Source organism: Xenopus tropicalis, chromosome 3 (genome assembly GCF_000004195.4).
Source record: "Xenopus tropicalis strain Nigerian chromosome 3, UCB_Xtro_10.0, whole genome shotgun sequence".
In the NCBI taxonomy this organism is placed as follows: domain Eukaryota; kingdom Metazoa; phylum Chordata; class Amphibia; order Anura; family Pipidae; genus Xenopus; species Xenopus tropicalis.
Genome location: NC_030679.2, coordinates 45,842,937 through 45,960,912, shown reverse-complemented (window position 1 = coordinate 45,960,912; position 117,976 = coordinate 45,842,937). Strand labels below are relative to the sequence as shown.

The window sequence follows — 117,976 nt, the reverse complement described above, 5'->3', positions numbered from 1 at the left end:
TAATGAAATCTACTGCTGACACACATTTATTGAAGATCCAGTAGCTTTTGTGCATGATTTATAACATTGATACATCAAAGCAGCACAAGCAAATTGTTCTTCAAAGGAAAGACAAGAAGAAGTCTCCCCTGCGATTAGCAAACCATCAAAACTAACATATGTTCTTACAATGAATCTAAGAAACAAGACTTCCCTGAGTTAGGGAACAAAAGTTAGTTTTTTTTGTGTGAACAGAATGCGCTGTAAAGTACAAACTAATTGTATAGATGAACAGCAGTGCTGTACAGAGATTATACATCATTTCCATCTTCTGGCACCAGTGAAAGTTATCTCACCTACCCACATTATGGTCAGTTTTATCAGGCACCAGTTAAACCCTTCTGTGTTTTTGGAGTGTAAGAGAAACCACAGTATAGAGAGGAAGCATGGGTTAAACATACAGGGGGTCATTTAGGATATTCCCTGCCACAAATGCTAGAGCACTAAGGTGCAAAATTGCTCTCCATAGTGCATTGTTACAGACTACTTGCAGCAGTGGATTTTGGTGCAGCCTGCACTTTATACCTTGGCCTGAATCCAGCACAGCCCTGTAATGCCATTCTGGAGGGCAAAGAACTTTTGCCTGAGGATGCTCAATAACTGGGTAGGTGGTAAAGTGACAAAAACATAGTAAGTTGCACCCGTTGTTGCACTATTCACCATGGTAAGTGATGCCTACTGTCTCTAAGCAGATAGTGCTCCTGCTGGTATCAAACCTAGAACCTCAGCATTTCCATGCAGCAGTGCTACTCACTGTGCCACCTTCCAGGAGCAAGTTGTCACCCATATCTGTCTTAGGGAAAGCATGTATTTTCATAAAAATGTGCTTACTCCTAGATATGGTCAGGAAAATCTCCTAGTTATATATGTAAAGCAAGTCATAACAGTCTACAAAATTTATTCTAAAATTTTGGTGGTGGGTCATTAATAACTGGAGTTTGGAGGTAAAATGAAATATCATCCACAAAGAGGTAAATTAACACTGGTTATAGGTAAAATGAACTGGTTATATTTTCCTGTTAATTCAATGTGAAGTAGAAGGAGGTAAATATAAGTTAAGCAAAGAAAAGGTAGCAAATCACTTTACATATATTATCGTATGAAAATAGAATCTCTTTTGGTACTAAGTCAGCTGTTGAGTCCTGTGCAAGTTACATGAAAAAGCAGTGACAGTTTGACAGCAAGTAAGACCAGAGGCCTCACACAGTCATTTTCTCTTCTGTATTCCTTATATTTCCTTTTTTGGCAAATTACATTACTCCAGCTGTTTTCAATTTAATAGAAATATGATATTACAGATGTGTCTCTCCCAGTTCCCATCATGGCAGGTTTGTTGAGGAGCTGTGTTTTTTTTAGGTTGTAATCTCTCAGATCAGGTACCTCATGTTCCCTTTCCCTGCATGCAATTCTCTATATGCTCTAATATTGTTATACAGATGACATCTTCCATAGCCTGTATGTTACGGTGGCAATACATGGGCTGATAAAAGCCAACTTAGCCCCAAAAATAATTGACCGCTTTAAAAAAATGCTGTTTTCTATTCATGTCATGTAGCTCAGGAACTAAAATATATTGGCGCATGTATACATGATCATGCTGTCATTACACAGAGGACATATTGCATAGGTTATACAAAATAATCCATTCAGTCAATTAGATTGCATTAAGGTAAGATTGTGGGGCACAGTTACTAACATGGGTGCTAATTCACACAAATGCAATTACCAATAGCAAACAATCAGCATTTATCTACTAGCAGGGTTAAGTTGGGCATACATGGTAAGATCCTCTCTTACAACATGTGATGGGCCAAATTGGAATGGTGAGATCATTTGGTGCCCTGACCAACAATTTGATCTTAAATAGGGCCTACAGAGACCCATTGGAATAGAAGAATATCAACAAATCCACAAGCTCCTCCTCTGATGTGAGTTTCAATCCTGATATTAGGCTACATATTGATTAAGCAGGACTTTATCAGGACACCCATACACAGGCTGATAGACCACAGACTCTGTAGCAGCCATGTTAGCATCTTTTATCTAGAATTGTTGATTATGGACAACTTCACTGTTGCAATTTAGTATCTATGTTTGTAGTCCCAACATCAACCAATATTTTCTTTGATTTTCTAATTGGTAGTAGACTAGTTAAAATGAGTTGTTATTGGTAATTGCACTGAAACAATTTAAATCAGTCCTTATATTTCTAAATTGTTATATATTAAATCTGGTCAACCTGTTGAACAAAAGCAGTGCCAGGATAGACTGGACTTACATACAGCACTAGGAGGAAGAGCTCATGTATGCATACTCCCTGCTACAAAATAAAAGGGGCTATGTTTACTTGTACTTGGTGTAGCATGAATGTGTCTTGTTTCTGATGATAATAATTGAATTGCCCTTCATAAATAAAGGGCATAGGTGTATGGCAGCTTTCTCTTGAGCTGTTTGGGGAATTTATTCTATGGGGTAAAATGCTTTAAAGGGTTTAAATTACCTACTTTGGAACTCTCTCTAAATCATTTCAAAGTGACTTTTAAAGTCCCTACATTTGGAAGTGGATCTTAAAACTGCTGGAGACTAAATCTTAGAATCAACATTTTTTTCTAATATGGAAATTACTGCATGCAACTTTACCATCAGTGTGCCAAGAACACATAATATGTGCGCATTACAATGTAAGCACAGTTCTGAGCTGCCAAATTTGTGCTGTGCCTCCTTCCGCCAGCCTTTCCCTTGCTCGGCTCCTCAGCTCCCATTAATACCTGAAGGCAGTTCCGAATGAACAATGCAAGAGAAATTGCACAAGTACTTATACCAAGAATCTTCTCCCATGGTTCTTTCTAAAGCTGTATTTTAAAGAACAGAGCCTTTTGCAGAAATTTCTGCCGACATTTTTAATACATGAGCTGTCAGGGCGGATTTGCACAAAAGAATATCTGCGCATTTACATATTTTTGGAGTAAATTGCTGCATCATTGTCTGCACACCCTGTGATTCCAAATCAAGCCCCAAGGGAAAGCAGTGTGCATTGTGCTCTCTTGTAACTAGTCATTGTGCTGCTTTTAGTTATATATTTTATAAAGAAATTTCTCACCAGGCACTAAAAATGCCGCATTAACTCTGCTGTTTCTGGTGCAGGGCAAGAACAGACTATTAGTGCTATAGTAGCATTATTTCAAAGGTGTTAGACGGAGTCAAAACCTGTTACTACTTTTTTTGTTTTTTCTGGGAAATGCATTCTAGTATATTTAAAGGGTCTCTAGGTATTCATTTTTTCCCTTTGTCTAATGGAAGTGAATAACAATTGGTTTTTTTGCCTTTACCCCCAATGCGTGTGTGAAGGCATTAGCTTGCACTGACTAGCAATCTGAGCTAGGGTTGCTACCCTATTAGCATTGCTGTTTTGAGATTTATCTTCCTATTTATACCCACTAGATGGCAACAGCATTCCTTTCCCCTCTTGGTACTCAGCTTCCAATCTAATTGGGCTGAAGGGGGCAAAAATATCAGTTTAATATCCTATCCCTTCCGTTTCACATCTGTGTACATTTTGTTTGTGCCCTGTGTTCAGCTGCTGAAATCTGCTGGCTGGCCAAAGTCCGCTGTATTGCAAGCTTGGGGGCACCCCTGTGGAGGATTTTTCTTGTCATGCTGTTGTATGCCATTACCTTTACATTAATTTTTAGTATGTTATAGCCAAATCTATTTTAAGACATTTCTCAATTGGTCTCAGCTGGTCTTCATTATTTGTTATGTATGTTTTTGAAATATTATTTTTCCAATGTTCCTATTTCCAGCCTTTAAAAAGAATTATTTTCATTGTTGTTTACAAAAAGCTTTTAGTTTCCTATTCTGCAGTAATTACTCATCTAATACCACCCTGGGCCTAGAGTAGTGTAAACACCCAATTCCTTTGGTGCCTTTGGAAACATGCAGTTTTTGGGCATGGCAAACAGTCTCTGGCAGCTTTGGAAAGTTGCATGCCAGTTGCTTTATTAAAACATTTTATTCCAGCTAGAGGGGTTAAGTTTTGGGTCTGTTCAGGTCCAGCTGTGACAAAGAATTCTCCTTTCTATGCACAGCCCAAGGCAGCTGGTACAAAAGGCAGGCAAAGCCTTTGTGTTGCCGTCTCCCTGCTAAGAAGTAATCCTGTGTCTGCCCCCGCACCGCTCCTGACCAAGAGCAAGGACAGATGTTCAACAGATGTTGGCTGATTAGGAGGCAGACTGGTGGTCCCTTAACCCTTACTTGGTACCCAGCGGAAGGGATCATATATCAAACTGCTAAAAGCAAAGCCGGTAAAACTGTAAATCCACAAAGCTAATTTGAACAGATAAATGCAGAGCTTAATAGAATGCAAACTAAGGACTCTTACAATTGTGGACCAAAAAATATGTAATAAGTATGAAATGCAACCATTGTTTTGGATTTTTTTAAAGGGATTGTTTGAGATTACTGGTATTGGAAAAAAAATACTCATAGTGCTATACCAAGTGAAACCTAGTTGTGATTAGAAATGCATAAATGTGCATATTCCATAGACACATCCGCTGCAGCTGGGTAATGTCATGGGGGCTCTTGCCTTGAGAAGACATTAAAAAGAATTGCAATATCTCCTACCCCCTTCAAAATAGTGAGAACCAAGACTGACAACTGAAATATAGCACCCCACAACACATACCCCAACCCCCATGGTGATAATTGGGTTAAATCTTGCAGACCCTTTCCAAATCCGTGTCCTTGTAACTGAATCCACTGGAATGTATTCAATGTGACCCCTAACTGACAGCTACCAGAAGGCAGTGTCTTGTGGGACCTTGCATCGCAGTGACTGTAAAACAAATACAGAATTGGACAGGGGTCACTGTTTCAATGTATTCATTATTCATTTACAGGAAGTATCATACAGGTACGGGCCCAGAGTTTTCTCTGGATAAGGGATCTTTCCATAATTTGGATCTCCATACCTTAAGTGGACTAAAAATGAATTTATGGGTGTATGCTAGGTTAGGACCAAATACAAGCTGTTATTTTATTTTTCAGAGCAAAATCATGTAAAAAATGGGAATTATTTGCTTAAAATAGGCTCTATGGGAGATGGCACTTAATTTGGATCTTTTTGGATAATGGGTTTTCACATAAGGGACCCCATACCTGTATTGTGTTTAGACACATTGTATTGGTGTTTACCATGATAACTTTTAATTTTTTATTATCTTGTGATGCCTTGCATGCTTTGCAGGAATAGTAGGGGCTGTGAATTAGTACCCTTGTATCTAACTACTAGTTGCAGGCACAGATATAAAGCAACCAAGGCCTGTGTGATCAGATTACCTGCCTACATTTGAACAGCAGTGCCCTACAGGATTGTCACACCCATGGCACATTTTAGAAATCTAATAGATGTTGCCAAAACACAGTTTTTTTTTTTTTAAAGCTGCTAGTGACTGCATTGTAATATAGTGTTGCAGAACTACAGCTCTCAGTATGATGCACAGCTACTGACTGTTGGAGGATGCTGGATGTTATAGTAGAACCATTGCAATAGTTCCACTAGGCCTTAGGGCAGCATATCTTATGTACCAGAATGAGTACACTGTTTATCTAGGAAGCCCAGCTTCAAATGTTACATGGGTCTTTAGTTGTGTCAGGTTTTCTGAACCTGTATAGAAGTTCTCTGCAGAGATATACATTATTACGCTTGGTCTGATTGAAGCTAGAGCTCACCCAGCAGTTTATAAACTGTTTGGCAAGTGCTGTATTCACCCTTTAATAAATATGCCCCAAAGTATGACAGATTTGTCAGACATAGAACTACATCCCACTTTGCAGTTTACAGTTTGGGGAAATGTCTGCTACCTGATCAGTAAAAGAGAGAATCTGGACTAATGAAGTGATCTTGGCCAGTGGCCATTAAATATTCTACGCAACATTTGTTCCTGACATGTTCACTGCAACCTAGATAAATAATACAGCACTTCTGTGTCTCTGTCCTGATGCAATGGATCAATTATCCCGCCTTCTCTCTATACCGTGTATTCAGTGCAAAAAAACCAGCATTTACTATTATGTTAACTAGCTTCTTTATACTGCCATGGATTCAAATTCTGTGTAAAATGAGGTTTAGGTTCTTTTGCTGATAACACCTCAAGCTGTATTTAGTTTTGTTTTTTTTAGCCCCAGGCAAATCAGATTTTGTAAGCCTCATAAGCATCAATTAAATATTTGTCTTTTTCTCTGAATTTACTCCTTCTTTTAATTGGGCTGTTTCTTTATGGGGTGATGATGAGCTCTGTATGAACAAACCCTAAACTGCGGCCTTTGTTAGGCTTTGAAATAAGCAGTGGCTTATTATACAGAGTAAAAAACTTTTGATGAAGCACCCAATGGTGCGAAACGCATAAGGAGGGCGGAGCATGGGGACCGTGTGGCACTTGGATGCACCCTTATGTTGTTTTGTATAGTAAGTTTGATTTTATTTCATGGTCGGACTGGGCTGCCGGAGCACCGGGAAAAAACACGGTGGGCCCCGGCGGCCCTGACACGATCCCTGTTGGCGATCCCCCGACCGCCGGTGTCCCTCCCCTGCCGCATTTAAAGTAAGTTGGTGCAGCTGGCGGGGGCACCTTGGGGGGTATGGGGCCCCTGGGGTGGCAGCCCTGGTGGGCCCAGCACCCCCCAGTCCAACCCTGTTTATTTTGTAATTGACTATAACCATTAAATGTTTCTGGATATCTCGCTGATAATTTGGTTTGTATTTTATGATTGTATATTCAGGACCTTAGTGATGAAGTATAAGCATTAGATGTCTCTCTTCTCTATCATGTATTGTTTAATGGCTCATATCTGTGGAACGATGCTTTGTTTTACTAGCTTCTCCTCTGCAAACAGTTACTGGGCAAAGCCAGTGCGTGAGCCAGCAAGTGGTTTAATCTTCTTCTTTAAACAGATATTAAATATTTCCTAATTAAAACAGCAGACATTAAAGTATATTTCACACAAGCCCTGTTCATTGAACTCTGTAAGGGTGAAAAACATTGTATGAAGACAGAGTGGAACATCAGATTAGTAATTATTGTATCCAGTGCATAAATTATAACCACTGGCCAAAATACCACACAGCACTTGAATACACATATTATTAAAAGCATTAAAAACAAACACAGGACTCCAAACACTTAAACAGAAAATAAGACACAGTAATTTTTATTCTGTAAAATAAATTAAATAAAATATAACCCTGCATCCCATTCACCAGGTGTTGGAACTACAAGTCCCATTAATCCTAGCAAACTCCAGATCCAAAGGTTTGTAGGAATTGCAGTTCAGCGAATACCAGAGGGCCGCAAGATCGCCAGTAGAGCAATATCTTGCCTTTGTGCCACCACCTGCACCACCTGTTGCACTCTTAACAGATGACTAGAGACAGACATCTGTGCAGGGAGAGGAGGAGTGGTACATCCCAAGTATCTAATCATATGCACTATTGTGTTTCCTATCATCTCTAAAGCCATACTTATGCTGACAATTTAATGCAAACCAGGCGGGCCTTCATGTTGATGATCTTTGGCACCACCCCAGTGGAATGGCTGTGTTATGTGCAGCTCCTGAAATTGATGTTCCTTCTAACCCAAAGAATCTGAATGCTGCATGGCACGCTTTAATATTTCTTTGCTGGATTAGTAGCATTGCTTATAAGTCTGACATTTGCCAGACTCGTCCATTTTTCAGCACATAGCAGTTAGCCAGGCTGCAGATTTTAGCCCCATAAAAGGAGCAGAATTATTCTCCAGCACTGGCATGGTACTGCACTGACTCAGTGCCTCCCAAATTAAAAGGGGTTAAGCAGTCACGCAGACTTTTTGCTGATAGTGGCAAGCCCTATGCGCAACTGCATAAGCAGCTCTAACTGGATAATGAAAATATTGATCTTGTATCTGCTGCTGTTAGGGGGTGGGTGGTAGCAATAGCAGTGTGGAAAGTAACAGATGTTAACAAGAGCTGGATGTGGTCTTGTTTCAAGTGGAACTGAATTCACTATAATGGCCCATGAGTAGCATTGTTAGAAGCAGAAAGCTAATGCTGGCATATACATGTCCTAATACAGGGACCTTCACCCTCTGCTTGTTGAACTCAGAGCGCTCACCCACTGCCAGAGGCTTGTGGCAATTACCTGTAGTTCAGTCACTCTGAGTTTAAAATCATTCTGTGCTGCTAAAAGGCAGCTTTTCAGTGCTCCCATAATACTGGTGTCTGCTGTAGGAAGAATTACAATTACTATATGGTTCCTAGCTAGGAGTCCATCTCTGTCACTGTCTGGTGCTACAGACTTCATCGTGTACAAGAATGATTTGTCAGCAGATATCCGCACTAAGCATAACTGCAAACCCTGCATTCATCACAACCATAGATCATTCAGGTCTTGGGTCCCCACAGTGAATGAGCAGAGGGCTCAATGCCAGAACGACAGAGCCAAGATTTCTCTGGCACAAGGGATTGAGAGGCCTCTGTTCCACCACATAGTAACCGAACTGAGCACTATGTGTCAGCAAGCAAATGGTGTCATGCTGAGCACATTTTTTTATGTTTTTTTTTAATCTGCCACAGAATTGCTATGATATACATGCTGGCTACACTATGTGAGCAGTTTAAATTATAAATGGCATTCAGTAACACCCAATGTTAACTGCAGTGTGATTTCTGTGCCGCTCAATAACTACAGTGACATTTGTGTGCTGCACAATTACTTCAGTGACATTTCTGTGGGAAACAGTAACTGCTCAGGTCAGTACTGGACTGGCATCCTAGGGCCCACCACTGAGCTACAAACATTAAATGCAATGCATGTAGAATTGTATGCACGGGGGGAACTATGCTTTGGAACACCATGGAGATTCCCTGTATCACCCACATGAACATGCTCTGCACTACCCACATCCACATTCCCTAAACCATCCGTGCTTCTGCCCCCCCTGTGCACCAGAAAATCATATAAATAAATGGGGGGCAAAGTAGTGAATTGTAAGACCCATGCAGTAGTGGGGCAGTGCATTGTGCCACACTGACATTTATGTGCCATATGACAACTATACTGACCCCTCCGTGCCACACAATTCCTGGGACATGTCACTGCAGTGGTATTTATGTGCCACACGATAACTGCATTGACCAATTAGTGCCACACAATACTATCACTGACACTGCTGTGACATATATTAATAAACTGAACTGAAATCTGCTGCACATTGCTTGAACTGCACATCCCCCTGAGCTTGAGCTGCAGATGACAATGTCACACAGAAACTGAGTTGCTTTTACCATTGGCATGTTATACTATGGGACTGAATCACAAACAAATCGTATGTTGGTTCCAGAGCCTACCAATTTTGATATAATAATACAGAACGAAAACAAAGCAGAGATAACATGTGTCATACAGACTGTAGGCATAAGTAGAGGGGGATACACATAAAGAAATGCTTTTTCTAGGTTAAACATAAGCTAGGTGACAAGTGTGCCAAGCTGTATTGGAGTATGGGAGACCCCAGGGGAAATAAAAGGTAGTGTTTCACGAGACAAAAGCTTTGAGGTTTAGAGAAGGCAGAATAATTTGGGACTACTATGTACTCCTCCTTTTCTACCCCTTTCGTTAAATTCAAAGGGGGAAATCTCACAGCATTTTCCCTTTGTTTCTAATGTAAATGTAGGCCAAATCTCACCATTATACAGGTATGGGTTTACATACTGTATTTACATGTACATTATGTGTATTCTATTGCATTTAAACATCTATGTCCTCATCCCCTAAATCTACCCAGAAACCTGGTTAATAAACCCATTCTCTGATCAAGTGATGCAAATGGCTAATATGTGAAACCTTTCTCTTTGGCAGGCAGGAGAGCAGGACGGCATTCACTGTATCTGGGAAAGGTGAGTAGGATATTCTTTTAATTCTCATAGAACTCTTTATAGGCACCAGGTATGCAGGTACCTGTCTCATTCAGCTGTTTTACTGCCATCACTTCTGTGCGCTTTTCTGGAATATGCAATAATATACACCAACATTTTGAGGTGCGCTGGTCTGGAAGAACTTCTCACCCCTGGAAAAGCACATGCAGTTAACAATGCCCATGCCCTATTAGCATTATTCCCATTATGATATGGGCAGCAGGTGCAATGATGCTGGAATTGTGGGGAAAAATATGACATTGTAAGGAAAAAAAGACATTTGCAACATTCTTTTTCCTGTAGTTGCACGTATAGAGATTAAGGTAGCTGGAATCATGCTTTTGTAGGGAGAAGCCCCCTGTGTAGGTAGCATAAAGACAATTATACATCCAATCTGGTAAACCACAAGATATGTCAGTCCATATTACACGTTCCACCAATTAATCACTTTTCATTTTCATTCTCATCGCCTGAACAAACTTGCATTTAATATCTATGGGTTGTCATATTATCTATCCACCTATGCACACTATTAGCATCCTTCCCTTCAGTGTGGACAGCAAGGGTCACAGACTGGCTCATTGCCACATCACTCTTATACTTTAGTAGGTTAGTGACCATAAAGCCTAGTGTAAGTTTTAAAAATTGGATGCTAGTTTGCATGCAGTTTTATACTATTAACATTTTTACACATAACTTACAATGCAGTGCCAATGCCCTGGTTCAGCCTGCTCTAAAGAACTGCACAGATATTGGGACTCCTGTTTGGGTCTGAAAGTTAGACTGTTAGCTGTACAGGGCAGCGAGCTGCTTTCTCTGGTTTCTCTTAATACACTGCACTTAAACTACTAATTTTGTATATTGTTATACATGTTCTATTAGTTTGTTGTTGGAGTCTGCAGCCCTGTACCTCTATGTGTGTATATATATATATATATATATATATATATATGAATATATACTTAACTGTTCCTTTAGTTTCTCATTATTTTGCCTAATCTGGAGGCCTCCCTGCATCTCCTGTCACTCACTTTTTTTCAAGACAGCAGGAACTCTAACATTTTCATGTTGCCACAGTTCCTGTTCCCTTTACAGGGTCATTAGCATTAACACGAGTTGTTCTAATATTTGTGAGCAAACTGCATGAAGTAGATAAATGCTTAGCCTCAGCAGGAAACATTTCATTATTTACAGTTTTCTTTTCAGCAAGTCCTTGTTGGCTTCATCAGTGGACTCTGGACTGGTCAATGCACATAAACAAAAAGCTTTTCAGGGCCATTTTACTGTAAAACTCTGACTAAAGTTTAGTACATTGGCAAATGTATGATAAAGTTTTAAAGTATCTCTCTACCAACTAATTTAAAGGGCCAGTATAAACATGTATATGCCTTTTTGTTAAACATTAGCACAAACATTAGTACTTAGTTAAACATTAGTACTTGTTGTAAGTACAGAAATATTACATACTGGACTATATACAACACTTTGTGCTGCACTCAACAAATGTACATCTTCACAACATTTCTGTATTGACTGTGGCTTCTTCCCATGGGGTGTCTGGTCTCTTTCGTTCTTTGTGGTTGTTTATTATTGACCTAAAAAGAAGGGCAGCATTTCATTTAGGTGAGGTGTTCATCAGTCCTCCTTGGCAAGACAAAATGATGATGTTATGTTTTTCTTCCAGAAACCACATTGTTTATTAACACATAGCCACAAGTGCCTGTCCCATACCTCCCACTCCCTGTTACGCCTCTTTCCTCCACTACATTGTCTATCATTTTTTCCTCCTCTTTTCATTGACACCTCCCCCTCATCTTTCTCTTCCATTCTGTGCCCATAAATAGATATTTCAATCTTCCATATAAAGAACCCCCACTTAGGAAGTAATTTCAATTAAAATTCACTTATTCTTAACATGTTGTTTCCTTTTAATGTAACCAAATATTAAATTGAAATCCATTTTTATTACTGAGGGGACTAAGTGTTTACTGTAAGCCACCTATTCTTGCTTTTATGTTAAATAACAAAATGTAGCCCACTCTATATAATTCCCTTTTACGAACTGAATGCTTTTCTTATTATATATGAGTGAATGTTACTGTTAATGTAAGCATCCTACTAGCCCATGGTATACATATATGTATGTTTTTTTTCTTTACCTTTGTATTATTACTTGGACCCTAGGCAACAAAACATCGATAGATTATTCAGCCTCCCACTCTATAAGTATTCTTTCAGCATTCCACTGCTCCCTCCAGTTTTGTTTTTTTTTTTTGCACATGAGCCCTGCAGTGGGGTCAGGTAGTTAGTTTATCAACATACCATATTTAAAATAAATTTAATTTGAAAAAAGACAAAAGGCCATCACAAAGCACCGTTATAAGGATATAATTTATAATACACATACATATATATACATATATACAATCATGGGCAAAAGTTTTGAGAATGACACAAGTATTAGCTTTCACAAAGTTTGCTGCTAAACTGCTTTTAGATCTTTGTTTCAGTTGTTTCTGTGATGTACTGAAATATAATTACAAGCACTTCATACGTTTCAAAGGCTTTTATCGACAATTACATGACATTATGCAAAGAGTCAGTATTTGCAGTGTTGGCCCTTCTTTTTCAGGACCTCTGCAATTCAACTGGGCATGCTCTCAATCAACTTCTGGGCCAAATCCTGACTGATAGCAACCCATTCTTTCATAATCACTTCTTGGAGTTTGTCAGAATTAGTGGTTTTTTGTTTGTCCACCCGCCTCTTGAGGATTGACCACAAGTTCTCAATGGGATTAAGATCTGGGGAGTTTCCAGGCCATGGACCCAAAATTTCAACGTTTTGGTCCCCGAGCCACTTTTGCCTTATGGCACGGTGCTCCATCATGCTGGAAAATGCATTGTTCTTCACCAAACTGTTGTTGGATTGTTGGAAGAAGTTGCTGTTGGAGGGTGTTTTGGTACCATCCTTTATTCATGGCTGTGTTTTTGGGCAAAATTGTGAGTGAGCCCACTCCCTTGGATGAGAAGCAACCCCCACACATGAATGGACTCAGGATGCTTTACTTTTGGCATGACACAGGACTGATGTTAGCGCTCACCTTTTCTTCTCCGGACAAGCCTTTTTCCAGATGCCCCAAACAATCGGAAAGCGGCTTCATCTGAGAATATGACTTTGCCCCAGTCCTCAGCATTCCATTCACCATACTTTCTGCAGAAGATCAATCTGTCCCTGATGTTTTTTTGGGAGAGAAGTGGCTTCTTTGCTGCCCTTCTTGACACCAGGCCATCTTCCAAAAGTCTTCGCCTCACTGTGCGTGCAGATGCGCTCACACCTGCCTGCTGCCATTCCTGAGCAAGCTCTGCACTGGTGGCACTCCGATCCCACAGCTGAATCCTCTTTAGGAGACGATCCTGGCACTTGCTGGACTTTCTTGGACACCCTGAAGCCTTCTTAACAAGAATTGAACCTCTTTCCTTGAAGTTCTTGATGATCCTATAAATTGTTGATTTAGGTGCAATCTTAGTAGCCACAATATCCTTGCCTGTAAAGCCATTTTTATGCAACGCAATGATGGCTGCACGCGTTTCTTTGCAGGTCACCATGGTTAACAATGGAAGAACAATGATTTCAAGCATCACCCCCCTTTTAACATGTCAAGTCTGCCAATCTAACCCAATCAGCCTGACATAATGATCTCCAGCCTTGTGCTCGTCAACATTCTCACCTGAGTTAACAAGACGATTACTGAAATGATCTCAGCAGGTCCTTTAATGACAGCAATGAAATGCAGTGGAAAGGTTTTTTTGGGATTAAGTTAATTTTCATGGCAAAGAAGGACTATGCAATTCATCTGATCACTCTTCATAACATTCTGGAGTATATGCAAATTGCTATTATAAAAACTTAAGCAGCAACTTTTCCAATTTCCAATATTTATGTAATTCTCAAAACTTTTGGCCACGACTGTATATGTAACCTTAACTTCCTCTAAAATCTATAGCCATAGGGCTTCTACCCAACCCAGAAATTAGAAAAACCTATTCTACCAATTTTATTTTGACAAAAAACACCTATTGTAACTACTTACTGCAAAATGTACAGTGGGACCTGTTTTCTAAGAATGCACTGATTCTTAAGGTGCTTATACATGGGCTGATTCTAGCTGCCGATATTCATCCCTTAGACTGATTTGGCCCATGTATGGCACTAACGATGGGCCTGCCCAACCAACATCTGGCCTAAAATCGTCTAGATCTCAATTAGGCAGATTATTCATCGGATCAGGGACCACATCAACAAACCGATGGGCGCCTATACCCACTGTTCTAATTAGATTGTTTGGCCCCAGGGCCAAACAACTGAATTAGCCCGATACCGCCCACCCGTAGGTGGGGATTCGGGAGAAGGTCCGCTTGCTTGGTGTATAGTCACCTTTAAAAAAACAGGTCCCTCCAGTTTTTCTGTTTTTGGTTTTGCTGTGCTGTCCATATATTATATAATGCAAAAGTGCAATCTGTACATTTATATATGCAGGTTTTAGGAGTAATGTTGTTGGATATAAACTTGTGTCTCCTGGAAGCCTTGCATTATAATGCTTATACACATGTAGGTTGGTTAATTAGTACATGTTCCTCAGATACAACAGATCATCCAATTCCACCTGCACCACCTTCTGGGCCTGCTGCACGGCCACCTTGGACAACAGACCCCACTTTTGCTGATCGCTATGCTCCTGACAAAACGACCACCGTCATGACCAAGCACACACAACCAGCAACCCCAACTCCAGCCCAGAGTCGGAACTCTATCCTACAGGCAGCACAGGTCCCTTCTTCTGGAGACAAGACTCCAGTCTGCTGTCAGTGTAATAAAATCATCCGGTGAGTGTCAGTGACCGACCCTTACCCCTTGTTTTTGGAGAAATGCAGGTTGAGATGCAGATTGTCTGGTTGTTAATATATTAAGTAAATATGAAGGCAGTAAACATCAGTCTGTGGCACTGTAACTATTGTATCTTGAAGAGCTTTGTAGTTTAGCAAGCTTAAAACCTTATGTTATATAGCTCCCTAATAACGACTAGCTATGGATTCTTGAAATGGGAACAAACACCCTTTTAACCCCTTTCTTCTTTCCTTATAATCTAATGCATTAGTGTTTAACTGTTGCTAAGGAATAACCAAGTTATAACAAGCTTGTTGCAGTGTTTTGTTCTGCATCCAAAGGTCACAGTGTCTTGCTTTTCTGCAGGGGTCGGTTCTTGCTGGCATTGGGGAGATACTATCATCCTGAGGAATTCACATGCTCACAGTGCCACAAAGTGCTTGAGGAAGGAGGCTTCTTTGAGGAGAAGGGTTCCATATTCTGCCCACGCTGCTATGATGCCCGGTTTGCACCCAACTGTGCCAAGTGCAAGAAGAAGATCACAGGGGTTAGTAAAGAATCCTTCATTACATCCACCTCATGATACTACATCATTCCTGTATGATATACTTCTGATGTGCTGGATATATGACAAATTACACTACTAGTTACTGTGTATTGTGCTACAGTGTTAGCAATGCTGTACACCCTTCTGCTATGATATGTCATATCACCTTGTAACTTGGACTTTTGGAAACAAATGAGTGTTTGACATTTGCACTCCTATTATTAATGAAACAAGATAATGTGATTGCAGGTTCTTTCATTCTCTGTTTTAAAGGAGAAGGGAAGGTAAAAATTAAGTAAGTAAGCTTTATTAGAAAGGTCTATGTAAATAAATAAATTCTTCTTTTTTTCTATTCTGTGTACATGATCTTATGTGTCAGACTTCATTCTCTCAGAAAAATCCTTCAGGGCACAGCAGGAGTCTGCTCAGTTTGCTCCTCTCTCCCCCTCCCTTCTCCTACTCCCCCCTTCCCTCTCTGCTGTAATCTGAGCTGAGACCTGTTCCCTGCCTGAATGCTGCTGCCACCTGGAAGTCAGACCAAACTAAAATGGCAGTTGCTTAAACAAACAGAAGAAGCTTCTTGTGCTGTAAAAGCATTCTGCAGGAAAAAATAGCATTCTAGCTTGCACTATTGTGACTAATCTATTGGCAATAAAAAGCTTCAGTAGCTGTCCTTTTCCATAAAAGAAAGAGCTCATTGTGTATGCTTTGATCGCTTTGCCCTAAATCTGTTTATCTAAAAATCTAAATATGATAAACAACTTGCACTGCAGCCCCCATCCTATTCTGCTTTTTGGTTTAAAAGAAGGAACATACTACAGGTATTTAAACACTCTAAAAACCCCTTATACTTCCATATTTACAGGAAATCATGCATGCATTAAAGATGACCTGGCATGTTCCATGTTTCACTTGTGCATACTGCAAGACTCCAATACGCAACCGAGCATTTTACATGGAGGATGGAAAGCCATACTGTGAAAAAGGTAAGCGGTGTGAATGGAAAAGAACCTATATCCAAGCTGTAAAATTATTGTTTATTTGAAGTGAAAATAGGATCACAGTAACTAATACTGGGCATACATGTGCCCCATGACCCTGTTAAAGGTTTGGAGTGATTGCCCAACAAGGAACTGCAGAAGCCAGCCTTTAATGCAGTTTGGCTTCAAAGTAAAATATTCAACTGTCAGATATACAAGTTTCAGGCATGAGTGGCCAAAACATTAAACATTGGCAACCCATATTTTAGTGGAAAGCGGAGAATGTACTTCTGAAATAATGTTCTTGTACTGAATTCAGATTTAATAGATTAGGTGGAAAACCTTTTGCCAGCAAGATGGTGGATAAAGGTGCTGATGTGCGAGACTCAACCATCCTTTTCTTTTGCAGATTATGAGCAGATGTTTGGCACCAAGTGCAGAGGCTGCGACTTTAAGATTGATGCTGGTGATCGCTTTTTGGAAGCCCTGGGATTCAGCTGGCATGACACCTGCTTTGTATGTGCAGTAAGTACTCTCCTAGTCTCTGGGCAAACTGTGCCATTTGCTCCTCTTTGCTTGTTCTTCTTAAACATGTGGGGAATAAGAATTAAACACTGGGAAGAACCTTGCGGGACTACAGATAGCAAGAATCAGGAGTTGGTAAAGGCCCTATGTTGCTATGGAAAATAGGCAAAGTTGGGGGTAATTTGCTAATTGGAAGTGGGATGGAATGCATCTATGAGTAACAGGATGCTGGGAATATGTAAAACAATGCATAGCTATGGCTAACAGAGAAGGGATAACCTCAGAATATGTGGGGGGAAGCAATGACAGTTACAAAGTTTGCTGTAGGTATAGTAACCCATAGCATCTAATCAGCAGGTAGTATTTACTGTACTCCTAGAACAAAACCATTGCTATGGGTTACCTACCCTGGAGAAAACTTTGGGCGTTGTTCCACTGCCACACATAAAAACCATACCACATGGTTATATGAATAATATAATATCAGTGGGTGTTTATGCCCCAGGAAACAAATAAGAAGGGCCATCTGGAATTTTGGGCCCTAGGTAGTGGTTTAAAGGGTTATGGGAAATAAGAAGTTACAGTTGAAGTGAGACAATTTAATGCCAACAATGTTTGCTTTCTCTTTTACCTAGATCTGCCAAATGAATCTGGAAGGCAAGACATTTTACTCCAAGAAAGACAAGCCTCTATGCAAGACTCATGCCTTCTCCAACGTCTGAGCCACCAATCACTCAAACAAAGGCACACACACTCTCACTCACAAGAGCAGACATGCACACTCACAGACATGCACACTCATGCACACTACAACATCTCTCTAGAAGAAAGCAACAGAGAAGGCCCCTACTGGCCCATAACTTCTATTTAGATTTGTTTTTAGCATTTAAAGAATTTATAAGGGCCTGAGAGAGGAAAAATAAATTCTATCTGCATACAGCAGCATTGTCATGACACACTGAACTTTCTTTTTCAGCATTTCCTGGAGTTTAACTATATGAGCCTCTAGCTAGGTGCTATGCAAGAAGCATATAGTCAACTTTGGATCTATGTCCCTGGATTAGAGGCTCATTAAGGTTGGCTTCAGTGGACCTGGTGCAATTGACCTTTAAAATATTTAAGAAGATCAAGAACAGCCTGGACTAAAGCTGTAACTATGCTGCATTGCTGCCTTTTGTGTCTGCCATTTAAATGAGAGAAAGTAGTTGGGATTTTTTATATTCAGTATTCAGGAATAGTGGAAGAAAAACCTGCACTTAGGTTTCTTTAACTTATCTTGGTAGTGGCAGAATGCACAGATCTACACTCCAAAAGCTACCCAGACTAGACAGGCAGATAAGGTATTGGGAAGGCAGCTCACAGAATGTTTAGTTGGATTTCTTTCATTTGGAATTTAGAGAGTGAGGTCGTTTACAGACTCTGGGAGAAGAGGATAGAGTATAACCAATAGAAAAGGTGGTGACAGGGAGAGTGAGTTTACATATATATTATTTTTAACACACAGCACTATTCTGGCTCAAGTTTTCTGTATATTCATGTGTTGCAATATGGCATAAAGTGTTCTTTCTACACAGTCGTTTTACAGTTTTTCTACTGCATTGTATAAAAATGGCAGAATATAGGCCCTTTTGCTCCCTAGAGAGGAAATCATGTGCCCAAACAAAGAATCCTGGGATCCACAGCCGCCAGCTGTTAGGAGAGAAAGTGTGTCAGCAAACCGTGCAGTATAAAAGCACTACTTAATGGCACTGTCTCCTGTTACAGAGTTTACATGACTTTCAAAAGCCAGTTATGAATTATCTGAACAGTCATAAAAAGTTCACAATAACAGTTTCCCAGCTCCAGCCTTGGAAGCACAAAGAAAATAATTTGTACTGTAAATGTCTTATTTGGTATGTAATGAAACCAGGTCTAGGAAAACTGCTGCTGAAGATTTTGTTAAACAGTCTAGCTAATAATGAGCGTTTTAAATGAATGAATTTACTACTCTGGGTATGCAGGGTGCAAACCTCATTTTTCATGAATACCTACTGATGTGTTGGCAATATGTTGTGCCTGTTTAGTGGAGACAAGTCTAAACCTGGGCATACACTAAAGAATCCATTCATCTAAGATTGGGATGTCCCAGAGACCAACAATCAGATCATAATGAGGGCCTAGGGACACCCATCAGGAGTGGGCTGCATGAGACAAATTCTTTTAACTTGCCTGATAGATATCTACATGGTTGTCAGCGAGATATTTGTTAGGCATGCTGTCGGGAAGGCATCATACATGAACAATTAAGTTGCTTGGAGGGGCCAAGTCAACAACATTTGTTGCCCCGTGTATGGCCACCTTATAACAGAAGTGCACTGCATATACACTATTAATTTTTAACACAATAGAAAATAGTCGTTAGCCATTTAGCCAGTAATATGTAGAATAAAGTCGAACCATGTGCCTTAGTGTGTGTATTGTGGGCAGTTGGTCATGTTCCAGCCCAGTAAGGGGCTACGTGAACAAAAATGCACCCACACAAAACATAATATGGATAAAGTTTGCACAGTCATAGTTAGGGCTTCTATGGGCCCCACATCACAATTCGTAATTATTTCATGAATTCTTCTCTTGCCAAAAGTAATAAATATCCAATTATGGCACTGATAGTATTTTTATGTATGCCACTGAGTATATTTCCCCACAACATGTGGACAGTCTTTATTGCCAAGTGTACTTTTCTTTTGCAATTCCTTGTGCTACCCTATACTTCCTAAGCAGGAAGTCTTCTCAGAGGGTCAGCAGCTTCCACTTACATGAAAAAGGTGATGCAATTAAGGTTTGAATTAAAAATCAGCAACAATAATGACTGACCCAGAGTGGCTTGTTCCTTGAGAGTGGAGCTATTTTAGTATAATGTCCGTTAAATTAAAGGAATGCAGAGGGAGTGTTCAGACCAAACTACTGTTGGTTTACATTTCATGTACTTGTATCTATGCTAGGAAGGAATAACTCTTGTGTTGGGCATATTTGCCCTGGCACACCTTCCACTCCTAATATACATGTAAGTTAAACTCCATATTAACTTATTTGAATGTTATCACCAACCCTGCCATGTTAGTCCTTTTTTATAAACTTATCACTCCGTTTGGATAGTGCTTTTCTTTCCCAGTTTTTTCTTTTTAGGAGAAATATCTATAATGTTTAAAGTTATTTCTGTTACATTTTGGATTGTATGACTTTTACCTTCAGCGTGCTATTAAAGTTTCACAGCAAAGTATACTGACTTGTGTATGCTTGTTTTCAGTGAATTGGAACCTGGTTTCTCACTTTGTGGTACCGGTATGGGACCCGTTATCCAGAATGCTTGGGACCAAGGGTATTCCGTAATTTGGATCTCCATCTCTTAAGTCTACTAAAAAAAACAATAAAACATTAAACCCAATAGGATTGTTTTGCCTCCAATAAGGATTAATTATATATTAGTTGGGATCAAGTACAAGGTACTGTTTTATTATTACAGGGAAAAAGGAAATGCATTTTAAATCTGAATTATTTCATTAAAATGGAGTCTATGGGGAAAATGCATTCTGTAATTCGGAGCTTTCTGGATAACTGGTTTCCGGATAACGGATCTCATACCTGTACATGTTTTCTACTATTACTTAGAAAGGTAATAACTTAGTAACTGACTGAGTAAAACAAAAACTTTGGAGTAAATGATATTTGTTAAGAATTTAAAAATAATCTCCCCTTTATATTAGATTACAGAACAAAATACTTCTGAAAAATATATTAAGTTGATTGTTTAGCCAAGATCTGTTGGTTTTATGATAGTTCTGTGTAGCGTCTAACATAGGCAGATAGGAATCCTGAGAGTCGCTGAGTAGCAGTAGCCTAAACTCTGCGGTGGAGACTACTTGACTTGGCACAGATCCTGGTGAAATTCTGTTGATAGTTCCCAGTTGTTCAAGGTCTAGGAATCTGGCATCACTTGTTGCTTTTAGGGCAGAATCTATCCAGAATTCTGTCTGCCTCCCTGGGTGACTTTATACAATTTACCAAATGGTTACAGCCCCCCCACCCCAACTGAAAAATCCATTTTCTTGCTAAAGTAGACTTGTAAGTATAGTAGTTACTCCAAAGGTAAGAAAAATCCTTACACATTACATGCAGGATATTCTACATTTTAATGCAAATGAAAAAAGAAAAGTTCTGTCCTCCTGGGTCACCTATTATAAAAAGAGAAAAAAAAGGGGGGATTGATCATATAATATCCATTCTTACAAAAGTGAAGCCTTTATCAAATGATTGATTCCTCATGCTTTCCCAGCCATTCGGGACAGACACAGCAGAGTAATGAGCAGTGATGGATGCTGAAGCAGGGGTTACACAGCTGAGAATGGAAATGAGCATCTGTTGCAGAGATGGAAGAAGCTTTGGCCAATACTGAGCCCATTCCTATTTTGTACTGAATTCTTAAGTTGTTCTTTGAGCACTGTTAAAATCCTTTTCCAAATATAAGGTCGTTATTGAGGAAAAGTGTTAGGTTGCAGTGCAAAGGATACATTGTGTTCATAATCATAATGTGAGTCCCAAATGCATACATATCAATTGCCGCAGAATTTATGGCTTGCCTTTACATGTCCATTGAGAGGACACACACTAGAACCAAATGCCTATTAATATACTGTGTGGAATGCACTAATGCATGATTGGGCCAAAAACTGGGAATTACATGGTCTGCTCCCTATACGTCAATACCTGCACCCCTGTTTCGTCTATAAATAAAAATATTAGTTTTACAGTCTCCCAGGGGAACTTGGGACATAAAATAAACATTTCATTTTGGTTGCTTCCTTATCTGTTGCTTTGTTTCCCCCCAAGGGCAGAGATAACAGCATAATTCTGATGAATAAAGTGTAGAAGTCTGCCATTTGCCACAGAAATCTAACCTAGGCCACCCCAACTCCAGTGACAACAGTTGTACCTTTGAGATTAATGTATATTATCTGAGAGAACTGTGCTCAAATGTTCAAATACTTTCTGCAGAATAAACAGCAATAGTACATGCAGCTCCTACTATGTGAATTTATATCTGTGCAGGATTTTTAATAATAATTTATCAGTGTGACCAACTGTTATTTCCTGTGGTTAAAGTTAGACTGTAATAGTACTAATATAAATAAATATATATATATATTATCTGCATGTACCGGGTAATTGCTAGGTTTTAATGTGCAGTAGCCATGCAGCATTTTTATTTTCAGTACTGACCCTATCCTTGTTAAAGAGGAAAACAAAAACATAAATAACCAAATCCATTGGATTCTTTGTATTTATGTACAGTATGTGCATTTTTGTGTGTGCATGAGGGGAGAGGGGGGGAGAAGGTTGGTGGATCCACTACTAATGGTTTACTTCTTCCTCCCCCAGGATTGTATGATCAATACCTTATTTGGTTCTCAAAAGTATCTTACATCAATCTGCCTGTCAGTCTTGGATATGTGTGAGTGTAATAAATACACGATAAATCAACTCTGCATTGTGCTTTAAGGTTTTGCCAGAAATGAAAATCCTATCTTTGGCAAGCCTGATACAGATTGTCTGCAACATTATGTGTGTGTGTTGCTACAAACTCTACCATTGGCAGAAGAGCAGCCAGTTCCAGGCCTGGGAGATTTCACAGTACTTCCCTTCATTACCAATCCCATGCTTAATTGTGATGAACATTTAAGATATAGAGATGCCAAACTTTACAGAAATACTTAATTCCAAGTTAATCGACACCTGGACAGTTTTTGGCCAGATATCAGTAGGCCTGTCAAAGAGCCCCATACATAGGCAGATAAGCTGCCAAATCGGTCTGAAGGACTCTGCCCATGTATGGCCACCTTAATGCCACCCACCATAAGTAACTCAGGTCCCATTCTGAAAATGTTAGCAGCAATCTGCACCTAATTAGGAAACATGCACACACACTTCTGCTGTAGTTGAGGTGGTCGCAGCTCTTCACTTAGTATCAAAAAGCCTGCATTTTGGGTAAAAAACATGGCTGGATGCCCAGTTTGTAGTAGGTAGGAATTGTAGTTTTCCACAGCAAGACAAAATGTTAAATTTCACTAGCATATAGAATATATATAAATATAGTGCACAAGCGGGTGTGTGACTGGCAGTCCGTAAGGGCCAGCCAGGTCTGGACTGGGATTCAAAATAGGCCCTAGCATTTCAAATACATAGAGGCCCAAACAGCCCCCACAGCCCAATAAATAGTGACTGTCTATGGCATCTAAAGCAGCCCCTCTGGCATTTGCCCAAATCATCAGGTTGCGAGTGCCAGCCTGGGGCCAGCCAATGTAGAAGAACAGTTGTTCACATTTTTTTTTTTTCTAGTTTTAGTCTTAATTTTTGTTCCCCCATGTGGTTGCTTGTATAGAAGATACAGAAGGGTCAGTACACAGGATTCCCACATATCAATAATATGCAGCTTGACCAATGCCAAAATATAAAAACAGGGTTTATTTTCCTTGTGTTTATATCAGTTCATTCACACAGCCATAATGGAAAGTTGGTGCTGCTCCATGTCAGTGCTTTTAGTGTAGCCAACACCATTTGTATGTATTTATAAAGCACTACTTATGAACACAGCGCTGTACAGGGCCGCCATCAGAAATCACGGGGCCCCTCACAACAAAATTTTCTGGGCCCTCCCTCCACCCATGCCCCCAATGGCCCCTCCCCAATTGACTCCTGCCATCAGTACAAAGGACACATAGACATTGGTAGCCAGGGCCCCCCTAAAACATTGGTGACCATTTTGCATTGGTGCCAGGGCAGGTACCCACTAAAACATTGCTAGCCAGCCCCTCCCCCAAATTACTCATACTATGGCCCACTCCCCGCTGCTTACTCCCGTTCCCCCCCCCCAGCATCCTCCAGTTGTCCGACAGCTCCCCCCAGCATCCTCCTTCTTCCAGGGCCCCCCAAGCATCCTCCAGCTCCCCCCAGCATCCTGCTGCTTCCTGTAGGGCCCCCAAGCATTCTCCAGCTCCCCCCCAAGCATCCTCCAGCTACCCCCCCAAATCCTCCTGCTTCCCCCGGGCCCCCCCCCGAAGCATCCTCCTGCTCCCCCCCAGCATCCTGCTACTTTCCCTAGGGCATGCCCCAAGCAACCTTCTGCTCCCCCCTGGCATCCTGCTGCTTTCTGCAGGGCCCCCCAAGCATCCTCCAGCTCCCCCCAGCATCCTCCTGCTTCCCCCAGGGCACCCCCCAAGCATCCTCCAGGTCCCCCCACTATCCTCCTGCTTCCTCCAGCCGGCTCAGCCGGCTCCTCCTCCCCTGCTTCCTCCCCTGCTCCTGCTTCCTCCAGCTTGGGTGCCCTCCTCCGCTATGTGCCGCGGCTCCCCACTTAATCTAAGCTTTTAAAGGTTGCGCCTCGTACGTGTGACGTCAGTATACACGGGTGCAACCTTATAAAAGCGCAAATGTAGCGGGGAGCCGCGGCACATAGCGGGGGACGCCAGCAATGACAGGGCCCGGGACAAGTGTCCCCCCTGTGCCCCCCTGATGGTGGCCCTGGGGCTGTACAGTAGAAAAGATTAATACAAATAGGGGGTTATTAAAATAATAATAGATAAATACAAAGTTTAAGAATAAATACAAATAAATACAAGGTACAGTTGCAATAAAGAGACAAGAGGGTGGAAGTCCCTGCCCCATAGAGCTTACTATCCAGGGGAGCACATGAGCAAAACCTTGCATATTTTAAACTCAATGCCATTTTGAGAAAAAAAAAATTTTTGGATTTACTTCAAGGTATAATACACAAGGCAAATATAATGGGAAATCAGTCACAAAACTGCTGGAAAATTAAGCTATTAGAATTTACCACAGAGTTCCACAACCTGTAAATGTGCTATATCTGGTCCACAAACCCCTTAATGACTCCTAATATGCTTATATTAGCAGTATTAGGTACCATAACCCAATATATAACCCATATATACTGTATATACATTTAAATATATATATATGTATATATAACAAATATCAGCATAATATAAAGAAATCACTTTTCTGTTTTTTTTCAAATGTGTTTCTTTAAGTTGCCATTATTATAATTATAAATTATATTTTTTAGAGCCTTCAAAAGACCCCTTCCACTCACTTTGGAGATTTTCAACACTATAAGAACACCTCTTTTAGCTTTGGCATGCTGAGATTCTGTGATTATTACACCAATGCATAAGAATAAGTTCCCTATTAAGTCAGGTAGAAAAGGTCAGTACCAAATTCATACTGGCAATTTTTATATGTTCTTTTTTTAATACATAGTTTTTTTTCAAGTAATGTTCCAAGGCAATTTATTATTCCAGTTTTTATCTTAAACAAGTTGTAAACAAGGGAGAAACACATCAGAAGGATTAACACCAAGGCATTAACATTTAATAAACCACCTATGGTAAAATTGCATAAACCATTCCATAGAGAAATCCCAGTTCATATGTCCTAGATGTGATTGGTCACATATGCTGTCGTGGATGTAAACTTCAAAGCCCAACAGTATTCTTATTAACCATCTCGCATCCCACAAGACAAAGGCTGCAATTAACCTTAGGGCGCATAACAAAGCCTTAGAAAACAATAAGACAGATGGCTAAATATAACCCCTTATTGCACCTTTAAGTAAAGTGAGTTTTGTGAAACTGAATCTTCCTGAAAATCCTGATCCTGATGAGAGGGGTTGGATAAGAATAGATCCTACATATAGCTAGACCATAGATAGCATGTAATATGTGCAATGCAAAAATGATTGCTTTGCGGGAACAATTATGTTTGCATGAATTGAATCCATCTTATCCCTAAGGGGCAGATTTACTAAAACATTTATTAAAAAGTCTGAACTGAAGAAGTATGTGCAAGAAAAAGTTGCAGAAAAGTCCAAAACGGCAACTTTTACGAACTGTTGCACCAAAACCTTTATTATTTTCAATTGTTGTACAAAAACCAGCATCAAAAATCCAAAAAACCTCTAACATTTTAAAGCAAAGAGGGATCCTCCAGTAAAGGGAAATCTGCCATTGACTTTTACATGATCTCAACAACTCTTAGCTGGCAAATTGTAAGATTAGGATTTTAGCCGTTTTGTCGCACAGTAAGTCTCAGTTATGTGCCATTTAGTGCTTAAAAATCAGAATCAGAAAGAAAAAAATCCACCCGTTAGTAAATGGGCCCCTAAGAGTCAAACCTAACGTCTTTCTTTCAGAGCTCTATTCTAAGGCTGCAGGCTGTGATATCCATCCAAATGACTTACAGATATTTTACAGTTTGGCTCAGGAACTTGTGCGTTGCCCACTGAAGCTATACATAGTTTTCCCTTGTGGACAACACCTTAGGGTGTTCAAATTGCTCATAAATAACAGATTTGTTTTTAATAAATTGCCATTGTATAGTCAGCTTTCCAGTCAGCATCTCAGTCTTTGGCTTTACAAAGCTTTGGAAGAAACTATGGTTCTTACTCATTTTTTATCCAGACTGTACCATTTTCTTAAGGTTAGCCTCTTCTCTGTGCCATTCTCTTTGTAATGCATTGGCTCTTCAAGTATCTCTTCCATGTTGGGCTCCATAAGAACTTTCTCTCTGGTCTACACTATGTTGTGGCCTCTCTGCTCTTCTAAGTAACCCACCTTATATAGTTAAATAGTTAAGTTGGTTTGAAAAAAGGCCAGAGTCCATCAAGTTAAACCCTTCCAAGTTAACCCAGCACACACAACCTATACTTACCAATCTATACACTCACATACATAAACTATATATACAACCACTAATACTAACTGTAGATATTAGTATCACAATAGCCTTGGATACTTTGCTAGTTCAAGAACTCATCCAGGCCCCTCTAAAAGGTATTAACAGAATCTGCCATCACAATGAAGGGCATTCCCCAACCTCACTGCCCTGACTGTGAAAAACCACTTAAGCTGCTTCAAATGAAGGTTCCATTTTTTAATATAATTAATTCCATTTCACCTAATAAAAGGAACAGTTACATCAAAAAATGAAACTGCATTAAAGTAATTAATATTTTATGTACTATTGCCCTGCACTGGTAAAAGTTGTGTGTTTGCTTTAGAAACACTACTACTATAGTTTATATAAATAAAGCTGCTGTGTAGCCAGGGTCGGACTGGGGGGTGCAGTGCCCATCGGGGCTCCTGCCCCAGGGGCCCTGCAGGTGCCCCAGCGAGCCATGTCCCCTACCTCCCCCAGGGGCCCCCCTAACCCCCCCCCCCGCATGGCCCCCACCCGACATCCTCCCTAAGCACGTATAAATTGAACGCGTCAGGGAAGGAACAGTCAGTAGGGGGAGCGCCGGCAAAGGTCGGACTGGGCTGCCGGGGCCCACCGGGATTTTTCCCGGTGTCCCGGCGGCCCAGTCCGACCCTGTGTGTAGCCATGGGGGTAACTATTCAAATAAAAACTACTTTGCGCAATGTAGAAATGATCGAACCATGACACCACTTCCGGTTTACATGACATCACTTCTGGTGCTTGTTGCGTAAACACATTGGGTGGGCTTGTGTGAGAAAATGAAAGTGGGTGCGGGTTGGGCTTAGGGAGGATGGGTAAAGGTTGGGTCCAGGTCTGGAAAAAACAGACCCATGCAGAAAGTGTGACTATACAACCCAGTTGGTTGAGGGGTAAATATTAAAGATCCATGAGCTTTAGAAAGTGACCTTATAGCGAGAAATTCCCAGTGCAAGGTTATGATAAGCCTTTCCCTCTGTGAGAGTGAATATGTCTCTCTTAAGCCATTGCTATGAGTAAAGAGCAGTAATCTTATTGTGCTGTGCTAGGAATAATAGTAAGCTACTGCTGCCGAGAATAATTTTAAAGAGCTCATGCTGGGCAAATATTCATAATTTTTGATTAATATTTTCCCATTATAAAAGAGGTCATGCAAGGCAAATATTCATTAATTTTACAAAGCACGGTACAACACACTTTACACCAAGTATCATTTTAGTCAGAAGTATTTCTTCTACTGCCAACTAGATATACTGTATATGCTCAGGAGCGTGTAGGATATTCTTGCCCTCTTGGACCGGCACCCTTTCACAAATAAACCAAACCTTTTGAAGATTTAACTGCTGGTTATGGGTGCATGGTTGGTTAGTACTGGAATAACATTTGAGACAACTGTAACCTATTAAAAGTACAATGTTACACAGCCCTAATACAACATGTTACTGATCCATCTTTTCCTACGTTATCTATTATCTCACAATGTAACCCCTGACATTATCTTGCCTTACTATACACTTTGTGCCACAGTTGCACCCCCAAATCCAGACCATACAGCCTTAATATACACAATGTCTCACATCTGCTACCCCCTCTCCTAAGACATCTTGTCTTAAATGTCCAACTTACTGATATTTTTCCCCCTTGCTTGCACCCACCTAAAATAGCTCTGCTTTCTATATTGCAGGAATGTACAATAACTGTGCCTCTGGGCCCTGCATGTAGCTGAATCACATCAGCATACAGGGAATTTATACATGCTTGCAGTGACCCAAAAAACTAATGATATATATCCCTGGGAATTCACCCTTTGTTCATGAAATATACTGAAATATACCTTTTCTGCTTCTTCCATGAATTGCTGCTGCATAATATTTCTTCTTGAGTAGGGGGGCTTGTAATTTTTTGTTATTGAATTTAAATTTGACAAAGGCTATCCATAGCCATAGTAAGTAAGGAGTCTGTCAGTAGGTACACAATAAAGCTATCAGTCAAATGATGCCAGTACAAGATCAAAAGCAAAAACATGACATGGTTCAGATCTCTGCTATTCCACCTCACCACTTTGGGGTGAGTATATACCAGCTTTGACCCTGTTTGTGAGAGATTTTGGTTCACTCTTAGAAGAACATGTTCAGATTAGTTGGAAACACTTTAATCTTCAAAGAGAGACATAGGGGCCCATTCATGAAAGCACAATTTTTGTTTTCAGAAAAAATCGTATTTTTTCTAATTTATAGAACTTTTTGTAATGACCACGATAATCTTGTTAAAATTGCACAATTTTTTCGTGGTTTTCGCTAACTTCCACGAAAAAGTTGTATTTTTCGCAAAGACTATGACCATTTCGGAATTCATTCAAGCTTTGGTATCGTGACTATCTTTTGGCCAGGTTGGATCCGTAGAGTGCTATTGAGTCCTATCAGAGGCTTCCAAAATCATGCACTGAAGTTTCAAAGCCAGAAAGTTTTTTGCGCCGTTTACGATCATTTGGATCCGAACATTTTGTGACTTTCTGATCGCAACCACCATATTTTCGTACAACTGGGAAAAGAATTTTCGTGACATTTTCGAACATCAGAAATTATTGTGGTTACTCCAAATTTTTTCCAATCGTGCTTTTAACCACCCAAAATTCATGCTTTGAATGGGCCCCCGTAGATTCTCAGCTGGATTGAGATCAGGGCTCTGACTGGGCCATTGCAGGACATTTTCCTTTATGTTTTTGAGCCACTTGAGTGGCTTTGTTTTTGGATCACTGTCCTGCTAAAAAGTGACTCGCTATTAGCAGTGATCCATGGACAGGGATTTTTGTGAACTGCCTTAGACTTTTTGAGTTTTAAAGTGCAGAGACCGGATAATTTTTTTTCTTATATTGATATTATGATTTATTGTGTCAGCCCCACAAAAATATTTCTGATGTACCCAATACAAAAAGCAATCAAGTGGACTTGACCTTTTACCCAAAATCAGGTATTTTCATAGACACCACCACTCTAAATAGAGAAAATGGAAGAAATTTTGTTAATAAAATTATTTTCTTTTCTATAAATAATCCTTTAGCTATACCAAGCAATCTGCTGAAAGTCTATCAGGAGGTTGAATCTAGTTATTTACTATCACAGTATTTTTCTTGCATTAGCATTTCCTATGTACATCATAGAGAATGTTACGTGTGCAGCCAATTAAGTACGTCAGCAAATCAAACAGTGAATCCTGCCTCATGTTATTCACCCCACATGGAAGACTGGGGCGCAAAGCATGTATCATTGATCTAATAAAGCAGTCTCGATACCTAAAAGCAACAGATGGGGCAAGGGTGGGTGATGAAAAAGGAAGAGGGGTGCAACTTTCTTACCTTCACGCCAGAACTATACTAATTCCCCCTTGTTATCTTCATTTTTTCTGTAAATCTCTTCCAGTTCACTTTTGTGATAAATTATTTCTGCCCCTGGAGAAAACATACATGTATTTAAATATTTTAAAGTTTATTACATATCACCATCTTCATGGGAACATTGTGTTCTCGCTACTGGGTATTTTATGCTCTAAGGGCAAGTACTAAAAAGTTATTAGTGTTGGTCTGAAGAACATTATGCTACCTAGATAACTCTGGCCAGTAGAAAGATTGTCCGATGTATTAGGCTTTTAGCCAATCAGAAGCCACATATATGCATTTAAATACTTTAAAGTTTATTAAACATCACCATCTTCATAGTAACATTCTGTTCTCTCTACTGGGTATTTTATGCTCTAAGGCAGGGGTAGGGAACCTATGGCTAGCGAGCCAGATGTGGCTCTTTTGATGGCTGCATCTGGCTCCCTGCCAAATCTTTAATAAAAAAAATAACGGGGGGTGTGGCCTGCGCTCGGCGGATAGAAGACGTGTTTTAAGCCTTAGAACACGTCTTCTATTCGCCGAGTGCAGGCCACGCCCTCCTCTGCATCGCATCCAGCATCCTTGGGACCCATTCTACATTGCCCTGCAGCATCCACAGCCAAACATATTGTATGGCTCTCACGGAATTACATTTTAAAATATGTGGTGTTTATGGCTCTCTCAGCCAAAAAGGTTCCCAACCCCTGCTCTAAGGGCAAGTACTACACAAGTTATTAGTGTTGGCCTGAAGAACACTGCGGTACCTGAAAATATCTGGCCCATAAAGAGATTATCTGCTGTATTTGGCTTTCAGTCAATTAGAAATATTTCTGCAGTATCTAGTAAGATTTTCAGCCCTGATTCCCTATTTTGCAAGTAGGCAAATTATCTGGTATCCTTCAATTCTTAGACGACCAATAGAAGAAGATCTTAATGATCAATTGTCATATCTATATTTATTATCTATACATCGCTGATGCCTCTCCCAAGTCTTGAATTCTAATTTATATTTTTATATTTAGAATATTTTCAGAGCAAATATTCAAATGCTTAAATTTAGGGTGCATGTATAGGTATATGTGACAATTTTATTTTTTGCCAACCAGTGTTGGTTAATAGTCAAGGGAAACTTAAGCTGCTCTACAATATCAAGAAAAGTAAATTGATGCACATAAGATGCCGGAGTTGGCAACAGATACAATGTTTGCTCTAATTCTGATAATTCAAAGCACTCAAGGCCCAGCAACATCTAGAATAGGGGTGGGCAAGACGTCAATCGTTGTCCACCAGTCGATCCCCCGTGGATTTCTAGTGGACCGTGTCTAAGCCGGGGCACGCGTAAGAGCGCTGTGGATGCGTAAGTGTGGCATGTTTATTGGGAGTGTGTACGTATGCTGCGTCACGTATGTACCCTGCGTCTTGGGGGAGGAGTCAAAGGTGGATCTCCGTGGGACAAAGTCTGGGCACCCCTGATCTAGAAGATTGCTATTTTGAAGCAAACATCTGGTTGGTTGGTTGCAATGCATACCTAGACAAGTAGCAAACGTTGCCCCTATTATTACATGATGGTAATGTAATAAAAGTTAGATATTTTGTACTGTCTAGTAGCCAGTAGCAGCCAATCAGGTAGCACTGGTTGGCCACCTGTTTGTTTGTAAACATTTTGTTTGGAGGAAAAGACCCTATGGGCAAGGTATATCCTTTTTCAAGTGTACCAACCATGGAATGTGTTTGCTGCAGGATACATACCGTTACCAGCCATCTGAATTCCTTTCTATTTTTTTATTGACCCAGTTTGAAAGTTTAAATTACATGTAAGTGGCACAAACAAGTCAGGCATAAGTTTTCATGAATGTGGTGCCTGAAATCTTGCCATGGTTGCACGGTATTAAATAGCAAGGGATTATGCATGTAGTGTATTGGTGCATGTAATAGATATTTTAGATTCAGGTGTAGAGCAATTTGTTTGGCTCTGTGCCAGCCTGTTTAAATGTTTGTGCCATCCTGCCTACTGCAGTTCTAAACAAGCCAACCACATATTATTTTTAGATATCCGGAAAGTTGGAATGTGCCACTTTGTTTAGTTTCATAAGATTTATTTTAGACATTTTCGTACCCTACGATCAGTTATTGTTACATGTTGCTTTTCATTAGCATCTTATGCCTTCTGCATGGAAAGGTTGTCATAAAATGACCTCTTTGTGTGGTTTTTATTGTGCCCTATATAAAACTCACTTTAAATCCAAGACTTTTTAGACTTAGAAAGGTACCGAGACAAGTTTTCTTATCTGACCTACACACATACAGCTGCACAAAAAACTGACAAGAGACTGACAATATTAGCATAAATCCTAGAAAGTGAATTCATTCTAGAGCAAAATGACAATTGTTAAAATTTCTGTGGAGTTGGTTCCTTTAAGAGATGCCCCAAAAAGGTATGTATAAGGAGTAAGAGAGAGGACAGAGGTAGGATGGCTTATGTGATGAGCTTCAGAGCAGGGATATTTCTAGCCTTAAAAACCTGGGGCATTTTCCGAGTGCCCTGGGACTAATTAAACACTTTAAAGAGAATATTTATATATTTTTTTAACTTTTCTGAAAAGTGTTAGTGTGCAGCCTGCGTACCTAATATGCTTCCAACAGGTGTCATTTATAAATGAATAGTCCCAGTTGCAGGTCTCAGCTCTGGGTTGTTTTTGAAGCTATCAACGTCCCAAATTCATGTAGTCCATGCTTTTTTATAGTCCATTCATGTTAAAGGAATTTTTTATGGTATACTTTTTATTTCTAAATGACTATGTTTACATAGCAAATAATTCCCTCTGCCATTTAAACTTTTATTCTTGAACCAACAAATGTATTTTTAGCTGTAATATTGGTGTGTAGGCGCCATCTCAGTGCATTGTGTCTGATTCTGAGCTTTCAGAAGGAGCAAGCGCTACACATTAGAATTGCTTTCAGGTAACCTATTGTTTCTCCTACTCCCATGTAACTGGAGGAGTCCCAAGCCGGACTTGGATTTCTTACTATTGAGTGCTATTCTGATATCTACTGGGAGCCGCTATCTTGCTCCCTTCCCATTGTTCTGCTGATCGGCTGCTGGGAGTGGGGTGATATCACTCTAACTTGCAGCTCAGCAGTAAAGCATGACTGAAGTTTAAAAGAGCACAGGTCACATGGTTGTGGCACCCTGGGAAATGAAGAATATTGCTAGCCCCATGTGAAACTAAAATATTAAAAAATCTGATTTCAATGCAGATTCTGCTGGAGAAGCTCTATTAACTGATGTGTTTATGGAAAAAAAAATGTATATTCTAAAAACAGCTAATGACTGTTAAACAACTTAGTAGTTCCTAACTTTAACAACTAATTTTTCCCAAGGGGCCCCTGTAATGTTGGAAGCTCAGGGCAAATGCCCTTTCTGCTCCAATCTGAACCCAGCCTTGGCTTAATGGAGTGGAGTGCACTAGGAAACACAACAGCAGCTGCAAAGGACAGAGAGACAACTGAGTGAAGGGCAGTTAGGCAGAAACAGAGCATCTGCTGGTGGTCAGAGAGCAGTAGGTAAGGGAACATAGAGCAATGGGGCAGCAAGGCAGGAGTGCTAACATCTGCAGATAGGGCAAAGGTCTATTACATTAAACCCATCAAGCTCATTTACCAACACCAGGGAAGTTTGTGCCTTGGCAGTAACCTATAGCAACCAACCAAATGTGTTCCCAGGTACTTATAATAGCACCAACACATTTACATAGTACTTTTAAATACAGTAGATTGCTCATCATTCACTACTTCAGGTTCTTACATTATGTTGTCTATAAATTTATTCCAACTTGCATATATTTCCTTTGCATCTCTCCTGATGACCTAAAATCCTACATCCCCTACATTTTCTACAGAAAAGTCTGTGAGATATAATATTACTTATCCATCCTTCTCTTGATCTCAGGTCTCTGCAATGATATCTGTGTATCAGACACCTAATGATGTATCAGAGGACTAACATCAAGTAAGTGAATGCTCAAACCATTGGGATAGAGGTTGATATCTCAAACAAAGCTCTGTTCTTTATGAATATTATGTAGAAATGCTTGTAGGATTCTAACGAAATTGAGCACACTAAAAGAGGTATTAGATCAGTTTCTTTGGAACCACACCTTAACAACACATGTATAAATGCTGATGGCCCATATCTGAAGATAGCCCTTTACTATAGTAGACTCCATTTCAGAGGCCATTTATGCTGAGCTATTGGCAGATCTAATGTTGTGCACCCTTGAAATTAAATTGTCTGAACATTTGTGGCAACCACAGGAATACTGATAATTGTAGCAAACAGGAAAGAATACCTTTCGCTTGCTCTATTCCCTGAGGTTTCTTTCCTCGGTTTATGATGAAATTATAAAAAGCAAGAAAATGAAAAAGGTTTTCTTTCTCTCAAAATATTCGGATAACCTTTAATAAGGATCTTCCCTTGAGTCCCGCACTGCTGAGGAATTTAAGGAATGCTTTCTTGGCTGCTGAAGTCTTGTCAGCTCAGGGAAATATATCTCCTGTGAAATATGCTGCATATATATGGGTTTCATTGGCACCTTACTAAAGAGGTGTCTTCACAACTCTCACATGCAGCACGAAGGTTATTTAAAGAAAACGGGTAGAAAATTCCCTCTCGTCGCTTTAGATAACACAACAAATGGATCTAAAAGGCAAATGAGAACCCTGTCCAATTTTACTGTATGTGCATGAGATATGAAATCAGTGCACTTTTATGTGTCATGCATAATGAGGGATTGTGCACTTTCAACATTGAGCACAACAATCCTAGGACTTGAATTCCATAATATATATTTATTGCGGTATTCACAGCAGCACATTATTTGAACAAATCATTAATAGACAGCTCCTTGACTATTTAGGTGTCACCTGGTCTGCATCCACCTTTGGACAAAAGCCTCCTTTGGACAAAAGTAACTGTGTGATGGAATTATGGGAAGGATGCTACCTTTTAGTGATACAAGGATTGAATATTTTCCAACCCGTGCCAACCAGAAAGCCTTAAATTCTGCTGATTTATATACCTGTGCCTGCCCCATCAATCCCAAATGGGGTTTGGCTGGCGGCAAAACAAACCACCCACCCAAAGCAACTGGCTGGCCCAAACTTGCCTGACCTTGCCTCTACTACCTTGTCTTAAGTGCCAAAGCTCATTGGCCTAGCTCTGCAGTACAGTTACTATAACAAAATAAAAAGACCTTTGGTGAGGATGATCCATGTATCAGATCAGGATTAGAAAATCCTGTTCAAGGAGTATAGCATTGGTGCGTTCTTATGGTCCTGTCAATATGCGATTAGATTGTATAAACTGTAATATTTTGACACCGTCAATACTTTTTGATAATAATATGTATTTGCATTATATATATTAATGAACATTAAAAATATATCCTGTGACCGCAGAAACATGTTCAATAAACAGCAGTATTGATGTATTTTTTTTCTGTGTCAGTGCACACTGTACATAGTTGCTTCAGAAGTAATCAGGAATGTAGGAAATGGGAGAAACGACTACAGCAATTACCAGAAATGGAAATAGAAGGAGTGAGGCAATCTAGATCACATGCTTGCAGACTATTCAAGCTGTCTCGTATAGGTCAAAATTGGTTTGGTACCCCCCCTTAGGTACTTAGGTCATAATAAAATAAACATTTAAAATATATATAAAAATCAACTTTTAAGGAATTAAGGGTTGCTAGTTGGGAGAAAAATAAGTGTTCACCCCAGGTGGCCTTTAGGTTTGGCCTCCTCCCTCTCTTTTGAGCTCTGCTAGCAGGGACTAACCCCACAGTCTGGCAACCTCAGATCTGAATGAATAAACTAGGATTAAGGATAGGTGAAAACTCTGCAGAATGGAATGCTGATACAGTTTAGTACAATAACAGCTAGAAATGTAGCTAGGATTTGAAGACATAGGGTAATATATTTTCCATGTATGGTGGGATTCTGATAAGAATAAGGTTAGAGAGAGAGAGTTAGTGGGTGTAGTGGGTGTTATTGTTGTATTAAAAGCAATATAATTATATTTAAAGAAGACAAAATATATAATCCATGACCAAACAGGGATGTAAGTCATTATGGAACACTAGAGATAGTACTAGACAGACAGTAAGAAAAAGCAGTGAATAATAGGGAATTTACAGGATTTGAAGAGGTACATACTTTGGGGAAAGGAAGTTCATATCAGCTTTTCATGTGAAGCTGCAAGGGGAAAACTATCGATGTGCAGCCAGGTAAGTGCAGCAAGCCCTGAGTGGCAATATGAAAATTCAGGCAAGAGCCAGAGGGGCTGCTCTCAACTAATATAGATTACTGCCTTCTACTGGGCCTGTGCAGGGTCTTTTTGTACTTGAAATGCCAGATGGACAGGGAAAGAAGAATAAGAAACAAATACGCCAGTCAGTAAAACTATTTACCACAGTCTAGGCAGAATAGGATGAAATCATTCATAATAATGTTGCAAGTTAAGAGAAAAAATATATTTGGCCAAGGTTCCATGTACTGGCTAGCATGTACATATTAGGACATCCCCCTTTCATTATCCCACTTGCACCTTTTACTGTGTCAGGTACACAGATATTTGTACACATTTTCACTCATTCTGTTCCCTCCCTGCAAACTGGACCAGTTGTCAGGGCTCAGGAGTCCTGCCTCTGTGGTGAGCCCGCCTCATGCACCTTCTTCTATCTAGTGTCAGCCCTCCCCCATCCTCCTTCCTCCAACAGCTGTTAGCCCAACTCCATGCTGCTTCCTCTATCCACAATCAACCCTCCTCTATGCACCTTCCACCATCAGTTAACCCTTCACCATGCCTATATCTTCATCCACTGTCAACCCTCCTCCATGCTCCTTCCTCCATCCAACATCAAACATCTTCCATGCTCCCATCTTCACCCATTGTTCACCCATTGTTCATCCTTTTCCCAACTTCTGGCAGCCCTCCTGCATCACTACCCTTAACCCTAACTCTTACCCTAACTCTAAATCTCTAACACTAAGGTTGTATTGTTAGAGTTAAGGTTTGGTGAAGATAGAGGAGTACTGAGACAATATCTGAAAGGACTGACAGTGGATGGAGGAACAAGTATCAAAAGTTCCATGGAAACTGTAATTTACTTTTATTAATACACGTTGCTATTCAAACAAGTAATATTGATTTCTTAAGTAAATTTCAAATCAAATCTAAATAAAACAAAGCAAGTAGGTAATCTAATGGGCTTCTTTGCAAGTAATACCCTGTTCAAGTTCTTTTGATCAACACTACTGGTAGGTCATGATCTACCTTCTACCATCTCTGTTCAACAGATGCAGCCCCTTTCCAAAAAAGAGGGAAATATTTGTGGTACAATGGAGTGTTACAGTATGCCTGAAACTAGATCTCACAGATAATAATAATAATCTGCCTGCTCTGTATAACCATATTAATGTGCCCATACACGTGAAGATTTGCTCGTTTGGCGAGGTCACCAAGCAAGCAGATCTTCCCCCGATATCCCCAGCTACGGGTGGGCGATATCAGGGAACATGTAGGCCAAACAATCAAATTATAATGGTGGCAATGGGGCAGTAGGTTTGAGGACCGCATCAACGAGCCAATGCGGTCCCCGATCTGACTGAATCTTTTAACCTGCCAGATCAATATCTGGCCAATTACAGGCCATATATCGATCGGGTATGGCCATCGTTTCTGCCCCTACACGGGCCGATAAGCTGCCGAATCGGTCCAAGGGACCGATATCAGCAGCTACAATCGGCCCGTGTATGGGGACATTTAGGCATTAATTCGATTATTCATTTGAAATGCCAAATGTGCAATTGGGTTCTCTAAAGAAAGAGTATACAATAATAAGTATGGTGAAAACACGGGACAGAGTGGTCTTATAAGATACTGAAATATTGCTGTTTTCTTATTTGCTCTATATAAACTCCTAAAAAAGAAGTATTTCCATCAATTATATTAGTAAGACGCAAGGGAGCATACCCAAGCATGCAGTATACTGAATATCTTCTCTGACTGGGGCTATTGTATCAGGGCTCTTGATTGATCTGTTTTGCGGAGGCAATCTTCCCAGCTAAACAATTGCCAATGAGTAAAAGCGCATACAGCAGACAAAAGTAATTTAGCAGGTTCTAGTTATTTCATTGTCTACCTTTATTATGCATGCTGTACACTAGTCAGGCCTGTCCAAAATGATAAACAAAACTGTGAATTATGTATAAAGTATAAAACTTTGTATCTGGAATAATAAGGCAGTCATTTGTTCATCAGCCCACAGTGATATCCTAGAAAATGCTGCCAATGCTGAATGTGGATGAACCTTTTGCATCATGACTGTAAATTTACATTCAGTGAAGAAAATGCCTTCTAGCCCACAATGCCTACTTACTGTTGATGTATGCATTCTCCCTTTCTTTTTTCCAAAGCTGCACTTACATAGTGAAGGAGAGACACTAACACATAAGCACAAACTGGGTCATCCCCCAGAACACATTGGCCTACACAAGCACAGTGCCTATAAATAATATCACTGAACAGTCTGAGGCAGTTTTGCTATTAGGGATGAGTGAGCTCGTTATTGTGCCAGTGGATACTGATTTACAGCTGTCTTTTGCCTGGGTGCAAGTAGCTGCCCTGGGCCCTGGTATTTATTGTATCTTTCACATCAGTTCAACAAGTTTCCTATCATATGGACCTAAAACATTAGGATCAGTTACATCAGGAGCCAATTTACCTTTTTGTATGGAGGGAAAACAGAGTACCCAGTGGAAAGTCATGTAGACCTAGGGGAGAACATACAAACTCTTTGCTTTGCTCAGGTCACAGTCAAACCTAGGACCTCAGTACAGCATGTCAGCATTGCTAGAGCCTATTTGATATATAAATAAGAACCAGATTCCCATCAACAGTTAACACTCACAATACACAAAAGCAAACTCTTGAGACATGGTGCTAAACAATACAAATAGGCAGTAAATAAAGCCCACTTTAACTGAAAGATACATTTTTTCTAGAAAGAAAAAGAAAACCCCATGGCACTGTATAAGCTTCAGTGCCCAAGGACTTACAGGGACCCAAGGGAGCAGCCTTATACTGCCCCCACCACACACTACAACTTACACATTTTGGGAAAGTGAAATGGACAAGGATGGGGCCAAATGTAATATTTTCTCTGGAAAATTGTGATTATCCAACTCACATAAAGGAAATGGCTTACAGGAAAGTGGTGGGCTTTGTGTCAATATCATGGGTGTGGCTTAACATAAAGAGACATGCTATGGATGAATTGGAATATTCAAAAGTAGATATTATATTTGATCAAATTTAAAGGGAAGACAACCCACTTAAGCACAAATAAACACTTCTACCAAGTGTCACTATCATGACATGGCCTGCACATGGAGACCAGGGTTCAAAATAGGCCCTGGCATTTCTAGTACATAGAAGCACAAACAGCCCCCCACCAGCCTAATAAATAGTGACTGTCTATGGCATCTTACAGCATTTGCCAGAATCCACAGATCCAGCCAGTCCAACCCCCACCCATATATCCCTGTGTGTGACAACAGAAACACTGCTAAGCATAGGTGACAATTTGCACTGCTAAACCTAACTACAGAAACCATTTGATTATTTTAACTGCATTATATCATTATTTATTGATCCCTGTCCTGGCATAATCTATTATTTCTGCCCTTACTCTGGAACTCACAGCACAAGTTATTTGTTTGCAGCAGGAAAAAAAAAGCTTGAGGGGGTCCATTAATAAACAAAAACTAGACAGAAACTATAGGAAAAAGAATATTATAGCAAATATCAGAGTTATGAAATGTCCATTGCAACCTGGAGTTGTTTTTATGTAGTGACAGTTCCCCTTTAAATATTTGTCACATATAAATCTGCATCCTGGTTGGCTGATCCGTTATCAGGTACATCCTGTGATTGAGAAATCAGTGCAGTCTGCAGCATGCATTTGTGCTGATTACTAATGGGCCCTGCAGCACATGGATTTGATGAATGGGATTGAGACATAAAGTGAACAGCCCTGAGCATGCCAAGCTGACCCCCATATCATGCATTTTATAGGGAAGGCTTATAAAGGACTAAAGTGCAGGCTGCACATCAAATGAATGTTGCCCTACAGGAAGCATATATTATAATAAAAAGTAAAAAGGAAGCTTTGCACATGACACGTAAATATCCATTTATTTGACTGCTACTGATTTGTAGCCAGTATTGCTGTAAATGTCATTTTGTCTCCTGTAGCAGGACGTTTTAACCATCCAGTGGCAGCAAAAAAACATTCATACCGGCATTCTTATTTTGGTTCCGTTTGCCCTTTCTTTTATAAGCAGGGCTGCCATCAGAGATCTCATTTTCCAAGAATTAAATATTGACTTTTAAGGCCCTAGAGAAAATGCTTCCTACAGATGTACTACCTTTTACCCCCACCCCCATGCCTGGTATATAACTCGCCCATAACAAGTTCATGATATGCTCCTACCAGTCTGTACTGAAGCCCTTGATGTGCTCACAACAAACAGCAGCCTGGATCAATACCAAAGGGTTTGTGCCACTATTGATGTTAATGTGTAACCTATTATATTACATAACACTGGAATTCATTTCACAGAACGTATTGCACATTTCCACCCCAAAATGTTTTTTTCATAATGAAATAAAATATAATTCTAAGCAACTTGCCAAAATAAGTATATTATTAAACATTTTTAATGGTTTTAAAAGTTAATTGTAATTGCAAGCACTGTTAATTTATCCCTTTTTTTCTTAGATCTGACTGCTGAAACACTGTTACAGGAGTCAGGTCTCCTCCAGGGTCTGTTAATCAGCTGCCTTCATCTATTATTTTTTTAGGAGTCAGAACCAGTAGTGCAGATATTATACACAGGCACAGCATTCAATAGCAATGCATTAATTGAGCAACTTGGATGTATTTTGGAAAGCAGCTTATAATGATATATAGTGTGTCATTGTGCAAAACCATTTGGATGGACATCCAGTTTGAATCTGTTTCCCTGCATGAGGTACAGCTGGGAGATGCAGCAATATTACCAGCCTGTGTGCCTTAGGTTCATGCTAAACTACAAATGCAAGTCTCCTCCCACAAACTCTAGGAGGATGCTGGGAGTTGTAGTGCTCTCAGTGCTATAATGCCGCACACACACACGCAGACTGTCTCCTCATGATTTAGGAGCCAGTTGCACATTGTATTGGCAGCTTTAGGACCCGGCGGTTCAGCGATGGCCGCAGTCCCTCCCCTTCCCCAGCTGCAGTGTGTCAGTGCGCCCTCCTCTCCCCATCCCTCTCCTTCCCTCCCTCAGTCCGCTGCCTTCTCTCTCCATCCCCCGGCACTCAGCGAGCCTGCAGCCGGCATGGCCTCCGTTAGCTTCAAACCCCACCGCCCGGAGCTGCTGGCAGCCTATCAGGATGTCATAGAGGAGCAGAACTCCATTGACTGGTAAGCGGGGTGCAGGGAATTGGGGTGCAGGTTCTAGAGCACACAATGGAGGTGAGACAGATGTATGCAGTGCATGTTGCTATGTTCCAGTTGGCGATGGTACCAGTTAAGGAGTGAGGTGTAGGTGATTGGGGTGCAGTTTCTTTAGGGCACACAGTGGTGGCACTGATGTAGCAGTGCTTGGAGCTAAGTGCCAGCTGGCGATGGTACCAAGTGATGCAGCACGCCTAGCATGCCAATGGGGTGCCTGGGGTAGCCAGTCATGCCTATTGCTGAGAGCTGTGGCACAGATTACTGGATGCTGGGGGGATAACTAGTGTAGGGTGGCAAGCACATTGGCATTTGGAGGCAGGGGAATAGCCACTGATGGCTGCAGGACAAGAATACACAAAGCCCAGTGCACATCCACACCTCCACATATCACCGGCCATTAAGGCTTGTTCTACTGCAGGCTGAATGCATAACATGTTAACCCTATCGGCATATTGGAGCTGGGTCCAGTCATTGCCGTAATGCCCACTTGTGGACTGGCGTTGAATGGATTAGTTCAAATTAGGAGATCAGCATTTATTACCTTTCTTTCCAGTGCACTCTATTCTGGTGGGTCACATCTTTTATGTCTGCTGGTGGGAGGGGTCTTAAATGAATTAAGGAAGGGAGTGGGGTGCAGATGCCTCTGCTCAAGGGGTGCAGTGGGTAAAGCCTGACACATAATAGAGGGGTGTGGCACATGAGGATGCTGAAACTGCAAGGTCAGATGTACGTAGTGAAATAGGAAGGGGTGCGCTGAAGGTTTTAATTGTGTGTAAGACATAACCACCTTGAATGTATAATGTGCAGTTCAATCTATCATACATGTCAGCTCTTACTGAACTAGCAATCTCAACCTCTGGCTGTTAGAGGATGCTGGGAATAGCAGATGGGCAACAGACAGACTGAGCAGCTCTCATTGTCTAGCCACAGAGTTCTGTGTAGGTTTGCAATGAGTGGAAGTGCAGAGTAGTCGCTGGATACAGTGTATTGTTCAGGTTATGTGTACGTGCTAGAGATTCCTAGTAGAACATAGGGCTGAAAGGCACATACTGATCTTTCAGGTCCGGAGAACTGCGTTCATTTTTGCTTCATCGTTCACCCCCTTGTGACCTGCAGGCTTGTTCCTAAACGCTGGCTCCTGCATGGGGTGCTGGGCTTTGCAGGCAGCATGAAGCAGCAGGGTTCTGCATTGCCAGGCACATTTCCTGATGCACAGATGCCCACACAGGCTGGGATGCTGAGCACAAGGGCTGAAGGGGGTGTATTGTCAGCTAGGTTTCTTTGTGTCTCGCCTTCAGTAGAAAGGGAATTGGAGCACATTACTGGTGAGAAGGGAGGGTGGGTCACAGGACTGAAGAGAGAGAACATATTTCGTTTTTCATGTTATCTGAGCTTTTTTTTGGGGGGTACAAGTGGGAGGAGACCTTGGGGAGACATTGAGAACTTACATTTGGGTGGGTCTATACAGAATCTGTTAGGGTTGGGGGGAGGGTGGGGAAGTCTGCCAGGGTGAGATCAGACAAATGATTACAGCATGTGAAAAAAATGGTTGAGATCAGCTCACAGGATTGTACCAGCTTCATGGGGGGATTAGGGGAATTCAGGGGTTAATGAGGTGGGTAAGGGGGGCACGCATACCTGGGGATGGGAGAGCTGGACGTAGAAAAAGATATTCTCTGTGCAAGGAATCTGTGGGTGTTAGCTGAAGGCATGATGCAGATCTAGTTACTAACGCTTTTGGCCGGCTTTGTCCTGTGAATTGTGTTCTTGGCTCTCAATCTCGGTTTTTCTTTGGATTACCTCATCTTTCCTTCCCTAACCTCTTTGTATTAATCTCTTTGTCTTTTCCCCTTTTCCCTTCTCTGGTAGCTGTTCTTTTTTGTTCTGTTTTCCACAATTTCCTCCAAAGACATACATCTCCCTATATCCACTGCTCATAGTTGCACCATCTACTGCCTGTTATACTCATGTGACTGCCCAGCGTCTGAACCCCCTCACCTGGCTGCCCGGCGCCTGAACCCCCTCACCTGGCTGCCCGGCGCCTGAACCCCCTCACCTGGCTGCCCGGCGCCTGAACCCCCTCACCTGGCTGCCAGTGTCTGTACCCTCTGACATCATTGCCCCACAACCTCTTACCTGACTCCTCAGCGCCTGTGCCACAACCTGCCTCACCATACAGGGCACCCACCAAGTGGAGACTTTTAAGGATAGTTTTGGAAATTCTATAGATTGCAGTGTAGGTATAACAGACAGTGGCTCATTACATGGAAAGTTTGAAAAGCACTAATGATGAATGTTATATCCAACTTTTGCATTAATATTTGGTATAACATGACTTTGCTCATATGCTTCTCAGTACCTCTTCATACTCACCACTTATTTTCTTTTTCACTACTGCGTTCATTGCTGGTGGAGTGACATTTCTTACCCTTTAATGTGGGGAAACCTCTAAAAATGTGTGTTACAAAAGCACTCAGATCCATAGTTCCTGGTGGCAGGAGTGTCTGGTGCTAATTGTGAAGTCAAGCCACCTTAAAGGGGCAGACCTCACATTAAAGGGTAAGAATGACTGTCCAGTGCCTGCCCCACAACCTCTTACCTGACTTTAGTCATTAAAAAATTATAATTATTTTCTTAAAATGGAATCTACGGGATTTTCAGTTAATGTGAGGTTTAATTAGAGCAATTACAAAAGATGGCCTTCCTATAGTTCCCAATTATACAGTGGAATTACCTGAGCTCTGGTAATCTAATTATCTACATTGCAAGGATCAAACATGGAGTAGCTTCAATATCCCTGCCACTCCTTACTTTTCCTCTACTAATACCCACTCTGCACCTTGCTTGCCTTTGCCCTTGTCCTGCCTCTTTTTTCCATTGAGCAACTTTAGCCACTCACCTTGCTTCATCCTTGTAATAACCCTGCATTTCATTTTTCTTCTTCACAACTTGGAGGGTTCCCCCACAAGCACCCTTCCTGCTAGTCTCTGCCCTCTTTCTAGGCTAGCCTCTTTCTGCCTTGCCCATGTCTGCTGGGCCTCCTCATGGTTCCATTTCACACATATGTTCTATGCCTCTAGAACATGTTTTGTGTCCCATCTGTCTAGGAAGCATAGATTATGCTGTAGTGGTATATTTAATATCACCCAGAAATGCATATTTTAGTTTCAGTACCTAAGCTTGCCCGGATTCATTCCTGTTATCTGTTTGTGACCTTGTCCCAGTCATATAATCGCTTTGTGCCACCTCTAGGGAGCATTGCATTCCTGGGTTTCTGGAAAATCCTTTGTACTTCAATAAAATAGGCTTTATAAGACCTTTGCATCCCTCATACAAACCATTCTTCTTATTGAGCACTACTTTAATGACCATAAGCAGTGTTATGTCAATATAGAAAATGCATCAGTAAGTGCAAGTAATATGGTAGCTTCCAAAGAAGTGCACTCAGTTTGCTATATATCCTGAAATTTCTGTCTTTAATACAAAAGCTGGGGCCTCATCTACCCCATCTTTTCTCCCATCTATTATTCCTCATGTTTGTCCTTCTGTAATGTACATACACACAATACTGTTCTGCTATTCTTCTTCCTTCCAGTTCTACATTTCCTCCTACTTCTATTTGCATTTTTTTGAGAGGAGACTGGAGCTTGGCTTCTCTCTGCATTTCTCCTGTGCACGAGGGAGAGGGAAGCCACTTGGTACATATGTGCTTTTCCTGCTGCACTGTGTTAGGATACCTGATCACTACCAGTAGCATCTGGCGCCTGGTCGGAAGTCCTCCTGGGTATGGCAGTGCTATGCAGCATATCTTCCTCGGCCCAGCATTTGTCAACCATTTTTGTAACTCCTTATCTGATGGAGACACCGCAGCCATAGTACATCTTGTGCTTGTTTATATACCGCGTGTTTTCCACATTTTTTAGTGAAAGTAAAGACATTCTCCATGCACTTAATCACTTGTATTGTATTGTCTACAGCAAAGGTTTTATTACCCAGTGTGCTAAAGTATGTAAGAATCTATGTCTCTCTCAGCCTGCTGCACAATAAGTGCAATGTTCTATCTTTTGTGTTCATTTAAGAAACTGAAATGTTTTGCAAGATTTATATTTTGGGCTGACAGCCTGGACTCTGAGTGATAACTGCAAGGAAGTTTTATGTAGAACTGATACATCAGCAGTCCAAACACTGCTGCCAAAATAAGGGGACAAGACAAAAACTGGTTTATGTTGAAACATGTGCAAAGTGTGCAATCTCTTAGTATTCCATAGCAGTGTTTCAGTAGTTCGCTATTTCAGATCTATTGTGCAGTTAGAATAATGAAAGGAAGCATCTGATTCGATGTTGGGGTTGGGGCCTTACATTGCCTCTCTTCGTATATATTCCTCCAGTACAGCTTGTTGAGCCATAACCCCCCCCCAAGCAGAACAGTGTCAGTGCTCCTAAGCAATATTACACCTAACTGGAGGTTCTAAATATGTCTGATGATAGCTACACCTCATTAAAAAAATATTTATTTGATATTTACTGATGTGATGGTTAGGGGAAACAACATCAAGTTCTGTTTCGGAATCTATCTTATTTGTTAACATGGATTGTGATATTGTGATGGCCCTGTGGATGAGGATCATCCTGAAGAATTCCACTTACATCAGGGTAGAAGTATTCTCCAAAATCGATCACTCAGAATACCTATGTAATGGCATTACCCTCCAAAGCATAGGCTACCAACTGATAACTGATTGCTAATAAGTGTTATGATTTGGGGTGAATACATTTTTTTGATATCCCTGAAACTGTATAGCAGTTTAAATGCTAAGTTGGGACCCCAATGTTACAAAAGGGAGAGCTTAATTTCAAGTCTGAAAACATTTAATGAGAATTAAATGAAATAGTGAATATACCACACATGATGGTAGCTATTAGAATCCTGCTGTGAAGACATAAGAAGGTGTGTCTGGCAGACATGTACATGTCTACTTGTTAAGGACATGAAGGTTGATATATATGACCACTTCACTGTTGCATTGCTCATTAAATCAAAGCCTGTGATTCTCCTCGAAATGCATTTAATTGCTGAACTGACCATATTGTACCTGTTTGTGAAGACAAATATTTGCCTTCCACATCTATCTGAAGCAAAGTCATCACAGTATAGGAGTAGCTGGTTTCATCCACACTTTTTTTTTAATTTAATGTCTTTCTCTCTGACCTTCTTGCCAACTTCTGTTTAGCCACCTTTACTTGTGAAATGTCAGCACCTGCAAAGTGTGTGCCAATGATCAGTTTGACCAAAAGGCTATTCCTTTGGTCATGGCAACCAAGATATTGAGCAGCTGTTGTTCTCCAGTGTTTTAATCCTGAACTGGTAATTGCTTATCCAAGGCATGACACTTGTGGGGAAGCAGCTGCTTTCTATATACTCTGTATGTCTGATTCATTTACCCAAATGTTACTATTTTGTCTGTTAAAGTGATAATGTCATCAGACATTGTACCCGATTGCATGGAGGACAATTTCCTGGTGCTCACATGACTCAGTTTTATTTCCTGTCAGGCAAATTACATAAGCCATTACCTTCTTTTTGGAAGCAGATACTCCCAGCTTTAGAGTCACTGTCCCACAAGACAAAGCAGGATCAAATATAATGAATCATAAATATTTTCACATAGTTGTTTGAAATGCCAGTAGCTATCTTAACAATGAGAGCGAAAGCAATAAGGAGGATTAGTTCAGGCAAAGGAAAGAAATGCATTGTCCTTCTAAACTGTGTAAATACATGAAATATGAACCTCTAATGTTATAAAATAGCCCAATTAAAGCTTATGCAAAAAAAAAATAATTAGTATTGTTACAAATGGGTAATGATAACCGTACCCTTATAACTATACATTAATGTACTGCTTCCAAAAGTTGTTAACAGTGTGTAAAACTGCACACAGAAACCCATGGATGGGCACCCAGGGAGGGAGATAGGAATAACAGAAGAAATTGTAGAAGCAACATGCAGGGCTGTAATTTACTATAGAATATAGTATAGATGCCTACTCTATCATGGATGTCTGGCTGAAAATGATGAACGTTGTAGTCCATAGCAGGAGAAGCACTGTACTATATTGGTCAAAATGGCGTAGCATTGAATAGTCATTGTGATGACTCCAACTAGACATTGCTAACCTTTGTCTTTGGTATAAAAGAGTCTGGATTCAATCCCATAGCTCTGCAGGCTAAATACTTCCTGTATATGTGCAGCAGACACTCCAAATCCAATTTGGAGTGAAATGCACTTCTTATTAGTCTGCCTGTTTGTTTCCTAAATGCTCTTTAGCGCTCCAGCGATAAAGCTGTAGGTTTCCCATACAGCACAGATATGGGAACTCTAGTTCAGTGTCATGCAATATTTTTACATTTTGTGCAGTAAGTATTTAACCCATGTCCCCCCATCCTTCCACTCCTGATTTTGGTTCTGAATAATTTGGCAAACTGCTGAGCAGTTTGGGCCTTCCTGTCTGTTCGATATTTCATAATAAGTTTAACTGTTTGCCACTTGTGACAATTCTTTATTCCTGGATAATTCTGGACAGTTTGTTGCTGAGAGTCTTTGGTAAAGTCCCAGGGATCAAATTGGGTTAATGTGCCATAACCCTATTCAGGAGATTGTTTCATGAGTCTTGTCTTTATTAACCAGAAATGTAATGGCGAGAAGTAGTTAAAAAGTAGCACACTACAGGAAAAAACACATCTAATTTCAGGTTTTAATGATTTTGCTAATGAGCTGTAGGGATGTGAAATGTGTGCACGTACCCTGTTAAAGCAATCACACATGACATATCTTCTAAGCTGCTGAATCTTTATTAAATACACCCAATGAGGTCAACTGTTTCTTAATAATGTAAGTTTAATTTCTATTTTATCCTGTTTATAGAAATGCATTTCTTTCTACCAATCTGGCCTACAGCTAATGTTCTAGTGTTCATTTCAGTCCAAGTGGCTGCGTACATAAGACAGTGGTGATGGTAGTTCCATAAAACAGGCCACAAAAAGGCCTGCAAGTTAGACTGTAGATTAATAAATGTTCTTTATTACCTTCAGTATGGAGCAGTGATGATTGGGTATGGAATTCCTGCCAACTCTATCAATCAGATAGGTACAGGCTTTCTGTGTAACTGAAGATGGTGGGAAATTACAGGAACCTCACAAGTGGATGGAGCCTTTTTAGAAGTGACCCGGGATCCATGGATACTGGCAGTATCTTGGCCTGAACTCATTGACCCAAAGGACTTTTGGCCTCTCTTGTGCATCACTAGTATCTAGATAATAATTGCTGCAGGGACAAAACAGAAATGCTGTGTGCCAAGGCCCTAATAATCACCTAATGCCAACATTTTTAAACCAGGCTTTTTTTTAAATGGTATGTTGCTTTAAACTGTTTGCCAATAGGAACCTTGGCAAAATATTCTGTCTCTGCTTTAAATGACAGAATTTGATCAGTATTATGAAGTCACAGGGCATGGAAACGTGGTACAGTAAAGCAAGACCATCCACTAACAAGTTCATCAATCAGAGAAGTCTGATACCCAAGAACATGTTTATAAAAAAGGAGACAAGAAATCCTTTTTCTTTTGATAAAGGATTGGAGATAGTAGTCAGCACAACACCTTGTTTGTAGTCTGTAGCAGTGCAGGTTCCCCAATGGCTACTTTCCATCAGCATATACAGGTACAAACAACCTGGAACAGCACCTCTTATATTTTCAATTAAAATGCCTTTATTGCAAATTTTCTTGCAGACAAGAAATCCTGTTTCTTTTGATAGAGGACTCAGTGCAGCGATAGAGGACTCAGGGCTGTATTTACATAGATCTGTCTGATAAAGCTTACTTAGTTTTTACCTTTCCTTCTCTTTTAAAAGTTGCAGTTCTAGGAACCTGAATCTTTAATTACAGCTGGAATGCCTGGTTTGTGTATGCTGTGTGAGTCCAGGGAAATCCAATGTATTAATTTCTTCTTGCCCACAGGCCTGTGCAAGACCAGAGAAAGTAAAATAGAATTTCATTGGCTGTAAATGGGGGCGGGGAGTATAGCAGTAAGTACAAAGAAATACATGAATATTAGAGCTATTGAAACCAAAAAGCACTTTAGCTCCCTCTTTTATGTCTTGAGTACGGTATATATTAAATTAGTAATGAATAGTTTATGCCAACAGACATCAAAAACCTTGTGTTTTACATTCTGAAGTGGTACTATATAAATAACAAGAAACAAATAGATAAATGAAGGATAAGTTTACCTATGGCACAGGGAGATGCGCTCCGTGTACACCAGTGTAGTCTGTCATTCAGTTAAATAGAACTTGCCCAAATACATTTGCCTCTCCTGTGCCACCATAGGCCCTAGGGCACTGTTTATTGTGCCTAGTTTTTCTTTATGGGTACATACCAGAAGGTTGATGTCTCTGCATTAAGTAAACCTGTGTCGGAGAACTGCCTTTGTCATAGGAATCCTTCCTGGACTAACGGTGCTCCAGTTTAAATAATACTCTTTTCTTGCACATTAGGTTTATATGACTCTAAAACCCAAACTACAGAATTTATTTGTATTTTCTTCTTGCATAGACCAGTGACAGAAAGCCAGCCTTTGATGGTCCCCAGAGCTATTTTTTGCATAGAAAGCAGCCCCTGCCAAATACACTTCCACAAGGGAATGTTGTTGAATTATAAAGACATTTAAAATCCCATGTGACTGTTAAACAGTTTCCTTTGGAATTCTTGTAAGGCTCAGGCAGAGACAAAGCGACAGAGAGATCAGTCAGTATTGGCACTATTTTCATATTCGGCTGTGACACACGGGGATATTAGTCGCCGCGCGACAAATCTCCCTTGTCACGGGCGACTTATCTCCCCCGAAATGCCATCCCACCAGCTAGAACGTAAATCGCCGGTGGGATGGCATACGTGGCGCCGCGATTTGCCGAAGTCGTGGAAGTTGCCTTGAGAGGAAGCGTATGACATTCTAGCTGTTGGGATGGCATTTCGGGAAGATAAGCGTGTGTGTCACAGTCCATAAGGTGACATTTGTACATTTGCAAGTGGGTTGCAAATGTAAGCATCTTTGCAGTCTTTTTTATGCTCATATTTTTACCTTTCTTATCTGGTCACTAGGAGCACCTAGTAATAATAATTATTTCTATTTGTATAAAGATCATTTCCAAGTCATATATACTAATACTATACTAGCTGACTGACTTTATCTTTATTGTTTTTATTATTTACAACATGTTTCTACATATTGATGTATAAATGAACCTTCACTATCAGCACCTCTATTTTCTTATAGGTATTTCATAGATCCATATGTATTTCATTGGTCTCAGATGTTAGTATTAATAATGCCGTAGCTCTTCTAGGCTGGGATTGACATGCAGGGAGCACGTGACGTCAATTCGTCACGCCGGGGGCGGAGCAAGGCGTGCAGAAAAACATATAGCCGCAGGTACCTGTGGGGTCCGGGGTTGGTGGGGGCAGCGGGAGCGGGAATCAGGTAGCAGAGGGTGCTACCTGGAGGGACTCAAGAATAAGCCGAGGGTGACTTTTTCAGCACATTTTGGGCTTATACTCGAGTATATAGGGTACATCTCTGTTGAACATGTTGTTGCTTTATAAATGTGTAGTACAGGTATCTGACCCCTTATCCAGAAACCCATTATCCAGAAAGTTCCGAATTACGGAAGAACCATCTCCCATAGACTGCATTATAATCGAATAATTCATATTTAAAAAAAAGATTTCCTTTTTCTCTGTAATAATAAAACAGTACCTTGTATTTGATCCCAACTAAGATATAATTAATCCTTTTTGGAGCCAGAACAATCCTATTGGGTTAAATTACTGTTTAAATATTTTTTTTTAGTAGACAAGGTAGGAGATCCGAATTACGTAAACCCTTATCTGGAAAACCCCAGGTCCCAAGCATTCTGGATAATAGGTCCCATACCTGTAATAATAATATGCAAGATAAAGTCAGTCACACAGGAGGATGGATGCTTCTTGAGTTGTTGGGGTGCAGTTGGTTTATGTATGAGAGGGGGATTTGGACCAGTGAAACTCTGCATGAAACTCATAAATACCCTGAGAACACATCCATGAGAACTTACGGTGAAGAATATATAATTTTAAGAATAGGCAGAAAAGAAATATTATATTCCTGTATTACATGTAACACGAGTTTGCCAGTTCAAACCTTAGAAATCACCAAAATGATTTACTTCCTAAACTGAAATTTCTCATGACACAGTCTGGCTCCCATACAGAGATACTGTGGGAATTGGCACTGGCAGGTAATAGATGGATAAATCAATTGCCCTGGTAAACTGTTTTTTTTTTTTTTTTTTTTTTTTAATAAAGTAGAACTCTTGAGAAATGAATTAATTCAAAATATAATGCCTGTATATTACAGACTTGCTGAAGGTTGCCTGGTCTTTATTAGTTTGACATGAATCACATTTGTGGTTTTTCTGTGTTGAAATGTACCTTCAAGTCCACCAGGACAACAGCTGCCAGGTGGACATCCCTTAGTCTCCAAGAGATGTATCTCTGTCCAAGTGTCCATCCGACCCCCATCACTTATGACACTGAAGAGTCCAACTAAGAAACAGATCTCAGTCCAGGTGTCCTGATCCCCATACATACATGCAGCACATGAATGCCCTTAGGGACTTCCTGTCAGATGGGACCTTACAAATGCATGATATGGATGGTGCCTTTTCCCTTCTTAATGTGGCTTTGTCCCTCTCTGTTGTAATTACCACATCTAAAGTGCCTGGACATCTGTCATAGCCCTTTCACAAACATCTGCCCTGTTTATCCTAACGAGAGAAGAGTCTTTCCATCTAAACTATAGGCAACATTTTGAGTATACACAGCAAATGCAAATACTATGCATACTATTGGGATAACCTATCTTTGATGACCTGCAAGATTTGTAGTTTTAGCACCAATTTTCTGCACATATAATATATATATATATATATATATATATATATATATATACACAGCATGCACACAGGCACTCTCGATAAAGAGAAAATATTTTATATATATATATATATAATATTTGAATGGGTTTTCTCTGGTTTCCTTCCACAGGCCAAGAAATATTGGTATGGTAACTGGCTTCTGACGCACGGTCCCTAGTTGTATGTGTCTTTCTTGCTGTGGTAGGCGTCAGTAGGGAAGAGACTTGTAAAAGATTGAACATTATTCTGTAAAGCTCTGCTTAACAGGGCTATGCTACGAAAATAAATTTAATGATAATAAAAGGGTTTATGTAAGGGCTCAATCATAGGGAAGCACTTGAACAATCAAGTTGTCCAGTTTTGAGAACCAAGTGGATGGGTCTGTATGATGCAGTTGCGGTTAAACTACACCTTCTGGGAAGAAAGGAAAGATGGTGAATTGTGGTGTCTATTTTTCTTACTGGTTTTCAGGCTCATCCCTGTCGTTTGGTTCCTTCTAGACCAGAGTAGTTTTTTGTCTGTCCAGCACCACTCTAGCTTTTATTGACATATATGAGCAAGGATAGTACTGGACTTTAGCAATGACTGTATATAAACTTACAGTACCGGTTATTAGTACAGCAGTGTTGGCATGCTGATGTCGGCATGTGCATAGAATACACACTAAAAACTCTGCTTAATGGAACTCTGCTTAATGGATTCTGTTTTTGCCTGTGTCTTATTAATGTTAATGTTGGATTGGTTGTAAATTAATGCTTGAACTCCTTGAAGTTCTCCCTTGAGCATTAGGATTCTCATTTCAGCTGGGAATAACGCAATTTTTTAGATTGTGTTTGTCTTTTCTTTCTCAGAGCAAGTAGTCTGTATGGCATATTATGCTTAAATTGGCATCATTGTAAAATCATGATTCCTTTCTACCCTAAAGTAGCACTGATAGGGAAAGTGAACATTATTCAGCATAAGCAGCCACTACTGTAGTTTAGAGCAAAAATCCAAAAAGTAGGAAAAAAGCTACAGCAGATTTACTGCAGACCATTTATTGTAGGTAGTGGTAACACTGTGTTACCACTACCCACAATAAATGGTTTGCAGTAAATCTGCTGTAGCTTTTTTCCTACTTTTTGGATTTTTGCAGTTGTATTTGGTTGCAGCTAAAGCTTTTTTCGTAAGTACTTTATACAAAGTTCACCAATATTTTTTTTTAAATTTTTTTATTTTTTATTACTGTAGTTTAGAGGTTATGTTTTCATTTTGTTACAGCAATTTGAGCTGAACGATGTAGCAGGTATAGTGTAATGTCCAGCTTCTTTCTATTCACCTGTATATGAACTACCACTCCTTCAACAACCAGAGTAGGAGGCAGATAAAGCTGGATAGATAATAGCATGCTTGTCCCATAATTTTCACTAAACACAAAAATCAACCCCCTTTGTTGCTGTTTCACATATGGGTCACCATAGGTGCTTCTTTTTAAAAAGTATAATGTTAAAACCAAGCTTTTGTTGAAACTGACCACAGTGTTTATGGTAGGGGATTTGATTGTAACTCCACTTGAGGATGTTTACAGTCTGCATAATTTATACAGTATCACCCCCAAAACACCAATGTTTTACCAAAATTGGCTTTGTTTTTTCCCAGTCCCACACTGGCAAACTGCATTTTTTTTCTTTCCTCGTTCTACTGTAACACTAAATATTTAAACATTCAGTCCCCCCCCTGGCCTAAGATCTCTATGTGTTTACAATAAATTTCCATCTCTCCTCATAAGTTTAAAAAAAGACTATTGCGTGTGGACAGATCAGAAATGTTCACTGCAACAGAAATTGGTGCAAGTATATAATGAACAGAATGAAAAGGTCAAAGACATTGTACAATGAAATACTACGATTGTTCATTTTAATTCAGTTTATCCAAAAACTCACTGATATTGTATGAAAGCAAACAATCCTCTAACCTTATGCAATGATGGGAAAGGACATGACTGCAGTGAGCTTCAGGGCGTTCCACGACGCACTTGGATCATTTAGAGAACAGGCAGATGGATTATTAGAGAAACACGCAATATTTCTTGGACGCTTCCTCTAACCCTGGATATGAACCGTCTCAAGCAAGTGATTAAAGGAAAACTACCGCCATGATATAAGGTGACCCTTTATAAAGGACTCACTTTTGATGTCCGTAAAAAAAAAATTCCTTTACAGTACGTTCATCTATTTCAGTGGCATTTCATGTGTATAATTCATCAAGTGGGAACATTGTTCTGTTTCATGGCCATGTTTATTAGCTCACACGGCTATGTCCTGCTGAGCCGTACAATGGCAGGCTATTAAAAGGAAAAGTAGGCAGTTGTTTTGTAGACCAGGAAATGTGGAGGAGTGCAAAGAAAATGCTCTTGTCACATAATGGGACGCCACATGCACAAAGCTTTACTGAGTCTATGGTGTGCTGCTGGGTGGCAAATGAAGACAACATCTAACTGTAAAGCAAATATCTATCTAGAGGTCATTTTATAAGGCCAGAGCAACTAGTTAGGCTTAGAGGGGCAGCTCTATGCTGGGTTATTGCTAAACATTGCTGTGCTAGATCAAACCTGGCTTTTTCTTTGGGGAGGTGATGGATAATGGCTTAATATTTATTAATTGCTAAGCTGTCTCACCATTTGCGCTCAGAACAGCTTGAGCCCCTCTTGGGCTATTGTTGCCATTGCTGTAGATGGCAAGGTTTCAGCTCTCTGAATGTGGGATTAATTATTATCTTCAGTCTGTTTGTGGACAGTCAGAGAAAGGTTTGTTGATGTTTAGATTTTATGATTTCAGAGGCTATGAAAGGTAAATAATTTATCCATTTAGTTATGTGAAAAGGTTTGATATTTTCTCCAAAGAAGTGTTTACTTGGTTGTTTTTTGTCTTTATATTTCTTGACCTGTAATTTTACAAGAATACATTATATGGATTTATGGCTCTCTCAAATGAAAGAATTTTTCAGTAATGTAAAAAAAATATCCCTTATATAGTGCGAGTATATTGTTTCTGTCATGTATAAAATAATGTGTGGCAGGGCAGAATCCATAGTTACAAGTGCAAAGTTCTGGGCATGGCCCCTTCTTTACCGTACCCAATACTGTTGTCCCCAGTGACCGCCACTTTCTTTATCTTCCCTCATGTTTCTTTCTAAATACCCATGTGAGTTTGCGCTTTTAATCTGTAGTTTTCCTCTGTTATTTTTATATCATGCTACAGGTTTCTTCCTCTTTCTTCTGCATAGCATGTAATTTAATTAGAATATGATATTGTATGAAATAAGGCTATTACAAATTTAGCTCCTTACCGATGTGGGCTTGAGCAAAGGTGTGAATGTTTGGCAGAAGAAAAATTAATCGGGTCAAATGTTCCACATGTCTGAGGGTCATTGTGTTCACAAGAACATACACATTAATTATTAAGCACTCGTGCTATTAGGAGACATCTTGAGTTAATTACATTGTCTTTCTAGCACTGGTTATCATGCTTAGTAGCCAACTCATGAAACTGGATTACAGATTAAAAATGGTTTAATGAGAATAAAGGGTACGTACTACCATATCTTTTCTTTGCACCCTTGTACTGCCACACCAACAGGGTGACTGGAATTCATGGAATAGCAACTATTAACATTTGCATTAAGTAACATTGACATGCCATTTCTGCCACTGATTATAAGTGTGGATATTTATTAGAAGTGTGTGGATATTTATTAGAAGGGGCATGAAAAACAATTCTTTGCCTGGGATTGGGATAAATCATAAAGCTTGAATCTTTTCTTACCAGATTTGATTTTCAGAACTCCCAGTAGCCATTCAGCTAGGCACACATTTCATAAAGTACATTAATTAGTAACTTATTAATGTTTTCCTGACTTTGGAAAAATACAAGTGCTTCGGGCCTAATCACTTAACTGGCAGAATATGCATTAAGGAACAAAAACAGGACCATTACTTTATTTTGCTTCCAGGCCCTCAGTGACAAAATGGGTAAAGTTAGTTGAAAGCTATGTGAATTTGGCCATAAATTCCTAGAAAGGAACATAGGTTTTAATGAGGTCACCCAAAATCTTTTTTTTTTAAGAAATACACCGTGTATGTGATTGACTTGGAATGACACTGTACATTTGACCATAGGTTAATGTTAGCCTTTAGAGTACATACAGTGATTCATTTTGTGTTCCCTAGGTCTTGTATTACAGCTCTTTCTGAAAGACAACCCATGTAATTTCCAACTTTTCTCTGTGATAAGTACAAATGTATGAAGCTCCTTGGATGATGGGGGGCCATAAAGGACCACTGGAATCGAGTGCTATATGTAATGGGCCAAATTTAGCTAATCCAATTATTACATCCACTGGATCATAATAGGTGCCTTTTGAGACCCACCAAGAGAGAGTGAGGGTCCTTACTTGATGGGATCTTTAATCTGCCTGAAAGATATTTGTTGGGCAGGCCATCAATTAGCCACTAAGTATGGGCCAATAATCTGCTAACTGCCTTAAGGTGCCTGGTTAGCAGCTTAGTCTGTATTTAGCCAGTTTTAGGCTAAAGGTGGCCATACACGCACCGATATTATCGTACGAAACCTCGTTTCGTACGATAATCGGTGCGTGTATGGCATGTCAGCGAGCCGACCGATATCGCAGGAAGCTGCTGAAATCGGTCGGCTCGCCGATCGGCCAAGTTAGAAAATTTTGATCGGGCGCCATAGAAGGCGCCTGACCAAAATTCTCCCTTCAGAGCTGAATCGGCAGAAGGAGGTAGAAATCCTATTGTTTCTACCTCCTTACCTGCCGATTCAGCCCTGAATGGTGTGTGGCGGATCTGACGATGTTTCGTGCGACCGACGGTCGTACGAAACATCGTGAGATCGCCACGTGTATGGCCAGCTTAACTTTACTTGGGAAGATTTGCAGACATGGCTTTTCTCTGATCCCTTCCAATGTGGACAGTTGAAATCATAACAATTTTGATGCAATTATTGCCCAAAGACATGGACAGCATCAGTTTCAGGTGACAGTTGGGCCATAATTGTGACTGTTCCAGCTGTCCGCAATAGGAAATTGCTTAATTTGATTTTGTTAATTTTTCACAAAAAATACACTGACTTCAACCCTCCCAGGTACAAAGGCACTAGGTTATTTAACAGAACATTTTCAAGGGCAGAAAAATATTTATGAATAAATTAAAATTTATGAATGGTACCAAATACAAATGTAGGCACTGTGTGTACGTATAATCAGTTTTTAACACTTTGCTCTTAAAGCGTGTGTTTTATTTTTTTAGACTTATAGTAGATGTGAAGATATGTCACCCACAGTTAAATGTCCACTACTGTGGGTGACAAATCTTCCAAGGGTGCTTTCCCACTGGTAATAAAGTAAATCGCTGTTGTGTAAACGTACGTAATGTTACGATGTCACCTGAAGTTTCTTTGCAAGTCAACTAATCTCCCTATCTGCCATCACTCTTAAGGGCTCTGGTACACGGGGAGATTAGTCGCCCGCGAGCAGGGAGTTTTGCCGCGGGCGACTAATCTCCTCGTGTACCAGAGCCCTAAACTGACACACTTTATCAGACTGTGCAGCTTCAAAAAGCGATTGCTTTTTGGCAAAAGGAGTGACACAATTGCAATAAAAATTATAAACGCAAGAGAGAACAGAATTCATTTACTTATTTGGGTCAAGACCAGCATGAATCAGGAAGGTTTTGTGTCCTAAAATTCTTATGTATATCACTGCTGCTGGCATTTCCATCCATGTACTTTTAAAAGTCCTAATAATGAAAAAATAAATAAATAAATAAAATAAATATATATAATATATATATAATATATATATATACGAAATGGGAAAAGAAGCCGCACTCACAGGACTTAAGTACAAAAATAAAAAACTTTTAATGGTAAATCAGTGAACTGACAGGCACTCACGTATAAGTAGGTCCAAGGGAGCCTGGGTGCAGTCCCAAAATAATAGATGGAATAGCTGTAGAGAGAGTCCGCACTCACAGGTCTTAAGAAAATATAGAAGTTTTATTCAAATCAACATCTAACGTTTCGGCTGCATCCACAGCCTTTCTCAAATAAATATATATATATATATATATATACACCAAATCAAACACAACCAGCACCAAGGGTCTTGTGGTTCAAACAAATATTAGTGTATTATAATTGCATGTACAACCAACGTTTCGGTCCCTTTTGGGACCTTTTTCAAGGTACAATTACATACAACAACTGTGTTTAAATAGCCTCCTCCCATGAATCCAGGGAGGGCCAGTGACAACGGGAAACAGTTCTCAAAAGTGTGGGGTGTTTAAATGGGGTAATTGCGTGATGTGCAATACATTAATCCTAGGGGATAAATTGTATCATCCGTACAATGGGAAACCTTTTTCGATCAGACATAGGCTAACATGTGTGTCACAAAATGTGGTGTATATTATAAAATGCCCGTGTGGGTTGATATATTGTGGAAAAACAAACAGACAATTGAAGGATAGAATCAGCATGCACCGGTCCACTATTCGGGCAGCACTAGATCCTGATTATGACAAAAAGAAGGTGAAACAAGATATTTCAAAGCAACCAATTGCACAGCATTGGGCAAAAGCAAAGCACTCTATCTCTTCGTTCAAGTACATGCCAATAGATTGTGTGAAAATTCCAAGGAGAGGAGGAGATGTTAATCGCTTGTTACTGCAAAAGGAGGCCTTCTGGACTCACAAATTGGGATGTGTTGTGCCAAGGGGACTAAATACCACGCTGCAATTGAACTGTTTTCTCACAGAAAAGTGATGCCTATAAGGATGTATATTGGTATCTTATAATGTTGACCCAAGTGTGTGTGTGTGTGTATATATATATATATATATATATATATATATATATATATATATATATATATATATATATATAAATTTATTAGTAGTGATATGTAATGTATTTTGATATACAAAGTAAAAAAAATTTGACACTTGGAAACTTATGGGTTAACATTATAGGAGGCCTCAGATTTTTGACATGAGAGATAATGTATGGTTACAATTTGTTTTTAAACTCAATTGTTTTAACAAAAAAATTGCACTTTAGATCACTCGCAGAGATGGAGGATTTTTTTACAATGTTGCACTTTCAAACTGTCCACAGTATTGGAGATATTTTTAACATTGTTGCACGTTGGATTATGGTGTGATACTTAAATGCAATGTATTTAATGTGGAAAACTCATGCACTTTTTTTGTATCAGGAAAGCATTGATTATTAATACTTACATGATGTCGGGGGTTAATGGTCACTAGGGGTTAATGTGCATATGATGTCACTGGTACTCCCTGGATTCATGGGAGGAGGCTATTTAAACACAGTTGTATGTAATTGTACCTTGAAAAAGGTCCCAAAAGGGACCGAAACGTCGGTTGTACATGCAATTATAATACACTAATATTTGTTTGAACCACAAGACCCTTGGTGCTGGTTGTGTTTGATTTGGTATCTATTTGGTATTCCGTGCACAGGGGCAGCTACATTGTAGCAACTTTCGGAGTGTGGTGCTGTCGTGTGGACTTACATATATATATATAAATATATTATATATATATAATATATAATATATATATATATAATTAGTCCCCTAGCCCTTATTGGTGACACCAGCCATAGGACTACTAATCCAGTCAGGCACCAAGAGTAGGGTATGCAAGCTTGAGACAGAAGGGGGGTTTAGTGACAGATCTTAAGATTATTAAGCTTTTCTGGGTGGAATAGCCTGGTGGGACACCAAGGTCTGTGCCATTCTTTCTTAACTCGATGTGCACCAGCCAGCGTATATGAACCAACTGAAAAAAGTAGAAATGGATGGGAATGGATGACCCTGAATATTTGACAGGTGCATTGACGTGCATATGCATTCTGCACAGTGGGCTCAACATATAAGAGCTTGCCTATTTCTTCTGTAGTATGTAGAAATCATTGCAGATTGGTAACTATGACCTGTATCAGGTTACTTTTTATTTACGAGACGCAGCAAAAACACAGACCCTTTCTTCTATGATATCGGGCTTGTCTGGTAGTTGATTGTCCTTTAATTAGACATTGTAAAAAAAACAAGACTTGGTAACATCTGGTGTGCCGGTGCCTGTCAAGTGGAGTGGCTCAGATGTTCAGCTGTCACGCTGCTCCTCCTCCCCCATCCTTGCATGTGCTAATTGCATGGGTTGGCTGGTGATGTGTCATTGATAATATAATACAATAAGGGGATTTCATCTGTGCAGTCTTGTTGCTATGTAAACTGGCATTTTTTTAATGGGTGCCTCTGGCTCTTGGGTTGCTTGAAATAAAGCTTAACAACAGAATATTACACTAGGCTGAGCATTCCTGAGCCACATGAAAGTCAACACTGTTCTGCAAATGTAGTTATGTTTGGAGACCCATGCTCTAGGGAGAGACTATGCTTCTCACCTTGCTTTGGCAGTCGTGTCAGTGCTGGCACTATACAGCCTTGTGCTCGGATCACAAAAGGGAAACTGGCAGTGCAGCCTCAAATTTCTCTGTAGGGATACAGTGCAAGTGTGTGCTGCTGGGTGACACAATCTTAGATTTGTTTTGTAATATGAAAGGCTGAAGCAGTTTTACTACACTAGTATTGTCATACAGTGTAATCAAAGCCAATCTTCCAGTAGCCACTGTCTGTAGCCTTTCACTGGCACCAACAGGAAACGGGAGAGGTCATGCTTCTGACTCTAGGACAGAACACATGATTTAAATTTGGCTAACCTGTACACAAACTGATGTTTTGACCCTTTATCTTCATAATACGATTGCAAAGGAATTATATTTGGCTAGTTACAGTCCTGTATGATGACCAGTGTTCACTTACTTGTGACTGATCATTAGACAATGCATATTCATAACCTGGACTCAATAGTTCTACAAAATGTAAGTAAAAGTATGTCTAGAATGGATGCAACCAAGTATAAATGCATTTGCTGAGGTTATTGTTGGTTTTGCTTGAAGGGGAGGTGTTTCCACTGCTAGGAATGCTTGGAGGAGACACATTGAGCCTGGTCCATGACCTACTTATATCCTCCCCCCATTCAGTATATTGTGCTTAGCAGTTTTACAGCATGAAGAGAATATATTCTGTTCCCTTTACTATATATTGGATGGAAAATATATAGCATGACCTTATGAGGTATAGATTGTGGAGCTGTGCACACAGTAGCTCACACACTGCTGACTATGGAATTATTCATATTCTGGTAATTTCTCCAAATGCAAATTTTCTGGACTTAAAGTGGCAGGGTGCAAAGGTAAAGTGGGTTTATATGCAGACAACATGTTTTTGAGAGACACCTCACAGTTACTAGATCAAGCTCTCGCAGTATTTAATGAGATGGGTCAGTACTCTCCACTTCCATGATTTTCTGCTATAAAAAATTCACCCCCTCATAACCTATACCAGAGACAAGACCCGAAACTGGTTCATGTCAATCTGGTAAAAATGATACTACTCTCTCAAATCCTGTATATTTTTATGCACGCTCCCATATCACTAGTGCAAACGTTGTTTTGAACAATCACCTCCCACATCTTCACCTTAATCTGGAAAGGAACTAGGTCCAGGCTCAAATTATCTCTGCTGCAGAACCCTAATACAGCCGAAGGCCTTGTTCTCCCTCACTTTTACCTGTACTACATTTCCTCACAGTTAACACAAATCTCGCACTGGTTTTACGGGCAAAACCAACACAATGCAATATGAATACCTACTAGAGATAGTGTTTATTACTTACTCAGAGGCTACCTAGGCTGCCCTGCCCCCAGACCAACAAACACACTTATGATGCAGGCACTTTGAATCTGGAATAAAGCTGGCAAACTAGTACCCCCCTACCTGAATGTTGTACAATACAGGACACCACGCTCTAGAAGGAGAAAGGTATTTGGTGCCTGTGCCAAATACTAGAACACTGCACTATTAAGTCATTTAAGCAACTAAAACAAGAATACAACCTCACCAATCATCACCTATTTCAATACTTACAGCTGCACAATGCTTTAGCAACACAATACCCCACTGGGTATCCCATCCTTAAAACTAGCCCCTGTATTACCAGCATTCAAGCTGGATATAGTTAAGGTATGATATCAAAATTATATAGCCCACTCTTTAAGCCCAATATCATTACACTCACCAATCGCTCCAAATTAGCTTGGCAAGAAAATATTGGGCAGATTGACCAAGAGGATTGGAAAGAAGCACTTCAGTCTCCCAAATACACTTCCCTGTACGCACAATCCAAGCATGCATTCTTCATAGAGCCTAGTTAACCCACCTGATTCTCCGAAACTTCTGCCAAAACACAGATACTACTTACCCTAGATGTCGTTCAAACAGCCAACACTTAATATGGACTTGCATGGTCCTCATTGATAACTGGAAGCAGGTAACCCAGTTATACATGATGTGATGGGATCGCCAGTCCCACTGGATCCTAAAGTGTGCCTGCTGGCCATCATCAAAGACCTTTACCCTAACACATACATTGAATGACTGGATAACACTTGTAAACCAGGCACTCCCTCACGGAGAAATTACTTATAAAAACAGGGGATACCCAGCCAATACGATAAGGTATGGGGCCTTTGTTATATTATAGCCACTGCAGGGAAGCTGGAAGCAGACAGAATGCTGCTAAAATCTAGTTCCAGCCAACTCATTTTAGCATGTACAGATACAACAGACTCCTATATATCTTTTATATGGAAATTGGCTGCTTATCATTTTTTTTAAGAATCATTTTTATTGGAAATTTGACAAGTGCTTATTTTTTAAATCAGATATTTCACTGCTAAAAGGTTTATCGTAAATGCAAAAAAACACTATTAATCATTAAAATATATATATTGTGACTAACAACATCTAGACATGCCCTAAATACAGTAGCTCTGGGTATTGGAATAAAGAGCTCTTGTTTTGTAATACCCAGCGATAGCTAATGCATTAAATTAACACAAGAATTCACATTCAGTTTATTACTACCAGGGAAGCCATGTGAGGTGCTCAGTTTACTTCAACCTCAAATAAGATTTTGCCTCGGGTATAGCCACTTGTTAGAGACTGGTTTTCCATTAAAACCAGCTTATGTCATAATGTATATGATAGCTGGCCTATATATAGTAGCAGTAGTATGACATCTAGGACAGTAGAAGTGTGAAGGGTTCTCTTGATGGCCAGTGGGGTAGCTAATGGTTTGGGAGCCCTGCAGAGAAACTCCCCCATCCACCCCCCTTTAGTTACAGTCTGGATATGAAGTGGATGGTAGACATGGAATATGTGTTGGACTGAACTGATGGATGGGGCCCCCCACCAAGACCTCTCGATCCAAACTCAAAGTAGGCCATTTTATTTTTAGCTCATCACTTCAGAAGCTTACCTTGCATTTGCTATAGAATAAACCAATTTGTCATGCCAGTAATTTGGGAAGAAAAGTCAATCACTTCTTAAAGTCTCATCACACAGAAAGTACATCACAAACAAAGCAGTTAGGATTTCCCTTCACTAATGTTTGATTACTTGGCTATATATATGTATTGATGGTAACATTGTGCCACAGAATACAAGCTCTGGATTATAATCAACAGGCTTGGATTGCCAATCTCTGGATTCTGGCAAATGCCAGAGGGGCTTCTGTAAAAAATGCCAGGGCCTATTTTGAATCCCAGTTCAGGCCTTCCTATTAAGGAGGAAACATGGTAAAACGTTGCCTGTTTACCAAACTTTGTTTCACCAAAACAGATATTTTTACCATATTTCTGTTTCTTTTCAGTTTTTTTTTTGGCTTTTTTATCGAGCAGTCAGATGTTGTTTCTCTGGAAACTGCACACCCGGTTATGCCACCTTACATAACTTTCACCTATTTTGCTCTCACACCATATTTCAGCTGAATGTGGTTGTGAATTTGAATTAGTACTTTATACAGGACACATCTGTTTTACTTTCTGCTATGTATTCTCTTAGAACTATTTATATTTCCATAGACGCAGGATTTTAAAAATAGAACAAGACTGCCTGCGGTAACTTTTCTCCATATTTGGCCCAAGAAATTAAAAAAATCCATAAATGTATCTATATAATCCTTAGCATTTTAAAGCAAGCTCTGCAGTGTTTTAAAAGTGTAACTGGTTATGTGACACAGATCTGTGCAAACTGGAATAGTTTCAGAATAAAACTAACCATAATGTGCAATTCCAAGTGTGAGCAAATCGTGAACAAAAGCAAGATGGAGTCAGTTACGTAAAAGCAAAAATATAATAAGACATCCAAACTTTGCTCCAGTTTAGGGGATCTAATCAACAGGTAACATTTACCTGATTGGTCTCTATGGGTTACTAGACAAGGATCTAACATTACACCTGTTATTGCATTTGCCTATTTATATAGTGTTACCCAACTTTCAGCCCTTTACTTGTGTATGAAATATAACTCCCGATGTCCATCAACAGAGACATGTTACCCGTAACTGACATAAACTTGTGTGTGATAATGTTGCCCGGGGTACAATGCATCATCAAACTTTTCAGCTCACTTTACAAAGCTCTCACATGCAGCAAAGGAGATAAAGTGATTTTGCTCCAAGGGACAGGACCGTGACAAGATGATGATTGCACCATCATGACAAAGACACGAATGGTCAAGGAGGGAGTAATTAAAGGAGACCATGCATTGCATTGTTCAGGTATCGGACCGCTTATCCGGAAACCCGTTATCCAGAAAGCTCCAAATTACGGAAAGCCCGTCTCCCATAGACTCCATTTTAATCAAATAATTCAAAATTTTAGAACTGATTTCCTTTTTCTATGTAGAAATAAAACAGTACCTTGTAATTGATCCCAACTAAGATATAAATAATCCTTATTGGATGCAAAACAATCCTATTGGGTTTAATGTTTTATTGATTTTTTAGTAGACTTATGATATGGAGATCCAAATTACAGAAAGACCCCTTATCCGGAATACCCTTGGTCCCGAGCATTCTGGATAATGGGTCCTATAACCTGTACCAGTTTTCTTAACAGTATTGCCATAGTACACTTTTATTGGTACATTTATGCCCAACTTAAACATAAATATGTAGATAACATTGTATGCCTTTGGTTCGGGGGGGGGGGGGGAAAGGGTAAGGGTATAGGGTATTCAGTGAGGCCCTTTCCAATAGGATATTTCAGCACTGGGTTGGGGCTCACAGATTCCAATATTGCCACTGTATGACTATATTTTCATGAGCATTGTCAGTACGTTGTCATGTGTAACCCCTTCTTCTCAGTAAGTTATATACTCCCTCCAATTGTTATAGAATGATATGGTACACATGTGTACTGTGTGTGTACTGTGTGTGTACTGTGTGTGTACTGTGTGTGTACTGTGTGTGTACTGTGTGTGTATATATAATATGATTTATCAAGTCCTCTGGGGAGGGGGGGGGAATGTATGATTGTAATTTAAATATCTACCTTGCAAGGACCAAAGATGGAATAGCTTCAGTTTCCCTGTTTGCTGTGTTTAGCTCAAGAAATAACAAATCATATATTTTAATGGTAAAAATAACTGGAAAAAAGTATGGGAGGCATAAGCCCTATTCATTGATCTAACGTTGAACAAAGTGGTATGCTGCCCCTTTTTAATTTATTCTATTTCCCTGCATAAAAGGAACATTCTTTTAGCAGGGTAGAAGGTCAGATTTGCCTCATGCCCTCACTAGGATATGATGTAATTGGTTCTGTTTTACTTTCAGGGGTCTGTTCTGCGTCTTACAGCCCAAACCTGGCTAAATGGTTGGCTGTCTTTTCTGTTTTGAGCAATTGATGCTGGAATGCATGTTAAGTGCCAGATCCCCATCTAAATCCCAGGGAAATGCAGACACTGGTGTGCGCCCGCCTTCTTCCCATCTGCACAGTGTGTCCTGTAATTATTAAAGGGGGTTGTCTTTGAGGTTCTCTTTCCTTTCAAGAATAGCTGGTTGAGGAGTTGTGCTTCTCACATACTAAAAGCTTGTCAGATGCCCAGACCAGCAGTCACAGCGTTGCCATGGTAATGGGGGGATGCGAGCTTCCGTTTCCACATGCACAAAAACAAATTTCTCTCCCTAATGTGAAAATCTGTCCCCTACGCCTGCAGTGCAGATTATAGCAGTTTACTGACAATGCCTGCTCTTGTGAAGGAGAATTGGATTAGTTCATTTAGCTGAAAATCAAAGTACAGTGCTTTTGCCCATATACTAACCCTTTGGTGCTTAGTGGTGTCTCAGGGGTACAGTCTGTGTTTGGTTTATGTCCTTTTATTTTTATCTGCCCTTATGTAAAGCCCTGAAGAGACATTCTCTATGGCAAACAGAACATTTTGACCTCCATGGTGTTCTTGTAGAGAAAAGCATTCATAACACCCTGCGAGCCATAATATTTGGCCCCATTCACATCTGTGAGTGCTGTACTTGTCCAATTCGTGAAGCACTGTAACCCGTGTGCGTAATTTTTTTACTGCAACTTTGTCTTGTGACACAACTGCACATAAAGCTGGCCATACACGTGGCGATCTCACGATGTTTCGTACGACCGTCGGTCGCACGAAACATCGTCAGATCCGCCACACACCATTCAGGGCTGAATCGGCAGGTAAGGAGGTAGAAACAATAGGATTTCTACCTCCTTCTGCCGATTCAGCTCTGAAGGGAGAATTTTGGTCAGGCGCCTTCTATGGCGCCCGATCAAAATTTTCTAACTTGGCCGATCGGCGAGCCGACCGATTTCAGCAGCTTCCTGCGATATCGGTCGGCTCGCTGACATGCCATACACGCACCGATTATCGTACGAAACGAGGTTTCGTACGATAATATCGGTGCGTGTATGGCCACCTTAAGTCATATGCAACATGTAGTTCTTAAAGGAGACTAGTCATATTTCGGGTTAAATCACATCCAAATAGTGTCATAGCAGTCACATGTACACATGATACCATAGAAATAAATATGAATGTGGTGGGAATCTTTAATTTTGCTTGCACTACAATTGCAATCAAAGCCCAGGATGGTCTGCCTTAATACGCAGGCTAAAGATCCTGAATTTTTTATATTTTGTTTTTGTTGAAATTTTTTTGAATTGACTGTAAACGTTCCAGTAATGCCTTGTATTAGAAAGTGACTATTTAATTTGGTCACTTCCAGCTTGCTGCTATATAAGCAAGAGTTAATGTACACTCACAGGTGTGTATAGTGTTTTTGCCGAATTCCCCAGTGATACTAAGTTGTGGCTGGGGAGGTGCCTAGCCACAAAGCTCAAGATTTATAGTACTCATGATATTGTTGATATTAAACTCCCAGCACCCCATTGATAGCTGTGACAAGGATAGTACAGTGCGGCAACACTATGGAAAGCATGGGCAACAGTGGTCCTCCTGATTTTGTTGGAAAATCTTATATGACAATTGGTAAGGAATTGAAGGACTATTATCTTGGAAAGGTGGCTACACCATGTATTGCGCTTTGTATGGTACTGTGAATCAGATTGGATGCTGCAAAGGACTGATCTATGGCTGCCTTAGGGCAAAGACATACAAAGCTACTTAGTCACGGCTACTAAACACCCTGCCATAGGTAATACAAAGAATTGCCACAAATAGAGACAATTATTAGTAAATTATTAGCATAGTCTATTTTTGCAGCCATGTCAGTTAGCTGCTACTAGTAGCTTTGTGTGTTTTCACCATGTGTCCCCCAGTTTTATTGTGCTTTTATTTAAATGCAAATTAAGCTCTATATTTTGAAGTTACTGGTCTTTTGACAATGAGATTGTGTGGGAGGTTAGGAAGATCTTGTTCTTTTACTCTTATAACCAACTTGGAGCCCAGCCTTTCTTTGCTTTCATTCAGCTTGATATTACTGTTAGCCAGCTATTGAGTAGTAACAATACAATTATGTGTAATGCTCATTATGTTTAATAAACTCAGCTCTATTAATAGTGTGCAACAAGCTTCTATTACATTTTAATTAGTCTCTACATTTTAATGCAAATATATTGCAGCTGTTCCCAGGCACCCTTACTACAATAGCTGGGGAAATATGTACTTATTGGGAGAATACTGGGAGGGCATTCTTGGCTAATTATTAAAAGACAGAGGTTGTGGTACACCTACGTGCCACATACTTCTCCATCAGATATGGATGGCTAGGAGATTTTAGATGTGTAGTACTCATGGAAACCAAGAGGTGATTTAATGGATATTGCAAGTAACGCACAGAAACCAGAATATGTAACTTGCTAAACAAGTACTAGATATACACATGCTGATACTTTCTTCTGAACTGGCCTCTCCTGACCAAGTCAGCGCCATATTGGGCAATGTGTGGGGATTAAAATAATGGCTCTCCTGGTGGAGTGTTTTTGTAGATTTGTGGTTGGGGCAAAAGTGCTGTCAAGTAAAAAGCACATCCAGATATAACTGAATTAGAGAGAGTCCAAAGGTGGTATCAGAAGTCTCAGATATGAAAAAGACTGGCCAAGAGATTGTTGTTTATGGAGAAAAATAGTAACTGTCTATAAATATATAAGGGCATAATATAATAAACTCTGTAATGTGTTATTTACCAGTAGGCCTTTCCAGCAAACATGAGAGTGTCCAATCTGATTTAGAAAAAGGAGGAGGTTCCATCTTAATATTCAAAAACCTTTTTTTTTTTTACAGTGAGAGCTGTGAAACTGGAATTCTTTACCTAAATCAGTCAAACTGGCAGATACATTAGATTGCTTTAAGGAGGCATTGGATGGCTTTTTAGCAAGTGAGGAAATACAGGGTTATTTTAAAATAGCTCTAGGTACAATACAGTTAATCCAGGGGCTGGCATGATTGCCATCTTGAAGTCAGAAAGGAATTTCCCCCCTTTCAGGCAAATTGGAGAGACTTTGGATATGGGTTTTTTGCCTTCCTCTAAATTGCCTTCCTCTTCCTATAAATTAGCAGTTAGGCAGTTTAATAAAATGTTGCACTTCAAAGACATGTCTTTTTTCAATCTAAGTTACTATGTAATGGTGTTGGATTTCTTAGCTAAATAGGTACTGTTTAATAAACGGGAGAGACTTGCTGCAATAGTGTGCAAATCAATAGCCATGCAGTAGAATTTGCAGTATCAACAGTAACATTTGGAATCAATACTCCCAAATGTATATGAAGTGTCTGTCATCCTTGGGCACTCTTGGCATTTTACTGCAGTCTGTGTTCTGGTGGCCCTTCTGCCAGGGAATTAACTCCACTGTGATCATGGTTGCAGCTGTTTGGCTACCTAGTCCTAAAATGATTTTGCTTTTCTTCTCACAGAGAATAATATTTAGTCCTACACTAACTAGACTTCTCTAGATGTCCTACATTAAAAATAAATAGGTGCTTGGGCCTACCTGCCCCAGCTATTTATGTATTAAACACACATTTACCCACAACCTAACAGGAAATATAAGAGACTGAACTTGGTCGCCTTATTCTTAAAATGAACTTTTTATTTATTTGCATTTGCATTACATATCAGATTTAGCCCAGTGCTCAAGGAGTTGAGAAACAATTTCCAGCAGCAAAACAATATATCATTTGAGCACATTTGACAAACATCTTTCCCTGGTATGATACAGTAGTCCTACTCTCATATATTTAGTGTTTGTCATCGGGCACCTCTCTGTTTATCCTATTGCTTCCTCAGTTTGTTCCAACCTTAGGTTCCTCAGTCTGCTGCTATGGCAACCACACAAGCCTCCTGTTTATTTCTCAGCCATGGGATCTGCCCTTTGTGTGTGTGTGTGGGAGAAAAGGGGTCTGTGGATGGCCAGCCACTGTCACACTATCTCAACTACTTCTGCCCTGGCCAGTTTTTGTTTTTCTCTTTTCTCCTAAAATTCCACTCTGTCCCGTTCTTTGCCCTGCACAACGCTGTTTGCCCTCCCATTTTCACTGTCTGCTGAGCTGCTAACTGCATATAGATCTTTCACTGCAGAGCCTGTGGCATGTCATTGTGTCCAACATACAGTTAGCAGCAGTATATGAAACAATGAAAACCCCTAATTCAGCAGTCTACTCTTCCATCCTACTGCTAGCTAAATGTGTAATGGTAGCGTGTGTGTGTCTGAACATGAGGGAAAAATGCTGTGCTCATTCTGAAATGTTGTTATATCAGTAAAAGTGGCTGTACACTGGTCAGTCCTGTACATTAGAGGCTTCTAAACAATGCAGTGCAAATGGGTGTCCAGCCTCATAGCTAAAAACGGTTAAACGTTGAGTGTGAATGCCAAATGTGTTGGTTATGCCCATGTTTCTACATATCTGTAACCCTGTTATGAGCTTATGGGGGCCCAACCAAATGTTTAATCAAAGAGGGAGGCCTGAACCCAAGACCTTTGCAGTACAGTTTAAAGCCATGCGGCCCATGGGTTGAATGGATGGTTACTATAAAAAGGGCCATGCACGGTATGGCCACATTTCTGTTGTTTGTTTCGTCAAGCTAACAGCTAGAATAATGAGTGCTAAGACTTCTCTTTCATTTATCTGCGGGTGCACCACGCATTGGCTAAATAATCAAACTGCCTTAACGAATAACCAACCAATATCCATGGTACATATATATTTTTGTCTTCTCTTGTTAGTTCAGACAGATGTACCAGATGCTGTCAGACTAAACAAATCCTCCCCTGAAGCTTAGCCAGAAGAGATGACAAAACATTACTAACTTTTGCTGTCCGGGCATTTTTTTGCCCAAGCTTACAGTCTCCCAGAGTCATTCTGCTGATTTTTCTTTAACTAAATTATGTGAACTTATTGCCCTCCATGGAGGTTAAAAATGTTTTATTCAGGATCAGAGTGAACAGGTGCCAGAACTTGTCTTTAATCCCACTTCTGTGCTTAAGCAATTTATGATTGTCTAGGGAATGTCTAACAGTTCCCAGGGGTGGTTTGTGTTATGTGTCATAAAAGTGTCCTGAAAAGCTTGTGTTTGTGTTTAACTGTACCAATCCACATGCAGGCAATCACTCCTTAACTTCATTGTACCTTGGGGCTTGTTACAAGCAATTCCAAATTTTCCACCTGCATGTGTTTCTGATGCCATTGGATCAAACAGTATGCAGTGCTGATAATCCGTTAAACTGAAAGAGAAAAGTCAGAGTGTTTAAAGAGCTAGAGTATTAAACTGTATCTAAGAAAGTTAGATTGTACTTTAGTTTAATCATGTGCCAAATTCATCATTTTTAGCTTTAGCTGTATATATTAAACAAATATGAGCAAAATCCCTAAAACACTTCATCATCAAAAATAAATTGCTGTCATTTATATAAGTGAAGCTGGGCTAAGGCCTATGGCTCAGGCAAGTTTGGGTGGAAAAACTATGCCACATATTGTACACAGGTTGGGTAGGCCACACTCCAAACAGGGCCCTTCCACGTTGTTTATGTAATGGCACCCTTTTAGTGACATCACTTCGCTAGTACCAGAAGATTTCTCCAGCTGTGTCCTCCTTCCCATTTTCCTGCAGAAAAACTGCTCATGCAGTGCAATGATCAAGGCAGCCTTTTGTGGGGAATGTTGTCACTTGTGGAATCCTCTTGGCAAACACAAAAAAAGAACATTTGGCACATCCTAACCTGTCTCAACCATCTTTATCCACTTTTATGTGGATGTTATATTTGAGCCCCCGGCATATTCCAGTCTATCCCATCATCACCAAAGGCTGGTGTTTGGCACCTTCAGTTTAGCAGGTACTGTCTGAATCATACCTGAAACAGCAACCTTCTTTTACAACCATAATCGTCTCAAAAACGCTACTGCGATTTGATTGCCTTAAGTCTGCTTGATTACTTACTTGCTTGATTTCTTTTTAATAAAGGAAATCATTAGAATTGTGCCCATTCCGCACAATCTGTACTGCCAATGATCGTTTTCTTTAAAAAACCATTAAGTCTTAAATATTGTAATTGGCTTTACCTTATATAGGCTGTTGCTAGTTCAAATGCAAATTCTTTAAAAAGGCCAATGGGATTTATACCCCTCAACCACCCCTTTCTATCCCATTCTGAAAATCCATACAAAGGCTTCCTCTAACATTAATTTCTCAAAAGTATGCCCCTCATTTCAGCGCCAGCCTGAATGCCAGTTAGATTTGGAAGAATGCCTAAATTTGGGGATTGAGGAATGAAAACTGCTGGACCAAATATTCTTGAAAATGGATAACTGATACAAGGATGGACCTCCAAGGGGACTTTAAACTGAATAACACTTGACAGCCACTGCCTTACACAGAAAACATTCATGTAACTTCATTGAGCATTAGAAGTATATGGGTGACCGTCACCGTCAGATAAAGATTCCTCTGAAAAATATCCCTACATTTTTTAAGAATATTTATAAATAGTTCACACAGATGAGACTTAGGCAGCCATGCACACAATATTTCTTGGTGGAATAACTGACACTGTGCACTGTTTATAAGAAATCATGGTACTGTATTGGAACACATTGGGTTTTAAAAATGGTAACATTTAAATATTTTCTTACTACCTGTTCTTACATTCAGTAATTTGGCTTATTACACTATGGGTACTAGACTTATTAACCCATGGGTCAGGACCTAAAAGTGGAACCTCATGCTGTTTAGGCTGGCTCTCCATAATCCCCTACAATTAATACTATGAAACCTTAATTTTACATACCATAATGTTAGGTTTTTCCTCACTTACCACCTTTTTTGTGGTCCCCTGAAAAACTGGGTGTCCTACTGTATAAATAACAGTAGCTAAAGTTAGGTACATACTTGGTTGTAATGTAATTTTTGGGTCATGAAGCTATTTCCCCAGATTCATTTTGGTAGAAGAAACACTGCAATAAAATATTTTGTTTCCCAAAGAATGTGACCATTGCTTGCCAGTTATGACAGTTTAAAGGCACATAAACCATCTATAGCACTGTTCCTTTGCCTGCATGTTTTTCTATTACATCCTTCAACATGTACCAACATATTTGTAAGGGTTAAACCATGCTTGGAGCTGTAGTCCAGCAACAGCAGCACTAGATTCTGCACATTTCCAAATGCCAGCTGAATTGATGCAAGACAATCCTAAATGAAAATCATGCTTGCTATGTTTACAATTGATTTTTTTGTTCTCCGTTGATATGGCCGTTGCAAGAGGTATTAGCTCTAAAATATTTTACAGCAATATATCTGATATTTAATTGCATTGAAAGACTAACGGGCCAAAATTGCTTGCAACAAGATAACTGACTTAATGCTAGTAGGGATTAATGTCATTGAATAATCCTGTTATTAAGACGGAGATATCTAGTTGGCTAAGATAGAGGCATATATGGCTCTGTTTAAGGAAATATTATTTTTTCTCTGTAATGCTACACTTCGCTTAACAAGATAACCTAAAATCTCTGAAATCTGAAATTTTATGAGGAATGGCATTTCAGATTGTGGAAAAAGAAATACGTTCTTTTAATATGTTTTGTGTATTTCCAACCCCATTTTTCGTGGCTTAACAAGGATTTGTGCTGTAATAACTTTCTCTTTTGTGTCACACAGGGCACTTTATACTTATGAAGACAACTCCGATATCCTCACCTTGGCATCATCAGGAGGTGAGTATTCGTTCTTACACTGCTATGCTAGTAGGTAATATCTAGTCCAGGGTGGGTTTGATCAATATGTTTTATTTACTCCTCTGTTTTTTCTGTCTTATATGGGGTAAGCATCTCACTATATTTATATTGTTGCCCATCATCAATTAAGTTCTAGAGTGGCCCATTTTCAGATTTCCCCTGTGGCATCATTACATTGTTTTTCCTAGCAACAACATTTTCAGCATTTGAAGATTTTCTCTCACCATGTATATCAGAGGAGTATTCAGCTTTTAGTTGTGTCCGAGGACCACTTCTGCTCCCCCTTTGAATAGTTAAACTCGTGTGACACTCATAGTCACTTTTAATCTAGGTGAATCTAGTTCTTTGATTGGATATCCAAAATGCTTTCATGTTCTCTAGAGCTGTTGTTCTTCATGGTTGCCCCACAGAGGTGAGGTCTGAATTAAAATGTAATTTTTAACCAGTGGTTTCTCAATAAAAGTTTAGCATTTTGTTTTGGAAAGGAAAATTCACAAACTGTGTACTTTGGTTGAAGATACCTACTTTTGAGCAAGAGATCTTAATCTACGGGTCACACTAAGAATGGGTCACCAAAATACAAAAAACAATCTATGTGTTATATTGCCCATTACCGTGGTAATTGTTTCCAAGAGTAATTATTGGGGAAATTAAAAATTAAATCCGCACAGCAGAGAAGAATCTAGCTGGGTCAATAGCTGGAAGTTCAAGCTCTCAGCCAGTTTTGGGTGGGGGCACTGCTATAAAAATAAAAAAGGCTTATTGATGCTGCATATTTAAAGCAAGACAAATATTGCATTACTTGCAACACAAACTCTAATTTCTTTTTGGCTGTGTGTGTTTAAACCCAGAATTTGATGTTTGCTACAAATTGTGAACGCTTGGCTAAGAATTATTGTGGCCATGCACAAGTGTCCAAATTGCAAGCTGGGAACATAGCAAACAATCCTCATAAACACTAAGCTTTGTCGATGCTGTGCTAAGAAAACAGACTGCAAAGTGCTTTATTGAGCTTTGTGTGTCACTAATGTTACCATAATTCTAACACACAAGGCTCAGCGAACTGCTACCATTACACCTTGTTAGCATAGCTGAGGTAGTATATATTTTATGACAGGAACGATGGACTTGAAGGAACCCCCCTCGTGAAACTGACTGGAATTTGTAGGCTCTAGTTACCCAACTAACCAGCTGATTCTGGGCTATTTCAGTTAGTTCTTTGCATCCCCAATAAATGCCTTAAGGAGCGATTACCATCTAAGCTTCAAGAAAAAAAATTGAAAGACACTAGAAATCAGGTTAAGAAGCACTGCTTGTGTGTATACAGGTATATAGTTATCATCTCTAATGCTCATTATCCTTTAATTATATGAAACCATAAATATTTGACTTCAGGAAAACAATTATTGCATGTTATTTTGACAGCTATATCTGGTATTCCATAACGGCAAGTTTTAGCAATGCGTTTTGCTTAATGAACCTACTCCCTAATGATTCTTTTAACAGCAGGCAAGTTCTGACATCTTTACATGCACCATTGTAAGTGCACTTGGTTTGGCTGGGGTGCGTAGTGTGACAGTAACACTTCCACTCTACATACTGCACTTGTTCATAATAGCTCAAGTTTCCATTACAATTCCATATTTTTTATATTCTGATCATTAAGGAAAACTCTCATTTTAATGCTGTATACTGAAAATGCATTAATTACCATATTAGTCTGAAATATTTGTAAGCAGCATTTCTTTTTAATTCTATTTTTTAGTTTTTAATCCTTGATATGCATTTACAGTTTCTTCCTCTCTCCAGCAATGTTCCCTGTAATTTCTTGTGGCCAAATATGGTATTTTTTGTGCACTTTATAAAAGCTGTTCAGGGTCCAAGCAAGTATTAAATCATGTGGGGGTATAAGAGATTAACGTCTACAATTTGTGTGCTGTTTTCATAAAGTATATTACACAATCTTAACACTGTTTTGCAGTAATTATTTCTAAATACACAGAAAGGTTTTAAAGGGGTAGTTTACCTTTAGTTAACTTTTAGTATGGAATGGCCAATTCTTAGCCATTTTTTGATTGGTCTTTACTTTTTATATTTTTATAGTATTTTTTTTAATGATTTGCTCTCCATTTCTGACTCTTTCCAGCTTTTCAAATGGAGGTCACGGAACCCATACAACAAAAACATTTTATTATTATAGTTACTTTTGATTAATATTTTTTCTATTCAGATTCTTGCCTATACATATTCAAGCTGCTGAAATTCCAACCTGGAGAGCTGCTGAGCAAAAAGCTAAATATTTAAAAAAACGCAAATAATTAAAAATGAAGACCAATTGCAAATTGTCTCAGAATATAACTCTTTACATTACGCTAATATTAAGGTCAACAAGTGAGATTTTTTAACGCAAAATCCTTCCCTCTGGCCAGTTAAACATATTCATGGAAATGATATGTACTGTACTTAGAACATTTTAAAAGCTCAAATCTGTATAAGCTACTACATGGCACTTGACTGCAGTTCAGAGAGTATTGCTATGACTGCAACTAAAGTGATGGATGAATTGAGCTGGATACACTCACCAATGAAAATGCTGCATGACCTACCTACCACCTGGTATAGGTATAGTTACCCTGTGCCACCATCCCAGTGGTGTGATATAGGCAGTGTCTGGTGTAATAAAATAAGCAGCCACCACTCCTGAGAACATGTGTTTATAAAACTGATCCAAGTCTCTAACATCAAGGTCCCAATGACCTACAGAGTAAGGGCACTAAACACATAATAGGCTATGACCTTGTGAAGCTATGATGATATCTCTAGTGAGAATGTTATGGATAACCCTATGTATACTAACTCAAGGGCAGATATTCTGTCACTATCTCTCTGCATTTTTCCCTGTTTCTGTGATGTTCCAGTCTTTTTGATCTTTGGTTAGCCATAAAGTGTTTTTTTTTTTTTTTTTTTCCTAATGTCTTTTGCAGGAGGGGGATTACATGATCTCGCCAGCCGTTTTGAGAACCAGAAGGTTATGTACGGATTCTGCAGTGTGAAGGAGCCTCACGCTATGTTGGCTAGATATGTTCTCATCAACTGGGTGAGGAAAGCGGACTGAGCTAATTAATTTAGTGGGTGGGCGGTAACTGACTGCCAGAAGTAGATTTTAATTGTAAGCAGCTTTAAGCTTGCAGAGGAAATTGTCCTTATTTGATAGTTCCTGGCTTCCATTTATGTCACCAAAGGACACTATGGTATAGCTTTTATGTGTCCATATTATTCAGTCTCTTCCTATCTTTATAGACTACAGTTCCTGTTTAGTGCCATCTGCTGCTTTAGATAAGTACATATTTGAACCTGTGATCAGCTGATGAGGATTGGGGTTACCTAAAACTGCCGCCCCTTGCTGTAGGGTGAAAATATGCATAAAATTGAGTAAAATGGTGTTTGTTCTGCACCTTATTCAATGGCAAAGAAACAATACTCTCCCAAATGCTCTTTAGAGTACTCCAAAACCCAGTTCACTTCATTAATTTACGTTCATTGTCCAATGTTTGTTAATCGTATGTTTTAGAAATATCTATTCTGTTTTGCATTCAGCAACAACAAAGTTCATCCAGCACTCTTATTATAAACACTTTGTGAATCCTATCCTATTCTATCTTATCCTATAAAGAGTGCTCAGAGTTCTATAAACTGAGGCCCATATATTTCATGTCCTTACAGGATGGTTCATGTAAGGGATGTGATCGCAGAAATAGGGTTTCTAGGTGGGGACGCACTGTATTATGTACATCCTATGGTTTATCATGGGACAATCCAATGCTGATGTGCTGCAATGCTGCATGTGTGTCCCTAAATGGGGCCAAAGGATGTGTGCTGAACCCTTTGTTGATAAACGTGGTATGTGGTTATATAACATAGTTGCCAACATTCCCATTTGCAGTCTGATTGCTGCTGTTGAAATTTGCAGAAACATGTACATGTGATTTTTGTCACACTATTCCAGGGGTCCTTTTCATAAAAATTAGTTACTTCTAGACTTGCCCTTAAAATGTTACACTTTATATTTCTACCCATTTTATAATGCCAGCTTTGCCCTGTGTTTTAAGAAAGTTCTGTATTGATTTATATATATATATATATATATATATATATATATATATATATATATATATATATATATATAATACAGGGTGCTCTTCTGAGTGCTTTTGCAATTAGCAAGAATCATATAATGTTTTTTTCTTTTAGATTTCATTATATTTACACCAAAGTGTATCCTGAGCAACCCAAGCTGTTCCACACAGTCAAGGGCCTGACATAAATAGCAAAAGCCTAATTTACTGAGGCAGGTATTGTCTCCTGATAACTTCCCTGCTTGATTTTATGAAATGTGTCACACTGAGTGAAAAAAACTGAGCAGGGAAGAACCTCACTTAGGCTGAACAGCAGGGGACAGTAGTGAACAAATGAATCATGAAATAAAATTAAAAAAAAAAGCAGTTTATATAACAAAAGTGCTTAGAGAGCACTCTGAACAATTTAAATTGTTAGCAAAAAAATTAAATGAGAAGGAAAGGCTAATAAAGAGTTAATCTTAAGCTGCAAGCATACCTTCAGTTCCTCTTCCCATATTTCCCCTGTTCAGATGATCAGAAGCCTCATAGGAAAAAAAAAAACACTGAGCTGTGTAAAGAAAATTCCAATGCCTCGCTCCTGCACCAAGACTGTTGTACATGCACAAGGTAGTAAGACTATGAGAAAGCTTCCTGCTGATTGGCTCAGATCCACATTCCTAATGGGGGTTTCTTATTCTTATGGAGCAGGAGAGAGGAGAGAGCTGCACAGACTCTGGCACAGGAATTACAGAGACCAGAAAGGAGACAAGAAATCCTGTTTCTTTTGATAGAGAAGTCTGTGCAGTGTTTCTGTGAGTGCTTATGGCTGTATTTACATAGACCTTTTTGATAAAGCTTACTTAGTTTTTAGCTTTCCTTCTCCTTTAAGGTAAATTACAAAAGATCAATTTTACATAAAATCTTATGATATGTGTTACCTTTAAAACTGTAATGCTGTATTGACAATAAAGGAAAAGTCAGTAGCCAGAGGCCCCAAAGTATTGATGATTGGAATCTTGTGGGGAGGTCAGTCTGAAGGCCAAATAGCATGACATTTGGGGATGAATACTTATTCTTGGACATCCTTGAACTGCACTCTGACAGTTACAACCATGTTCAATTATATTGTATTCTTGTTATGAGTTAAGCTTTCTCAATATTAGGAAAGAATTAGGAAACATAAGCTCAGATAAACATTTTTGCACATTGGCAGAAGCAGAACTAAACAGGGCAAAACACAAATGCTACAGTGTGCCACACGCCACTTACTTTTACTTACCCCACATATGCCCTGTAACAACATGTCCCTGTAAATGTTTTCAAATAGTGACAGCTATAATTTGTCCTTGAGTCTGGGTTGTAGAGATTTGTTTTATAAAAAGCAGACAAATGTGTTTCCAGTTCTGGAATAAATGGGATGTTTTATGAGAAGGGTTGGGTCCGTTGGCTGTGTTCTAAGTCTTCTGAATTCTTTTGTCTGTATATGAGATGTGTTATGCAGACCAGAAGATGCCCTTCCCCATTACTGTTTAACCTTTCGGCACCCTTCAGGTCAGTCTGGATCTGGGGTGTGAATAGCAGGTTTGGGGCAATTCATGTTCAATAATGCACCTTGGCGTTTTGCTTGATCCAAGTAGTTAGATCCAAATCCAAATATATACAGGTCCTTTTCAAAAAATTAGCATATTGTGATAAAGTTCATTATTTTCTGTAATGTACTGATAAACATTAGACTTTCATATATTTTAGATTCATTACACACAACTGAAGTAGTTCAAGCCTTTTCTTGTTTTAATATTGATGATTGTGGCATACAGCTCATGAAAACCCAAAATTCCTATCTCAAAAAATTAGCATATTTCATCCGACCAATAAAAGAAAAGTGTTTTTAATACAAAAAAAGTCAACCTTCAAATAATTATGTTCAGTTATGCACTCAATACTTGGTCGGGAATCCTTTTGCAGAAATGACTGCTTCAATGTGGCGTGGCATGGAGGCAATCAGCCTGTGGCACTGCTCAGGTGTTATGGAGGCCCAGGATGCTTCAATAGCGGCCTTAAGCTCATCCAGAGTGTTGGGTCTTGTGTCTCTCAACTTTCTCTTCACAATATCCCACAGATTCTCTATGGGGTTCAGGTCAGGAGAGTTGGCAGGCCAATTGAGCACAGTAATACCATGGTCAGTAAACCATTTACCAGTGGTTTTGGCACTGTGAGCAGGTGCCAGGTCGTGCTGAAAAATGAAATCTTCATCTCCATAAAGCTTTTCAGCAGATGGAAGCATGAAGTGCTCCAAAATCTCCTGATAGCTAGCTGCATTGACCCTGCCCTTGATAAAACACAGTGGCCCAACACCAGCAGCTGACATGGCACCCCAGACCATCACTGACTGTGGGTACTTGACACTGGACTTCAGGCATTTTGGCATTTCCCTCTCCCCAGTCTTCCTCCAGACTCTGGCACCTTGATTTCCGAATGACATACTTTGGACCACTGAGCAACAGTCCAGTGCTGCTTCTCTGTAGCCCAGGTCAGGCGCTTCTGCCGCTGTTTCTGGTTCAAAAGTGGCTTGACCTGGGGAATGCAGCACCTGTAGCCCATTTCCTGCACATGCCTGTACACGGTGGCTCTGGATGTTTCTACTCCAGACTCAGTCCACTGCTTCCGCAGGTCCCCCAAGGTCAGGAATCGGTCCTTCTCCACAATCTTCCTCAGGGCCCAGTCACCTCTTCTCGTTGTGCAGCGTTTTCTGCCACACTTTTTCCTTCCCACAGACTTCCCACTGAGGTGCCTTGATACAGCACTCTGGGAACAGCCTATTCGTTCAGAAATTTCTTTCTGTGGCTTACCCTCTTGCTTGAGGGTGTCAATGATGGCCTTCTGGGCAGCAGTCAGGTCGGCAGTCTTACCCATGATTGCGGTTTTGAGTAATGAACCAGGCTGGGAGTTTTTAAAAGCCTCAGGAATCTTTTGCAGGTTTTTAGGGCTCTGGTACACGGGGAGATTAGTCGCCCGCGGCAAAACTCCCTGCTCGCGGGCGACTAATCTCCCCGAGTTGCCTTCCCTCTGCCATCCCACCGGCGAACATGTAAGTCGCCGGCGGGATGGCAGACGCGGCGGGGCGATTTCGGGAAATCGCCGAAAAAGCCTCGCGAGTCTTTTTCGGCGATTTGCGCGAAATCGCGCTGCCGCGTCTGCCATCCCGCCGGCGACTTACATGTTCGCCGGTGGGATGGCAGAGGGAAGGCAACTCGGGGAGATTAGTCGCCCGCGAGCAGGGAGTTTTGCCGCGGGCGACTAATCTCCCCGTGTACCAGAGCCCTTAGAGTTAATTTGTTGATTCAGATGATTAGGTTAATAGCTCGTTTAGAGAACCTTTTCATGATATGCTAATTTTTTGAGATAGGAATTTTGGGTTTTCATGAGCTGTATGCCACAATCATCAATATTAAAACAAGAAAAGGCTTGAACTACTTCAGTTGTGTGTAATGAATCTAAAATATATGAAAGTCTAATGTTTATCAGTACATTACAGAAAATAATGAACTTTATCACAATATGCTAATTTTTTGAAAAGGACCTGTATATATAAGTACAAAGTGCAGCATTCTCAGGTCTCTTTTAATGAAAAACAACAAATTTTTGTCTTGGGTCCAAAGGGAGCAGAAATAATGTTGAAGAAAAACCTTTGTTTTTCATTAAAAAAATCTGAGAGTGCTGGACTTTGTACTACTATTGGTACTTATCCTATTGAGATGTATATATGTATTATAAACATATTTCAAGCTGAAATACATTATTTGTGGCTAAGAGGACTGAGCCTGAGAGGTTTGCACACAAACTGATGACTGTAAAAATGAAAAATGATAGTATAGTAATGGTATTGATAGATAAGAAGCAAACTATTCATTTCATCAAACTATTTAATTTTATTTGCAATACCTAATATTTTACTATTTCTAGACCACCCCTTTAAGTTTCTGCAGTGTAAGGGTTGAGAGCCTGACATTCCTGCCGCAAGCATGTGTTTTCTAGTTTTGACAGCTTTTTGTGACTGAGCGCAAATGAAACTGAGATCCAATTCAAATCCATCTTGCTGGAAAAAGTACAAACAGTCAAAGGAAATGGCTTCTGGTATCTGTGACTCTCACAGCATCCTGCCATGATTGGGTTTTCTTGTCATATTGTTGTCCCTGTACAAAGACAAATGATAAACATGGAAGGCACCTCAGCATGACTGATTTAAAGACAGATGTTTGGTATAGCAATTCCTAACCCATGGCCGTATGACAGCTACAGCCAGCTATGCGCATCCTGTTCCTTTTGCTTTTTATGCCCTGTATAGGTTGTTCCCATATGGATCCCTGCTAAGCAAGGCTGATATGTAACAAAGCTAAGGGACACCGTTATAAAATAACAATTTTTGTTATTGGGGTGGTTTATGACTAGGTCATTCATAAGAAACAGAACAATTTTCTACTTCAAACCCCCACAGTGCTAGGTACAGTGTGCCACCCCCATGTGCTATTACGTTCTCATGTTTTTCTTCTGTAAACATAATAACATTTGGACTCCCATGTATTAGAGGAACTACTTTACTCTTCTAGCTGGCAAGATCTTGTCCTTCCATACATTCTTCTCTTCCTGCTTGAGGGCAATGATACATGATGCTTTGTTGCCATCTTGAAATCATGGGCAAAAAAATACCCATAAATGTCCCTTCCATTGCTATAAATAAAGGTCACTACGAGCATTTCAGTATGTCTGCAGTCTCTCAGACTGATGGAAGCATGTAATTCCTGCACAAAAGTCTTTGATTGGCAATGCCACTTGTAGCCCTTGTGCCACTAACCTTGCAACTCCACAGACTAAAAAGTAGTTACAAAATGTACTCCTTTATGACAAGTTGTGTTAAAAGAGTATCTAAAACAGTAGCATCACCCCCAGAGTCTGCAAACCAGTGCTGTCGCAAAAAACCTGGTTGTCATATTGCCATAACCATTCTAAATTGATCAGTGATCAGCAAGAGTGAAGTCCTCTGTAGCAGTTGTCAGGCAAGTTACACTTTATAGAAGCCATTGTTAATGCAAAAGTTGTATGTATTAGAAACTATTAAAACAGATCTGCTTTGAGTCGTGTAAGTACAGTAAGCCTAAGGCCTACAGGTTAAGCCTAAGGCAAGAGACAGGTGCAGATTAGTAGTTGTAAATGTTGTCAGGTTATCTGAGACTAGGAATAATGAGCCTAGTCTATCTTGGAAGAAATATAATAGCAGCAATATTTGCTGTCATTATTGTAATGACATTGCTGCCCCCTGGTGGCCATGATATGTAAATGTTCATGTCAGATTGGTATATCCTGCTAAGGAGGCAGAGTTTGTTTTTTCCATTTATAAATAAAATTTGCCTTCTCTTATTTTGTTTTTCATTGTTCAGGAAATTCTATAATCATCTGAAATTATATATCTACATATTTTCATTTATTCTGATTGCTCTGATATGGTTGTATCTTTTTAGTCACCAACAAGAGAAGCCTAAACCCATTGATGACCGTATACACACTATTAACTACACCCTTAATGCAATTTTTTTTCTCCTTTTGTATACCATAGTGCCGTGGTATAATGTATGTGACTGGCAGGCTTGGGAGTGGGGGCTATCAATGATTAGTTTTTTTTTTTACATTATTCAGGTTGGTGAAGATGTCCCAGATGCGAGGAAGTGTGCCTGTGCCAGCCATGTAGCTCAAATTGCAGACTTTTTCCAGGTGAGTCCTTTCCCTGCAACTCTGAGAGTCTATTGGAAGGGGGTGCCAGCACAGTGATAAGCAGAGAAAATGGTTTTCTTCAAGAGCTTCATAGTTATTGGAACTGTATTAGTGACTATATATAAAGTAGAAATGCTTTGTAGTGATTACTTTCTAATTACTTTGTAAGAAACCGCAGGGATGGTAATGAACCTGCTGAACCGTAGTGGGCAACAAAACAAACTTCACTTGTACCAGGTTTTTTATTCTTTGTTTAGAAATTAATTCTCTTTCTATATTGAAAGTATTGTTCTGGTTTGTGGCCACCTTAACCTCTGTCTGTGCTTGTTGGGCAGGGCGTGGATGTAATCGTAAATGCCAGCAATGTCGATGACATAGACCCTATGGCTATAGGCCAGCGTCTATCCAATGGCTCTGGGCGCTTGTCTAGCCCCGTCCTTCAGCGGCTGCAGATCAAAGACGAAGGACAAGCTGATCCTGTGGTAAGCAAAGTGCATGGTACTTGGCTTGGACTGTATCACCAAAGGGAGTCTCTCTTACACATTTCACCTTCTTGCAGGGAACCAATTACCAGAAGACAAATGCAGCCGTGGAAATGAAACGAATCAATAGGGAACAGTTTTGGGAGCAGGCAAAGGTAACCAAACCATTCTTCTGATTGCCATTGATAGCATTGTATCTATTTCCATTATTCTTATTATCCCTATTTGTTTAGCAGGGTATTAAATAGGATTTAAGCCCTGTCAAACATTTTACATAGTCTGGTCCATTCAGGAGCCCATGGTTAAGTGGTCTGGGGCATCTGAGAAAATTGCTTTGATGACTGGGAAATGTTTGGAATTTGTAAACTGGAGGGCTACATTGCCTAAAATGCCAGCATCTGTGATTTGGGAAATAATTACACCAGTGTGACATAGGAAAAATCCCATAAACCGTAATGGAAAGTAAATGGAATCATTTTGCTATGTGCCATTGCTGGTAATACTCTTAAATTAACTCAGTGAATATTCTGGAGTGTGCGGTCTATATTTCTTTTAATTGTGGTAATTAATTGCTGATTTAGTAATTTGGGAGCTGCCAATATTATATGTAGTATAGTTTTATATACATTGTCTTATTATCTAACTGCAGGAATTGGCAGTGGGCCTGATGGGTTATTTCTAATTGTGCAGAATGTTATTTACTTATCAGCCCTTATTATATCCTGGCCTTTGTTATATTACCTTCTCTTTCATTGTTATGCAGCCAGATTCTCACAGTCTTTCTATATCCCTTTACCCCACTTGCATTTTCCCATCATTTGCCTTTGCATTGCTAGAAAGAGGAAGAGGAGCGGAAGGAGGAGGAGAGACAGAAGGCCTTGGAAGAAAGGCTTCGTTTTGAGCAGGAACGCATGGAACAGGAGCGCAAAGAGCAGGAGGAAAGAGAGAAGCGTTACCAGGAGAGAGAACAGCAGATAGAGGAACACAGGTACTTTTATCTGTGCTGTTATCTTAATTTTCTGTGATCTGCAGAACTCAACATAGCAATTTTTAGGTTCATACGGCTGCAGTTTGATACAGTTTACAGTTAAGACATACAGAAATAGCAGTGTTACAAGTGTGATTGTGTATTTATGAATTTGACAAATATTCTAGATTCTGTAAAAATTACAACTTTCCACAGGTCTGTATAGTACTATCCCAGTATTAGTAATTACTATGCCTTGATAACTGACCGCATGTGGATTTTCCTTATGCATGAGCAGAAGCCATTTTAGCCTCCACCCTGTTTTCTACCCACACAAATCACATAAAAATGACTTCTCTATACCAAGAGACAACTTTGCCATGGCTCAGAAATGTTATGCAGTGCCCCCTCTATCCATTGCAAGCCTGCTACCTTATGAAGCCAAGACACCTCACTGGTCAATGCTGCAGTGGACTTTTAGTCAATGCCACTCCTCTGATACTGGTAACACTGAGGTCTTATGAACTTCCTGCACAGTGTTACGTGCAGCACTGTTAACCTGCAGGCCCTAATCTAAAATGACAGAATTAGATTGCTGTAATAGGAAGAAATTTAAAAAATTGCCTTCCCACAACTGTAGTGGCCTTGATATGTATCTCTAAGCATACTGGGATTGGATAGCATGGAGCCTCCATGCTACCTGTTGACACATGTAAGCCCTCTCCATACACCAGCATAAAGTACATCCTAATAAGAGAATGTGACAGTGTTACTCCTGTTAGAAGATTTAAGCCATTAGCCATTGCAATAGAGTTTTGTGGCCTGAAGCCTTTTTCTTTTATGTGGTCACACATCTCCATGGTGTCATCTATTTTTGACAATAGGTGCGTTATCCTTATCTATATGCTACTCTGTAGCATCAGAGTGTGATATTTCAGTTATGTGCAGTATGTAACCGGTATGTTTTGTAAAAATACAGATATGTGTCACCCATGTGTTATTAACTTTAGATGAGAAACACTATTTTCCTCCAATTGTGTTGCATTCTGTGTGCAAGGATGCGTGCGTAGGTGTGGGATGTAAACAGTGGATTCCATGTTCAATCAAATTGCTGTCTTGCTGTGTGCCACAGTTTCTGCCGAGATCCCTGAAGTGATTATATGTGTCTTATTTGTTGGCAGAAAGAAGCTGCAAGATGAAGAGGAAGAGGAGGCAAAAAAAAGGCAGAGCAACTCCATATTTGTGAGTGAATCTCTGGGGGCTTGATTGTTTTTCACCTCTTTTTTTTCCTCCCAGCAGTGCTTTATTATTGCTAATAGAACTGTTTGTTTATACCTTGCCAGATGGATCAGAGAGAAGATGAAGAGGCTACAGAACTAAAGAGGACAGAGAGTGAAGTGGAGGTGAGCAATGCCAGGTGTAGAGGGGTTTGCACACTGCACAGCCTTTATAAACTCCAAAGGCTTTTGGATATTCCTTGCTCAGGAACAGTGCTGTGAGCTGGACAATGTATTCTCTGTGTATTTAAAGGTTTCTTTCACCCAAACAACTTTCTAATACACTTTAATTGAAGATTTTCATAGGATTAAAGTTATTTGTAAAATGAATTGCTATTAAAATCATTATTTGTCTGGCTTTATCCTATGCACTTTTAGCTCTGACTTCTAAAACAACAAAGCAGCCAATTAGCAGATCCGGGAAAGAACTAAATTCTCCTAAATTATTCAATGTACAGAGCCAGAGATACTGCTTTTAGCATTTTTTAAAATGATTTTCCTGGTATTTATATAGGGCCCACACATTTCTGCAGTGCTTTAGAGAGATTATATATCATTCATTTTAGACATTGCTCCATTGGAGCGTACAGTCAAAGGTCTCTTTCCATTTACATGTACTATAGTTAGTTTAATCAGTAGGAAATTAACCTGCCTGTATGTTTTGGAGTGTGGGAGGAAACTCATGTAGACGCAGGAAGAACATACGGTACTAACTCCTTGCAGATAGTACCCTAGCTGGAATTGAACTCGGGACCTCAGCGCTGCAAGGCAGAAGAGCTACCCAATGAGCTGTGATTTAATGTTTGATTTACATTTACAAATAAACCAATATTTTTTGTAATTAATGGATATTGGAAAATGTATTACATTTTACGTTTTTTCATTGTGCAAAAAAATTTGGGTGAAAATCCCCTTTATTCATAATCTAGGGAATGTATTTGCACTAACCTACATACACAGTGGATACACAGAAAAGCAAAGAGACTAGCAGGGATTGCTTATAAAGCATATTTTAACAGTAGATGTATCATTCTCCTTAATGTTGTTCCTAATGGCAGGAAGCTGCAGCCATCATTGCCCAGCGCACAGAAAATCCACGGGAATTCTTCAAACAGCAGGAAAGGGCTTATTCAGAGTGCGGCTACACATTGCAGACACCTCGAACAGGTGACTGGGACCAGATGGACTTGATGGGGTCCCCTACCGGTACTGATGGATTATCAATTTTATGATTGGTGCAGCTTTGGCTCTTTGGCCTTGTAAATGTGTATGGTAGAATCTCAACAACAAAAATCAAGGCTTGGAAAATGTATAACCATTACTATTTTTAAGCAACTGGGGCAGTATGTGCTTATATATCCCAACATTTTTTAATATGAACAAATTTAATAGGTCTTTTGCACATTTTTTTTCCAATTAGAAAATATTAACAGACCCTTCATTTGTTTTTGCACTTTCTAATCCCCACATCCCTTTCCCTGCCACTGACTTACATTAAGTTGATCTTTGTATAATCAACCCCTGTCTTGCCCCCTTTGTAATGCCTGTATATGGCTTAAGCTGGCCATACACGTGGCGATCCGACGATGTTTCGTACGACCATCGGTCGCACGAAACATCGTCAGATCCGCCACACACCATTCAGGGCTGAATCGGCAGGTAAGGAGGTAGAAACAATAGGATTTCTACCTCCTTCTGCCGATTCAGCTCTGAAGGGAGAATTTTGGTCAGGCGCCTTCTATGGCGCCCGATCAAAATTTTCTAACCTGGCCGATCGACGAGCCGACCGATTTCAGCAGCTTCCTGCGACATCGGTCGGCTCGCTGACATACCATACACGCACCGATTATCGTACGAAACGAGGTTTCGTACGATAATATCGGTGCGTGTATGGCCACCTTTACTAGTAAGCAGAAGTTCACTGTTGGGGGTTTATCTGTGAACCGGTAATCCCATTAACTACCTTCTCCTCCAATTGCTCTTAAGAACCAAAAAGTTGGAAACTGAAAATAGTAAAAGACAGGTGCAATGGTCATTAGTCACATAATAGTCATGGTAGTGATTGACTCTTCATCCAAGAATATGTACTACATTGAATTCTTTGGTGTCAGTCTGAACACAAGAGCTGAGAAGAGCCAGTTCAAAATTAAAAGATCATGTCATGTGTTCCTTATATTTAATAAACACTGTACTTTGCTTTAAATTAACTTTAAGTTATAAACATGAAATATACATTCTGAACAGTAGCTGATTACTTTCAGGCATTTAGCCTATTTCTGACTCATATTGTCCCTGAGGTTGCCCCATATCTAAGGAGTGGCAGTCCCATACATGAGTTATTTACTGCATTGCTTTAGCTCGCTAGTGATCTGCTAGGATACTCTCTAGTCAACACTGAAGGTTGTACCCCGCAAGCATTATATGCGTATCACTGAAGAGCCAATTTTATTGCAATGAGTGTGTGAGAGTGTGTCTAGGGGCTTTCCTACATACACAACCCCAGCTATTCCAATCCTGTGAAAAACATAATTTGTTTAGCTTGCTCCTCACTGGCATACACTTTATCAGATGCATCTGCCATATTTCCACAGCCTTAATAAGCCAGCTTTTACTGTCACTGAATTTTAAAAGCCATGATTAGTTCTCTATTATTGTCTTCTGTTTTATGGCTTAGTTATTTTTTTCATTTCTTCTCTATAGCAGTCAGAAGCTCCTCTGAAGCTGGACCTCCTTGCTCACCTCTACCAGAACCAGAACGTCGTAGTAGCCTGGGTGAAGAGTGGACCAAGACTCTGAGGTCTGAGCAGCCACTGGAGGATAGTGCTTGGACCCCTCAGGGACTCACAGAAGATGTGTTCATGGAGACAAAAGAGGAAGATGTGGGATTTCCAGAGGCTCCTCAGTTAACAGGGAATGAAGAGGAAGCTGTTATGGATCTCGGAGAGGTAGACCTGATGTCAGATGCTCATCCTCCCCCAGCACAAGAGGCCACTAATCTACTGGATCTCTGGCAAAATGACGAGCCTCAGGACTCTACTTGGTCTGACAGGAATTTGATAACCTCTCAAGAGGAGGTCAGTGTAGAGAAAAAGACCTTTGTGGAAACAGAGACATGTCCTTCTGTTCCCGAGGATAACCTCCTAAACTTTGAGGAGCTACCACAACCACCTGCGACCTTCTGCGACATGGAGGCTGAGGAAGATCCACAGAGCATCATCCATATTGAGGGTCCACACCAGATGACTCTAAGTTACCAACATGCACTGCAGGAAGCCTCCTGCCATCAGCCAGAGCTGACAGACTCTCTTCTCACCAACGGGGAGACGTCACAGAGAGAAGGAACACAGGTGACCTCCAGTGTGACAAAAGACACAGTGCGTGATTCATATTAGATACATTGCTTTTATTAAGTACTTTTCAGTGTAATCTGCATTTGTGGAGTCCCAGAGGTAGTGTGGGAGGCATTTTCAAAGAAGCAGAGTGGGCGCATAATCAGCCACAGGATACTATATCTTATAATTATATAATAATGTATCATTTCAACAGGAAGTACTTTTCATTGGAAAAATATATTTAGAAAGGGAAGAAGTTTTTCCATGGTAAAAAAATCCCCTTAACTACATGGTACATTTAAGGCCGACTTTCTCATTATTTTCTAAAAGTGCTATTTTGCTTTATTTAATATCTTCATGTAATTATGTGCTTAGAATTGACAGTCAAAGAGAACAGTGTCACATATACATCAAGTTCAAGCATTTGTTTAAAAAAACTCTACCCTAGCTTCTAGAAGGGGGTCTTGCCATGAATCAGAAATGGCAGTTGAACCAGTCGCTCAATCAACAGTATAAGTATTATTGGCAGCAGTCTTGTAATTTTTTACTTTCTGAAAGACACACAATATTTCTTGCTAAAAGACTGATGTAAAGTTTGTACCAAACCTGAACTCCATAACAAGCATTTATGACATTACAATTACTTTTTTAAGCAGATTAAGAACAAGGAAAGGAAAAATCACTGGTGGTGCCAAGTTATTAGGCTGTGACTCCCAACTGCTTCCCTGTTATCCCAGGCTGGAGCTGCTCTTCTTCAAAAGGCACACCAGCCTGTGGTACTGCTTAAGCAGCACAGTGAAGCAATTTTGTTCTTCTTCCCTGGTCACCCACCTTAGTAGGCAGATGTGCAGTACAGAACTTTTCCTGAGATTTCTGTACTGCGCATTCTCTCTACAGAATCATCATAGAGGCACCTGAAAGAAAAAAGAAAATGGTTTCAAGGAGCCCCACAAACATAACTCTGTGTGCATTATTGAAGAAAAGGGGCACCAGCCTTGGCTTACAAGTGACTATAATCACTGGGGGAGCCTAACAGCTTGTCAACCCCCCCCCCCCCAAGGATTTTAACCTTTCCTTCTCCTTTAACATGAAGTATCATGTTTACACACAGTGCAGTACTAGTAAATATCACTTCTGTTATTTTTCTGTCTCAGAAGTGTTACACTTTGGAGCAAAGGCATAGTGTTGATTTCAGGGGGCCCCATGTATTATTTGGCCTAATACAGAGGCCAAATTGCTTAAATCACCTTCCATAAGAAAGAACGTAATATATGTATTCAAATTTGTTAAGCTAACAATGCAGCTGTATTTGTTTGCTGGCGCTTATCACCTAACAAATACTTGGACAAATGCTTCTGGGAAATCCTCCTAAGTGCCATTTGCAAGACCAACATGTACTGGTGGTTCATCTTTAAGTTAAATTTTAGTATGCGACAGAATGGCTAATTCTCTTCAATTGATCTTATTTTTTATATTTTATTGTTTTTGAATTATTATTACTTCTGACTCACTTTCGCTAATGGAGGTCACTGACCCCAGTAGCCAATAAACTATTCCACTGGGGGAGGGCTACAATTTTATTGTTATTGTTACTTTTTATTATTTATCTTTCTATTTAGTCCCTCCTCTATTCATGTCCCTGTCTCTCATTCAAACCACTGCCTGGTTGCTAGATTAAATTGGATCCTGGCAACCATATAGCTGCTGAAATTCCAAACTGGAGAGTTGGTAACAAAAAGCTAAATAATTTAAAAAAGGCAAATATGAAGACCAGTAGCAAATTGTTTCAGAATAGCACTCTTTATATTATACTAACAGTTGATTTAAATGTGAACAACCCCTTTTTAATCGTTTTATATACTACTTTACAGTTCTCATTGTGTAACAAAAAAAAACAAAACCTTTGTGCACAAGACTCAATTAGTGCCAGCTTTCTATAAATGTAGCCTTTTTGTATTATTCTTCTCCCATGCAGCTGTTAGAGTCCCTGAGTAGCAGCCATCTCTGTCACAGAGTAGAGTATGAGCAGAGTAGAGCATTTTAATAAAGTACAACTACCACAAAGATTGTAGTGGCCTTCCATACTGACTGACAACCTTGTAGCCAATGGAGTCCATTTCTTCCTTGGTTCTTGTCGCTCTACTTGCTTTATCTGAAAATGCCTCACACTTCTTTGACCTATAGAGGAAAATATCAATAGAAATGATCTCTTGGTGTTTATTGTACTGTGATGGCAATGCCATACAGGGCTGTTTTGGGCCCATAGACTTGCATTGAAACCTGAGAATGCTTTTGCTAGCTGTCTGTGCAATTCTGTCAGCTTCGGCATGATATTTTTGGGCTACTTAATAAGACGGGTAAGGTATAAATCAGGCAACCAATTGGGATTTATACTGTTAACCTAATGTGATATATTTTTAATAGCCTGGATGTAGGAGGTACCTACATTGATTTCCATCAGAATATGTGCACAAAGAAGCATGATTTCAACCTTTTAAAGGAAATGGCCATTTGTGGGGATCTATAACAGTCCATAGGCTTTTACATAGTACAAGTACAAGTAATTCCAAGCTAATTTCCAGTATACATATAGTTACAGTCTTCAAAATTCAAGAAGCTGAAACATGCTGCAGAAACTAGTCACTTCCTTATCTAGCGTGAAGGTCCACCCCCATTATGATACTGAGCCTTCCTTCTCTTTTGAATGGGAAGTCGGTCTGCTGTACAAAGAGGTGTCTACTGTACATGTCTGATCGATTTCCATTGGAGCAGGAGGCAACAAGCATGAGCAGTAGACAGCTCTTTGCCCAACATCCTTTTCAAAGAAGATGATGGTGAAGCTTCATGCTAGCTAAGGAAGTAACTGGTTTCTGCAGCATGTTCAGCTTCTACCTTAGAAAGGACACCAGACCAGACTCAGTGTAGGAAGGGAGGTATGTCATTTTGGAGGCTGTTTAGAGGAAATATTAGGGATCATAAATTAAAAGGTTTACTTAAGTTACTTTAAATGATATTACAAATGAAAGTTGTTTCTGTCTGTATTTGCTATTGCTTTCTCAGTTTCCAGACTCAGAATTAGAAATTGGCTCCCACAATGCCTTGCACACTTCTGTTATTCTCCTTCTCAGGTCTTTTACCAATAGATCATGCAAGGTATTATATTAGCTGGAGAGGAGCTGACTAACAATACATGGTTGCATTGTAAGACAACTAAAGACAAACATAAGTTGCTTTCAGTCTCAATTACATTTACAAATAACTTTTTAATCATTAAAATCAACTTAAAGGGGTGGTATACCCCTCATTCAACATGAGCTTAATGGACAGGGCCAAACATACTGTTTGCTTATTGTTTTAACAGCAAAATCTGTGATTTTTGGTACTTCTCAAGCAAACGAGTGCAAACAGGGAGATAGAAGCTACTCCATGATTGGTCCTTGCGAGGTAGATAATTTAATTACCATTATACAACTCTGCCCTTCACCTTTTCTTGTGACTGTTTTGTTAACAGCTGTACAGTATGCATGGGGATTATCTGTGCTCTAGTAATCTTATTATCTCTTATTATCTCGCAAACACCAAACATGTAGTAGCTTAATTTTCCCTGTTTGCCTTGTTTAGTGTGAAACCATAGATTTTTTGTGATTAAAACAATAGACAAGCCCTCTTATTTATGATGCATATATCCCTAAACAAAAACTGGATGCATTAGAACAGATCTGTTAATGTAACCAGATGGCCAAACAGGCATATGCCCAAATTATCCAGGTAACCCATAGTCTGTATTGGCACGTATGTTCAGTCACTGGCTGCATGTATTTACTAGGGTATCTGATCCATATTTTCACAATACTAAGTAAATTCTGATATAAAGTTGTCCTAAGCTTTAGGTTGCAGTTGTAATAAAAAATCCGTTTTAAAGGGGTGATGCACGCAGAGAGAGTTGTACATCTATTTATTCATTGTCTGAGCTCCTTGCCTTATTACTAAGGTAGAATGCCATCCAACCTATATATTAATAGAAAATCCATAAGAAAAACTAAAGCTTGCCATACACAGGCTGAGTCGGCAGCTTATTGGCCCAAGTTTTGAGCCCTCCAACAGGCCTGTGTAACCGATTGGTGGTGAATACTCTGCTTGTTTGCTGCACTAGCTATTTCTGTTAAAGGAACAGTAACACCAAAAAATGAAAGTGTATAAAAATAATTAATATATTATATACTATTGCTCTGCACTGGTAAAAGTTGTGTGTTTGCTTCATAAACACTACTACAGTTTATATAAATACCCTGCTGTGTAGCCATGGGGGCAGCCATTTAAATTGAAAAAAGGACAAAAGGCACAGGTTACTAAGCAGATAACAGATAAGTAGCAGATTCCCATTGTATTCTACACAGTTTATCTGGTATCTTCTTATGTAACCTGTGCCTTTTCTCCTTTTTACAATTTAAATGGCTGCCCCCATGGCTACACAGCAGCTATTTCTATTAACTATAGTAGTCTTTCTGAAGCAAACACGCAACTTTTACCAGTGCAGGGCAACAGTACATTATATTTTAATTATTTTAAAACATTTTTATTTTTTAGTGTTACTGTTCCTTTAAGAAATAAGGAGGGCCCTGACCAGACCTAGGACTTTAAAGTAACAGTTCTGTGTAAAAATGAAACTGGCTAAAATAAAGACTGCGCAAAATAAAAAATGTTTTTGGTATACTTAGTTAGGCAAAAATGTAATTTTATAAAGGATGGAGTGAATGGATGTCTAGCATAATAGCCAGAACACTACTTCCTGCTTTACAGCTCTCTATGCTGTTAGCAGTTAGTGACTTGAAGGGGGGGCCATATGGGACATAACTGTTTGCTTTTAAATCTGACCTGTGTGCTCACAAACTAACTGAATAGTGTCCCATGTGGCCCCCCCTAAAATCACTAACTAACTAAGGTTAGAGAACTGAAAGCAGGAAGTAGTGTTCTGGCTATTATGTTAGACATGTGCTCACTCTAGCCTGTATAGATTACATTGTTGCCTAACTAACTATATTACAAATATTTTTTATTTTGTGCAGTCAATTTTACCCAGTTTCATTTTCCTTTAAAGAAAGGGCTTAAACCAAAGTATAAAAAGCACTGCAATAAGCTTAAAATGTGCATACTGGGGCTTCCTGAAATTTGTTACTTTCAAAATGAACAACAGAAGAGTTATCTTTTCAATACTTGCCTGATGTCTAGCAGTAACAATTCACTTCATATGACACAATTGAAATGACTGCTGCTTCTTGATTTCTAGGCAAGTGAAGGATATTTCAGCCAGTCACAAGATGAGGACTTTGCTCAGTCAGAAGATTTGTCTGCCAAAGCTCCACTTCCAGTCTTCTACAACAAGCCACCAGGTAATATTGCAAATATGACTTTCCTTTTAATCTTATAGGGTCAAATGGTGTATATTTTACAGTGTTTGAATGACTATAACACTGCCCAGAATGTCCCTAAATTTACCAAAATCATTAGGCTGGGGTCAAATGCTGCCAATCTGAAAAAGCACATCCTAAATAGCATGAATGTATGGTGCATAGGAAGGTATCTGCTACAGTGCTGGCTTTAGTAGAGGTAGTCTCCAAAACAAGCTATACTGTTAATTCATCTCTTTTGGGTGAATGCACTCCAGGCATCCAAACCATTCATAAAGACAGATAGGGGGTGTTCTTTTTTTTCCCATAAAAACGATCAGCACACCAGAGGTCACCCCTTTAGATAAGAGGAACAGAGCTTCCATTTGAAGCAGTGTAGGTGGTTTTTCACGGTGAGGGCAGTGAGGTTATGGAATGCCCTTCCTAGTGATGTGGTAATGGCAGACTCTGTTAATGCCCTTAAGAGGGGCCTGGATGAGTTCTTGAACAAGCAGAATATCCAAGGCTATTGTGATACTAATATCTACAGTTAGTATTACTGGTTGTATATATAGTTTATGTATGTGAGTGTATAGATTGGTAAGTATAGGTTTGTGTGTGCTGGGTTTACTTGGAAGGGTTGAATTTGATGGACTCTGGTCTTTTTTTAACACTATGTAACTATATCTTGCCATCCTTTGTAGTAATGTTCCCACTTTTGGTGTGCCTTTAAATGCACTTGAAGCAAATCACGTAAAGAAGTCCTTTTCCTATAGACAAAGCAATGAGACCCCTAATAAAAGTGGCTAGCAGTATGCAACTACTATGCAAGCTTATACACTGTACCCTCATTTTACACTATATTTATAACAGTAATGTTTTACAAAGGAACTGCACAGGAGGTGGTGATGATGCAAACTAGTTGAATAGTGCATATTGGGTGTGGGATGCTTGCAAGAGTTCCTGGTACTGGTAATAAATGGCAAGGTGACGTTACCCTGTTCCTTATTTTAAAAAATCTTATATTTTGTGTTTTTCAGAGATTGACATCACATGCTGGGACTCTGACCCTGTGATGGAAGAAGAGGAAGAGGAGGAGGAAGGAGGTGGCTTTGGTGAAAGTGCATAAGGAAGTTCTCCTTTTATAGACGTATTCCAAAACACGTGACAAAAGAGAAATATGTGACACAGCAGTGTAACAGCAAAGTATTGTAGTAATGGCTGAGGCCTGTGCCTTTGCCTGAGCCGTGCTAGTAAGACCCTGTCTTCCCTCCCCTTGCCTCTTGCAGTTGCCTGACATTTTTTAGGGTGTGGAGGCAAGGAGGGGGTATTTTTACTCCCCCCGCTTCCAGTTATTCTTTTCTATATAACCTAACGGGCCAGTTCTATTCACACTGGCTGCTATGTGCTGTTCTGTTTGACAGGATCTCTGATTGCATTTCCCCCTTCTAGGTTGAGCAGAACTCCTATGTTAGAGCTGGGAGACGTGCACTAGTGCCTGGATGGAATCAGTGTTATAACCGCTTGCATTTTTCCCTTTGTTTTTTTTCTTTTGAAACAAGCTTTTGCCAACTGCCTTTTCTTCTTAGATGAAAAAAAGCAGAGAGGTGTAATTTTTGTAGATCTGTGTAATATGTCCCCCGCATCTCTCTTTTTGTTTGTCTGTTCTAAAGAAAAAAAAAACAAAACAAAACTTAAGGCAATAAATATCCCAGTTACCCCTGCGTGATCCGACACAGCAGGGGCATGTATTCTCCATTGTAGCACTCCCCCCCCCCCCCCCCTTCATATTATTAATTTGCTTTATGCTTCTATTTATTCCCTGAATTTGGGGGTGACATGCCTTGTTATTGGATCACAAGCTCCTGGTGGCTGGCTTTAGGGAGAGAGGGAAGTTGTGTACAGACAGTTTTCTTCTGTTTCCCCCTCCCTGTGGCACCTGAAGACCTGCCCTTTTCTTAATTGCTACGAAAGCTTCCTTTCCTTTTTCATGTTTAGTAAAGTTCTGAAAGCACAACACTGTACAGACCGTGCTCGTGTGTTAATAAAGGAGTCTGGATCCAACCAACAAATGTCTCTGTCCCTTTTTACAAGAGTAAGCATTCGCTAGCACAATAGAATACCTACTTTTAGAATAAAGAACTATACTGACAACCCATAGATAGGTCTTGCTGGCCAGAAGTGTATGCTACATCGGTTAAATTCTGTTGAACTACAACCTCTAAAATCTCACTATTGAGGGAGTTGTAGTTTAACAATATCTACAGTGGTGTGAAAAACTATTTGCCCCCTTCCTGATTTCGTATTCTTTTGCATGTTTGTCACACTTAAATGTTTCTGCTCATCAAAAACCGTTAACTATTAGTCAAAGATAACATAATTGAACACAAAATGCAGTTTTTAAATGAAGGTTTACGTTATTAAGGGAGAAAAAAAACTCCAAATCTACATGGCCCTGTGTGAAAAAGTGATTGCCCCCCTTGTTAAAAAATAACTTAACTGTGGTTTATCAATTTCAATTTTCAATTTCAATATAAATTTCTGTAGTCACCCCCAGGCCTGATTACTGCCACACCTGTTTCAATCAAGAAATCACTTAAATAGGAGCTACCTGACACAGAGAAGTTGACCAAAAGCACCTCAAAAGCTAGACATCATGCCAAGATCCAAAGAAATTCAGGAACAAATGAGAACAAAAGTAATTGAGATCTATCAGTCTGGTAAAGGTTATAAAGCCATTTCTAAAGCTTTGGGACTCCAGCGAACCACAGTGAGAGCCATTATCCACAAATGGCAAAAACATGGAACAGTGGTGAACCTTCCCAGGAGTGGCCGGCCGACCAAAATTACCCCAAGAGCGCAGAGACAACTCATCCGAGAGGCCACAAAAGACCCCAGGACAACATCTAAAGAACTGCAGGCCTCACTTGCCTCAATTAAGGTCAGTGTTCACGACTCCACCATAAGAAAGAGACTGGGCAAAAACGGCCTGCATGGCAGATTTCCAAGGCGCAAACCACTTTAGAGCAAAAAGAACATTATGGCTCGTCTCAATTTTGCTAAAAAACATCTCAATGATTGCCAAGACTTTTGGGAAAATACCTTGTGGACCGATGAGACAAAAGTTGAACATTTTGGAAGGTGCGTGTCCCGTTACATCTGGCGTAAAAGTAACACAGCATTTCAGAAAAAGAACATCATACCAACAGCAAAATATGGTGGTGGTAGTGTGATGGTCTGGGGTTGTTTTGCTGCTTCAGGACCTGGAAGGCTTGCTGTGATAGATGGAACCATGAATTCTACTGTTCTACCAAAAAATCCTGAAGGAGAATGTCCGGCCATCTGTTCGTCAACTCAAGCTGAAGCGATCTTGGGTGCTGCAGCAGGACAATGACCCAAAACACACCAGCAAATCCACCTCTGAATGGCTGAAGAAAAACAAAATGAAGACTTTGGAGTGGCCTAGTCAAAGTCCTGACCTGAATCCTATTGAGATGTTGTGGCATGACCTTAAAAAGGCGGTTCATGCTAGAAAACCCTCAAATAAAGCTGAATTACAACAATTCTGCAAAGATGAGTGGGCCAAAATTCCTCCAGAGCGCTGTAAAAGACTCGTTGCAAGTTATCGCAAACGCTTGATTGCAGTTATTGCTGCTAAGGGTGGCCCAACCAGTTATTAGGTTCAGGGGGCAATTACTTTTTCACACAGGGCCATGTAGGTTTGGATTTTTTTTCTCCCTAAATAATAAAAACCCTCATTTAAAAACTGCATTTTGTGTTTACTTGTGTTATCTTTGACTAATAGTTAAATGTGTTTGATGATCAGAAACATTTTGTGTGACAAACATGCAAAAGAATAAGAAATCAGGAAGGGGACAAATAGTTTTTCACACCACTGTAAATGGCCATCAATTCTTATCACCAATCTAAGCAGTTATTGATTTTTACTGCAGAAAGTGCACTGGGTGTTATACAATGTATGTTAGTCACGGTCTGGTTTATATGTAAAAAATGTGAAAACATAGCAATATAAGTTAAAAAAAAAAGTCACATCTATCGAGTTTAACTGCTAGGAAGACATGAGATATTCTGAAGTTCTTGATTGGACACATAACTGTAGCTGAAAGATCCTTCTATTAGGCTAATGCCACATGGGGAAAATTCTCTGCCTGCAGATTAACTCAAACCAAGAATCTGCTCCACACTCCACAAGTTTTCGGTTGTGCCTGCATTAATAGCTTTTGCATTGGCACACACAGCCATTGAGTCAGCGCACACCGTGTAATTCAGAGTGAAACTGCATATGTGAGCAGTTTTGCACCAAATTCCAATGTTGTACCTACACCTTTGTCGACCCAGTAGCTCTGGGTGCAGGCTCAAAAGCTTTTGAGTGTAGGGGTGCATTATCACCCTGCATTTATCCAACCAGTCACTGTATTTTTGTATAGATGGAGCCAGTGCTATTGATGCATTTTTATGTAGCCTCACTTTTAACTGTCCAGGAGAACATTTGGGTTGATTTATTCTAATGGTCGGCATGGGTTTGCATTCAAACTTTCATCCCTTGATAAATACACTTCTAAAAATCCCATAGGAATAGAAAGTGGGTATTATATATTATTCTGCCATGAGCTCTAATATTACACTTTAATAAATCTTCCTCTTAGTGTGCTTTATGTCTCAGAGTACGAGTCTGGATCACAATGAACTTATCTTAATAGTTATTAATGAAATAGCCCAAGCAGGGTATATAGTAGCTATATAAAGATAAGGATTCAACATTCAGGCCAAAAGGGGTGTGTGCTTACAGATGGTGCATTTCAGAGCAATTAGCCACCTGCAGTAGCAGAGATCTTTTGCAGGTGACTAAATTGCTCTGTGGGAGATTAGCCTTAAGTGTACAGCTAAATGAGCAGATGTACAGGTTATGGGTAGACTCAAAATGCTGCCACAGGAGTGATTATCCATCTGCTCCTCTTCCAGAATATGGGATCAGAAGGAATAGTTGCCAACCAGTGAGTTTTGGCCAGGACAATATTGCTTTATGGACCAATAATAAACTAGTTTTTTTCTGATCATTTGCTGGAGCAGGGAGTGGGACCAGGTTGATACACAGGGTGAGTACATTCTGAGCTAGATTTATGGGCACTGACAACACTGCTTACCAACGCTGCAGTTATCTTCTTTCAGCTCTCCCACTGCTGCTGAACGGACTACTAGCAACACATGGCACCCAGTTTTCGTGTGAAAGATGTAGTTTAGCGAAACACTTTGTTTCTAAATCGTGCACATATCTTTAAAGGTACTCTTTGAAGTCCTTCATGATACAGTATCACCAATGCTAAAGTGTATTGCAGCCCTGCTCAATGACTTTGTGATCACAGCAAATTAAGGGAAAGAGGTGAGAAGCTGTGAGGGAATGGTGTTGGTGGGGGTGGAATGGACCCACTAATTTGATTTCTGTCCAGGATCCACTAAGGCCGTAAGCTGCCATTGTAGGGGAACTCTGTTCATGGCGGCTGTACTGACTGTACCAGATCTCATTAGCAGAAAGGAGAATTCTCTTTCAGAATCAGCATGATTTTGTTCACACTCATTCTTGTAGACGCCAGGGAGGGCATTTTTGTGCACAGGATATTGTGTTATTAAATGCATTTCCTTTTGTTAAGCTGAGATATCTGTGGAAGCCTGCATTTCCCTCTTAATCAAACAACAGCACATCTGTATTCATTAACTTTGATGAAATGTTATTGCTTTGCAAAGATGAACAAGCATTCTACCATTGTTACTGCTAAGTTGGCAGTCAGGGAGCACTGTTTATTGGAGATTGTGTACGAGCCTACCTCTTATGGCACTCATGGCTGCCCCCACTAATAGACATATTACTGTATATACTCGAGTATAAGCCTAGTTTTTCAGCACCCAAAATATGCTGAAAAAGTTTGTGTGCAAATTAGGCCACCTGCAACCAGACCCTCCAGGGCCCTGGCCCACTCCCAGTCGCAATACTTATTCCCCCTTACGTGTCCTCCGGGACTGGGTCTGCTGCCAGTTTGCCAATACGCAATGAGCATGGGGTAGTACTCATACTGTTTTTGTTGACCCTTTTCTCCACTTACAGAGCTAGTTTATGGTTTTTCTTTAAAATAAATATTTTAAAAACATACCACTGATGCCTCAATTTATGTAATTTACTGGTTTTTATTTTGATTATTGAAACTTAGCAGTAGCTGCTACATTTCCCACCCTAGGCTTATACTCGAGTTAACAAGTTTTTCCAGTTTTGTTAGGTAAAATTAGGTACCTCGGCTTATATTCGGATCGGCTTATACTCGAGTATATACGGGTAAATATTAAAATAAATCGGACATATTGTTTCTTTTGTTGATCGAATGGAAAATACAGTGAAGGGTAATGGAAAGCTATACCCTGGATCTCGATAAAACATATACTATAAAACAGTGCATATTTAAAACGCAGTATTAAATAAATACAACTTTTTAATTTTTCTATGATAATTCCATATAGAAAAAAACCCCAAGTTTAGGAGCTAAAGTCTGTCTCTCTGGCTTGTATGAGGCACTGTGCTCACATAAACCAACAGCATGCAAGGTTACATCAGCCAATGAATGGACAATGAATCCCACACTTCTTACTGTTAAAGTTAGAGCTGCATTATTTCCTCTCTGGTGATCAGCACAAAATGGTAAATAGTAACTCAAAGTAAACGGCATTTACTGATGTGCATATGCTAATTTTAGATTCTTTAATGGGTCATTTATTATAATATACAATCCGTATTTGTTCTGAAGGTATAGTTTACCCACAATGAGCATGCACTTTGAGGTTAGAGGTCATTTGCTGTGCCTTTTTAATCTTTTTGTCCTGTATCAAGTAGAACCTCCATTTTTCCTGTCAGGTGGTCAGTGAGTGACATGCACAGCATCACAAAATGGTGGCTCAAGGAAAAAAGATGTAAAGATCATACAGTAGGATATGAATTATCCTCTCTGGTATTATAGGGGTTAACACTGGAGGCTGCGGAAAGGTGTCACTGGCATATAGGGCTAATTGGAGCCAGACCATTTGGGCAAGGAAGCTGGGAGAAAAAAATGGAAGGAAGGGGTGGGAGCGGGGCAGTTATGAAAAATAATGGATTATAGCAGGGGTCCTCAAACTTTTTAAACATGGGGCCAGTTCATGGTCCCTCAGACTGTTGGGGGACCAGACTGAAGTCCTCAAACTATACCCCCTGTGTCCTCAAACTACGGCCCGCTCCCTGCTGCATTCTCCCACTCCCTGTTCCTCCGCTCCCCACTGCGTCCTCTGGCTCCCTGCTCACCCGCTCCCCACAGTGTCCTCTGGCTCCCTGCTCACCCGCTCCCCTGCTCCCCACAGTGTCCTCTGGCTTCCTGCTCAGCTGCTCCCCTGCTCCCCACAGTGTCCTCTGGCTCCCTGCTCACCTGCTCCCCACTTCGTCCTCTGGCTCCTTGCTCACCCGTTCCCCTGCTCCCCACAGTGTCCTCTGGCTCCCTGCTCACCCGCTCCCCACAGTGTCCTCTGGCTCCCTGCTCACCCACTCCCCTGCTCCCCACAGTGTCCTCTGGCTCCCTGCTCACCCATTCCCCTGCTCACCATCTTCTCGCTGTGCCGTCCGGCTACATGCTCCCCCCCGCTGCATCTGCAGACAGGAAGTAGCAAGGGGTTAGGACGCAGCAGGGGCCGGGTGAATTACCTTGGGGGGCCGTAGTTTGAGGATCCCTGGATTATAGGGTTCACTTCTACATAAAACACATATTGGTTATGAGGAGATTGCATGCTTCCTAATGATACCAAACAGGGCCAACCCATACCCACCACTTAGGAGGGATAGATTCTGTAGGGCTGGACAATGAAACACATGTTTGATATTGTTCTGCTCGCTCACATTTGGATAGCCACGTGTCTATATTTTCATTATAATATTGGGAACTGGCCTGAAATCAAATGACATGCAGAAAACTGGCCTGAAATCAAATGACATGGTTCTGGGTACTCCTACCTCGTGCATAAGGTAATAAAGGGGGGGGGGGGTGTCCCAGCTGGCCATAAACAGTGGGGAGACCTAAGCATAGGAGCTCATACTTTTAGGAACCAACCTCCATTAGAGGTATGTACCCAAGTTTCCAACTGTTGATTCAGGAGAACACAAAGTCAATTTCTAACTTGATAACGTACATAGGGTTTCTCTGTGTTTTATTTACTTTATTACTGGTGGTAATTGTATGTCTCTTCTTTGTAACATCATTTACTTGTATCAAATTCACTGTTACTTTTGTAATATTAAATATAAAATGTAATAAGCTTTGTCCTTTAGCTCGTCTGGAAGAACTAATTGTGAACTGTGTGTGTGGAAAGAGAAAGTTACCTATCGACATGTCAAATAACTAGTACAGCTAGCAGGAGAGAGTGTTTGAATGTAATTTAACCCTTTGGCTACTGGAGTATATGTTGAATTAGTAGAAACTAACCTCTGACTACAGTGAAAGAGAGTGTTAAATGCATTTGTGTATTGTGAGGTATTACCTGTTATAGTTAGAAGGTTATACAATCATATTAGGTTTCTTTCACCTGTTAATGATAGATGGTGGGAGCAAGTAGATTTTGTGGGTGTTAGTATGCTTTGGGGTGTTTAAACTGTGTGTAAGGTGTGTATCTGCTGAATTATGACAGATTGTGGCACCATAATGCATCTGAAACACAGCAGACTCCCAGGTAAAATGGCACTGCTTAGCCGATTTAGGGCAATTCCATGCTAAACAGTGTGAGGTAGGAAAGTGAATAAATATAAAGTGCATTAAGATAAGTTTAAAAAGGTGCAAAAGTGAAATTGCGAGCAGTCTCTCTATGGCTGCCCACCTGTAAGAAACGTATTTGTCCCTAGTATAATTAAATAATTAGCCCATAGCCAACATCCCAGGGAGCCAATCTGGCAGAAATGTTTCCTAGGTATAATTGTGACGAATACATTTAGAATCAGACGACTATAAATATTTATAAATGCAGCGGTATTCTGAAATTGTACTGCTCCCATGGCAACCATAAAAGTGAGGAGGCGTTATACTTCCTTTGCTGTCTTTTGTGTGACGTGCCCTTACATTTCTCTTATTCCCCCCCCCCCCCGCTCCCTTGGTGGGGTAGGAATGGTCCCCTACCTAAACTCACATTTTACTTTTCCTCCCTATTATATTAATATGTATTTATAAATCTGGAACATATTCTGCAGCTTTGTACAACAGAAAGTTCTTTAACATTTTGATCTTTCTGAAGTGCACTTATATAAAGCCAGGTTTTACAAAGGAAATTAATCTTCAGTTTCCCAGAGATGAAACCTTTCCCTCTGATTAAAGGGCCACAGAAAGAAAAATATTATATTCTGTACTTTGCCAGGACATAGTGCTGATGCATGCTTTCTAATGTAAAGCCGACCTATGAAGCGGCAAAGCTCAACTGATTGTTTTTGGAAAAACCAGTTGGTCAGATCAGGATCTATAGTCATCCACATGTTAACAAGTTCTACAATATGCAATTATTATTTATGTGCATCCCCCCCCCCCCCCCCCCCCGTACTGACCATGAAGGTGCTCAGAGCAACAACAGCAAACATTTCCATGGGTAGTAGACCAGAGAAATCTCCACTTTTACTGCATCACTGCGCAAAAGTCTAAGGAGCTGATGCAGATATATAGCTTTGTTTTCCTATGCCAGGATTTAAAGGGCACTTGTCACTCTAAGAAATAATTCTAAATCCTTATCTATCATGTTAGCCAAGCAAAATAAACTTTACTTAACACTTATTACTTTCAGTCAAGGAATTCACTATCACAGCAAGAAGACAGGTGCCATTTTTGAATTATCCCTAAATCTGAATAAGTGACCTAATGCCCATATCCATGCACACAGTGCCCGATTTCTCGACTGGGCGCCCCAAGGCTGTTGCTCTCATTTGCCCCCCACATCTGCACCCCTCGTGCACATGCACGAAACCCCCCAGCGTGAGCGCGAGCGCAAGAGCGACAACGATCTTTTAAACTCCCATACGGAGCAGTGGGGAGAGGTCCCCATTGCTCCATATGGAAGCAAAATTTCTGTGCAGCGAGGCTGCATTCCGCCCCTAAATTTGTGCCACCCTAGGCCCGGGCCTAATGGGCTTTGCCACAAATCTGGGCCTGCATGCACAGGCTACACATTTAAAGATAGCAATGAGGGAGAGGGAATACAAAGAGTGCAGTGACAACTAGAACGTGCTAAATGGAAAGTGAAAGTATTTGCCTGCCCTGCTTCTATGCCTGAGGTAATATATGATCGACAGCTGATATTTTTAATTACCTTTATAAAAGGAATTCATGTTTTTATTAAAAAAATAATTTGGGGTATATAAGGACTTTTATTATTTTATTATTTATGCCTGGGCGCCCGGTCCCCTTTAAGCTCCACTGATATGATCAGATACCTGTTGCTGTGTGCTACTCTATTGTTATATGTGTTTCACTTCTAGGACTTCACTGATCAAAATGTAGTAGATTATATAGTATTTCAGCTTGGTAATGAATTGCCAAGCTATTTCCAGCTAAAGTGAACCATAAAGCAGCACATTGAGCTGCCCAGCCAGGCCCCAGTGTTCATGCAGCAGACTGAGATCAGACAGGAGAGTACAAGGCGCATACAGAGTCATGGTTTATACAGAGTTTGGTGATGCCAAACTATGAAATGTTTGCCCTAAACTGACACAAAGGGCTGGCTAATAAAAAGACATATAGAGGCCTCTGCATAAGGGTGGCTGTGCCCCCAGGCTGGGAACTGGTGGGAAGGAGCTCTTTCCTGCTGTTCCCCACCCACCTGGGATTTAGCTATATTTATTTTTTATTTATTTTATGTTTCGGCTTAATATCCGTTTAATCTAAATTCATTTCTCCATTCAGTGCCTGTCACCGTGGGATGGCGATAAAAGGAAATTTTAGGCAAAGAATGAATCATTTCAAATGAGCAGCATCTGTTAAAATGTTGTTCTTTAAATTCTTCAGCCTGACACTTGCATTCATCATTACCTCCATAGGAGAACTTAAAGCATGTTACAGTCACGAACAGAACTCCTTGCAGAGAGGCTGCATGTGTCACATTAACTGCTCCACCAATCAGGGAAACTTGTCACATGCCAGTGTGTTTCCCTGTACGCAATGTTCAGAACAAGGCAGTACTTAGACGGGTCCACAGCTCCGAGGATAAAGGGGGATAGGGACACACCATCTCAATCTGACATGTTCAGTGGGTGGGATCCATTTGCAGTATATTTTAATCGGCCCTTTGTTTCAAAGCAATTTTTTCCTTAATTTTTTTTTCCCTTTTTGCTGCAGTGCCAAAGTATATTGTATTACCTCATCTTGGATAGCTGAACAAATAACAAAAAGGCCGCTTGAGCTTCATTATTTAGCCCCTGCATGAACCATCTGCAAGACATTTAATGAACAGTATTATTTTCTGCTATAGCCGGCAGTGTTCCTGCATGCCCATTGTTCTATATATCTGTCACACAAATGAAATGTAGAAATCGTACAAAAAAAGTTGGCCTGCAACATTTATTAGCTGTATTATTCTGAAGCTTGTGTTAATAGTAGGCAGTGACGGCCTGCTTTAAGGTATAATAATGTAAATCTCTGTATTCCCAATATGGCTCAGTTGTATAATTCCATAATCACTGTCGGGCTCCTGCTTAAGCATACGTTTCCTCAACGGAAAAGGACACATATCAAAATAGCTTTAAGGGCTGTAAAAATAATAGGGTTGTTTATGAAACACACAATTCTGCTTACCATTACAATATACAGTAATTACAAATGTTCAAGTCATTTGTACATATAATTGTTATTGGAAGCAGCATTTGTTTATCCCTTTCTATTCTCTGCCCTGCTGGTTTTCATACTTAAAACAAAGTAGCAGGAGCCAGTTGATTAATAGACCCATGAAGAAGAAGGCAAGTCGGAATCGGCTACATTGTGACAGAGCCAGTGGTGCCAAAATCACTGAAAAATACCATGGAGAATTTTTAATACTAAAAAACTGCAACCTGGTGAATACTGCAAAACTGTATTTTGGCAGTTGTTGACCAAAAACAAACCATAGTGCTGAATATATTTACTGCATGAATAACAGAATAGGAGCTGTTTAAAGCTGGTGACCTTCAATAACAGTTCTGCTCAACCATGAATTAAGTTGCGCATACATTTGAGACCTGTTCTTTAGTTACCAAACAAATTGATTTCTGCAGAATTTTGCTATCGACACACTGAGGCAAATCAAGCTGATTTGTCGGGATCATCATTCAGGTGTACGGAGACCAAGTTAGGACCATATCAATTCCCCAATATGGTTTTCATCCAATGAAATTTTTAGCCAAATATTAGCTGGGCAGGCTTTCCTGAGGATCACATTCACAGGCCAATAAGCAGCAGACCAGAGGGACTAAGTTAGCAGCTTTTATTGGCCCCTGTGTGGATACATTTACTACTGCAACCCAACATTAGCAAGGGTTGAATCTACACATACTTGCACATTAGTAGATCTCTGGTCAAGTTTTATTGGCGCTATGAGGTTGTAAATAATTATCCAATATAGTGTAATTGCCAAGCTATTTGCCAGCTAAGGTGAACAATAACCCGAGCACACTGAGCTGCCCAGTCAGGCGCCAGTGCCCATGCTGCTGGTTGACATGACACCAGAGTACAAGGCACATACTGGATTATGATTTGTACAGAGTTCGGTGATGCCAAACTGTGAAACTGTTATCCTAAACTGACACAAAGTGCTAGTGATGAAAAACACATATTTTATTTTTCCCAGTAAGAGGCCACTCTGCATAAGGGATGCACTTCGCATTGTGTCCAGAAAAAATGTAATCTTACAAAACCCATATACGTTAGACATGTGGTTTGCAGTAAATTTCTCAGAAGCAAAAATGGTTCTATAATTCCTAAACAGAACTTAAAGAGGACCTGTCACCCAGACATATAAAAGTTGTATAATAAAAGTCCTTTTCAAATTAAACATGAAACCCAAATTCATTTTTATAATAACACATCCAAGCCTATTATAAGAGCATTTAAAAATCCCAGCTGTCAATCATATATTGCTTGCCCGCCTCTATGCCTTAGGCATTGAGGAGGGGCAAACAATAACTTTAGCTTTCCGTTCAGCACTTCCTAGATATCACTGCACTTCTCACTTTTCCCCTCCCTCCTGATCATCTAATTGTGTAGCCAGTGCATGGGCATCTGGCCCTCCATTCTGGCACATAAACAAGATTTTGGTATGATAGGAAGCTTGCCTTCATAACAGGGTCCACAAAATGGTGCCTGCCTGCTTGCTGTGATCGTGTTATTCCAAGACGGAAGGAAACAAGATTTATATTATTTATATTAGAGTATGTGAAGTTTATTTTGCACAACTAACAATATAGAAAATAATTTGGAGGTATTTCTTAGGGTGACAGGTCCCCTTTAATGGAGAAGCTACTGACGCAGCTTCTTCCCAATTGATTAGCCACAATGCTTTACCATCCCTCAGTAAACTGCCCTAGAAGCTCTCTGTGTTTGAGGGGTGTTTCACCTACTGCTCAAGGACAATAGATTGCAGGTGTGATATCTAGAAATCAAAGTAAAAATAATTGGAAATGTTTATAAATCTCAGAATAAGTAAATAAATCTACAGTAGAAGGAATGCCAGCCAGACCATTACATTCGCAGACTCAGAGAACTACCGGAATGTCTGCCTTGCTACAGCGCCAACAAATGCAGAGACAATGTGTTCTTTGAATCCCTAGAGCAGTGATCCCCAATCAGTGGCTCATAAGCACCATGTGCCTCACCACCCCCTTTGATTTTTCTACCAGTGGCCTCAAAGTAGGGGCCCATTTTGAAATTTCTGGCTTAGGGGCAATTTTTGGAAGCACAGAGGCATAGCTTTACTCCTGCAAGTCAGCCAATCACAGCCCTTATGTGGCATCCCCAAAGAACATTTTTCATGCTTGTGTGGCTCACGAATGAAGAAGGTTGGGGATCCCTGTCTTAGAGCCTAAAACATTGGTAAATTGTCTGGATTGACAAAGAACTAATAATAAAAACACACAAAAACAAGTTCTAGAATCTTTGGTGCTTCACTAAGATTCATTCTGTAATGACACTATTTACTTCTTGTACAGGAAAATATGAGTAATACTTTGTAGGGAGAATTTACTTCTCTGGATATTCCTGGATGGCCAAGATTCAGCATAAATGTTTACTTGCTGTCCGATGCCTTCTTTGAACTGTAGCAGGATGACCGATCTCATAGGACTCAAAGGTTTTCATATTTGCATGACCTTGTTATGAGGTAAAGGAGGTCCCTGACCAGATGTTGGAACTCAGAAGGCTTAAGTCCAACAAGTCTGAATACTAATTATCTAAATATCTCTGCTACATACAGGTGGGCTTTTTGGTGCTTGCAATATGCATTTAAGATGCTCTGCATTTGAGCATGTATCTAAGGTAAATATCAGACTATTTATTATTGAAATGAGTGCTGTAATTGGGAGGCACAGTTTTGCAGTAATTCCCCACAATTGCCTTGCAGTCCTAGGTGTTAAGTTCAGTTTTGAACAAGACACAATCTGCAAGAAGTTGGTATGTTTTTCTCATGTTTGTGTGAATTTTTTTCCACATGCCAAAACACTCAGGCAGGCTGATTGAGCAAACTGACCCTAGTGAGTGTGTTGTGAGACATGTAGGGAACATAGTAGGCTCCACTGGGGTAGGGACTCAAGAGAACAGTCTCTGTAAAGTTTAAATAGGTGGTAGATTTAACATTTCTATGGCGCTTTATATGTTGGATAAAATGTATAATATAACTTCCATTCTCCCAGGCAGCAAGTTGGGACTACAGTGCATATGGTAGTCAGTAAATGCTAAACAGATTGCAGAAGATTGTTTTAAAAGTAATGCAGGGATATTTTAATCATCAGAATGTGACCTTACACTCTTTTGTAACAAAGAGCTTTGGTATAGTTTGTGTTGTCTCCATGTGCTATGTGTCCATTTGCTGATCAGGTTCAGATGCTGGTTTGGCATCATTAGGTTGCACTGGGATATTGTGCCTACTGAGCTTTAATTCAGACTGCCATTAAAGGTTATCCATTTGCTTTTTCTCTTTTGTTTAATATAATGGTGGTGGAGATGGAAGGCTGAGAATTTTGCCTTATCTGTAGTCTCTGTTTGTAACAGTAGCTTATTTTAAATGAAGACCTAGTCCTTCTGCAAAGATTTTGGTCAACAAAAGTTACAAATAAGCGCACCTTCGATAAGCTAAAGAGACATTAATTACATTTCTGAGCTCTGCTCTTGATCTGGACAAAGGGCTGGTTGGCTGTAAGGGCTGCAGAGGTGAGAGCCCTGGCTGATCTCATTTTTTTCATGGTATTCTAATGAAGAGAGCCTGTGCTAATTTGTTATTGCAGCAGTTTCTGAGGGACAATGGCTCTACTGGTTGTCATTTCAGGGGTTGCTGAAGGAGTGAGACTGTGCTGATCTGAAATTGCAGGTTGTTCAGGGAAGTAAAGCTTTGCTGATCCATAATTATAAAGCAACTAAACTGATTTATTATAACAAGGGGTGCTTAGAGCAGAGAGTCTATGTTAATTTGTTATTACACAGAGCGGCAACACAAGAAATAAATACTCAGCATGAATGCAAAATGCAAAACTGCACACAAAGTCATTCACAAAGTCACTTGCACCTTTCAACTTGCCTAAAACCTGTCATTAAAGGAAAATATACCCACCTTGGCATGAGCTCATTCTGCTCGGTGTATGTAGAAAGGTTAATAAACACTGACTGAAAGTTAAAAATAAATATATTTTTTTACACAGGTATACATAATTCCACAGATTCCACAAGGAAACCATAATAGTCTGCCTGTGCTGCTGGGACCATTTCCCCACCCCTTTAGGCTCACAGAATCATGAAACCCCCAGTCTCACCGTATTACATTGTGGAGTGATAGATAAGATAGGCAATGTATGATACTGTGAACCTAAGGGAGTGGGAAACTATCTCTTACAAGTAATTTGCCTTTCTCCCAATCTGAGAAATATCAGGTATGTCATAAGCCCAAATAATTCCTTGAGGAAGAGTTCGCTTTGTGCGTTGTGCTTACATAAGTACCTGACTTTAACCTAATGCATTGCATGCCATAACCATTTTTGGTGCCTCACACTGGGGCATTTTGAAACCCATGCATTCATTTAAAAGTGGTATTTTTATTAAGAATCACATGATTTGCAAACCCAAAGGTTAGGCTATGGATCAGAGAGAAGGACTGAATATAAGGAGGCTTTTGTGTTGTGTTAAAATGAGTCACTTTCAGCCTGCTAGGAACTTACATTGAGCTGCTGCTGTGTAGCCGGATGCAATAATGATGGGCTGAATAGCTGCTATTCTGCATTTTTTTAATACATGAGCTGAATCATGAATTTAAGACATTTAAAGCGTGAGTAATCTCTGGGCATCAAATAGCTCAGTTTTGACTCATAAAAGGAAAGAACTGATACAATATATACAATTTTTCATTTTGAACCCAATTTTAAATACCCCACCCCACTATTCTCATGGTCAAATATACCTGTAAGGATAGAAATGCAGCGTTTTTACCTGCCGCGCATTATGTTCATTCCTAAGGGATTTTTAGAAGCGTATTTAGCAAAAAGTGAGTTATACTATTCACCCTTTGATAAATACACTTTTAAAAATCCCATAGGAATGAATAGAAACATGGGTCTGCATTTATGTATTAAGATGTAAACTCACATTTTGCTAAATCTGCCCTTAATTATATAAGACCAGAATTTTTTGTTTGGCCCGGGTCTAATGCTGATAGAGTGGGACAGAACGAATAAATTGGGGACATAAACCTAAACATAATCGCAGGTACAAGAAGATTTTCAAGAAAGAATCCAACTTAGTGCAGCTATATCTTCCTTCCTAGTGAAAACCAATTGTGGCATTGTGGCAAACTAATCAGGCAACCAGAGGGACTTCATCATTTCCTGCAAAAAATAAAAGTAGTCCAGAAAAATTTGGATGGAGCAGCATTTTTATGGACATCCCTTTCAAATGTGCTATATACGAATCCTCACTCATGTGGCTTCACATTTCCATCAGAGGCTCAACAATGAGATCATTTAGGAGCAAGAATGATTTTTTTTTCTTAAGACCAAGGGTAGTTCTGGCAGCCAAATTGAGATGCAAGAACTAGAGAAACTTGAGAGCAAAATCTCGTGTGAATCCTCATACATTTTGTTGTAGACAAATAGAAAATCATGTATATGTATACTTAGCGTATATGCTCCATATCATATGTGTAGACTGGTAGGTTCTATAAGTACAAAACCATGGGCCCCTAGAATCTGGGGGCTATGAGCCTTTAGGGACATGTGAAAGTGAGATTCTGGGCAGTAGGCAGACTGGGCAAGGGGTGTTATCAATAATTTGGTTTAGAACAATAGAGAAATTTGATTGGCAGGCAGGTTTGGTTAAAAGATAGCAACAGAAACGTCAGGGAGCACAAAGGGTATACAAGGAGGAAATCCCTAGGGATAACTGCAGTCTCTGTGGGACATCTTCATGGTAGAGCCAGGAGTGGAGGAGTTTGACCCACCCACCCTATTTTAAAATGATACATTATTAAAAAAAAAAACAGTGATATTTTCACAGCTGTTTTTATATTAGAGGATATTTGAGCTTCTAAATTTGTACACAGTTCAGGTAGGATTGCCATTGGAAGATTCCCCTTGGGAGCTGGGGAAGATTTCCATTGAACAATAATAGCCTGCTGTGCTTTGCAGTCCCAACTTTAGAAAAAAGTTATGGAAAGCTTTTAATTCTTACCAGTTTAACTGTATGTCATAGAATTCCTCTCATTATTTTTAATCGTGCTTCTCTTTCTGGCAAAAGCTCTCTCATTGCAGCTCCACAAGATAAATAGATATTTTCTTTAGATGAAGTAAAATAAATAAATGCCCTTCATTGCCATACAATATAACGAGGAATGCATTTACTGGCACTGGTACCCTGCGGTCACATATAGGTCCTGCTGATTTCTATAATTCAAGACCTAAATTCTTTGAGAACACCCTTATATTGCATATAAGATTTGTTTTAATGAAAACAATCATAACCCCTTATTTAATGGATGTGGCTTCATTGTCAATATGACTTAAATTATCCAAACATTTTCTGTGGCAATCCAGGCCAACTGACATATCAAAGAGCACAGGGAGATATTGCTCTCAGCTTGTTTTGACATTTCCCTACACAAAGACACTTTCTCCTCACAGTTTTGCACTTTTTGAACGGCTCTAATCATTAAAGTTTAGCAGCAGGCTGTCACTCGAAAATGTCACCATTATATATATATTGGGGGAAAGATAAAAAATAATTGCTGGAAGAAGCCTTGCCCAATCTTCATTTTTACAAGGGCCTTTATAATATTTTTTCTTAAAAAAAATGAAATAATAGCACAGATTTTTAATAGCTGAAATATTTCATTTTATGTGTATAGGTGTATAGTTTGCTGTTTGTTACCTCGCCACTTTAAACCAGACACATCAAAGGGTTAATTTGAGTGCCGGTACAGTTTGAAAAGTGCAATTTCGTATGCAATAGCCATGATTTTTAACCAAAAAGCTTCATTTATTCCCATAATTTTAGCATAACTGGCTGATTCATAAAATGCGTGCAATTGCACTTGTACTTTAAACCGATTTGGAAGCAAGTTGTGCAGAAAATCTTCAGTGTCTGATGCACAGTGTTAAATTAACATCTGTGCCTGATTCTATTGACACAGAATGCTCTGGGTACAAGCATGGGTGCCAGTAGTGCCAGGGTTCCCCTGCATCAGTAAGCACCCTGCATGCCATTCACACAAGAGCCAGGAAAGACCGAGTGGTGCTGAACACAAGTAAGTGCAAGGAGCGCCTCTAATAAATGCAAACTTGTGTGACTGAAACTGCAATTAGTGGTCATACGTGGGCCCTAAAATCTACATTCTAAAAGGCTAATTAGCAGTTAATTAAATGCATTTCATTAACCAGAGCAGTCTACAATGTGCATGCAGTTAATTGAAACTAATTAGCTATTAAGACTGGGACTTAGGGCTTGTACTCCTTTCTGGAATGCACTGCAGGCAAAGGCAGAAAGGAACGTGCATGGAACGTGCCCTTACTGTGTGTCTGGTTTCAAAGGGGAAATATTGTGTCTACAACAAGCAGCATACTTACATATACATATCACATATATACATAGCATACATATATTCCTGCATATTTCCATATATACAGTATAGAGCAGTGATCCCCAACCAGTGGCTTGGGGGCAACATGTTGCTCACAAACCCCTTGAATGTTGCTCCCAGTGGCCTTATAGCAGGTGCTGATTTTTTTAAATCCTGGCTCGGAGGCAAGTTTTGGTTGCATAAAGACCATGTGCATGCAACAGGGCCCCGTGTAGGCTGCCAGTCCACTTTGGGCTACCAAACAACCAACCACACCCCCTAAGACCTTTTTTCATGCTTGTATTGCTCCCCAACTTTTTTTATATTTAAATGTTGCTCATGGGCAGAGGCCGCTCCTCCGGTGCCATCCCCCTAGCCGGGGGCCGCATCGCTAGTATAGGGAGCGCAATTGCGCTTTCTGCACTAGCAGAGCCCAATTTCCATTTTAAAAGCAGGAAATTACCAGGAGTGGCTTTTTGCTACCCTTGGTAACTTTGGGGTTGCTGCCGCCTGAGTTTCTCACCTCACCTCATGGTAGCAGCACCCCTGCTCGTGGGTCAAAAAGGTTGGGGACCCCTGGTATAGAGATATCCTTTGTAGCTCCCCTAGTGGTCATAACCAGAAGGCACCATTGGTTTTGCTAGGTCAAGGAGGCAACTTTTGATCAAACACTTTATTAAATGTCAAACCACTTGAAAAATCAATGTTGTATGTAGTGAAGAGCAGAGTAAAAACGACTGGTTGCAGAACAAGTGAAAAGTGGAAATAACATACCAGTCTATCTGTTCTAATAATTGAGAATAAAGCATCTTCTACTTGAGAAATCGATAGTTAAGTGGAAGATTTCAGTATATACTTGACTTATATATGTATATTTATTTGATATTTTTATGTGCATGCAAAGATGGGCAACAGGGTAGGCACGTGGGTAATTTGTAAATGTTGGGTCCAGTGACTTCCCTTGTTAAAATGCCTGTAAACACCTATTCTTGCTGGATCTGGGGCCTTTTTTTTTCTTTCACTGTTAGGACTTTCACTATTTGGCTGCAGGGACTGTAAAAGGAATTTAGCTCTTAATCATAATGCTTGCCAATGCCAGACCTGTCAACCATGTAGGATTGGGGGGTAGTAAAAGAGGAGTGGTCTGGGAAGTATCAAGTATGGCCAAAAAGCAGCAAAGTGTATCCAAAAGATGAACTAGACATTCTTCCTAAGTCTTACCTTGACTGGCATTGGGCACTCCCCCCCACACTACTCTAAGCCCACCTCACAGGGGCAGCTCACTGTTTGGAGAGCATGCTGGTATGATTGCTTAACATTGGCACAGATGTACTGAACCCATTGATCCAATAAGTGATCCATCAGTGCGCCATTCCATTAATTTATTTGTTTGCTCACTACATCATTTTCATGCTGAAAAGCACAAGAACAGTCCAAGAGTGCTCCCTAGCTCTTTGGGTGCCCTAAATGTAATTATTCATTTTGTAACATAGTGAGATTGCTCTGTAATTTTGGCTTCCCAGACATTCAGAGCAGGTGATATATGTCAGTGGCTTATGGCAGAATGTGCTGGTTGCATCTAGAAAAAAATGTTAGGTTTAGGAACTCACAAATAAATTGTTGATATGATCTGATGCAGGACCTACCACTTGATTTCTCCAGAGGCAAATACACAAGTCGGCAAGTTGTTGTCCTCTGAATGAAACCCATTTAGGGCTCTACATGTGTCTATGGGTAACTGTGCATGTGTGCTTGATGACATGCATGCTCACGCAGGCTTTAGCCCATTACCTGATGATGGGAGTTTGAGAAAAGGGTGTAACTATTTAAACAATGGAATGATTTTTAACAATGCTCACAAAGGAGAATTATATGGCATGTTCAGCAGAACAATCTGTTCAGTCCCCCTGTTGCGGGAATGTGTGACCTTTTTGGGTTCTGATTAAGCCCTGCTTTGCAGTCCAACATTTGCTCTGTGTCATGTTTAGCTTATTAAATGGTAACCTACTTATAAACAAGCTGTGCTATTGTCCAGCTTCTATGCAATACAGCACACAAGCAGTCTCTGCTAATATCCCAAATAACCTTTTGGCTGAGCTCTGTCAGAACAGGCAGGGCAGGCTCACTTAGCCAAAAAGGTTCAGCCTAATAGACATGTCTTTTTTCAACTTCATCTATTATATTAGAGGTATGGGATAAAATATATGGAAACCCATTATCCAGAAAGTTCTGAATTACAGAAAGGCCATCTCCCATAGTAATAAAACTCCTATGTATAATGAGCCAAGGGTTGTCCTTGGACCCACCTGTAAGGATACGTACCTACAATATACTGATATTCAATACAGGTACGGGACCTATTAAAAAATTATTTAAACATGAAATAAACCCAGTATGATTGTTCGCCCCCAATAAGGATTAATTATATCCTAGTTGGGATCAAGTACAAGGTACTGTTTTATTTGTATAGAGAAAAAGGAAATACATTTTTTTTTTAAAAAATGAATTATTTGATTAAAATAGAGCATATGGGAGAAACGCCTATTCAGAGTTTCCAGATAACGGATACCATACTTGTAAAATGTTTTTACAAACCAAAGCTTGACTGTTTAGAGTACTTTTCATTTAAACTGCAGGAAAACAATGAAAATAATAAAATGGGAACAGGTGTTTTAATTTTATAAATGGCACTTAAAGGAAAACTATACCCCCAGAATGAATACTTAACCAACAGATTATATTATGTTAAGTGACCTATTAAAGACTCTCACCAAACTGGAATATATATATCAGTAAATATTGCCCTTTTACATTCTTTCCCTTGAGCCACCATTTAGTGATGGGCTGTGTGCTCCCTCAGAGATCACATGACCAGAAATAATGCAGCTCTACCTGTAACAGGAAGTAATGTGGAAGCAAAAGGCAGAACTCTGTC

General features: G+C 39.9%; 1 protein-coding gene across 9 annotated transcripts; it reads left to right on the top strand.

Annotated features, from left to right (window-relative positions):
* Window positions 1-40,618: 40,618 nt before the first annotated feature.
* On the top strand, window positions 40,619-97,774 carry dbn1 (drebrin 1). 9 transcript variants are annotated; one of them, XM_031898012.1, is made up of 13 exons: window positions 40,619-40,710; window positions 74,301-74,356; window positions 77,362-77,474; window positions 84,187-84,261; window positions 84,597-84,743; window positions 84,821-84,898; window positions 85,580-85,731; window positions 86,892-86,952; window positions 87,030-87,113; window positions 88,046-88,193; window positions 89,688-90,361; window positions 95,607-95,709; window positions 96,747-97,774. In XM_031898012.1, exons 1-13 carry the CDS (start codon window positions 40,634-40,636, stop codon window positions 96,833-96,835), a joined length of 1,857 nt encoding a protein of 618 aa, XP_031753872.1. In that variant the 5' UTR covers window positions 40,619-40,633; the 3' UTR covers window positions 96,836-97,774.
* The last annotated feature ends 20,202 nt before the right edge of the window (window positions 97,775-117,976 follow it).

Bases quoted from the DNA above. Each gene is read 5' to 3' on its own strand.
- dbn1 (XM_031898006.1), top strand. From the start codon at position 41,406: ATGGCCGCAGTCCCTCCCCTTCCCCAGCTGCAGTGTGTCAGTGCGCCC. The intron at 77,475-84,186 runs GTGAGGAAAGCG...TACATTATTCAG, and splicing joins GATATGTTCTCATCAACTGG to GTTGGTGAAGATGTCCCAGA. The intron at 84,744-84,820 runs GTAAGCAAAGTG...ACCTTCTTGCAG, and splicing joins AAGGACAAGCTGATCCTGTG to GGAACCAATTACCAGAAGAC.